The 114,600-nt window shown below is 46.8% G+C and overlaps 3 protein-coding genes, 1 long non-coding RNA gene and 1 pseudogene across 7 annotated transcripts in view; 1 reads left to right on the top strand and 4 right to left on the bottom strand.

The window, feature by feature from the left end:
- Positions 1-13,841: 13,841 nt before the first annotated feature.
- CYP2E1 (cytochrome P450 family 2 subfamily E member 1) lies at positions 13,842-60,302 on the bottom strand. 4 transcript variants are annotated; one of them, XM_063781207.1, is made up of 12 exons: positions 55,581-55,752; positions 30,065-30,212; positions 26,555-26,632; positions 25,854-26,070; positions 24,786-24,945; positions 21,692-21,841; positions 21,142-21,302; positions 20,558-20,734; positions 19,529-19,670; positions 15,711-15,898; positions 15,070-15,211; positions 13,842-14,185 (listed from the first exon to the last, which is right to left on the bottom strand). In XM_063781207.1, the coding sequence occupies exons 4-12, from the start codon at positions 26,028-26,030 to the stop codon at positions 14,001-14,003; spliced, it is 1,482 nt and encodes a 493-aa protein (XP_063637277.1). In that variant the 5' UTR covers positions 26,031-26,070; positions 26,555-26,632; positions 30,065-30,212; positions 55,581-55,752; the 3' UTR covers positions 13,842-14,000. The 4 variants fall into 4 exon arrangements, with proteins under 4 accessions (XP_063637277.1, XP_063637279.1, XP_016775177.1 ...); XM_063781209.1 differs by lacking the exon at positions 24,786-24,945; XM_016919688.3 differs by lacking the exon at positions 30,065-30,212.
- On the bottom strand, positions 29,296-29,344 carry LOC112204666 (U7 small nuclear RNA; annotated as a pseudogene).
- Positions 31,737-84,949, top strand: LOC134807095 (uncharacterized). Its single transcript, XR_010146732.1, has 4 exons — positions 31,737-33,409; positions 39,243-39,351; positions 79,302-81,306; positions 81,517-84,949. It is a non-coding gene; the product is annotated as an uncharacterized LOC134807095 (long non-coding RNA).
- Positions 84,950-85,226: 277 nt separating this feature from the next.
- On the bottom strand, positions 85,227-90,117 carry LOC134807081 (scavenger receptor cysteine-rich domain-containing protein SCART1-like). Its single transcript, XM_063781211.1, has 6 exons — positions 89,803-90,117; positions 89,239-89,422; positions 88,848-89,162; positions 88,032-88,178; positions 87,060-87,215; positions 85,227-86,566 (listed from the first exon to the last, which is right to left on the bottom strand). Exons 1-6 carry the CDS (start codon positions 89,887-89,889, stop codon positions 86,445-86,447), a joined length of 1,011 nt encoding a protein of 336 aa, XP_063637281.1. The 5' UTR covers positions 89,890-90,117; the 3' UTR covers positions 85,227-86,444.
- Positions 90,118-106,232: 16,115 nt separating this feature from the next.
- The window catches only part of SCART1 (scavenger receptor family member expressed on T cells 1), a 19,069-nt gene continuing 10,701 nt past the window's right edge, over positions 106,233-114,600 (bottom strand). The window contains 7 exon segments of the mRNA XM_063781236.1: positions 106,233-108,384; positions 108,902-109,662; positions 110,187-110,324; positions 111,477-111,791; positions 111,868-111,936; positions 112,131-112,295; positions 112,298-112,429. Of these exon segments, the coding sequence (XP_063637306.1) occupies positions 109,148-109,662; positions 110,187-110,324; positions 111,477-111,791; positions 111,868-111,936; positions 112,131-112,295; positions 112,298-112,429 (1,334 nt within the window). The 3' untranslated portion in view covers positions 106,233-108,384; positions 108,902-109,147.

Genomic DNA, 114,600 nt, shown 5'->3' with positions numbered 1-114,600 from the left:
GCATACCTGCTAGAACTAATAGCCAGCTACAAAAAGCAAAAATAAACTTTAAAATAAATGCAGTATTATAAAAATACCATGTACCAAGGAATTAATATAGTGACAGATGTATATTATTTCCCCAAAACAACTTTAGAGAAAATTTAAAAGATCTGAATAAATGGAGAGAAAGGTCATGTTCATTAATGGAAACTCATTACTGTAAAGATGTCCTTCCTGCCTAAGGACGTATAAGTCCATTATAATTTCAATAAAATTTTGCAGAAATCTGTATTCCAGACATACTCTTCCTTATGAAAGAGTAGTCCAAATTCCACTCAGTAGTCGGCATCGATCACCCCAGCGAGTAACTCCCTGTTTGCTGGTTGATTCAGAGGCATGAGTAGCCCAAAGTGGCCAGTGGCAGCCTTGCAGTTCAGTGGAATCACTAGGGTGTCTGAGTGGAAGAATTTCTTCCTTTAGAACTAAGACCTAAGAGCACAATCATGGGAAAAGGATGCAAAACTTTTACTCATGGGTCGCTAGAAGTAATAATGCAGACACCACTCATTTCTACCCCTTGATTTTTGGACCTGTGAATTATGGCTACAGAAGAAACTACTAAATATTGGACACTGATTCAGAGCATATGCAGCCTTCTAGAGAATCTTGTTCCATCCCTGCAAGGTATTGCCACCTAGCTAGTACTTTGGGTCTTCAAAAGGCCACTCCATTAGTTTGTCAAACCAGCTGCTTCAGGGTGGTGGGGAACATGGCAAGACAGGTTAATTCCATGAGCATGGACCCACTGAGGTGCTTCCTTTGCTGTGAAGAGAGTTCCTTGATCAGCAGCAATGCTGTGTTGTAATACCATGGTTGTGGAAAAGGCATTCTGTAAGTCCACCAGTAGTAGTAATGGCAGAAGCATTGTCTGCAAGCAAATGTGTATACAGATATATCCTTATCATTCATTATTCCTTCTGGAGTTGGAGTCACTACTGATAATAACCAAGGCACTGTAGTAACAATTTCACTTGTCAGGATACACAACGCTGGACTCTTGAAAGAGGCATTCAATAAAACTTTAATTTCCCTGCTAGGCCCAAGATAGCTGATTTAACAAAGAGGCATAGTGGTCTCCTAAAACAACCCCTTTTCAAATTTCAATTCGGTAATGGATCCCTAAATAGGTCTCTGTCTTGCCACAAACCTTACTCTCTTAATTGAAGGGTTTTTTGTAGACTCACACCTTATACCAACTTGAAAAACCTTCCCATCACCCTTTCCTATATTTGAAGTGGGATATGTTTCATCTCTACGTATATAAAGACTGTTTATAAATGAGGACCTTTAATAATGTCTCCTATCTTTATAAAATTTTGTTCCTGTCCCCATCCCATAAGGGCTAGAGGCAAGATCCATTAACGGTAGAATGTCCCGTGGACCAGGTAGCTGACCATCTGCAATAGGACCCACGTAAGCTTAACTTTCACCATCCCTAAGTCCTTCCTGAATATTTCTTTTTTAAATTTTTTTTTTACTAAAGATATGTGGCATTTTCAATTAAGGTCCAATATTAAGGATATTCTTTTTTTTTTTTTTTAAAGTTCCAGGGTATGTGTGCAGGGTGTGTGCAGGTTTGTGACATAGGTAAATGTGTGCCATGGTGGTTTGCTGTACCTATCAAACCATCACCTAAGTATTAAGCCCAGCATGCATTAGCTATTTTTCCTGATGCTCTCACTCCCACCATGTCACCCCCCCATAGGCCCCAGAGTGTGTTGTTCCCTTCCATGTGTCTATGTGTTCTCATTGTTCAGCTCCCATTTCTGAGTGAGAATATACGGTTTTCTGTTCCTGCATTAGTTTGCTGAGGATAATGGCTTCCAGCTCCATCCATGTCCCTGCAAAGGACATGATCTCATTTCTTTTTATGGCTGCATGGTATTCCATGGTGTATATGTACCACATTTTCTTTATCCAGACTATCATTGTTGGTCATCTGGGTTGATTCCATGTCTTTGCTATTGTGAATAGTCTTGCAATGAACATACACATGCATGTATCTTCATAATAGAATGATTTATATTCCTTTGGGTATATACCCAGTAATGGGATTGCTGGGTCAAATGGTATTTCTTGTTCTAGGTCTTTGAGGAATTTCCACAGTGGTTGGACTAATTTACATTCCTACCAACAGTATAAAAGTGTTCCTATCTCTCTGCAGCCTCACCAGCATCTGTTGTTTCTTGACTTTTTAATAATCGCCATTCTGACTGGCATGAGATGTTATCTCATTGTGGTTTTGATTTGCATTTCTCTAATGATCAGTCATGTTGATCTTTTTTTCATACATTTGTTGGCCACATAAATGTCTTCTTTCAAAAAGTGTATGTTCATGTCCTTTACCCACTTTTTAATGGGTTTTTTTCTTGTAAATTTGTTTAAGTTCCTTGTAGACTCTGGATATTAAACCTTTGTCAGATGGATAGGTTGCAAAAATTTTCTCCCATTCTGTAGGTTGTCTGTTTGTGCTGATGATAGTTTCTTTTGCTGTGCAGAAGCTCTTTAATTAGATCCCATTTGTCTATTTTTGCTTTTGTTGTAATTGCTATTGACATTTTTGTCATGAAACCCTGTGCCTATGTCCTGAATGGTATTGCCTAGGATTTTTTCTAGGGTTTTTATAGTTTTCAGTTTTACATCTAAGTCTTTAATCCATCTTGAGTTAGATTTTGTATAAGGTGTAAGGAAGGGGTCCACTTTCAATTTTTGGCATATGGCTAGCCAGTTGTCCCAGCACAATTTTATTTATTTATTTATTTGAGACAGAGTCTTGCTCTGTCACCAGGCTGCAGTGCAGTGGTGTGATCACAGCTCACTGCAACCTCCACCTCCCAATTTCAAGCGATTCCCCTGCCTCAGCCTTCTGAGTAGCTGGGACTGCAGGCACGCGCCACTACATCTGACGAATTTTTTGTATTTTAGTAGAGACGGGGTTCCACCATGTTGGCCAGGAAGGTCTCGATCTCCTGACCTCGTGATACACCCACCTTGGCCTCCCAAAGTGCTGGGATTACAGGTGTGAGCCACTGTGCCCGGCCACCAGTACCATTTGTTAAATAGGGAATCCTTTCCCCATTACTTTTTTGTTTGGCCAGGTTTCTTGAAGATCAGATGGTTGTAGGTGTGTGGACTTATTTCTGAGTTCTCTATTCTGTTCCACTGATCTATGTGTCTGTTTTTGTACCAGTAGCATGCTGTTCAGGTTACTGTAGCCTTGTAGTATGGTTTGAAGTCAGGTAGCTTGATGCTGCCAGCTTTGTTCTTTTTGCTTAGGATTGTCTTGGCTATATGGGCTCTTTTTTGGTTCCGTATGAAAATTAAAGTAGTTTTTTCTAATTCTGTGGAGAATGTCAATGGTAGTTTGATGGGAATAGCATTACATCTATAAATTACTTAAAGCAGTATGGCCATTTTCATGATATTGATTCTTCCTATCCATGAGCATGGAATGTTTTTCTATTTTTTTGTGTCCTCTCTGATTTCCTTGAGCTGATTTGTAGTTCTCCTTGAAGAGGTCCTTCACTTTCCTTGTTAGCTATATTCCTAGGTATTTCATTCTCTTTGTAGCAATTGTGAATGGGAGTTCATTCATGATTTGGCTCTCTGCTTGTATGTTGTTGGTGTACAGGAATGGTTGTGATTTTTGCACATTGATTTTTGTATCCTGAGACTTTGCTGAAGTTGCTTATCAGCTTAAGAAGCTTTTGGGCTGAGATCATGGGGTTTTTGAGATACAGGATTATGTCACCTGCAAACAAAGACAATTTTACTTTCTCTCTTGCTATTTAAATACACTTTATTTTTTTCTCTTGCCTGATTGCCCTGGCCATAAATTCCAATACTACATTGAATAGCGGTGGTGAGAGAGGGCATCTTTGTCTTATGCTGGTTTTTAAGGGAAATTCTTCCAGCTTTTGCCCACTCAATATGATATTGGCTGTGGGTTTGTCATAAATGGCTCTTATTATTTTGAGGTATGTCCCCTTTATACCTAGGTTTTTGAGAGTTTTTAACCTGAAGGGATGTTGAATGTTATGGAAGGACTTTTCTGCATCTATCGAGATAATCATGTGGTTATTGTCTTTAGTTCTGTTTTTGTGATGGATTATGTTTATTGATTTGCATATATTGAACCAGCCCTGCATCCCTGGGATGAAGCCAACTGGATTGTGGTGGATAAGCTTTTTCATGCACTGCTGGATTCAGTTTGCCATTATTTTATTGAAGAGTTTTGCATCAATGTTCATCAGGAATATTGGCCTGAAGTTTTCATTTTTTGTTGTATCTCTGCCAGGTTTTGGTATCAGGATGATGCTGGCCTCATGGAATGAGTTAGGGAGGAGCCCCTCCTTTTCAATTGTTTGGAATACTTTCAGAAGAAATGGTACCAGCTCCTCTTTGTACCTCTGGTAGAATTCAGCTGTAAATCTCTCTGGTCCTGGGCTTTTTTTTTTTTTTTTTTTGGTCTGCTATTACTGCCTCAATTTCAGAGCTCATTACTGATCTATAAAGGGATTCAGCCTCTTCCTGTTTCACTCTTGGAAGGGTGTATGTGTCCAGGAATTTATCCATTTTCTTTTGGTTCTCTAGTTCTTTTAGTTGTGATGTTAGGATGTCAATTTGAGATCTTTCTGGCTTTTCAATGTGGTCATTTTAGTGCTATAAATTTTCCTCTTAATACTGCTTTAGCTGCATCCCAGAGATTCTGGTACATTGTCTCTTTGTGCTCATTAGTTTCAAAGAACTTCTTGGTTTCTGCCTTAATTTCATTATTTACCCAGGAGTCATTGCGAGGCAGGTTGTTCAATTTCCATGTAGTTGTGTGGTTTTGAGTGAGTTTCTTAATCTTGACTTCTAGTTTACACTGTGGTCTGACAGACTGTTATGATTTCAGCTCTTTTGCATTTGCTGAAGAGTGTTTTCCTTCCAATTGTGTGATCAATTTTAAAATAAGTGACACATGGTGTGGAGAAAAATGTATATTCTATTGTTTGGAAGTGGAGAGTTCCATAGATATCTATCAGGTCCACTTGATCTAGAGCTGAGTTCAATCCTGAATATCTTTGTTAATTTTCTGTCTCAATTATCTGTCTAATATTGACAGTGGGGTGTTAAAGTCTCTCACTATTATTGTGTGGAGTCTGAGTCTCTTTGTAGGTTTCTAAGAACTTGTGTTATGAACCTAGGTGCTCCTATATTGGGTACATATATATTTAGGATAGTTAGCTCTTCCTGTTGAATTGATTCCTTTACCATTATGTAATGCCCCTCCTTGTCTTTTTTGAATTTGTTGATTTAAAGTCTGTTTTGTCAGAAATTATGATGGCAACCCCTGCTTTCTTTCACTTTCCATTTGCTTGGTAAATTTTCCTCTATCCCTTTATTTTGAGCCTATGTATGTCTTTGCATATGAGATGGGTCTCTTGAATACAGCACACCAATAGGTCTTGACGCTTTATCCAGCTTAGCATTCTGGGTCTTTTAATTGGGGCATTTAGCCCATTTACGTTTAAGGTTAATATTGATATGTGTGAATTTGTTCCTGTCATGATGCTGGCTGGTTATTTTGCAGACTTGTTAATGTAGTTGCTTCATAGTGTCATTAGTCTGTGTACTTAAGTGTGTTTTTGTAGTGACTGGTAACAGTTTTTCCTTTCCATATTCAGTGCTTCCTTCAGGAGTTCTTGCAAGGCAGGCCTGGTGGTGATGAATTCCCTCAGCATTTGCTGGTCTAAAAAGGATTTTATTTCTCCTTCACTTATAAAACTTAGTTTGACCAGATATGAAATTCTGGGTTGGAAATTCTTTTCTTTAAGAATGTTGAATATTGGCCCCCAATCTCTTCTAACTTGTAGGGTTTCCACTGAGAGAACTTTGCATTGGATTAGAACATACTCCTTTAGCTCAGCAAAGTTTGTTATTACCTATCTTCTGAAGCCTAATTCTGTCAATTTATCTATCTCAGCCTCATCCCAGTTCTGTGCCCTTGCTGGAGAGGTGCTGTGATCATTTGGAGGAGAAGACACACTCTGGCTTTTTGAATTTTCAACCTTTTTGCATTGATTTCTTTCTCATTTTCTTGGGTTTACCTACCTTCAATCTTTGATGTTATTGACCTTTGGATTGGGTTTTTGTGGGGTCCTTTTTGTTGATGTTGTTGTTGTTGCTTTCTGTTTGTTTCTCTTTTAACAGTCAGGCCCCTCTTCCACAGGGTTGCTGCAGTTTGCTGGGGGTCCACTCCAGACCCTATTTGCTGGGGTCCCTCCTGCACCTGGAGCTATCACCAGTGGAGGCTGCAGAACAGCAAAGATGGCTGCCTGCTCCTTCCTCTGAAAGCTCCATCCCAGAGGGGCAAAAACCTGATGCCGGCTAGAACTCTCCTGTATGAGGTGTCTGGCAAACCTTGTTGTGAGATCTCACCCAGTCAGGCAGCACGGGATCAGGGACTGGCTTAACGAAGCACTCTGGCTGCCCCTTGACAGAGTGGGTGCACTGCACTGGTTGGAATCCCCCTCATCCGGACTGCCTGGACTCTTCAGAGCCAGCAGGCAGGAAAGACTAAGTCTGCTGAAGTGGAGACCATGGCGCCATTTCCCACAGGGGCTCCATCCCAGGGAGATCAGAGTTCTGTCTGCAAACATCTGGCTGGAGTTGCTGAAATTCCTGCAGAGAGGCCTCATACAGTGAGGAGAGATGGACCTGGGTCCCATCTAAAGAAGCAGTGTGGCCACAGTCTGCCACAGCCTCTGTGCTGCACTGTGGGGAATTCCTCCCGGTCCAAACCATCCAGTCTCCCTGGCACAGGCAGGGTAAAACGGCCACATGGAGCCACAGTGATGGCAGCCACTCCTCCCCCGGAAACTCAGTCATCTTAGGCAGTCTCCAGTGTGCTGCTGCTGGCTGCAACCCAAGCAGCCACCAAGAGCCTTCACAGTTCTGTGCTTGGGATTCACCCTGGTGACATGGGCTCATGAGGGGAATCTCCTGATCTGTGGGTTGCACAGATCCATGGAAAAAACGTGGTTTCCCTGATGCAGTAGCACAATCACTCACCACCTCCCTTGGCTGTGGGTGGGAGTTTCCCTTACCCTGTGCAGCCTCTGGGTGGGCCGTCACTCTGCCTTGCTTTTCCTCAGTCTCCGTGGATCACGCCAATCGCCAAGTCAGTCCCAGTGAGAACCTGGATACCTCAGCTGAAGATGCAGGATTCACTCACCGTTTTTGTTCTTCTAGGTGGGAGCCACAGGCTAGAGCTGCTTCTAATTGGCCATCTTGGCCCCCCCCCACTTTCTGAATATTTCAGTAATAAGAAGATAAATAATCCAGGATCTCCCTCTGATTCCCTTCAAGAAGTTTCAAATTAGTACTACAGGGCCATTCCCACAATCAGTATGGACTATCAAAAAGGGAGGTAGAAAACTCCACTTAGTAAATAAAAATTTGGAGATAATAAAATCAACATCATATACAATAATGAAAAAACCAGACAACCCCTTCTTGGCAGTAGTACATTCTGGAGGAAATTCAATAATAAACAACAAAAGCCAGTCAAACACAGCTGCACACTGTTCTGTGTACTATTGATCTCCTTACTATATTGGTCTGGGTGCTTTCATTGGTTTGCAAGCCAGAGGCTAAAACCTTCCAGGTAAGCCATTGTTTAAACAACACCATGAATGCTAAGGACCACAAGCCATCAATTTTGGCTACTATAAGCCTTACAACCTAGAGATTTTCCTGGCTTGCGTGTGACCAAACAAACCAACACCTGAGCCACAGGGCCTGCCCACAGGCCAATGTTTTAATTGACAAACAACTTCACAGCCTATTAACAACACACGCCCAAATCAGGCCATATGATTTAAAACCTATTTGCAATAGAACATCACCCATATGGGGGCAAAACCTTGGAATGTGGAAAACTGTTTGCTTGCCCACCCTTAATTGGGGCTCTCACTTTGCCAGTTGGGTTACTGCACCTTGGTTCATTATGACGGTATTGCAGATGTCATTGTTGCCTTTGCAAGCTGTGCACCCACACAGCTCCTTGACTTAAAAGATATTTGCCAGTCAGACTCCCAGGCCCAATATTCCCTTCTGTTGTAGTTTGGTTTGTTTGACCTCTTCAAATCTCCTGTTGAAATTTCATTGCCAGTGTTGGAGATGGAACTTAATGGGAGGTGTTTGGACCATAGGGATAGATCCCTTATGAATAGATTAATGTCCTCCCTTGGGGTGGGTGAGTTCTCACTCATTAGTTCTCATGAGAACTGCTTGTTAAAAGAAAACAAAACCTGGCACCTCCCTCCCTTTCTGTTGCTTCCTCTCTTGCCATGTGATCTCTGCACACAGCAGCTCCCCCTTTATCTTCCACTATATGTGGAAGCAGCCTGAAGCCCTCATGAGAAGGAGATGCTAGTGCCATGCATCTTGTACAGCCTAAAGAATCACGAGCCAAATAAACTTCTTTTTCTCTTTATAAATTACCCAGCCTCAGGTGTTCCTTTATAGCAACACTAAACAGACTAAGTAAGAAACCTTCAAATTACACAACTGTGTCATGATCCTGGCTTGGCTCTCTGCCACAACCTACACCCCACACTCCCAGACCTAAGAGGAAACCTGGTAGAGGTTACTGCTACCCATCCCTTTTTTAACATTTAATGAAGATTATTGCTTTCACAAGGAGGAAATTGTCCTTGAGGAGAGGACAGCCCGCTTCCCAGTGCCTCTCCTATTTCCCTACTGCAGCTTTCCACCATGAATTCCTGTCCTGAGTATTTGACCGTGGCCACAACCACCCCCTTTGTGTTAAGGACTGAATATTTATGTCCCTCCTTAAATGCATATGTTGACATCCTAACCCCCAGTGTGGTAATATTTGGAGGTATGGTCTTTGGAAGGTGATTAGGCTTAGATTAAGTCACAAGGGTGGGACCCTTATCAGTTGCCTTATAACAGCAGGAAAATCTCCCCTCTCCCGCCTCTCCCCACCTTACCCACATGCATGAACCAAGGAAGTGCAATCTAAGGACATGATAGGAATGCAACCATCTGCAAATGAGGAAGAGAGCCCTCACCAGGAACCAAATCAGCCAGCTCCTGATCTTGGACTTTTCAGATTCCGGAACTATGAGAAGTATATTTCTGTTGTTAAAGCCATCCAGCCTATGATAGTTTGTTATAGCATCTCAAGTAGACTAAGACAAATTGTGTTACCAGGAATGTGGTACTGCTGTGATAATATCTAAACATGTGGAAATGGCTTTGGAACTGGGTAATAGGTAAGTAGAGATTGAAAGTTTTAAGGTTCCTGCTAGAAATATGAATGCCAAAGGCCCATTTAGATAACCTGGAAGTCAAACCTGATGAAAAGGGTACTTTAACCAGACACAGGAAGAGTGTGTCCAGTGTTATGAGTGTACACCATATTATAGAGGAATGTAAACAAGAAAACAAGTACCTTGCTCAGGGAATACATGCCTCTTAATAACAGCATGGTAAGTTTCCTGATTACATTGAACAATTCAGACATACCAAGAAAAGCCAAAAGTACAGAATCAAGTGATACTGGAGGAAAACATTGCTTTTTCTAGACCTTGAAAATAAACGTTTCAGTGTCAGGCCATAACAGCAGAATTATAACCAGAGAAAAAGTTACAGGAGTTGACAAAAAAGATGGAAGGAGACAGTTATCATCACAGTCGAGGGAAAAAACATACCTTTTCAAAGGGATAAAGAACAGAAGGCAATATGTATGGCCTGCAAATTGGAATTCAGTGAGGTATCACAAAAGTTGAATTCCTGGGATCTAAATCTGAGATGTTTCAAAAAGACACAGATTGCAGAATTAAAAATGAAAACCTTTTGCAGTTTCATTAAGAGCAAATGAATACTTTAAGAAAACCAGTAGTAGGCCGGGCACGGTGGCTCATGCCTGTAATCCCAACACTTTGGGAGGCTGAGGTGGGCGGATCACGAGGTCAAGAGATCGAGACCATCCTGGCCAACATGGTGAAACCCTGTCTCTACTAAAAATACAAAAATTAGCTGGGTGTGGTGGCGTTTGCCTGTAGTCCCAGCTGCTCGGGAGGCTGAGGCAAGAGAATCGCTTGAATCTGGGAAGCGGAGGTTGCAGTGAGCAGAGATCTAGCCACTGCACTCCAGCTTGGTGAAAGAACAAGACTCCGTCTCAAAAAAAGAGAAAGAAAGAAAGAAAAAGAAAGAAAGAGAGAGAGAAAGAAAGGGAAAGAAAAGGAAAGAAAGAAAGAAAGAATGAAAGGGAGAGAAAGAAAACCAGTAGTAATTATAGGCTATCCCTTTGGTTCTGTAGCTTCTTCCCAATGTCAAACTAGTTGATCATAAATATCAACCAATCTTTAGTGGTGATTTGTGAAATTTTAGGTACACGCATCTCCTGAGCAGTATACACTGAACTCAATTTACAATCTTTTATCCCTCACCCCCTTCCCACCCTTTCCCGTGAGTTCCCAAAGTCCATTGTGTGTCCCCAAAGTCTATTCTTATGCCTTTGCATTCTCATAGCTTAGCTCCTACTCATGAGTAAGAACATACGATGTTTGATTTTCCATTCCTGAGTTACTTCACTTAGAAGAATAGTCTCCAATACCATCCAGGTTGCTGTGAATGCCATTAACTCATTATTTTTTATGGCTGAGTAGTAGTCTATCGTATGTATATACTATAGTTTCTTTATCCACTCGTTGAATCGTGGGCATTTGGGTTGGTTCCACATTTTTGCAATTGTGAATGTGCTGCTATAAACATGCATGAGCAAGTTTTTTTTTTTAATCACCTCTAGAGAACTTACTTATGTAACCAAATACCTACCACCTGTTCCCCAAGAACCTATGGAGATGAAAAAATTTTAAAAATAAAAAGTAAAATACAATAGTGTGGGGAAAAGAAAGAGAGATCAGACTGTTACTGTGTCTATGTAGAAAGAAGTAGACATAAGAGACTCCATTTTGTTCTGTACTAAGAAAAATTCTTCTGCCTTGAGATGCTGTTAATCTGTAACCCTACCCCCAAGCCTGTGCTCCCTGAAACATGTGCTGTGTCACTTCAGGGTTAAATGGATTAAGGGCTGTGCAGGATGTGCTTTGTTAAACAAATGCTTGAAGGCAGCATGCTTGTCATCACCACTCCCTAATCTCAAGTACCCAGAGACACAATACACTGCAGAAGTCCGCAGGGACCTCTGCCTAGGAAAGCCAGGTATTGTCCAAGATTTCTCCCCATGTGATAGTCTGAAATATGGCCTCATGGGAAGGGAAAGACCTGACCATCCCCCAGCCCGACACCCATAAATGGTCTGTGCTGAGGAGGATTATTAAGAGATGAAGGAAGGCCTCTTTGCAGTTGAGATAAGAGGAAGGCATCTGTCTCCTGCTCGTCCCTGGGCAATGGAATGTCTCGGTGTAAAGCCCGATTGTATATTCCATCTACTGAGATGGGACAACCGCCTTAGGGCTGAAGGTGGGACATGCTGGCAGCAATACTGCTCTTTAAGGCATTGAGATGTTTATGTATATGCACATCAAAAGCACAGCACTTTTTTCTTTACCTTGTTTATGATGCAGAGACATTTCTTCACATGTTTTCCTGCTAACCTTTTCTCCACTATTACCCTATTGTCCTGCCACATCCCCCTCTCTGAGAAATGCCTGATAATGATCAATAAATACTAAGGGAACTCAGAGACTGGTGCCGGCGTGGGTCCTCCTTATGCTGAGCGCTGGTTCCCTGGGCCCACTTTTCTTTCTCTATACTTTGTCTCTGTGTCTCTTTCTTTTCTTAAGTGTCTCGTTCCACCCAACGAGAAACGCCCACAAGTGTGGAGAGGCAGGCCACCCCTTCAAATAGCAGCAGCAACATTATTTGATAATCTTCCTAGCTCTGATTATAATAATCAGTTCTCTCCAAATGTTTTCACAATCAAGAAACAAACACAGAATGATAATATTTATACATTGAAAAAAAATCAACCAATCTGCCAAGGGAAGGATACCAAACGTTTTGATAAAGTCAGCTTCCTGAATTGCTCACCCAAATGTGTATGGGATGAGGTTCTAATATTACTTTTGATTCTTCCCATATAACTAGATGACATAGTCAGCAATTGCTTCAGTTAGTGAGAGTGGCTATACTCTGCACAGTAGACCTTAGAGGATGTTTGGTTTGAGTAGTGAAAGTTCCTAACAAAAGAGGAAGTTTGAACATCTTTACATTAATGCAAAACAAAAACAAATCTTAGTCAATGAAAAAGAGTCAAATGAAGTCTCCGTGCACCGTTTTGGGAAAGCTGTCAACTTGGCGATGCCATCTGTTTCTAAAAAAGATTTCCCTTGGATATTCTCAATTTTAAGTCACCTATGGTTTGACAAGTCCAAGAATCCAAGGGAGCTCTCTTTGGTTCAGAGACATGAACCCAAGACTCAAGACCCTGAAGCTTTGCTGCAGTGTTGAGTAGTAAGAAGACCCTGGTATGGTTTTTTTCAGTGAGACTCAAGGGCAGTTTTTCTCTAGTGTCATCTCCAAAAGACCCAATCTTTAGGTTCTAGGTGATGGAAGATCTGAACATTATCAATTGGTGGTTCATAGAAAGCCTACTTCAACTGGTGGAAATGTACATTTGCAAAATGCATCAAGGCCTTGCATTGTCGAGTCACATCAGAGCTAACAAGTACAGGGAATACACAACATAGTATTATCAAAGGAAAAGATATTCCAGTAATTATTTCATAAGGGGTTAGTTTGTGTTTTCCCATAGGGGTTAATCTAATTACCATCAAGGCTAGTGGTAAAAACTTTTGACCAAGATAAAACACTTGACTCTGTTGGTTTAACTAATTTTAGCTTCAAGATACCATTAGTCCATTCAACCTTTCCAGAATAGTGAGGATGATAGTGCAATTGGGTTTGCAAAATCTTATTTATTAAATTGTCCCATAAAGTGAGTTGTCCAACAACTTTCTCCAAACCTGAATTTGTGGCTGTACTCATTGTTTATTTGGAATATTTTGGGTCAACAGTGTCCTTCTTGGGCACCATTCTCCTCAGCAGTGCACACTCTGCACAGCAAATGTGCACACACAGGTCGATACGCATCCTGACGTTAGGATTACTGTTAGGGTTTTGGGACTCAGACTGGCTTCCTTGCTCCTCAGCTTGCAGACAGCCTATTGTGGGACTTCACCTTATGATCATGTGAGTCAATTCTCCTAATAAACTCCCTTTCGTATATACATCTATCCTACTGTTTCTGTCCCTTTAGAGAAACCTGACTAATACAAATTCCCCACCTCAATATGATTCTGACACTGAAGTGGTGTGATCCTAGATGGAAGAGCTTTTCAATAACATGAAAATTATGTTATAACTTAATATTAAAGTAAACATATATATTTAAAACCTCTCTCTGGCTGGGCGCGGTGGCTCATGCCTGTAATCCCAGCACTTTGGGAGGCCGAGGTAGGTGGATCACCTGAGGTCAGGGGTTCAAGACCAGCCTGACCAACATGGTGAAACCTTGTCTCTACTAAAAATACAAAAAATTAGCTGGCATGGTGGTGGGTGCCTGTAATCCAAGCTATTCGGGAGGCTGAGGCAGGAGAATCACTTGAACCCAGGACACAGAGGTTGCAGTGAGCCAAGATCATGCCACTGCACTCCATCCTGGTCAACAGGAGCAAAACTCTCAAAAAAAAAAAAAAAAAAAAAAAAACCTCTCTGTGAGAATCACTTGAACAATTAAGATATTCCATGACTTAACATATAGTTAAAATAATCATGTGATGATTTATTTATATTCTGGGAAAATATTTATTTTCAAATACTCATATGCAAAGAAAGGAATCAGTTTGAGAAATCCTGACCTCAAACAATTCGAAAACTTGTTTGAAAGCGGGGGGTTCAGGGTGTCCTCCACACACTCATGAGCGGGGAATGACACAGAGTTTGTAACGTGGTGGGATACAGCCAAACCCAATATGTATAGGGCTGAGGTCGATATCCTTTGGGTCAACGAGAGGCTTCAAATTAAAATGCTGCAAAATGGCACACAACAAAAGAAACAACTCCATGCGAGCCAGGCCTTCTCCAGCACACACTCGTTTTCCTAGAAGTAACAATGGTATTGATGAGACACTGAGGGAGTTTCAGAGACACGACACTGTTAACAGTGAGACTAGGGGAAGCGGGGAGGAGGAGGCTGTGGGCAAACGGCCATCACAAGGCAGGACTCACCCCTCTCTGCCTATTAAAAGAAGCACAAAATGTACTTGAGTGGAAGGATACCAGCGACACTGACTAATTCGGGGACCAGCCTTCATACAATCTCAATTATCCAGAGCTCAACTGCAAAAACCGGTGTTAAGTTGGGAAGACCGTGTCTGCCCAGTAAAGAAGGCACCCCCAGTGCTCATCAGTGATGCCTACAGGAGGGAAATAGTGCCCTGTTAGAAGCTGGGGCTCCAGCACTGGGTGTGAAAAGTATGGAGTTGGTTGTATGATCTTCCCACAACAATCCCTAAGATGAGGCCCTGGGAAGGAGGACAAGTGCCTCAAAGAAAATCACTGAGTCACATCCCAGGAAGGCTTTGATGCTTTCTGTGATGATTCTAGGTAACCAAAGGTTAGGTTTTGTTTAGTAGCTCTGGTTTAAAATTAGGGAGAATTGGGTAATATGGCTTTGAGAGCTTTTCACTAAGTCTTGTTAAAATAGAAACAAAATTTAGCAATGAATGATGTAAAATGTCTAGTCTTTGGGAAAAAAAAAATCCACCTACAACACTTCATTCCCAGGATTGCTGCTAAAAGATGTTATGTAACTTCTCTGAACAGGGAAGAGCACATTTGGGTCATGTTGTCAATAGAAACAGGGCACACAGTGAGGTTTAGGGTCTCAGTGGGTGCCTGGGACGAGGGCAGAGCACATGTGGAGGGGAGATGAGGAGTGTGGGCTGCTCCTCAAGGGAAGGTACTGCCTCTGATCTTTCTCACCTGTGGAAAATGGCTTGAAATAGTCACTGTACTTGAACTTTCCATTTTCATTCAGGAAGTGTTCTGGCTTAAACTTTTCTGGATCAGGAAATTCTTGGTTGTCATACAAAACAGAGTCCAGAGTTGGCACTACGACTGTGCCCTAGGAGAAACAAAGACTGTCTCAGTGAGTCATGTTAACAAAATGTGGGCTTTCATCTGGAAACCCCCAGTGAAGAATGTTGTTTTGAATATTATGCTATATAGGATAGTATATTTCCAGTTGAAGGAGTTGCTTAGTGAAGGATTAGATAGAAAGCAGTCAGGGGTCAGGTCTAAATGAAGATGAAAGCCCTAATCTTCTCACAGGATTAACCCCAGGGCTGGTTGTGATAGTTTGTTCCTGGCATTAGAATTCACTACAGTCCCAGGCACTATCTGCTGAGGCTCTTTTCCAGATTTCCTCCACCTCTCTGGTCACCAGGCCAATGTGAGCACTCCTGGAGATGCAGTATCCCACAGGGTGGGAGTGGGGCCAGCCCTTCCACTCAGTGACCCCTGCCAAAGGGAAGGGTCTTGGGGCCCCCATCCTGCTCCCTGGCAGGAAGGCGATTAGCTGATAGGATGGTGTTCATGCTGTGTGCTGCAGGCTCACGCTTAACCTTGGGGATGAGGTATCCTCTGAAAATGGTGTCTCGGGTTGCTTCATGGGGCAGGTTGGAGGGCACGAGGGTGATGAACCGCTGAACCTCATGCACCACAGCATCCATGTAGGGCATCTCTTGCCTATCCTTGATGGCAGGGATTCGGCTTGGCCCAATCACCCTGTCAATTTCTTCATGGAGCTTCTCTGCCAAGATATGAATGGGACAAATTTCAGGGATTGGTTCCTGGCCAGTTGGGCATCCACCCATCATCCACCCATCTATTCAGTCACGCTTTTCTCCATCTGCCCACCTACACATCCATCCACCCCTCCATCTACACACCCCTCCATCCATCCATCCATCCTCCATCCATCCACCCACCCACCCAGCCAGCCAGCCATCCACCCTCCCATCCACCCACCCATCCATCCATCCACCCATTTATCCACCCTCCCATCCATCCATCCACGCAACCACCCATCCACCCATCCATCCCCCACTCACCCACCCACCCATCCATCCAACCACCCATCCATCCACCCTCCCATCCACCCACCCACCCATCCATCCAACCACCCGTCCATCCACCCACCCACCCAGCCAGCCAGCCATCCACCCTCCCATCCACCCACCCACCCATCCATCCAACCACCCATCCATCCACCCTCCCATCCACCCACCCACCCATCCATCCAACCACCCATCCATCCACCCTCCCATCCACCCACCCACCCATCCATCCAACCACCCATCCATCCACCCACCCACCAATCCATCCAACCATCCACCCATCCACCCATTTATCCACCCTCCCATCCATCCATCCACCCATTTATCCACCCTCCCATCCATCCATCCACCCAACCACCCATCCACCCATCCATCCCCCACTCACCCACCCACCCATCCATCCAACCACCCATCCATCCACCCTCCCATCCACCCACCCACCCATCCATCCAACCACCCATCCATCCACCCACCCACCCATCCATCCAACCATCCACCCATCCACCCATTTATCCACCCTCCCATCCATCCATCCATCCACCCATTTATCCACCCTCCCATCCATCCATCCATCCACCCAACCACCCATCCACCCATCCATCCCCCACCCACCCACCCACCCACCCATCCATCCAGCCATCCCTCCATCCACCCACCCACGCATCCATCCAAGCATCCACCCATCCACCCATCTATACATCCAACCATCCACCCATCCACCCACGCTTCCATCCATCCACACATCCATTGACCCATCCATCCATCCACCCACCCATCCATCCAACCATCCATCCATCCATCCATCCATCCACCCACCCATCCAGCCATCCATCCACTCCCCTACCCACGCAGAAGATGTTTCTGGAGCATCCTAAGCAGTGCTTAAGGTTCCCCAGGTCCTTTGAATTACTGGAATATGCTCCAAAAACTTAGTGAGAGCTAAGCTCTATGAGGTTATTTACAGGATGTTTTGGCATCCATTATCTCAGTTGATGATGGCTTATTCAGTTCTCTTCATGTCAAGAGCAGAGAATAATGAAAGTGTTTTGGAAATTTCTTCTGGGAGGGTAACCTTTGCATTGATAATTACCCCAGGCTTGTTTATTGCATGCTTCTGAGTATGAAGGGGGTTTACAGAACAGAATCAGACATGCAGGGTCTACTTCTTGAAGTCTGAAAGTCTCTGTCTTTCTGACAGAGGTAACAGCTGCCTTGAGCAAGTTGCCTAGCCTTCCCATGTTTGGAGTTTCCCATGGAACATCATCATATGTTGAGTGAAAAAACCAAGCTGCAAAATGTTATGTACAGTACCCAGGTAAAATATTAAACACATAGAGCAATAATATGAATATTGTGCTGATAATTAACAACTGTTAAAAGTGCAAAGCCACACAGCAATTCTGAAGCCATTTCTGGTGAGAGAGGTGGGGAGATGTGAGGAGGTAGACTTTGGCTGGCTCTGTAACACATTTTCTTTTTAAGAGCTCTGATGTAAGTATCGCAAAATGTTAATAAACGTTCAATTTGGCAATGGATATATACATGTCAATCATATTTATTTTCCTTTTGTCTATATTGGAACCTCCTCATAAATAATAATTTAAAACATTTTTTGATTCCATGGTTCCCCTAGTGCAGAGTAGTCGAAAGTTCTCTTATAATCACTGCAGATCCATACAATGATTCCTTCCCTAAACTTTTGGCTCCTTCACCCTTCACATTTCCATGTGATTGAGAAAGCAAAGGCCAGGGATGGGGCACGGTGGCCACACCTGTAACCCCAGCACTTTGGGAGGCCAAGGCAGGAGGATGACTTGAGCCCAGGAGTTCAAGACCAGCCTACAAAACATAGTAACAACTTGTCTCTACAATTTTTTTTTTTAGACTGATTCTTGCTCTGTTGTCAGGCTAGAGTGCAGTGGGGTGCAATCTCGGATCACTGCACCCTGTGCCTCTGAGGTTCAAGCGATTCTCCTGCCTCAGCCTCCTGAGTAGCTGTGACTACAGGCGCGTGCCACCACACCCAGCTACTTTTTTGTATTTTAGGAGAGACAGGGTTTCATCATGTTGGCCAGGAAGGTCTCGAACTCCTGACGTCGTGATTGCCTGCCTCAGCCTCCCAAAGTGCCAGGATTACAGGCATGAGCCACCGTGCCCAGCCAAAATAATTTTTTTTAATTTTTAATCAGCTGGGTGTGGTGGTGAGCACCTGTGGCCCAGTTACTTGGGAGGCTGAGGTGGGAGGATTGCTTGAGCCCAATAGGTAGAAGCTACAGTGAGCCATGACTGCATCACTGCACTCCAGCCTGGGCAACAGAGTGAGACCCTGTCCCCTCAAAAAAATAAAATAAAATAAATAAAAAGAAGAAGAAGAAGGAAAGAACAAGAAAAGCCCAGGGTCTGACCCTGGATCCATCACATGTCGACTTTCTTGGGGGAAATAACTTCATAGCCTATAATACCTACTTTCAGGAACTGACGAGCCTTAAGACCACAAGTGACCATTAGCAGCAGCTTCATGAGGAGGGCGGCACACACCACTCAGGCTGTGAACTGCCTCGGGCAGAGGCTGCCCAGCCCTGTTTCCAGCCCAGCGAGAGGCAGGGGCTCTGGGCCCCCCGGCACTCTCCAGCCAGGCTGCAGCTCCCTTTCCTCCCCTTTACTTGGAGCCAGCCCTGACTGGCCTGTTGGCCTGCGGGTGCCCTCACATCACCTCTACTTGGCCCAGATGGGTGTTTCTCAGGGCACGACCCTCTGCCCACCTAGACCCAGACCTTTCACACCTCCTCCAGGCACAGAGTCCCAGCTGCCCCAGGTGCCGCTGGGAGGAGCCCTGTGGAAGGAACGACGAGGGCCCAGGGCAGCTGTAGCTGCTTCTTCCTGGACTTCCCTCCTCACGTCCGCATTTGAGGAAGACGCCCCAGCAAGGACCTTCCCCTCCAGCTCCAACCTCCCCACCTGCTCTGCCTAGAAGACCAGGTCTTACTTGGGGGGAACTGGGACATTATCTTCTCTGTCATAAAGAGGTTATTTATGGAGCAGAATGCAGACCCTGCCACCTCTCTCCGCTCTGGTGTTGGGATGTTCTTTTCTGCAACCAGGGGTGTCTTAGTGGGGTATGGACCAACCAGTGTGCAAGAGTACCAGGGGTCCAGCACAGACCATAACACCTCCCCTCACAGCAGTGCATCCAGCCATCTCACCACATCACCATGAGGGTTAACAAGCAGCTTCAAACAGAAAGCTGCAGCCTAAAATGTGCAAGGCTGGCCATCCAGGGAGATGCAGCCGCATGCACGGTGTCCCTTCAGTCACTTGCCTACCTTCGATCTCAGGGTATTTCATGAGAATCAGGAGCCCATATCTCAGAGTTGTGCTGGTGGTCTCTGTCCCCGCAAAGAACAGGTCGGCCACAGTCACGGTGATACCGTCCATTGTGTACAAGCGCTCTGCGCTGTGCTTTTCCTGTGATGCCGGAGACAGACCGGAGGAGAAGGAGCTGCTTGTCTCCTTTCAGCACAGAACCAGCCACCTCCCAGCTCCACAGGGACACAGGAGACAGTGTCCAAGAGGCTCTCCCAGTGGAACTGTGACTTGGAGCTGTGACAGACAGAGTCATCTCCACCTCACAGCCAGGGAAACTGAGGCTCCCAGAAATCTGCTGAGGGCAGGCCAGGGCTCTGTCTCCCTCCACAGCATGAGGGCCATCCTGGGAGAGGTGAGATCCCCCTGACCTTGGTCATAGCTCAGGCAGGAGCTAAACGGCTCCTGCTAACCCCTCCTGCTACAGGGCTAGTGTCTGCTGCCACGAGGGGCCAAACTGGTGGAGAAGACGCTCAGACAGTCCTGGGAAATCAGTGTGGGCTCCACATTTGTTCTTGAGCCACAAGCCATAGGAAAGGACAAGACAAGGATACAAGAACTTTCACCAAGCTGGGAAGGGGGCAGGGGATCAGGATCCTGAGCACCTGCAGGTGGATGAAGCTGGGGAGGCCTGGAAGCCCTGCAGCTGCACGCAGTTGGGGAGTACATGCCCACAAGGAAGGCTGAGGGCTTCTCCTCAGACAAAATGCAATTCTCAAAGTCTGCAGACTAGAAACGGTTGAGCAGCAGGGCCTGGAGAGAGCTAAGCGTCCCGCCCATGTGACCCCAAAGCCCCAGGCCAGCTTGGCAGCCAGGCAGGCTGACTTGCGTCCAGTGGTCATGCTGAAGCCAAGAGTGTGTGTATGAAACTCAGAGCGTGCTGCGGTGGGAGGTCTGGACACCAGCGAGTGCAGGTCACACTGTAAATCTGAAATTGTGCATTCTCTGCCCACCCCGGAGAGCCCATATCATGGGAGGGCCGAGCCTACCTTCTCCATTTCCACGAGCAGGCAGTCGGTGAGGTCCCGGGGACAGTTGGGGTCCAGAGATTGATGGTGCTCCTTCACCCTTTCAGACACATACTCTTTTATTTCAGCCACATTTTTTATGACTTTTCTATGGCTTCCAGGCAAGTAGTGTAGAACGCTGGGAAAATTATTGTAAAGCTAGAGAGGGAAAAAAATATTTTACTACTTTTTTCTGGATGCAACATAATTGTGTGTGTTGGACCAACAACTTTCTCCAAACCTGAATTTGTGGCTGTAATCATTGTTTATTTGGAATATTTTGGGTCAACAGTGTCCTTCTTGGGCACCATTCTCCTCAGCAGTGCAAACTCTGCATGGCAAATGTGCACACACAGGTTGATACACATCCTGACGTTAGGAAAGGGGGTGCGTGGGGCCCCAGAGATGTCTCTGGGAGGAATATTTGGGCTGTCTAATCAAACACCCCTGGAAGCTATGTTGTTTGGCTTTTGCAGTCCTGTCTATCACATATAACCTGAATTTTCCTTCTTTTTCTAACGTAAACTCTACAGTTGATGACTGATGAAAGAGGAAAGTGGCTTCACCTGGAGCCAGGGAGTGCTGAGTAGGTGGAAGTTCTCATTAAACAAATACATCAGCCTTAGAAACTTCTCATCATCGTAGTCAAAATGCTTGCGGAACAGGATGTCGGCTATGACGTTGCAGGGCGCGCAGCCGATGAGGAAGGTGGGGTCGAAAGGCTGGCCTACGAAACAGGCAGTCAGGGCAATCAGAAGATGGGGGTGAGGAGACTCCTCCACCGGCTCAGTCACCCACTGAGGTTTACCAAGGCCTGTGAGAAGGTGCCCTGAAAACTGCCAATTTACGAAAGATAGTGAATGTCTGAACCTGTTTGAGTTTCCTTTGCTTTTCAACAGTATTTAGGATACAAGTCACGTGTTTAATGGCCACCCTTGCTCCCTGAACTGTGTAGCTGGAAACTAGAGTTGTAAAATGCAGTATCTGGGGACTCACGAGACCCTCTCCTTGTCCGTAGGTCCCTGTGGTTCAGTTGCAGTCTAGGAGTCCCAGCCAGGGCTCCCCACGCCGCTGGTCTGCAAGAGGACTGGGCCCTGCTAGGCAGCAGATACGCACCTTGGGTCTTCCTGAGCGCTTCCAGCAGGAAGTGGGCCTCCCTCTGGATCCGGCTCTCATTGCCCTCTTTCCCCATCCCATAGTTCCGGAGGGTGGTCAGGGAAAACCGCCGGATGTCCTTCCAGGTAGGTCCATTATTAAAAATGATTCCTAAGGCAGAAGGGCCAGCAGAAGGTTATTCTAAATATCCATTTTGGGGAGAAATGGGCTACAGAGGGCCTTGGAGAGCAGGGCAGGATTTACAGGTGTGTAAAGAAGTGACAGAGGGGGCAGAGCGACAGAGAGACAGAGGGATGTCCCAGCCTGGGAGCTGCCAGCACCGGCCACTGGTCAGGTTTTGGGGAGGAGCCTTTCTGGGGTCCTCACAGTCTGCACTGTGGTTTCTTCATCACATGTAGCCTCTCCTGGGTGCTCTTCTTCATGCTTTCTTTTTCCTTCTTTCTTTTTCCTTTCTGCTGAGTCTTCCCCATGCTACATAAAACCACATATGGCCACTCCAAGAACACCTCCCACCTCTCTCCTGTCTATCGACAACATTCTTGAAAAGCCATTCATTCTGTTCTCACAGATTTTTAACCCTCATACCACACACACCTCAACTTGCAGCTTTCCGACTCCACAGCAAGTTTCTTCACTAAAATCTGGCAGGTCAAACAAGTCCCTGACTGTGCAAAGCATCAGAGCTGGGAAAACCAAGAACTGTCCCTACTGCGCCCTTCTGAGCTGTCAAGGCCTGGCCCTGCCCTGTCTCTCCTCCCAAGAGTTGCCTGATGGATCCTCCTGGGAGTATGAACACATTTGGAATCAACAAATTTAAAGCTAAACTTTTTATTCTTTAAAAATGTTCACATATTCCCACCCTTATCTCAACTAACTGTAAACCTTTTTATTTTCTCCCAGATAGGAACCTTGAAATTATCCCTGTTCCCCTGCACACTCCCAGCCACACCCCCTTTACACCTCAGGGGCCCCTAGCCCCTCTCTCCCTCGCTCTGTGTCTTCCTCTTATCCATCATCACTTCCTCAATAAATACATTTCGGGTACTTCCTGCATATAAGACATCCTGCCAGCTCTGGGCATTCTGCGGTAAACAAGGGTCATGTCCTATGCAGCTTCATTAGCTGATTGACCACTGACCACTCCTGGGAGGCGCCTGCAGGGTGCTCAGAAAGTGCCTGGTGAAGCTGTGCTCGTGTGTTCCAGAAGCAAGGCTGTCAGGCCTGAGAGGGGCGGGGGTCACATGAGGTGAGGTGGGTGAGGCAGGGGTGCAGCTGGACTGAGGGTTTCATTTCATCCTGAAAGGTGGGGAGGAAGGATTGAGGAGACAGGTGGGACAGAGGGGCAGACGTGGTCATGTTGAGTGGAGGACATCACGAGATGACCCATTTAGACAGAGTTCAACAGGTTCAAAATCTAGGTTGGGAACCAAACTTTCTCCGTTTTATGAACTTTTTCTGAAAGGATGTCTGCAGTTCCCTTGACACGTTATCACACAGCCTGTGCTCAGTATTGTGCTAATAAGGAATATTTCCATCATTGTCCCTCAAGGGCCAGGTGCAGCCCATGCCCAGGGCTCTGCTAATTTTCCGCCAGTCTGCGCCCTGCGGGTCATATGAAAATGAAACTTCAGACCCTCCAGGCAGAGGCAGCAAAGTCCCCTTGAGCCCCATCTGTGTTGATATGAATTCCGCTCCCCTCCCTGCTGCCTCCGACTGTGCCTTGGACCCGTGGGTGGCAGATAAGGGCTCCCCGGAACCAGAACTGAGCTCCTCAACCACGGAACCCCAGAGCCTCCTCCAGTAACGCTTCTCCTGCGTTAACGACAAGGACTGAGATGGTTAATTTTGTTTTTGGCAACCCCAGAGAAGTAAAACCCACAATGCAGAAGAAGGAAAACCAAATGCCACTAATTGTGATACAACCACCCCGTTGCCCGCTTCCGGAGACAAGGTTCTGGACGCGGTCCTGGCGCGGGAACCTGAGCTGGAGCCGGCGACCCCCGCCCGCCACCAGCCCGCGCCCCGCAGAGCGCACGCGCAAGAGCGCGAACACCCAGCGTCTGCTCTGTGCTGACGGCGTTCTTTATCAGTTCATTTAATTTTTAGATTTGTTGGCCCATTCGACGTTCACAATGTTCAGAAATGTACGCTGGACAAATAAATAGGGCAAGAGCACGAGCTCACCGATTTAAAAATTCCACACAGCATTGCAAAGGTTTTCTGGAGCCTCGTCATCAAAGTTGACCCAGGAAGAAGTAGAGGCTTCCATGTGGGACGCTGTGTTATTTCTAATCTACTTTGAAACCGCAGGGCAGGGAGGGAGGAAGGAGAAAGAAGCAGCAGCCCAGGTCTGCAAGCAGGAAGAGGAGAGCCGGCCGGCAGCCGCCGCCTTGCTGGGGTCTGAAGCCAGGAGGCTGGGAGAAAGCGCAGATAAAGACGAGCCAGACCTCCAGACCCCAACCCTCCTCTCCCTAGAGAGGGAACAGGCCGCTTTCTGCTGATGCTGAACTCGGGGCTCTGGAGTCAGGAAGCGTGGAGGAGACAGCAGAGGTGAGGCTGGGAGACAGGATTTCAGTGGGTCTCTTCCCCCTTCCCGGTCTCAGGACATCCACCCCAGCGGGACATCAGAGACTCCCTCTCTGGAGGTCACCAGCTGCAGCTGAGCAAAGCCCTGAAGCGAGCAGTGTCCGCAGCTTCCGACGCCTCAGCGTGGGTGAGGGGACCTCGGGGGACGAAGCCACCTGTACCCAGGCGGTTGAACAGGAGGGGAAAGCGCTCCCGGGAGGAGCCTGCGGGCCCAGAGGCGGAACGGTGGGGGTGGGGGCGGCGACTCCTGCTCAGAAGCAGCCCCGCCCATCCCCATAAACTCTCCCGCACAGTCGCCGAGAGGCCGGATTCCTGGGCGACTCAGTGCGCCTCGCTCCGCAGGCAACGCGCGGGGGCCATCGCCCTAATCCTGATCTCATCCTTCGGATGCTGTTACTATAATATTACTGTTAGTTTGTTATTTGGCCATCGCCGACGTGGCTAGCGCCCGTAACTGTCCCGGGGCGTGTTATGCGCCCCCCGCTCCGTGCCAGGGACGCGGACTCACCCCTGTCCCTGTGCGCATGGAACGCGGGGAGGTCGCCTCTGCCCGAGAACTCGTCCTTGTAGTCCAGCAGCGCTTCCTTCACCGCCTTGTAGCCGTGCATCACCACCATGCGCTGCGAGCCCACGTACAGCGTGAACACCGGCCCGAAGCGCTGGGCCAGCTGCGGAGACCCGTGGCTAGAAGTCAGGCCCGCCGCGCGGCGAGGAGGTGCGGGGCTCTAAGCCACACCCCTGCCGGGCGGGTATTGCTGTTGCTCTAGAGAACCCAGAGGGATGTGGGGAGAAGCTGTCTTTGTCCAGCCCGAGGTGGGGGAGACCCTCCCCTCAAGAGGCTGCTGCGTCTGCAGGGCGCTCGGGGGGTTCCAGCTGCTCTGCTCCCCACCCGCCTGGACTCCGCGGACAACTCCGCGGCAACTCCGCGGACTCCGGCTCCTCACGTCCCTTCCCTCAGGCGCGCCCACCAACCACCCCGTTGCCCGCTTCCGGAATCAAGGTTCTGGACCCGGTTCTGGCGCGGGAGCCCGAGCTGGAGCAGGCGACCCCCGCCCGCCGCCAGCCTGCGCCCCACAGAGCGCACGCGCAAGAGCGCAAACACCCGGCGCCTGCTCCGTGCTGACGGCGTTATCAGTTCATTTAACGTTTAGATTTGTTGGCCCATTCAGTGTTCACAACAGTCGTAGGCGGCAGGTATTGGTGCCACACGGGCTGGCCCAACACTTCACGTTTCAACTCGTGCTTTGGCAAACACAGGCTGACGCCCAGCGAGTGCGCATCTGGCCGCCAGCCCGGTTATCCTGGCGTCGCAGCAGCCCGGCCTCGCCGGCCTCCCCATCATCAGCCCCAGGACAAGGCACCGGCGGGGGCCTCCGGGGCCTGGCACGCAGGCTCCGGGCTCCAGCTGCACCACAGGCGACACATTTTGAGTGTCGCTCCAGGATGCTATCAATTCAGATAATTCACAACAGGCTGGTATTGAACAACCACAATTTGTCTGCAAATGAGTTGAATACACACATACCAGATCCAATTCCTGAGTTATTCTCCCTAAAATCAACACTATTTCTCTTACCCGGGTGAAGGACTTGGGAATATTCTTCAATTCCAACTGGAAGAGGTTCCCGATGATGGGAAGCGGGAAAGGGCCTGGGGGCAGATTCCAGCTGCTGTGCACCTGCCTCCACATGGACACCAGCAGGAGGAAGGCCGCCCACACCAGCAGGGCCACGGTGACTCCGAGGGCAGACATGGTGCCGCTGGGGCCCTGCTGCCAGCCCGGGAGGACAATCCTGTGGAAACGGAAGGTTTTTTATAATGTGTTCTGAGAAGGAGGGTGACCCACCAACCAATGCCCTCTTGCTTCTCGTCTATCCCAAATTACTGGTTTATTATTAGCTGCTGTTGGCCATCGTTTCAAAGGCTGATTCCCGCAATGGTGGCCCCCAGGGGTTCCAGCCAGTGACCTGGTGAGGATGGAGTTGGGCTGTGTCAACACCCTGGTTGCTAGCACCTGTCACTGTGCCAGCAAACACATCCAGGAACATGTTGCCAACCCATAGTTAAGAACGTGGGGTGAGGTACCGTCCTGCCCTTTGGCACTGGTTAGACAACGGGGAACTCCAGCCACATCCCCATGCATTTGTTTGGAGTAGGGTTTATGTAATACAACTCCAACCCCATGCCGACCACCTCTAGACACGGTACCGGCCCTCCTGGTGCAACAGCCTCTCGATGTCTGATGAGGAGGTTTGTCTGAGCAACCCCCAGTAGTACCTGAATCACCACCTGCCACATGAATGGGGCCAGAAGGAAAATTCAACATCGGAATTCGATTCCACTTTCTCAAGTTAACTGGAAAATTCCATGGAAGAAAAATAAAAGGAAAGAAAGAGTCAACCAATTCTGAGAAAGTTAATCTCTGTTTTCATTTTTTTAAAGGTATATATTCTGGCTGTAGAAAATTAAGAAAAATTGTTCTTTGGAATTATTCCAAATTTAAATTCTTAAAAAATTACATTAGAGTTTTATTGGATTTGTTTTACATTAGGGTAAATTTGGAAGACGATTTTAAAGATATCTTGTCTTTGTTGATCCCGGGACACAATAGAGCTCCACATTGACTAGCTTCTTCTTTCATGTATTAATTATTTTCTTCATACAGACCCTCTTCCACCTTCTATGAAGGTAGTCCATAGGTATTTTGTGGAGCTTTTTTGTGTGTGTGGTTAGAATGAAGAGAATGTTTTTCATTCTGTCTTCTAACTGGCAATATATAGAAGTTCTTAATTCATAGGTTGCAATTTTGTACTTTTATATTAACAATGAATCTTTATGTATAATAGAAAATATGATGAGAAATGAAGAAAATAAAAGTCATTTACAATCCAACCAAATCACTTGTGGATTTTGAGTTATGCCATTCTATACTTGTATTTATACAAAAATGAGACTACATACTATATATTGCATTCTAACCCAGTTTTTCTCTTGACAATTTATTAGCCACATAAGCAAGTCATTGGTTGTGCTGCACCTAACACTGCACCTCTCCTGAACCAAGAAGGGGCGTTGGCCTCTGGCAGAAGCTTCAGGGGCCTTTGCTTCCCTCTGGTTTTTGGCACCCCTCGAGGTGAGAACTGACAATGTAGACTCGACTGGCTCACGGGTGGGTTAGCCTGCCCCCTCCTCCTGTCTTTCCTTTCCAGTGGCCAGTGTGAGGTGGCAGGGACAATTCCCTGGGCAGAAACAGCTGTCCAGACCCCTGCACCCTGTTGTCCTGTGTGGGCCCAGCCAGGCCTGGCTGGGACAGACACCCAGTGGGGTCCACAAGTTTCCTCGCTTACTGGTTCCTTCTTCTAGTGCTTGAGAGCAGCAGAGTCAGCTCCCCGCAGGCTGAAATTGAAGCCTTGGCTTTGGTGGGGTGAGAACAGGAAGCATCAGGGTGGAGAGGCAGAGCAGGCCTCCGGCTCCCCTGGGCTGAGGACGCCTTGTCTGTGCAGCTCACCTGAGTGTGCACATCCCAGGCGGGACCCGCGTGCCCTGGAGAGTCTGTGCTTCACAGGGATGCAGCTGTGGTCTGAGTCCTCTGGCCATAATACTGTTAGATGCCCGACCAACATCAAATTTTATATACGGGAACACCTCATTTGAAAATAATGACATTTCTGTGTGCTTCTTTTCAGAAGCTGGGGCTTTTATTTGTTTTGCATCTGTCACATTGGCAGGACACTCTAGGACAAGGTTAAATAATCAGGATGACAGAGTATGTGTGCCTCTGCCTGTGACAAGCTTAAATAATCAGGACGACAGGGTGCCTGTGCCTCTGCCTGTGACAAGGTGAAATAATCAGGACCACAGAGTGCCTGTGCCTCTGCCTGTGCCTCGGCCTGTGACAAGGTGAAATAATCAGGACCACAGAGTGCCTGTGCCTCTGCCTGTGCCTCTGCCTGTGACAATGTGAAATAATCAGGATGACAGAGTGCCTGTGCCTCTGCCTCTGCCTGTGCCTGTGGCAGGGTGTTCTTCAGGCTTCCATCACGTCTGCTGTTGGCTGGGTGTGGCAAAGAGGTGACTGTATTGGGACAATTTTCTTCTTTCTCTAGATAACTAACAGTGTTTATCAGGGATGAGAGTTGGGTTAATGAAATCTCTTTTTGATTGAGACAATCCTGTGATTTTTCTCCATAGACCTGCTAGTATGATGCTAGAAGAAAACACTGTCTCACAATGTACCATAAAATTACCATAAACTTTTATATTGTATCATAAAAGTACCTCATAGTTCCACATCACAACCAACTCGTTCATGGAGTGATACTCTTTTAACACCCTAAGGATTCAACTTGTTAATAGTATTTTTAGTAATTTTGCATCTATACCCACAAATAAAATCGGGCTATAATTTTTGTGTTATATTAGGTTCTTGCATAAAAATTGCACTATTCTAGAAATCATTGCAAAACCCCTGTCTTCTCTGTGACTGGGGATACTTTATACTGTAGGGGAATTTTCTGTGCTTCAAAATTTTAATAGAACTCACTAGTAAAGCAATATAGAGAAGATTTACTGAAATTAAATAATTGTTTATAAAGATTAGAAAGATAATTTTAATTGGGGAAGTAAAATATCTCCTTTTAACAAATGTAAACAACACGAAAGTGGGTGAAGTGGAAACTGCGAGTCCCAAATTCACCCTACAAAGGCAGCTTCCATATTTTAAACCCCATTGAGAAGGAAAGATTCTGCTAATTCTCTTTTTATTATTTGCAGTTTTAATTTTGTACCTACTAAAATACTTTTTGGCAGTTACTTTAATTCTGTGTATAATGTGCATTTGAGTCACTAGTGTTCTTTGACTTTGACCCAAGAGACTTCCTTTAGTATTTCTTATGACAGGCTTGTGAATTCTCTCGGTGTTGTTTATCCAAGAATGTCTTAATTTCTCTTTCTTTTTGACATTTGATCTTAGCCAAAAGGCTGACATATTTTAAATTTTAATTAATAAATTAATGGGGGAGGGTACCAGAAAACCTGCTAGACAAATTCTAAAGAGCTGTAATACTTCTCTCTTTTTGGAAGAATGTTTTCTGGATATAGAATTCTTGGTTAGCAGTGTTTTCCTTTAGTGCCCTGACTGTGTCATCTCACTGCCTGCTGGTCCTGTGGCTTCTGGTCAACAAGTGCTGTTATTTTATCAAGGGCTGATTTACCTGACAACTCATTTCGGTTTCAGGTGAACAGGCGCTGCTATTTTATCAAGGGCTGATTTACCTGACAACTCATTTTGGTTTCAGGTGAACAGGCGCTGCTATTTTATCAAGGGCTGATTTACCTGACAACTCATTTTGGTTTCGGGTGAACAGGTTCCTGCTATTTTATCGAGGGCTGATTTACCTGACGACTCATTTCGGTTTTGGGTGAACAGGTTCCTGCTATTTTATCGAGGGCTGATTTACCTGACGACTCATTTCGGTTTCGGGTGAACAGGTTCCTGCTATTTTATCAAGGGCTGATTTACCTGACGACTCATCTCACTCTTGCTGCTTCCAGGACTCCCAGTTTCCCTTTGATTGTTTGACTACAGTGTGTGCAGGTATGGCTCTCCTTTCATTTATTCTATTTTGAGAATAAATGAATAAATGACAATAAATGAATATTCATTTATTAAGCTTTTGGATATGTAGATGGATCTTTTTAATCAAATTTGGGGAATTTACACCCATTATTTCTTCAAATAGTATTTTTGTCCCCTTATTTTCTCTCTTTCTGTGATTCCCATTGTACCTGTTAGATACCCTTGATGATGTCCCAAAGGTCTCTGAGGCTCCATTCATTTTTCAACACTTTAGCTGGTGTTCACATTGCAGTTCTGGAGGAACAGATTTTCAGAGCTTCTTATCCTGCCATTCTAGAAGTTCTTCTCTTGTCTATCCTATTTATCAGGAAAATGAGAGCTTTCCAAGAAATTTCCAGAAAATCTGAGATTTTTTAAATTATTGGTTAGAATGTCACCACTCCTCTGTGCAAGAGGGGCTGGAAAGTGGAAAGACTTTTTAAGTGAATGTGTCAAAATATTAAGGGAATTAGGAATGGGATTGATTACTAATCAATAGTGTGTACCATACTATGGTTATAAGTATTCTGTGTATTCTTCCAAACTTCAAAAACAATTTATATAAACATACACACACATACTACATTTTGTATTTCACAATTTGTCTATTTTGAGTTGATGAACAATTCAAATGGTTTCCCCAACTATTTATGTTACCAAAGGTGCCACAATGGTGCCCTGTAGATGTATCTTTGTTCAGACATGCACCTATCTCTGTAAGTCAGTTTTGTGGGAGTGGGACGGTTAGGTCACTGGATATGTGGATTTACAATGTTAATAGGTATATAAAACTGCTTCCTCAAAAGGTTGAAACACTTAAAACCCCCCACAGTAGGATGGGAGTGCCAATTTCTACACATCTTCTCCAACACTAGATACTGTCAGTCACCGATAACTGAAAATTCATATGTCATTACTTTAATTTGCATTTCTCTGGTCAATAAAGAAGTAGAGCATCTTTTCATCTACTGATTATTTATTTGAATTTGTTTTTTAATGAAACAATTCCTTCCCTTTTCATATTGGGATATTACATATTTCCTCTCAGATTTTAAGGACTCTTTGTCTTTCAAATAAATAGTAGTTGTTTTCATGTTTGATGGTTTGGAAGTTCCTCCCAGTCTCTTGTTTGATTTCCCATGTAGAAAATTAGATTTTTATACAGTTAAACTTTTCAGACTTTTCCTTTATGGCCTTTGGAATTTAGACAATGTTTTCTAAAAGACCTTCCCCATCAATTATTTTTAATTTAAAAGTCACCTTTATGGCCGGGCACGGTGGCTCACGCCTGTAATCCCAGCACTTTGGGATGCCGAGGCGGGAGGATCATGAAGTCAGGAGATCGAGACTATCCTGGCTAACACGGTGAAACCCCCTCTCTACTAAAAGTACAAAAAAGTGGCGGGCGCCTGTAGTCCCAGCTACTCGGGAGGCTGAGGCAGGAGAATGGCGTGAACCCGGGAGGCGGAGCTTGCAGTGAGCCAAGATCTCACCACTGCAGTACAGCCTGGGCGACAGAGCGAGACTCCGTCTCAAAAAAAAAAAAAAAAAAAAAAAGTCGCCTTTAGAAAAGATCTATGTGATCTTGTCATTTCTAGGTAAGGTGCCTTGATTTCTCTGACTAGAATCGTGTTTTATTACATTATCTTTTATTTTAAAAATCTACTCAGATATGTTAATATGTATTAAAAATTGGCAATTAATCTTCTAATTGTACCTTTTACTGTTATATAAACATCTTTTTGACTCCCCTGATAACTGTTGCTACATGTGTTTGCTTTTCGTAGTATTTCCCTGGTCTATCTTTGCTCATCATAATATTTAAAGTATCTTTATGTTATTTTTGTTCTTGATAGGTGTCCTGTAAACATTCTATAGCTTTGACATAAACAGACAGTTTTTCCTTTTTATAGAATTAAACGGTCATATTTATCACGATCACTAAATTTGGCTGTTATGATGTGAATGTATGTGTGTGTGTACGCGTGTGTATGTGTGTGCATGTGTGTGTGCATGTGTGTATGTATGTATATGTATGTGTGTATGTGTGTTTCCTTTCCCTATGTTTGGATTGATCATTTTTTGTTTGTTCTTTTTGATTGATGATTTGGAATCCTGTTGTTATTCTACCAGTGGTTACCCTTGAATCTGAAAACACATATAGACCTATAGTTTTTTTATTCACTTGAATAATTTGTCAATATCTTCTGATCTGAACAAGGAGGGACCTTAGCATACTGTTCTTCTCTACTTCTCTTGCAATATACACTCTACCCCAAATCTCAGGAATTTTAGTTTTAGAATATTAGTTTTAAATTTGTTCAAATATACTTTCTTCTGTTTTATACATTAATTTTTATCGAAGGCATTCATATTTTCAGCCACCTATCGAGTGATTATTTGCCCTCAAATATATGCTGTACCAGTCCCTTTGCCTGTTTCTTCTATATCATATCCTGTCTTCCATGGATTCCTGCTCCTAGACGCACAACATCTTCCACATAAAATCAGGACCCAATTTTATGTGGAGAGGGTGGGCTGCACGAGGAGGTACACTTGGAATGCCCACCTCCCTGGGCTACTTGACCTCCCTCCATAGCCAACTTCTCTTCAGTGGCAGATCACGTGGCAAAAACATGTTGTCAGACTGACAGCAAACTTGCCTCTCCTCCCTTCACACTCACAAGTAGGAAGCATAAAACATCTCAGAAGTGCTCTAGGAGGATAATCAGTAGCCATAAACCCTTGGACCACAGAGCTACGAGGCAGAAGAATATTACTCTTCTGGGCACCCAAAAGGCTCTGGATAAGAAGGGAGGAGAGTACGGATGGGGCTGAAAACATGCTCAGAATGGCTGATTTGAGGGCTTTCCCCCGGAAACTTCCTCTTGTTTTGTATTGTCAAAAGGGTTGAGAACCTTAAAACAGACATTTGTGTGGGCAAGTATCTGATGTTCGATGCCATACTTCACTGGAAATAACGACCTTGACAAAAGCCAAACATCTGTTCCAAGTAAAACAAAAGCAGAGAACACACAACCTCGCCGCGTCCAAAGGGCAAGCCACGCTGGTGCAGGAACGAAGCCTCCCGCCTCAGAGGGCGCGGGGCTCTGTGCTGTGTCCTGTCTCCTGTCAGCCGGCTCTGCCCGCACGCTGAGCTGCAGTTATGGCTCCGGGAGCAAACAACCCGGAAGTGGCAGCGCGGCTGGGCGGAGGAGGGCGCCCTCCTGGTTCCGCTGGGGCTGCGGCTCCCTGAGGCCCCGAGGGGACCCCGCTCACCTGGGCCTCGCCCACCAGAGGGCGCCAGAGAGAAGCCACCGGGGAGGCGCCTGCGCCGTTTCCCTGAGGCTCCTGGTACCCCGTTTGAGACACAGGAAAAAACGTGTGAAAGGCTTCTGTTAACTATCAAGTGTGGTGACGTAGGAACACCAGGCAGCCCACTCCCAACCCCAAACAACATCTCATTCAAGCTGCGTCTACCAGAAGCTCTCACATCCAACTGCCTCCCTCCAGAGGTAGCCGCTGTCCCGAATTGTGCTTTGAATGTTCCCTGTGATTTTCTTTTTTATATTGTGTAATTGGATTTTTAAAGGGATTTCATAACATTTATATTCCCGGAGGCTTGAATTTTTTTGCTCATCGTTTTTCGTTACCACGTCGTGAGGTGTTGCTGCAGTTCCTCGACTTTGTGACTCCACAGATATGAATATGTGGCACTTTGTTTAACCACTGTCCTGTCCGATTATTCCCAAGGTTTTGCTACTGCAGACTAGGAACATTTTTGAACATGATTCCTGGAGCACTGTGTAAGAATATCTCTAGGCCAAGTGTATACCTGGGCAACCTAATAGACATGGAACCAGATTGTTTTCCAAGTATTTGAACCATTTACCTGCTTCCAGTGGTGTCTAAGTGTTCCTGTTATTCCCAACAGTATGTACTAATAAATTTCTTAATATTTTCCCATTTAGTCAATATAAAATGATATTTAACTGTGGTCCCATTTTGCATTTCCCTGATTATAAAGTAGAGAAACTTTCTCTCCTTCTCTCTCTCTCTCTCTCGTCAAAATTATACATACTTTTCTCTGAAATGCCTACTCATGTATTTTATGTATTTTGCTCTCCTCTTCCCTTGGGGTTTTGGTCTCTCATTGTTTGCAGGAATGCTTTATTCTGATCCGTCCTCAGTTCTATGTGTTGCAATAATTTTTTCCATTCTTTAGGTTACTTTTCTATACTATTTATGGCATTCTTTTTATCAACAGATGTTCTCAAGTTATCAGTCTTGCATTTTTGGATTAGCACTTTTTGAGCTTAAAAAAATCCCTTCTTCCAGCCTGGGTGTTGGAGTGAGACCATGACTCAAAAAGAAAAATCCTTTCCTAGCCAGAAAGATGATAAAGATAACTGCTTATTTATAAGGTTTTACTGTTCCCATTTATGCCCTAAATCTATGTAGAATTTATTTTTGTACATAGTAAGGACTAAGGAAGTTTGTTTTCCCATATAGATATGAATTGTCCCAGGATCCTGTCTCTGATCCCCAAATCATCTTCCAGAACAAGACAAAGTTCTTACACAGGGGATGCATCAGAGGCCTGTCTCTCCCTGGTCCAATGCCATAGCATTTTAATTAATATAGCTTTATAGTAGTATTGATATCAAATAGTGCAAGTCCTGTGGTGATTCACTCAGGATGGTGGCAGAAATATTAAAGGGAAATATTAGGGAAAGTTATAGGGAATAGTCACAAACCTTTTTGGAAGGCTGAAAGGTTACATAGCTTGTAATAATTGAACAGGCTGAAGGCAGCAGGTTCTTACCTTAGAGCATTAGGTCATAGGGTAAATACTAGGGACAATAGAGGCTTCCCCAGTTAAAGTCTGTTTACCCTACCTCCATTAACTAACCTTTGAGCCAGATGGCCCTCTTGGTGCGGAGGAGGTTGACCAGGGAAATTGCCCCCTAATGGTATTTAAACCGTGGTACCTGAGCTTTAATCATTCATAGAACTACCGTCTTAACCATGTTAATTATCCACAAGTGTGTTGACTCAGAGCTTCTGTTGTTAAGCGTATACTAAATAAATGCCTGAAGTGCAAGCTGCTCAGAGCCAGCCACAGTGACAAACCTCTCTTGGTGTGTAGGCTGTCGGACACTGAGCTGGACTGGCAAAGCAGAATATCTCTGTGTCAGTGTACGTTTTATTCATCCATCGTTTGGGTCAGGGTCTGCAGGCACACCCCCGCAGCTAATGCCCTCTTGTGAGGAGCAATACCTCGAGTCCCACCACCGTTTTTTATTTCAAGAGTGCCTTGGGTCTTTGTTCTTCCATACAAATTTTAAGACTCAGTTAAATTTCCTCAAAAAGTCTTTTGAGATTTTGATCAGAATCACATAAACTCTGTGAATTAAATATCTTTAAAATACTGATTTTTCCTATCCATGATGTGGAATCTGTTTCCATTTATTTAGGCCATTTTAAAATGTTTTCAATAAATTTTATAATTTTCCGCATGTAAATTGTACACATTTTTGTTAACCTTACTCTTAGTTAACGTTGAGTTTTCTAAGCAGAGTTCTTGATAAATTATGTTTTCCAACTATTTATTGCTAGTGTATAGCAATACAAATGATTTTTGCTTATTGATCCTAGAGGCAGCCCCCTTCCTAAACTCTCTTATTTCCAGTAATTTCTGTGCAGATTCTTTTGTGGTTTCTCAGTAGACCATCCTGTCGTCTGTGACCAAGGAGAGTTTTGCTTTATATCTTTCAATCTTTATTCCTGTAATTTCTTTTTCTTGTCTTATTGCACAAGCAGAGCCTCAGTACACTGTTGCCTTGATTTTTATTTTAATGGGAAATATCTCAGAAGTTCTCTAAGAGGACGCTCAGTAGCCATTGCCCCTTTATGAATGATGTTTATTGTAAGGTTTTGATAGGTATACTTTTTGAGTTTAAGGAAATTACCTTTTATTTCTAGTCTACTAAGAATTTTTAAGTTAATAATAGATGTTGAATTGTACTAAATGCTTCTTTTGAAATGTTCAGATGATTTTCCCCTTTAATTTGTGAAAGTGGTGAATAAATTTATATATTCTCCACTGTTGAACCACTGTTGAGACCCTGGAATAAACACAGTTTGGTCCTGACACTTTGTCTTTTTAATGTATTGACGGATTTGCACCCAGAGGAAGGGCTGGCTGGCAGCTGCATTTGGTTTACTCACAGGTTGTTTTGGATTTTTGCATCTATGTTCAGTATGAGGCTGGCCCATAGTTTTCTCTTCTGTCTTTCTCTGTGTTGAATATCAAAATTATCCAGGCTCCAAAGAATGATTTGATGACCATTCATTCATATTTGATCCTTTTGAAGAGTTTATGTAAGATTGAAATGATCTAACAGGTTTAGAAGAACTCACTTTTGAAACCATATGGTATTTTTATTTGTGAAAACATTTAGAATTAATAATTCAATGTATTTAAGAGTAGCATAACTGGTCAGGCTCTACACTTCTTGAATTGATTATGAAAACTACATTTTTTCTAGGAATTGTGATTTCTTGTAAGCTGTCAAATTTATTCACATAAATTTGTTTTAGTATTGTCTTATGTTTACAATCATGGTTGTATTTATCATTATGTTCCTTTTACATCCCAAACATTGTTTATTTGTGCTTTTTTGTGCTTAAGTAGTCTCAGAAGCAGTTTCTCTACTTTATTAATCTTTTTCAAAGAGCAAGCCTTGGTTGTGTTCCTCTGTATTTCCTCACTATTTTGTATTTCATGATTTCTGCCTTTGTTATCTTGCCCCTTGCCCTTCTTTGGGTCCAGTATGCTGCTTAGTTTCAGTTGGACATTTGGCTTATTAATTTTCAGTCCGTCTTTCTTAGTACAAGGACTTATGATTATATATTTATCTGTAAGATCTTCTGTTACTGTTTCCTCAAGTGCTGATATTTAACGGTTCCATTATTCACTGAGCTCTGTGTGCTTTCTTAATCTCCATCCCTTGATTCATGATTCTTGTGCAAATGGGGTATTTTTCAAAATATATAGAAATTATTTTTTAATTAGAGAAAATTTCAAATGTGAAAAAACAGTGAGAGAAAGATAAAGCACCCCCACATAGCTAACACTCAAATTCAACAATGGTCAAAATGCAGTTAATTTTGTTGCATCTTTAGAGTTAAGACCTTACTCTCTCTAATCTCTCTCAAACTACTTACAATGCCAATATCACAGCTAAAAATAAAATAATTTTATGAAGATTGTTAGTTTATACTTTTACTGATGTCTAATTTAATTCCATTGTTGTCAGAGAATGTGGTGTGTATATAAATTTTGTACAGTTTACTGAACTTACTGTATGGCCTAGCACAGTGCTCCCTAGAGTGTGGTATGCAGACCATCGGTGACGAGGCTGTACAGAAATTGAGAGCAGGCAACTGTTCAAACTGTGTTCAAATACGGCAAACACAGAGCTGTCAACAATCCAGCTGTTTCTAGACCTCATTTTCATTTTCTCTACATTTCTTTTCTGTTCATAAATCTTCCACCACGTGGCTCCACTGCAGTCTCTCTGAGCCTATTCTGGCCTAATTAAACTCTGTTAAATTTAATTTGTCTAATAAAGTTTTTCCTTTAAATATAGGATTGGAAGAAATATTGGCCACAAAGGAAAATTCACATTGGCAGAAGTCATAATGAGTTAAAAATAATGGATATGAACCCCCCACAAAAAAACTAAGGAACCAAATCTTCATTGGATAATCTAAATGGAGAAACTAATCTAGATTAAAACCATTAATGTAAAATTAAAGTGCAAAAAAGTCAGACAGTTCAACTACTCTGTGTAAAAACGTGATAAGATATTAAATAGCTTAAGAGAATTTAAAGAAAAGTCATGAATGTTGGCATAATTCAGTGTTAAAGTTGCATACGTATGTCCAAATATCACCTGAATTAAAACATCCTTACAATCAAAGTTCAGGATAGAAACTCTCGGGCTCAAAGGTCTCCTGCCTTCCCTACTTTTATCTTGTTAATTTTTTTTAAAAAAAAGAAAAACCAGGTGGTGTGTGTGTGTGTGTTTGAGACACAGTCTCCCTCTATTGCCCAGGCTGGAGTGCAGAGGTGAGATCTTGGCTCACTGCAGCCTCAATCTCCTAGGCTCAAGCAATCCTCCCACCTCAGCCTCCCAAGTAGCTGGGACTACAGGTGCGTGCCAAGCCTGGTTAATTTTTTTTTTTTTTTTAGAGACAGGGTCTCACTATGTAGCCCAGGCCGGTCTGGAACTCCTGGCCTCAAGCGATATTCCCACCTTGGTCTCCCAAAGCACTGGGAAAGTTTAATTTTTAATGAAGTATGACGTATATGTCAAGGTTTATTTGTTTTGCATGTGGACACTCGATTTTCCCAGCACTGTTTGTTGAAAAGACTACCCTTTGTCCATCAGGTTGCTACTGCACCTATGTAAAAACTCAGGTATATTTGTCTGGGTCTATTTCTGGGCTGTCTATCCTGACCCATTAACTTGTCTTTGTCTTTCACCAAAATCATACTCTTTTTTACTGTACCTCAAGCTGAAGGACTCTCGCTACCCAGTTTACATCTTTAAATTGGGCAGCGGGAATAAATTAGGTAATGAGAGTCCTACAACTTTGTTCTTTTTCACAGTTGTTTTGACCATTCTAGTTCCTTTGCCTTTCTGCATAAATTTTAGAATTATTTGATCAATATCTGATTGCTAAGATATTGATTAGAATAGCATTGAATTTATAGATAAAACTGGGGACAATTGATGCACTAACAAGAATCTTTTCCAACCCATGAACATGACATGTCCTGCATATATTTTATTAAATTAATATCTAAGTGCTTCATATGTTGCTATCGTAAATGTTTTTTAAACATTTAATTTTATTTAAAAATTCTAGTTTCCTATCTAGTTATTCATTGCTGGTACATAGGAATACAATTGCCTTTTGTACATTAACTTTATATTCTAGTCTTGCTAAACCCATTTATTAGTTCCAGTAGCTTTTGGGGGGTAAATATGTAGGGATTTCTATATAGATAATTATATAACCTATGAATGAAAACAGATTTATTTCTTCTTCTCCAATCTGCCTGCCTTTTATTTCTTTTTCTTGACTTACTGCACAGTATCGAATAGGAGTGGTGATATGGTTTGGCTGTGTCCCCACCCAACTCTCTCCTTGAATTGTAATAATCCCCACATGTCAAGGGTAGGGCCAGGTGGAGATCACTGAATCGGGGGGCAGTTTCCCCCAGACTGTTCTCACAGTAGTGAATAAATCTCACGAGATCTGATGGTTTTACAGATGGGAGTTCCCCTGCACAAGCTCTCTTACCTACCACCATGTGAGATGTGACTTTGCTCCTCCATCGCCTTCCACCATGACCATGAGGCTTCCGCAGCCACGTGAAACTGTGAGTGCATTAAACCTCTTTCGTTTATAAATTAGCCAGTGTCAGGTATGTCTGTATTAGCAGCGTGAGAGCACACTAATACAAGTGGTGCGAGAGGAAACTGTTGACATTTTTTCCAGTCTTGGGGGAAAGCATTTACCCACTTATCTTCAAGTATGATGTTAGCCGTAAGTTTTTGTAGTTGCCCTTTGTTAAGGTAGGGACATTCTTTTCTATTCCTAGAGTGCTGTGACTTTTTAGTGGGAATGGAGGATGAATTTTATTGTTTTTACAGTATTTTTTGAAAAGACGATATAATTTTTCTTATTCAGCCTGTTAATACAGAAAATTACATTAATTTTCCCATTTATTATTTTTTAAAATGTATTGAGGTGAAATTCACTTAACAGAAAATGGATCATTTTAAAGTGAACAGCTCAGTGGCATTTCGTACATACACAATATTGTGCAACCACCACCTCTGCTTCCAAAACATCCTCATCATTCCAGAATAAAACCTCATACCCATCAAGCAGCTTCTCTCCATTTCTCCATGCTCCTAGTCCCTGGCAATCACCAGTCTGTGTTCTGTCTTTAGGAATTGACCTATTCTGGCTATTTCATGTAAATGGAGTCCTACAGTTTCTATTGCTCTATCTTCAAGTTAATTTAGTCTTTCCTGAGCTGTGCCAGTTTCCTGATGAGCCTTTTGAAGGCATTTTTCTTCTCTAGTGCTGTGGTTTAAAATTTCTATTGTTCCCATGACGTTCATGTTTATAGTTTCCAGCTCTCTGCTAAAATGACCTACCTGATCTTGCGTATGGTCTGTCTTTTTCATTAGGACCATTAGCATATTACTGAGTTGTTTTAAATTCCCTTTCTGATAGTTCCGCCACCTGTGTCATATCCGAGTCTAGCAGTAATGATTCTTTTATGTCTTCTGTTTTTCCTTGCTTTTTTGCATACTGGACATCTTGTGTAAGACAGTAGATACTAAGGTCAAAAGTGTTTTATGCTTTGAGAAGAGCACACATTTTATTTTGCTAGTTCTTTATGTGTGGGGGCTTGTGCTCATCTTAATGTGGGTTAGGCTGAGTCGCAAGTTTGTTGTTTCTGTGTGAACATGTACCAGCAGCTCCTGATTCCCCTAGACATACTTCGAGTTTGTCTGCATGCATCGCTTTCGCTCTCCCTTTGCTCCTGGGAGAGAGGCTCTCTCTTGCAGCTCCACCAGCTCTATTCCACTGATATTTTTATATGATGCTTGTCAGTGAGATTATGGAGTGTGGAGGAGGACAGCATTCCCTGAGGTTCTAATTTAGCCTCAGTCTTCGGCAGACCGTGTCTTTCCAGCCCTTCCAAGCTCCAGGAATGCTGTGGGATCGCCTGTAATTTTCAGAGGCAGAAGTTCCTCCTTGATTGTGTCCCTCCACAGAGCACTAGATAAGGAGAGAATCAGTAACTTCCACTTATGCAACATCTTTTAAAGTAATTTTCTAGCATCTGTTTCTGAGATTTTAAGGACAATCATGGCATGGAGACATCCTATAATACTCCAGTGGCATCTTGAAATTGCCAAGACTGTGAGAAGCATTTCAGAAACCTGGGGAATTATTTTCTGGATTTAAATCATGTGGAAGTTGTGGTGCTTTTAATATATTTATCTCATTTGGAAGTTTCATATGCAGAAGATATGTCAGTTGTATTCATAGCCTAGGAAATAGAGTCCCGTCTAACACTCCATAGTTTGTGTTTTTTAAACTTAAAACTCTATTTACAAGGACAATCTTCTGTGTCGTATATTTTGTAGGTTAATATATGCCCAGAAACAACTCCCACAGAGCCCAGACTCCTCAAGTGCATGCCAGGGAATAACCTTTGTATGAAATCGAATGATAATATGTTGCAAGAGTTAGATCAATTTGCAAAAGAGTCCGTTAAATGATGACGACAGCACAATGTGAAAAGCTGGCAATAAGGCACTTCCAATAATAGGTATGAGGACATCACCAGTGCACATCAGTTTCAAAAGTTCTTACTTTTTTCAGTAATCTGATTTCAATTTCTAATTAATGAAGATTGGGGGAGTTACCTTTTAACTATTTCTAACTTTGTTGACTTAAGATCAAAGAATGTGGACTGTAAAGTGTTTACTTTTTATAATTTGATAAGGTTTACTTTGTTCCCAAGTACAAAATTGATTTTTGTAATTGGGACATGAACACACAAACAAAACGTTATCTTCTGTTTAAAAAGTAAGTTTAATTATTACATTATTCAGTTTTTTCCATATTTGCTTTTTGTACTAAATTTGTCCAATTCTGAAACTGTGTTTTGAAGGTTGCCACTGTCATAGAACTATGGTCTAGTTCTTTTTTTATTTCTAGTAGATCTCAGTTCAAATATTTAGTTCCATGTTTTTGGTAAATAGAGATTTGTGGCTGTTACATCTTCTTCATAAATTATGCCTTTTATAATTGTCTACTAACTCTCTGTGTCCTGTTTAGTGCATTTATCTATAAATACTGCAGCTGTTGTAATCTCAATACTATCAAATACATAAGGAAAAGTATGCTAAGTGTATAGCCTGATGGGTTATCACAACATGAGTGTGGCCATGCCGAAGGGCTTTCAGAGTAGAAACATCACCCGCCCTCGGAAAAACATCACTTGCTGTCACCAACTCCTCCCCTAGTCCTAGGGGAGTTTATCCTAACTTTTAATACCACAGAATAGTCCTGGCCATTTTTAGACTTTATGTAACATTCACTGAATCACACAGTATGCATTCTTTGTGTCTTAATTCTTTTACTTAACTTCATGTTTGTGTGATTCACTCATGTTTGTGAACTTAACTTCATGTTTGTGTTATTTGTAGAAGTAGTTCATTCTTTTTCACTGCTATATATTATTCCACTCTGTGAGTATAGCATGATGCATCAATTATATCCCAAACAATACTGTTTTTTCTACTTTTTCGCTATGCAAATAATGCTGTCATGAAATTTCAGTGCCTGCCTTTTAATGCACATGTGTTGCTTACCTCTATTGTTTATATATCTAAAAGTGAAATTGCTATAACGTAAGGTAAGCACAAGTCATAAGTCAAGCTTCTATGCATGTGTGAGTCTGCACTTTGTGTGGCTCCATTGGTTTATTTGTCCCTCCTTGCACCAATCCCACACGGTCTTATTTAGAACATTTTAAAAATTACTCTTGATATCTGATAGTGTAACTCTTCCAACTTTGTTCCTCTCCTAGGGGATATTCTTGGCCCTTTGCATTTCTACCTACATTTTAAAGTCATCTTGTCCATTTCTACCAAAAACTGCTGAAATGTCTGGAATCGCACTCAATCTATAGATCAATTTGTGGAGAACGGATATGTTGCAACAATGACTGCTCTAATTCATAAACATGGTATCAGTTATTTCTGTGCAAGGAAACTCCCAGAACTCTCTCCTAATCCAGACTGGGCTGGGATGAGTGGCCTGTTGCAGGTGGGGTGGGTGGAGTGGTCCTGCCTTCCTGCAGGTCTTGTGTGGCTCTGCTTCACATCTCTCATGCTTTTTGGAACAGTTGAGGAGCTGACACATGTGTCCTCATGACCGTGGCAGGAGCACCTTCTCAGACACCTCCTTGCATTGGTTGCTCACTGTTTTAATCATGCACTGTTGGGTCTGAAATGAATTTGGAGAAATCTGTGACCTACCAAAGGCCTCGAAAGGCATATCTGGGGTCTCTGCATTCTCTTCATTTGTTGCAGACAAGTTGTTCAAAGCTAAGATTCAGGATGTGATGGTGCTCATGGCAATTTCCCTGCTGCACTAATTTTGGAATTTTCTTTTTTGTTCCATTGTTATTCTTGGCTAGTTTCAAAAGAGGAGAGTATAATAAAAATGACACGCATCTACTATCATTAAACGGAAGTCTCCATACTACTTTCTGTTCTTTTATTTTTCAAAATCATCATATGTAAAATAGACTGCTTTTCCTTTGGTGTACAGATCTATGAAATATAATGCTATTATATGTATTATATATATTATATTTATTATAATATGCAGTATATTTATTATAATATACAGTATATTTATATTTATTGTAGTATATATTATATTTTATGTAACTCCCATCATAAATGGGTACAAAACAATTCCCTCAATGCAATTATTTATCAGTTCTAGTAGTTTTGATGTAGTCTTTATGGTTTTCTGTATGTAATATCATGTCATCTGCAAACAGGGACCGTTTTATTTCCTCCTTTCCAATCTGGATGCCTTTTATTTCTTGCTCTTGCCTAATTACTCTAGCTAAGACTGACAGTAGTACTACGTTGAATGGAAGTGGTGAGAGTGGGCATCCTTGTCTTATTCTTGATCTTAGATGGTTTGACGCTTGTCTATAGTGATATCCTTTGACTATTTTCTTCTTATCTTTTGTGTATCTACTACAGATTTTTGCTTTGTGGTTACTTGAGGCTTGCAGAAAACATCTTATGTTTATAACCAGCTATTTTTAAGCTGATAAAAGCTTAATTTTGATTGCATAAATAAACTCTACATTTCTACTCCCCCACCTCATATTTTATGCTTTTGATGTCACAGTTTATATCATTTCATCATTTGTATCTCTCAACAGATTATTGTAGCTATGGTTGTTTTTAATTGTTTTATCTTTTAACCTTCGTACTAGAGATAGAATTGTTTTACAGAGGACCATTGCCTGATTAGTAGTTTGAATCTGACAATGTACTTACTTTTACCAGTAAGTTTTTTATTTTTGTATTTTTATCGTATCAATTAGTATCCTTTTTATCCAGCTTGAAGAATTCCTAGAATTTCTTGTAAGGCACATCTAATGGTGATATCCTTCCTCGACTTTTGTTTGTTTGAGAAAGTCTTATTCTTGCCTTCATTTTTGAAAGATAGTATTACTAGGTATGGTATCCTTGGGCAGTAATTTTTTTTTCTTTTAGGATTTTGAATATATCATCCAGCTCCTTCCTGGCCTATAAAGTTTCTGGAAAAAGAAAATCCATGGATATCTTACACAGTGGGCATCCCTTTTGTGTAACTAGTTGCTGTCCCTTGTTGCTTTCAAAATTCTCTCTTTGTCTAAATTTTTAACAATTTGATTATAATATGTCTCAAATGTGTGTCTCTGGATTTTTCCTATTTGGTGTCATCTGAGTTTCCTGAATCTTGATTTCAATTTATTTCCCTAAGCTTGGGAGGTTTTTCCCCATCATTTCTTTGAATATGTTTTGTGTCCCTTTCTCCCTCTCTTCCTCCTGGTCTACCAGTTCTGAATATATTGTTCTGCTTGTTGAAGTCCTGTAAGCTATCTTTTTCATTCTTTTTACTTCTAGGATTGGATTATTTCCAATGACATGTCTTTAATCTCACTGGTTCTCTCTTTCACTTAATCTGGTCTGCTGTTGAACACCTCTATTGAATTTTTCAGTTCAGTTATTATATTCTTCAGTTTTATAATTTCTATTGGCTGCTTTTGAAATACTTTCTATCTCTTTTTTGAAATTATTTGTTTATGCATTTTTCTCCTGACCTTAGTGAACATCTTTATGACCATTATTTTGAATTCCTCATTGGGTAGATCATACATCTCCACTTCACTAGGGTTGGTTTCTGCAGATTTATCTTGATCTTTTATTTGGAACCCATTTCCCTGTTTTTCTATTTCCTTTGATTCTCTGTATTAGTGTCCGTGCATTACATAAGACAACAGCCTCTCCCAGTTCTGTCAGACTGTGAGACTCCCAGTTCTGTCAGTGTAGGAGAAGGCCCTCACCAATTGGTCCAGAGATTCTGAGGTGCCTCTTAAATCCTGGTTTGTCCAAACCACTGTCTCTGATTTTAGTGCCCCCCGACTTCCCACCATAGAATTTTACAATGTGCCAAGTCCTGTCAGTGCCTTGAGATAGGTAAGATAGAAACTAGATGCAGTTGGAAAGATTGGAGTGTTAAATATATGTTCCAGTTTCTTCTTTGCTCAGGGTGAAGCTAAGAGCAAGAGTTTATCTCCCACTCTCTATGCACTATGTCAGAAGAAGGATCTGTGACAAGTGTCTGCATTTTCATGCAGAATGCACCCTCTGATAGTCACTAGAAGTTGGATTGTTGAATGTACACTTCTTTATTTTCTGTCGTCCAGGGAGACTCAGAAATGCAGAGACCCACCAATTCCCAAAGTTAGGTGGTTAAGGAGGCACTCCTCTGGGTGGGAGCTGTAGAAGTTGTGGCACTTGGTGCACAAACTACTTCTAAAAGGAATCTACAGAGCTGGTTTTATCACTGGGGTGAGGAGGAGGGAAAGGCTTGGGAAGTGCCTGAACTCTCATTCAGAATCCTGGAGGTCTATCGTTTGTCGGCCCTGTTGGCTCCCAGATGCAGGCTAGATAGGAGCCTGATCCTTAAGCAGTAACTGGAAAATTGTGCAGACTAACCCCTTCCAGGGAGAAACTGGAAGGCGTGTATTTAACCTCTTGTCTGCATTGGTCCTTGCGGGTGTAACTCCTATAAGTGCTTGCATGCCCATTTTTTTTCTTTCTTATTTTTATTTTTTATTTTTTGAGACGGAGTCTCACTCTGCCGCCTAGGCTGGAGTGCAGTGGTGCAATCTCGGCTCACTGCAACCTCTGCCTCCTGGGTTCAAATGATTCTCTTGCCTCAGCCTCCCAAGTAGCTAGGATTACAGGCATCCGCCACCACACCCGGCTAATTTTTGTATATTTAGTAGAGACAGGGTTTCACCATGTTGGCAAAGCTGTTCTCGAATTCCTGACCTCAGGTGATCCACCTACCTTGGCCTCCCAAAGTGTTACCGTGCCCAACCTTGCATGCCCATTTAAAACTACCTCTTTGTACCGTAATCTAGGGAGACTAGCAAATGCCAAGACGCTTTCATTCCCAGAGTTAGACAGTTTAGGATGCAGTCTTTTGGGTGGGAGCTGTAAAAGTTGGGGCAGTCAGTGTGTGGACAAACCTCTTCCAGAAAGAATGGGTAGATCTGGATATATCACAGGTGAACCACAGGAGAGGAGAAGGCTTAAGATGTGCTGAGCTACTGCTTAGCCTCCCGGAGGGCTATATACTAGTCCCCCTTATCCGTGGGTGATACAGTCCAAGACATTCTGCAGATTCCTGCAGCTGACTATGGCACCAAACCCTGTATATACTATGCTTTGTTTCCTATACATACCTATGATGAAGTTTCATTTATAAATTAGGCACAATAATGAAGGAAACATAATAACTAATTATAAAATAGAACAATTATAACAACATATGGTGACAACAGTTATTTAAAACTTACAAACTCTCTATTTCTGGAATTTTCCATTTAATATTTTCAGACTGCAGTTGGCCATAGTTAACTGAAACTTTGGAAAGAAAAACCATCAATAACAGAGGAATATTGCAGTTTGTCAGCCCGGTTAACTCCCTAATTCAGGCTAGTTAGAAGCTCTGCTGTTAGCAGAAGTTGGAGGAGTATACCGACAAACTCCTTTTAGGGTTTTGCCACTTTGTTCTGTGGTCTAGGGAGACTTGTGTATGCCTAGTCCCTTCCACTACCAGAGCTAGGTGAATTAAAAGTCAAACCATGGGAACCTTGGAGCTAGGGTCATATACATGTGGTCCATACCCTTCTCTCCTTAGGGAGAAGTTATGTGTTGGGAGTTTTTCCTGGTTTATGGTGCAGTACCCAGGGTGATATTTGTGCCTGCGTGTGCCTCAGCTTTTCCTACCTGCTTGATGTGAATATTTTCTCAGTTGTATGCTGTGTAAGACACTCTCAACTTTTTCTGACTTTCTCTCAAAGAAAATTTATCCATGTGTAGGTGTTTATTCCACGTGTCCATGGGTGGAGGGAGAGGTGGAAGTCTCCTGTGCCACCATGTTGCTGATGTCACCTCCCAGTAAAGTTTTCTAAAACAAATTACTTGACCATAAAGCCTAGAACAACAAGAAGTGAATCAAAATAAAACTTAGACAATGGGGTTTTCTAGATATACAATCATGTCATCTGCAAACAGGGACAATTTGATTTCCTCTTTTCCTAATTGAATACCCTTTATTTCCTTCTCCTGCCTAATTGCCCTGGCCAGAACTTCCAACACTATGTTGAATAGGAGTGGTGAGAGAGGGCATCCCTGTCTTGTGCCAGTTTTCAAAGGGAATGCTTCCAGTTTTTGCCCATTCAGTATGATATTGGCTGTGGGTTTGTCATAGATAGCTCTTATTATTTTGAAATACGTCCCATCAATACCTAATTTATTGAGAGTTTTTAGCATGAAGGGTTGTTGAATTTTGTCGAAGGCTTTTTCTGCATCTATTGAGATAATCATGTGGTTTTTGTCTTTGGCTCTGTTTATATGCTGAATTACATTTATTGATTTGCATATATTGAACCAGCCTTGCATCCCAGGGATGAAGCCCACTTGATCATGGTGGATAAGCTTTTTGATGTGCTGCTGGATTCGTTTTGCCAGTACTTTATTGAGGATTTTTGCATCAATGTTCATCAAGGATATTGGTCTAAAATTCTCTTTTTTGGTTGTGTCTCTGCCCGGCTTTGGTATCAGAGTGATGCTGGCCTCATAAAATGAGTTAGGGAGGATTCCCTCTTTTTCTATTGATTGGAATAGTTTCAGAAGGAATGGTACCAGTTCCTCCTTGTACCTCTGGTAGAATTTGGCTGTGAATCCATCTGGTCCTGGACTCTTTTTGGTTGGTAAGCTATTGATTATTGCCACAATTTCAGATCCTGTTATTGGTCTATTCAGAGATTCAATTTCTTCCTGGTTTAGTCTTGGGAGAGTATATGTGTCGAGGAATTTATCCATTTCTTCTAGATTTTCTAGTTAAGCTGATAAGCAACTTCAGCAAAGTCTCAGGATACAAAATCAATGTACAAAAATCACGAGCATTCATATACACCAACAACAGACAAACAGAGAGCCAAATCATGAGTGAACTCCCATTCACAATTGCTTCAAAGAGAATAAAATACTTAGGAATCCAACTTACAAGGGATGTGAAGGACCTCTTCAAGGAGAACTACAAACCACTGCTCAAGGAAATAAAAGAGGATACAAAGAAATGGAAGAACATTCCATGCTCACGGGTAGGAAGAATCAATATCGTGAAAATGGCCATACTGCCCAAGGTAATTTACAGATTCAATGCCATCCCCATCAAGCTACCAATGCCTTTCTTCACAGAATTGGAAAAAACTACTTTAAAGTTCATATGGAACCAAAAAAGAGCCCGCATCGCCAAGTCAATCCTAAGCCAAAAGAACAAAGCTGGAGGCATCACACCACCTGACTTCAAACTATACTACAAGGCTACAGTAACCAAAACAGCATGGTACTGGTACCAAAACAGAGATATAGATCAATGGAACAGAACAGAGCCCTCAGAAATAATGCTGCATATCTACATCTGATCTTTGACAAACCTGAGAAAAACAAGCAATGGGGAAAGGATTCCCTATTTAATAAATGGTGCTGGGAAAACTGGCTAGCCATATGTAGAAAGCTGAAACTGGATCCCTTCCTTACACCTTATACAAAAATCAATTCAAGATGGATTAAAGACTTAAACATTAGACCTAAAACCATAAAAACCCTAGAAGAAAACCTAGGCATTACCATTCAGGACATAAGCATGGGCAAGGACTTCATGTCTAAAACACCAAAAGCAATGGCAACAAAAGCCAAAATTGACAAATGGGATCTAATTAAACTAAAGAGCTTCTGCACAGCAAAAGAAACTACCATCAGAGTGAACAGGCAACCTACAAAATGGGAGAAAATTTTCGCAACCTACTCATCTGACAAAGGGCTAATATCCAGAATCTACAATGAACTCAAACAAATTTACAAGAAAAAAACAACCCACCCCATCAAAAAGTGGGTGAAGGACATGAACAGACACTTCTCAAAAGAAGACATTTATGCAGCCAAAAAACACATGAAAAAATGCTCATCATCACTGGCCATCAGAGAAATGCAAATCAAAACCACAATGAGATACCATCTCACACCAGTTAGAATGGTGATCATTAAAAAGTCAGGAAACAACAGGTGCTGGAGAGGATGTGGAGAAATAGGAACACTTTTACACTGTTGGTGGGACTGTAAACTAGTTCAACCATTGTGGAAGTCAGTGTGGCGATTCCTCAGGGATCTAGAACTAGAAATACCATTTGACCCAGCCATCCCATTACTGGGTATATACCCAAAGGACTATAAATCATGCTGCTATAAAGACACATGCACACGTATGTTTATTGCGGCATTATTCACAATAGCAAAGACTTGGAACCAACCCAAATGTCCAATAATGATAGACTGGATTAAGAAAATGTGGCACATATACACCATGGAATACTATGCAGCCGTAAAAAATGATGAGTTCATGTCCTTTGTAGGGACATAGATGAAATTGGAAATCATCATTCTCAGTAAACTATCACAAGAACAAAAAACCAAACACCGCATATTCTCACTCATAGGTGGGAATTGAACAATGAGATCACATGGACACAGGAAGGGGAATATCACACTCTGGGGACTGTTGTGGGATGGGGGGAGGGGGGAGGGATAGCACTGGGAGATATACCTAATGCTAGATGACGAGTTAGTGGGTGCAGCGCACCAGCATGGCACATGTATACATATGTAACTAACCTGCACAATGTGCACATGTACCCTAAAACTTAAAGTATACTAAAAAATAAAAAAATAAAAAAATTAAAAAAATAAAATAAAATAAAATAAATAAAACTTAGAAATAAAGAAGCTAGGATCAGAGGTTTCTGATCATATATACTGGTAGCCACTATATTTATAAAATATGAGAGTAAACAATTTTGGCATAGACTGTAAATGATATGAATTCTGACAAGATAACATAGGCAGCCACCTCCTCATTTTTCATGGCAAGGAATGCGTTCATGTTGTCTAAAATTAAAATCTGTTTAGATACAACTACTCTTCAATGTTTTTGTAAACTTCAGTGTATGTTCTAGGACACAGCAACAATCAGGGAGCTCCTTGCCTAAGTGAATGGCCATATTTTATTTCTTTTGAGATATATTTATGCTATAGTTTAGATATTAGACCTTCCAGACCTCATGTTGAAATGTGATCCCCTGTGTTGGAAGTGGAGCTTAATGGGAGGTGTTTGGGTCGTGGAGGTGGATCCCTCATGAATACATTAATGCCCTGGTGTAGTGACTTCTCACTTTATTAGTTCGCCCAAGAGATGGCTGTTGAAAAGAGCCTGCCCATGATGGTTAATACTGAGTGTCAATTTGATTGGATTGAAGGATTCAAAGCATTAATCCTGGGTGTGTCTGTGAGGGTGTTGCCAAAGGAGATTCACATTTGAGTCAGTGGGCCGGGAAGGCAGACCCACCCTTAATCTGGTGGGTACCATCTAATGAGCTTCCAGCGAATATAAAGCAGGCAGAAAACCATGAGAAGGTGAGACTGGCCTAGCCTCCCAGGCTATATCTTTCTCCCATGCTGGATGCTTCCTGCCCTCGAACATCAGACTCCAAGTTCTCCAGTTTTGGGACTCAGACTGGCTCTCCTTGCTCCTTAGCTTGCAGATAGCCCATTGTGGGACTTTGTGATCATGTAAATTAATCTTAATAAACTTCCCTTTATATGTATATATAGTGTGTATATATACTCTAGAGAACCCTGATTAATACAGATTTTGGTACCAGGATTGGTTCTAGAGGAACAGAATATTAAGGATGGAGTTCTTTCATTGGTTTTTGGGTTTCTGGATTTGGCTGCTTAATATGATTAGGTGCAAAAATGCTAAGGCCTATACTTCTAATAGTATGTAAAACACTGATAGTCCTTGGCATAAACTGTTTAGTAAGTTACGCAAAATAAATGCATTTGACACTCCTGATTCACCGCGTGTGAGAGGCAAGGAGTTAGTCACTCTGTACATAATACCTTTGACCGTATGTGGAGAACCAAGAAACATAATGAAACTGGTTAGTTGCTCCTAAGTTCAGTGGACAAAGTGATGAAAGCAAATGATGAACTCAGGGATTCTGTCTCCTGGCTTCAGAGGCAGATACTGAGCCTCAAATCTGCTAAGGTTGCCCTGAATGAGAGTCTCATCTCTTTCAGTAAAGAGCTGAAATTGTGGAAAAACAGATGCAAGCTCTTATCATTTGAGTGGCTGACCTGCAATGAAAGATGCATGCACAGCCTCACCAGGTGTCTACTGTTAAAGTGAGTGCATTGACTGGAAAAAAATGAGACCCTGAAACTTGGAATGGGGACGTGTGGGAGGACCCTGATGAAGCTGGAGACACTTGAGTTCATAAATGCTGATGAACTTTTTTGGCCAGAAGAAACAGCTTCCCCATCCCCAGTAGTGGCAACATCCCCTCCCCGACCCATGCTGCCATCAGTCTTTCCACCTTTGTCTGAAGAGATAAACCCTGTGCTGCCTGAGACAACAGTGATGGCCTCCCCTGAGGCAGATGCCAGGCAAGATAATGTTGATTCTCCTCAGGAGCTACCCTCCAACACCTCTGTTTGCTTCTAGACCTGTAACTAGATTAAAGTCCTGGTGGGCCCCTAGAGGTGAGGTTGAGAGTGTGATCCATGAGGAGGTGCACTACACTCAAAAAGATCTGCTTCAGTTCTCTAATTTATATAAACAGCAATCTGGAGAACAGGCATGGGAATGGATATCAAGGGTATAGGATAATGGGGAAGGAATATAGAGTTGGATCAGGCTGAATTTATTGATTTGGGCCCACTAAGTAGGAACTCTGCTTTTAATGTTGCAGCTTGGGGAATTAAAAAAGGTTCTAATAGTTTGTTTGATTGGTTTGCTGAAATATGGATTAAAAGATGGCTCATTGTGAGCGAGGTGGAAATGCCTGATCTCCCTTGGTTTAATGTAGAGGAAGGGATCCAAAGGCTTAGGGAGATTGGGATGGTGGAGTGGATTAGTCACTTTAGACCTACTCATCCCAGCTGGGAGGGTCCAGAAGATACACCCTTGACCAACGCCTTGCAAAATAGATTTGTGAGGGCAACACCTGAATCTTTGAAGAGCCTTGCAATTGCTTTTCTCTGTATGTCAGATCTAATGGTGGGAGCCACAGTCACTCAAATACAAAACTTAAATACAATGGTAACAATTGGATCCTGAGGTGGCAGGGGCCAAGTGGTGGCACTCAGCTATCAAAAGCAAGGTGAGCATAGCTATCATAATGGACAGCAGAGGCAAAGCGGCAATCAGAATAGTCTGACTCGTGTAGAGCTCTGGCATTGGCTAATTAATCATGGTGTTCCTAGAAGTGAAATTGATAGAAAGCCTACTGCATTCCTACTTAATTTATACAAGCAGAAAACTTCTAGGTCGAATGGATAAAAGACTAATTTGAATTATAAAAACATGGAATCATGGCCTCTTAATCAATTTCCAGACTTGAGCCAGTTTACAGATCCAGAACCACTTGAATGAAGGGAAAGCCAAGTTCCCATTAGGAAGGACCCTACTACATTACCAGCAATTTATGCAGTGAATCTTTCTCCCATCCTTCCCCAAGGAGACCTCTGGCCTTTTACCAGGATAACTGTGCACTGGGGAAAGGGAAATGATCAGACATTTCAGGGACTACTGGACACTGGCTCTGAGCTGACATTGATTCCAGGGGACCCAAAACGTCATTGTGGTCCTCCAGTTAAAGTAGGGGCTTATGGGAGTGAGGTAATTAATGAAGTTTTAGCTCAGGTCTGACTTACAGTGGGTCCAGTGGGTCTCTGGACTCATCCTTTGGTCATTTCCCTAGTGCCAGAATGCATAATTGGCATAGACATACTTAGCAGCTGGCAGAACCTTCACATTGGCTCCCTGACTGGTAGGGTGACGGCTACTGTGGTGAGAAAGGCCAAATGAAAGCCATTAGAGCTGCCTCTACCTAGAAAAATAGTAAATCAAAAACAATATTGTGTCCCTGGAGGGATCGCAGAGATTAGTGCCACTATCAAGGACTTGAAAGACTCAGGGGTGGTGATTCCCACCACATTCCCATTCAACTCTCCCATTTGGCCTGTGCAGAAGACAGATGGATCTTGGAGAATGACAGTGGATTACCATAAGCTTAACCAAGTGATGATTCCAATTGCAGCTGCTGTACCAGATGTGGTTTCATTATTTGAGCAAATTAACACATCTCCTGGTACTTTGTGTGCAACCATTGACTTGGCAAATGCCTGTTTCTCCATTCCTGTCCATAAGGCCCACCAGAAACAATTTGCCTTCAGCTGTCAAGGCCAGCAATATACCTTTAATGTCCTACCTCAGGGGTATATGAATTATCTGGCTTTGTGTCATAATCTTATTCAGAGAGAACTTGATCGCTTTTTGCCTCCAAAAGATATCACACTGGTCCATTACATTGATGACATTATGCGGATTGGATCCAGTGAGCAAGAAGTAGCAAACACTGGACTTATTGGTGAAACATTTGCATGCCAGAGGATGGGAAGTATATCTGCCTAAAATTCAGGGACCTTCTACCTCAGTAAAATTTCTAAGGGTCCAGTGGTATGGGGCCTGTAGAGATATTCTGCCTAAGGTGAAGGATAAATTGCTGCATTTGGCCCCTCCTACAACCAAGAAAGAGGCACAATGCCTAGTGGGCCTATTTGGATTTTGGAGGCAACACATTCCTCATTTGGGTGTGCTACTCCAGCCCATTTATTGAGTGACCTGAAAAGCTGTCAGTTTTGAGTGGAGTCCAGAACAAGAGAAGGCTCTGCAGCAGGTCCAGGCTGCTGTGCAAGCTGCTCTGCCACTTGGGCCATATGGCCCAGCATATCCAATGGTGCTTGAGGTGTCAGTGGCAGATAGGCATGCTGTTTGGAGCCTTTGGCAGGCTCCCATAGGTGAATCACAGTGGAGGCCTCTAGGATTTTGGAGCAAGGCCCTGCCATCTTCTGCAGATAACTACTCTCCTTTTGAGAGATAGCTCTTAGCCTGTTACTGGGCTTTGGTGGAAACTGAACGTTTGACTGTAGGTCACCAAGTCACCATGCGACCTGAACTGCCTATCATAAACTGGGTGCTTTCTGACCCATCTAGCCATTAAGTGGGTTGTGCACAGCAGCATTCCGTCATCAAATGGAAGTGGCACTAGGGAAATGACCACAGGATGGAAGTGGTATATATGTGATCAGGTTCCAGCAGGTCCTGAAGGCACAAGTAAGTTACATGAGGAAGTGGTTCAAATGCCCATGGTCTCCACTCCTGCCACCCTGCCTTCTCTCCCCGAGCCTGCCCCGATGGCCTCATGGGAAGTTCCCTTTAATTAGTTGGGCCTGGTTCGTGGATGGTTCTGCACGATATGCAGGCACCACCCAAAAGTGGAGAGCTGCAGCACTACAGCCCCTTTCTAGGACATCCCTGAAGGACAGTAGGGAAGGGAAATCTTCCCAGTGGGCAGAACTAAGAGCAGTGAACCTGGTTGTGCACTTTGCATGGAAGGAGAAACGGCCAGATGTGCGATTATATACTGATTCATGGGCTGTAGTTAATGGTTTGGTTGGATGGTCAGGGACTTGAAAGAAGAATGATTGGAAATTGTGACAAAGAAATGTGGGGAAGAGGTATGTGGATGGACCTCTCTGAGTGGTCAAAAACTGTGAAGATATTTGTATCCCATGTGAGTGCTCACCAATGGGTGACCTCAGCAGAGGAGGATTTTAATAATCAAGTGGATAGGATGACCACTTCTGTGGACACCATTCAGCCTCTTTCCCAAGCACCTCTGTCATTGCCCAATGGACCCGTGAACAAAGTGGCCATGGTGGCAGGGATGGAGGTTATGAATGGGCTCAGCAATATGAGCTTCCACTCACCAAGGCTGATCTGGCTATGGCCACTGCTGAGTGCCCAATTTGCCAGCAGCAGAGACCAACACTGATTCCTTGATATGGCACCATTTCTCAGGGTGGTCAGCCAGCTACCTGGTGGCAGGTTGATTATATTGAACCTCTTCCATCATGGAAAGGGCAGAGATTTGTCCTCACTGGAATAGATACTTACTCTGGATATCAGTTTGCCTATCCTGCACATGATGCTTCTACCAAGACTACCATCTGTGGACTCACGGAATGCCTTATCCACCATCATGGTGTTCCACACAGTATTGCCTCTGACCAAGGTACTCACTTTACGGCCATAGAAGTGCAGCAGTGGGCTCATGTTCGTGGAATTCACTGGTCTTACCACGTTGCCCATCATCCTGAAGCAGCTGGATTGATAGAACGGTGGAATGGCCTTTCAAAGTCACAATTGCTGTGGGTGGCAAGCCACCCAGGTGCCAAGGCAAGAGACCGAGGACACGAGCTGTTCCAGTATAATAAAATATAAAATAAGAATAGTTATACCAGAGATAGATCTTAGATATGATTATATATACATTAATCATTAGTAGCAATTACTCTTTATTCCAATATTATAATAATCCTAGCTCTATAATCATAAACTAGGAAAAACCAGGCCATACAGAGATAGGAGCTGAAGGGACATAGTGAGAAGTGACCAGAAGACAAGAGTCTGAGCCTTCTGTTATGCCCAGACAGGGCCACCAGAGGGCTCCTTGGTCTAGCGGTAACGCCAGCATCTGGGAAGACGCCCATTGCCAAGCAGACCATGGTCTAGCAGTAGCGTTAGTGTCAAGGAAAAACACCCGCTACTTAGCAGACCGGGAAAGAGAGTCTCCCTTTCCCCAGGGGAGTTTAGAGAAGACTCTACTCCTCCACCTCTTGTGGAAGGCATGACATTAGTCAGGCCCACACACAGTTATTCGGAGGCCTAACCGTCTCCCTGTGATGCTGTGCTTCAGTGATCACACTCCTAGTCTGCCTTCATGTTCCATCTTGTACACCTGGTTCTGCCGTTTAGTTAACAGTAGCAAATTAGTGAAAGTACTAAAAGTCTCTGATAAGCAGAAATAATGGTGTAAGCTGTTTCTCTTTCTCCTCTCTCTCTGCCTCGGCTGCCAGGCAGGAAAGGGCCCCCTGTCCAGGGGACACGTGATCCATGTGGCCTTCCCTATCATTGGAGATGGCCCACACTCCTCATCCTGCCCCTCTGTCTTGTGTCCAATAAATATCAGTGCAGCCTGGCATTCGGGGCCACTACCAGTCTCCGCGTCTTGGTGGTAGTGGTCCCCCAGGCCCAGCTGTCCTTTCTTTTATCTCTTTGTCTTGTGTCTTTATTTCTACGCTCTCTTGTCTCCACACAGAAGGAGAAAATGCACCAACATTTTCTCCTGTGGGGCTGGACCCTACAATTACCATGTCAATTAGGTGACAATACTTTGCAGGGCTGGGGCAAAGTACTCTAGAAGGCTGTGTATGCACTGAATCAGCATCTGATATATGGTACTGTTTCTCCCATAGCCAGGATTCACGGGTCCAGGAATCAAGGGGTGGAAGTGGAAGTGGCACCACTCACCATCACCCCTAATGATCCAGTAGCAAAATTTTTGCTTCCTGTTCCTGCAACATTACGTTCTGCTAGCCTAGAGATCTTAGTTCCAGAGGGAGTAACACTGCCACCAGGAGACACAACAACAATTCCATTAAACTGAAAGTTAAGATTGTCACCTGGACACTTCAGGCTCCTCCTACCTTTAAGTAAACAGGCTAAGAAGGGAGTTACAGTGTTGGCTAGGTTGATTGACCCAGACTATCAAGATGAAATCAGTCTACTACTCCATAACAGAGGTAAGGAGGAGCATGCATGGAATACAGGAGATCCATTAGGACGTCACTTAGTATTACCATGCCCTGTGATTAAGGTCAATGAGAAACTACAACAGCCCAATCCAGGGAGGACTACAAATGGTCCAGACCCTTCAGGAATGAAGGTTTAAGTCACTCCACCAGGAAAAAAACCTTGATCTGATGAGGTGCTTGCAGAAGGCAAAGGGAATACACAGTGGGCGATAGAAGAAGGTAGTCATCAATACCAGCTACGACCACATGACCAGCTGCAGAAATAAGGACTGTAAAAAGTATTAATCCTAGGTGAGTCTGTGTGGGTGTTGCCAAAGGAGATTTGAGTCAGTGGGCTGGGGAAGGCAGACCCACCCTTAATCAGGTGGACACCATCTAATGAGCTTCCAGCAAATATAAAGCAGGCAGAAAAACATGAAAAGGCAAGACTGGCTTAGCCTTCCAGCCTACATTTTTCTCCCATGCTGGATGCTTCCTGCCCTCGAACATCAGACTCCAAGTTCTTCAGTTTTGGGAATTGGACTGGCTCTCCTTGCTCCTCAGCTTGCAGACAGCCTATTGTGGGGACCTCATGATCATGTTAGTTAATATTTAATAAACTCCCGTTTACATATATACATATATATATATACACATATAATATTTATCCTATTAGTTCTGTCCCTCTAGAGAACCCTGACTAATACAGATTTTGGTACCAGGAGTGGGGTGTTGTGTTGCTGAAAAGATACCCAAAAATGTGGAATTGACTTTGGAATTGGGTAACAGGCAGAGGTTGGAACAATTTGGAGGGCTCAGAAGAAGATAAGAAAATGTGGGAAAGTTTGGAACTTCCTAGAGACTTTGCCCAAAATGCTGATAGCAATATGGACAATAAAGTCCAGGCTGAGGTGGTCTCAAATGGAAATGAGGAACTTGTTGGGAAGTGGAGCAAAGATGACTCTTGTTATGTTTAACAAATGGACTGGCAGCATTTTTCCCCTGCCCTAGAGACCTGTGGAACTTTGAACCGGAGAGAGATGATTTAGGGTATCAGGTGGAAGAAATTTCTAAGCAGCAAACATTCAAGAGGTGATTCAGGTGCTGTTAAAGGCATCCCATTTTATAAGGAAAGCACAGCATAGAAGTTTGGGAAATTTGCAGCCTGACAATGCAATAGAAAAAGAAAATCCCATTTTCTGGGGAGAAATTTAAGCCAGCTGCAGAAATTTGCATAAGTAACAAGGAGCAGAATGTTAACTCACAAGACAATGGGGAAAAGACATGCCTCTCCAGGGCATGTCAGAGGTCTTCACAGCAGCCCTTCTCATCACAGGCCTGGAGGTGTACAAGATAAAAATGGTTTCCTGGGATAGGCCCAGGGTCCCCATGCTGTGTACAGCCAAGGGACTTGGTGTCCTGTGTCCCAGCTGCCCCTAGCCATGACTAAAATGGACCAAGGTAAAGCTCCAGCCATGGCTTCAGAGGGTGCAAGCCCTAAGCCTTAGCACCTTCCACATGGTGTTGAGCCTGTGGGTACACAGAAGTCAAGAACTGAGGTTTGGGCACCTCCGCCTAGATTTCAGAAGATGTATGGAAATGCCTGGATGCCCAGGCAAAAGTTTGCTGCAAGGGCAAGGCCTTCATAGAGAACCTCTGCTACAGCAGTGCAAAAGGGAAATGTGGGGTCAGAGCCCCCAAACAGAATCCCTAATGGGGTAACCACCTATTGGAGCTGTGAGAAGAGGGCCACCATCCTCCAGACCCCAGGATGATAGATCCACTGATAGCTTGCACTGTGTGCCTGGAAAAGCCACAGACACTCAACACCAGCCCATAAAAACAGCCGGGAGGGAGGCTGTATCCTGCAAAGCCAAGGGGCGGAGCTGCCCAAGACCATGGGAACCCACTTCTTGCATCAGTGTGACCTGGATGCGAGACGTGGAGTCAAAGGAAATAATTTTGGAACTTTAAGATTTGACTGCCCTGATGGATTTTGGACTTGCATGGGGCCTGTAGCCCCTTTGTTTTGGCCAATTTCTCCCATTTGGAATGGCTGTTTTTGCCCAATGCCTGTACCCACATTGTATCTAGGAAGTAACTAACTTGCTTTTGATTTTACAGGGTCGTAAGCAGAAGGGAGTTTTCTTGTCTCAGATGAGACATTAGACTGTGGACTTTTGAGTTAATGCTGAAATGAGTTAAGGCTTTGGGGGACTGTTGGGAAGGCATGATTGATTATGAAATGTGAGAACATGAGATTTGGGAGGGGCCAGGAGTGGAATGATATGGTTTGCCTGTGCCCCCACCCAAATCTCAACTTGAATTATATCTCCCAGAATTCCCATGTTTTGTGGGAGGGACCCAGTGGGAGGTAATTGGATCATAGGGGCTGGTCTTTCCTGTGCTATTCTCATGGTAGTGAAAAAGTCTCACAAGATCTGATGGGTTTATCACGGGTTTCTGCTTTTGCTCCCTCCTCATTCTCTCTTGCCACTGCCATGTAAGAAGTGCCTTTCGCCCTCCACCATGATTCTGAGACCTTCCCCAGCCACGTGGAACTGTAAGTCCAGTTAAACCTCTTTCTTTTGTAAATTGCCTAGTCTCAGGTATGTCTTTATCAGCAGCGTGAAAATGGACTAATACACTTCCCCTCTCTCTCTGTCTTGCTCACTCACTCACTCCCCCTCTTGCCTTGCCATGTGATCCCTGCACGCCAGCTCCACTTCACCCTCCACCATGCATGAAAGCAGCCTGTGCCATCATCCTTTGCAAATGCTGGCACCATGATTCCTGTACAGCCTGCAGAACCATGAGCTAAATAAACCTCTTTTCTTTACAAATTACCCAGCCCCAGCTATTCCTTTATAGCAACACTAAGTGGACTAAGACAATTGAGATAGAAACTTTAAGCACCAGCCAGCAGATATGGGTTTTAAGAGTTTTGTTTCCCACTGAACCTACCAAATGCCCTGAAAACAATGTCAAGTATTGCCTCATTACATCTGCCTCTGCTGCAAGTTGTGATGTCATAGTAGAATCATCCAGAAATCCTTTCATTGTTTTTCTTATGGAAGACTTGTGGACCCAAGGTGGCATTTAATCATAACTCTCTTGTCTAACTTGGAAACAAGAATTTACTCTCCTTCTCTTCTTTTTGTTCTTTCTTTCTTTCTAAAAAAAAAAAGTGGGGGGCAGTAAGCATGATGTCTGAAGAAATAAATATGCCCTGGAGATTTGGAGGTATTATGTATTACCTCCCACATTCTAGATGCCCACTCTTTCCCTGGGAAGAAACACAGAGACCCTGATAAGCCCCTGATTTAAGAATAACAGACTAATCTCCAAGAAGGAAAAACTGAAATGAGGTTTGTCAGGGCGTTTTGTGCCCTCACAGGGTGAGGATATGTAGTAATGTAGTTTCTTGGAAACTAATCTTTATAAGAAATATTTTCCTGAACTTCTTTAGCTTCATCAGTTTCCTTTCTTTTTATTAGTAAATATAGCTAAAACTTGCTTTTAAAACATATATGATATTCTCATAAAACTTTATCTTTCAACCTAATCTAAGCAGTTCTCTAGCTATACACGATTTAGCTTTCTTTCTGTATATGCAGAAAGACATGGAATCATGATTGGAGCGATGTCCACCAGATGTCAAAATAGAGTTCTGGATTCTTGTTTTGTATCAACTTTAATGAGATATAATTTCCATATAATAAAATATACATATTTGTGTATAATTTGATAAGTTCTCAAAAGCTTATACACCCATGTAAACACCTCCACATCATGATACAGAACATTTCAATTACCCTAACAAGCTCTTCTCTGCCCTTTTGATACAAATCCTTCATCTCAGCCCCAAGCAATCACTATTCTTTCTCTCACTTTACATTAGTTCTCTTATTGTGCAGTTTTATATAAATGGAATTATACAATATGAACTTATTTTGTATCTATCTTCTTTTGCTAATCTAAACACTTTTCAGATTCATCCATGTTGGTGCATGGATGAATGCATGCTAAGTCCTATTCCATTATATAGATGTATCACATTTATATAATTATATTCCATTATATAGATTGCTAAATCCTATTTCATTATATAGATATATCACAATTGTTTTGTCCATCATCTATTGATGGATATTTGTCTTAATTTTAGCTTTAGATTAATTTGGATAAAGTTGGGGTAAGCATAAATACATAGGCCTTTGTGTTGATATATGTTTTTCAAGCTCTTATATAAATCCCTAGGAGTATACATTCAACTTTCTAAAAAAAGTCATTTTTTCCCCAAAGTAGTTTTGCCATTTTACATTTCCACCAGAAATTTACGGTTGTTGCAGTTGTTCTACATTGTTTCCAACACTTGAAATTGTCAGTTTCTTTAATGTTAGTGGGTCTCTAATGGTATCCCATTTTGCTTATAATTTCTAGTTCCTTGATGACTAATGACGTTGAACATCTTTTCACATGCTGATTGGCTATGCATATAAGTTCTTTTATGTAGGGTCTGTTTGTATCAGTTGACCATTTTAAAAAACAATTAGGTTGATTGTCTCCCTATTATTGAATTTTTAGAATTATTTATATAATATGGAAATACAACTTTTGTCTAATATATATGTTATGAATATTTTCTCCAGGTTTGTGGTTTGCCTTTTCATTTTCTTATCTATGTCTTTCAAAAAGCAGAGGTTTCTAATTTTTATAAAGCCTACTTTGTAAATTATTTTCTTTGGTGGTTTGTGCTTTTTGTGTGTGTACTACCTACAAAATTTTTGTATACCCAAAAGTTGCATATTTTTTCTAGTAGCTTTTAGTTTAGCTTTACTGTTTTGGTATATGATCTGTTTAATGTTCATATATGGTTTGAGATAGGGATTATGGTTCATTCTTTTCTATATACATAACCAGTTATTTCTTTTCTATATATAAGTAACCAGTTGTTTCAACACCATTTTTGAAAAGATTATCTTTTGGCTGGGCATGGAGGCTCATGCCTGTAAACCCAGCACTTTGGGAGGCCGAGGTGGGCAGATCACATGAGGTCAGGAGTTCAAGACCAGCGTGGCCAACATGTGAAACCCTGTCTCTACTAAAAATACAAAAATTAGCTGGGCATGGTGATACATACCTGTAATCCTAGCTACTCTGGAGGCTGAGGCATAAGAATTGCTTGAACCTGGGAGACAGAGGTTGCCGTGAGCTGAGATCACACCACTGTACTTCAACCTAGGTGACAGAGCAAGACTCCATTAAAAAAAAAAAAAGACTATCTTTTCCCTGATTAGATTAAACTGTATTGATCCTTTGTTAAAGATAATTGACCATTTAGGTATAGGTTTATTCATTTCTGAATAGTTATCCTTACATATTTATCCTTATATCAATAGCAGACTGTCTTTACCCAAATAGCTTTAAAGTAAATGTTCAAATCAAGTGATTTTATTTCCCTAATTCTGTTCTTTCTTGTTCTTCAAAATTGTGTAAAATACTATATGACATTTGAATAACCATATAAAATTTAAAATCAAATGTCAATTTCTAGGTACTAGTTCAATTTTGGAAGAACTGAAATATTATCAATATTGACTCTGCAATCATAGCGTGTATCTCCACTTATTTTTATCTTCCTTGAGTTTTATCAACAATGCTGTGATCATAGTACTTAAGTCTTAAACACATTTTGCTAAATTTATCCTTATTTCATGCCTTTGATGCAATTGCAAATGGTGTTTATTTGATTGCAATTTCCAATCCTTGTTATTAGTACATAAAACACTATTTATTTTTGTATGTTTTACTTTATGTGACCTTGATAAACTCATTAATTCAAGTAGCACTTTTAACATACATGTGATTATGTAACATTACATGGCATAGTTAACCTTAAGACAGTGAGATTTTCCTGGTAAGCCTGACCTAAGCCCACAAGCTCTTTAAAAAAGAGAGTTTTTTTTTCTAGTTTCAAAAGGCAATGTAGAATAGAAGCAAACTGGTTTCACTCTCTCCCACAGAAAACCAAAAACAAAGATTATCACCAGAAATATCCCAGAACTCAAATAAAAAGATGAGACCACTTCCAGGCCCACAGAGAAGTGAAAACACTCTGAGTAGTTGGTAAGAGAACTAGACACCCACATTTGCAATGCCCCCTCCCCCATTCTGCCTGGCACCACATGTGTTGAAAAATTTCCCCAACTCATTGTTTCTACACTGAGAAAAGCAAAATAGAGGAGACAAACAGCTTCCCCACCATTTTGGGTTCCCTGGCAGGAGAACTGTCCCTACCTTAGCCCATGGGAAGCATCAAGAAGTATCCCTGAAGACAGGCAGAGACAAAGTGGGGAGGTGGGACGACCACCTCCAGCCCTGGAAACTCTGCTCTGAAACTCAGCCACAGGAGATGCGAATTACAGTGGATGTTCAGCAGCACCATGCTGTAGGAGTTTCATCCCACAGGTCCCCTGGGTACAAACCCCTAGCCAGCCTTCCCACACTACTGGGATATCCCTTTGGGACTTCCCCACCTCTAACTCAAGAAGAGCAGTGCTCTAACCATTTACTAGAGCCAAGGGGAGCTTGTTTTTAAGGTACCACCTAGAGCCACAAAGGAGGCCTATGTGACCTAGCATTAGAGAGCCTCTAAGCTTGGGAATAAGATAGCTGACTAGAGATGCCTGGTATTCATCTCCTCCCCACCCACCACCCCAGACAAAAAGGAACCAAAGCAAAAAATAAACAGCTCAGTGTTGACTGGAGTGTTGAAGGAAGAGTGCTGGTATGCAAAAGAGGAGTGGAAATGCACCTGTGGTGATTAGAAGTCCAGGAGGGCAGTGTGGAAGCACTTGGCCCCTGCAACCCCTTGTCCCTCATCCAGATCAGAACTGCCTAATGTCAGGAGTCACTTATTGCGGATAAACAAAAGATCCCCACCATCCCTGATTGCCACTGCAAACACCTAAAGTCCTTACAACAGGAGAATCCCACCGTCACCCAGTTTGGAGAGCTGCAGGGCATTCACACAGCTCCATTGCCCTAGATTAGGAGCACAATATGTGCACTCCCCATCCCCCAACTATCCCCTGTAAGCCAGTCTGCTGCAGCAGGGCACCATCTTGAGACCAGAGTCATGTCTGGAGTGCACCCTATTCTGGAGGCCAGTATCCACTGCACCTTTCCAGCACTGGAGCTCTGTCTTTGTTCCACCAAGCCCACACTGGTGGCCGAGCACCACAATGCTGGCAGCATGAAGCCTGGGCCCAGGATTGGCTGTGACCCTGGAGAGCAGAAAAACCAACTCCTACCACCCTCACTTCCAGACAGAGGAAAAGTCTGGCAGTCCCACCCAGGGCAAAACTGCCCTTGAGCCAGCCACACTGCTGCATGCCCTCCTCCAAGTCGGAGAGGCCCTCAAGCCTCTGAGTAGCTGACACACTTCCAGGCCAGTGGAGTGGCTATGTGCCTATATTCAGGGCCTGAGTAACAGTTTTGAGGTGCCCTATTCCCTGCAGACAAGGCCCTGACTTGTCCAATGGCCCTATGTCCACAATCAGTGGCTGAGAAACTGCTCTAGGGGCTGCCATTTGCAAAACACCCCCAGAACAACCAAGCAGTTGTGTGCCCTGGGACTGAAAAGCAGCTCAGCTGGCCAACCCTGGTGGGCAAATCCCCAGTCCAGCTGAGCAGATGCACACCTACATCCCAGGTCCAAGAAACAGCCTGGTGGCCCACCCCCAGCAGACACACACTCAGGCCAGCTGAGCAGTCATGCAGCTGTGTCCTGGGTCTGAGAAATAGTCCCATGGGCTGCCTGCAGCAGACACACCCCCAGGCCAGTCAAGCAGCCCTGTGCCTGCATACCAGGCCTGAGAAACAGCCCTGTCAGCCACCCATGGTGAGCATGCCCATAAGCTGGCCAAATATCTATGCTCATGCTCCTGGCCAGAGTAACAGCCCAGTGGCCCCAACCCCAGGGAGCCAGACCTCAAGTTGACCAGCCCATTGTGCATATGCACACACATCCCAACCTGAGAAACAGCCTGGTAAGCCTGACCTAAGTGCACAAGCTCTTTAAAAAGGAGAGGGAAAGCTGCACCACCAGTGCCACAGACTCTCTCAGACTAGGCCACTGAGAAACTTGAAACACCACTAATGTAGATTACAGCTGAAAAGACTACACAGAGACTACATTACTGCATCCATCTAGAGCCCAGGGCAATGCACCCCACTGAACTGATGCCCTGGGGCCCATTCACATGAATGAGTCTTTCGCTTCAAAACTTACTCCATACAAGCAAAAGAGGTGATTTTTTTTTCCCACCAGATGTATAGAAATCAACATAGAGACACCTCAACACATTAACCTTGAAAACGCAAGGAAACATGTCACCTCCAAAGAAAAATAATAATTCTCCTATGACAGATCTCAATCATAAGGAAATATATAAAATGCCAGAAAAAGAATTCAAAATAATAATCTTAAGGAAACTCAGTGAGTTACAAGAGAATACAGATACAACATTCAATGAAATTAGAAAATAATTTATGATTTGAATAAGAAATTTAACTAAATGGTAGATATCATTAAAAAGAGCCAAATGGAAATCCTCAGCTGATGAATTCAATGAATGAAATTAAAATATACAATCAAGCACTTCAACAACAGATTAAACAAAGGAGAAGAAAGAACTTCTGTACTTGAAGGTAGGTCTTTTGAAATAATACAGGCAGACAAAAAATAATTTAAAGGAATAAAGAAAGCCTGCAGGATTTATGGGACACCATTAAGCAAACAAATATTCTGGGCATTCCAGGAGGAGAAAAGAAGGGAAATGGAAAACACATTTAATGAAATAACAGCAGAAAAATCCCAAATCTTGGGAGAGGGATGAATGTCCAAGCCCAGGAAGCTCCAAGAACCCCAAATAGATTCAACCCAAACAGGTCCTCTCCAAGGCACATTATAGTCAAACTGTCAAAAGTCAAACATAAAGAATTTTTAAAGTAGCAGGAGAAAAGCATCAAATCAGATATAAGGGAATCCCAGTTTGATTAACAGCAGATTTCTCAGCAGAAACCTTACAGGTCAGAAGAGAATGAGATGATATATTCAAGGTACTGAAATAAATTTTTAAAAAACCTGTCAACCAAGAATATTATATCCAGCAAATCTATCCTTCAAGAATGGAAGAGAAACAATTTTTCTTGGGAAGGAAAAATTGAGGGAATTCATCACCACTAAAGCAGTCTTACAGGAAATGCTCAAGGGAGCCTTACATTTGGAAGTGAAAAGACAATAACCCATCATGAAAACAAGCAAAACTATAAAACTAACTGATATAACAAAGGGGAAAGATAAAGGAATCAAGCCTTATCACTACAGAAAACCACCCAACTGCAAAAATAAATAATAACAGATGAAGCAAGGACCAAAGAATATACAAAGCAACCAGAAAGCAATCAATAAAATAACAGGAGTAAGTTGCCACCTATCAGTAATAACTTTGAATGTAAATAGATTAAATTGCCCATTTAAAAGCTAGAGACTGGCTGAAGGACAAAAAAAAAAAAAAGGCCCAACTATATGCGCTGCCTTACCTATAAAGACACACAAAGACTGAAAGTGAAGAATGGAATGGAAAAAGATATTTCATGCAAATGAAAACCAAAAGTGCCAGAGACGGTGGCTCACATCCATATATCCAGCACTCTGGGAGGCCGAGGCAGGCAGATCACGAGGTTAGGAGTTCCAGACCAGCCTGGCCAATATGGTGAAACCCCATCTCTACTGAAAATACAAAAATAAAAATTAGCTGGGCATGGTGGCACACACCTGTAATCCCAGCTACTCAGGAGGCTGAGGCAGAAGAATCAGTTGAACCTGGGAGGCAGAGGTTGCAGTGAGCCGAGAGAGTGCCTCTGCACTCCAGCCTGGGCAACAGAATGAGGCTCCGTCAAAACAAAAAACAAACAAACAAACAACAAAAAAAAAACAAGCAGGAGTACCTGTATTTATATCAGAAAGTACAGATTTCAAGCTAAAAACTGTAAAAAGAGACAAAGAAGGACATTATATAATAATAAAGGGATCAGCTCAGCAAGAGAACATAACAATTTTAAATATATATGCACCCAACACTAGAGCACCCAGATATATAGAGCAAATATCATTGGATCTAAAGGGAGAGGTAGACCCCACTACAATAATAGTTGGGGACTTCAGCACCCCACTCTCTGCACTGGACAGATCATCTAGACAGAAAATCAACAAAGAAACATTGGCTCTAAATTGCACCATAGAACAAATGGGTCTAATAAACCTTTACAGAACAGTTCACCCAAGAGCTACATAAAACACATTCTTTTCATCACTACATGGAGAATTCTCCAGGACTGGTCATATACTAGGATACAAAACAGGTCTCAACAAATGTTTTAAATCAAAATTATATCAAATATCTTATCTGATCACAATGGAATAAAACTAGAAATCAATAACAAGAAAAACATTCAAAACTATGAAAATACATGGAAATTAAGCAGCATAATCCTGAACAAACAATGGGTGAAGGAAGAAATTAAGAATGAAATTTTAATACTTCTTGAAACAAATGAAAATAGAAACACAACGGAAAAGCAGTATTAAGAGGCAAGTTTACAGCAATAAATGCCTACATTAAAAAAAGACTAGAAAGAAAATAAATGACTTAATAATGCACCTCAAGGAACTAGGAAAGCAAGAACAAACCAAACCCAAAATTAGTAGAAGAAAAGAAATAGTAAAGATCAGAGCAGAAATAAAATTAAACAGAAACACAATACAAAATAACAAAAAATGAAAAGTTGGGTTTTTGAAAAGAAAAAGTTGATAAACCATTACCTAGACTAACATTAAGAAAAGAGAAGTCTCAAATAAATAACAGCAGCAACGAAAAAGAAGAAATCACAATGGATATCACAGAACTATCAAGGATCATTAGAGACTGCTATGAACAACTGTAGAGACTGATAAATTTCTGGACATGTACAACTTACCAAGATTAAACCAAGAAGAAATAGAAAACCTGAACAGACCAAGACAAGTAACAAGATTGAATCAGTAATAAAAAGTCCTTCAACAAAGAAAAGTCCAGTACTGGATGGCTTCACTGCTGAATCCTATAGAATTTTTAAAGAATAATTAATACTGCTTCCTCTTAAACTATTCCAAAAAATTAAAGCAGAGGGAATTCTTCCTAACTCATTCTTCAAGACCAGAATAACTTTGATACCAAAACCAGACAAGGACACAACAACAACAGCAAAAAGAAAACTACAGGCCAATATCTCTTGTGTACATAGATGCAAAAATCCTCAACAAAATACTAGCAAACTGAATTAAACAACACATCAAAAAACAATAACCATGCTCAAGTGGGCTTTATCCCAGGAATGCAAGGATAGTTCAACCTACACAAATCAACAAACATCATACATACATCAGTAGAATGAAGGGAAAAAACATGATCATCTCAATAGATGCAGAAAAATGTTTTGATAAAATGCAACATCTCCTTCATGATAAAAACTCTTAATAAATTAAATATATAATCAAAGTAACTCAACATAATAAATATATATGACAAACCCACAGTTAACAGCTTATTGAATGAAGAAAAGTGGGGGGGCATCCTTGTTTCAGTGCTTAGAGGAAAAGAAAGTTCTAACTCTTAGTACTGATAAATTTAGTAAAGTCACAGGATTCTAATATACAAAAATCAGTAGCATTTCTATACATGACAATACAGTTTAGATATTTGTCCCCTCCAAATCTCATGTTGAAATTTGTTCCCCAATGTTGGAGGTGGGGCCTAATGGCAGGTATTTGGAGCATGGGAGAAGATCCCTAATGAATGTCTTGGTGCCATCTTCATGGTAATGAGCAAGAACTGATTATATTTTAAAAGCCTGGCACCTTCCTTCCATCTTTCTCTCTCCCTTCACCTCACCATGTGAGGCAGCTCCCTCTTGCCTTCTTCCATGAGTGGAAGCTTTGAGGCCCTCACCAGAAGCATATGCTAGTGCCATGCTTCTGTTACAGCCTGCAGAACTGTGAGCCAAATAAACCTAACTTCTTCATAAATTACCCAACCTCAGGTATTCCTTTATAGCAACACAAATGGATTAAGGCACATGAACAATGAACTAGCTGAAAAAGAAATCAAGAAAGCAATCCCATTTACAATAGATACAAAAAAACAGTGCCTAGGAACAAATTTAGCCAAGGAAGTAAAAGATCTCTACAGGGAAAACTACAAAATATTGATAACAAAATTGAAGAGGATACAAATAGAGAGATATCTCATGCTTATGGATAGGAGAATGACAATACTACCCAAGGCAATCTACAGATTCAGTGCTATCTCTACCGAAATACCAATGACATTCCTACAGAACTAGAAAAAAAAATCATAAAATTTGTATGGAATCACAAAATATCCCAAATAGCCAAAGCAATCCTGAGCAAAAGGAACAAAGCTGGAGCTATCATCACATTAGCAGACCTCAAAATATACTACAAAGCTGCAGTAACCAAAACAGCAATGGCATGGTACTGGCATAAAAACAGACACATAGACCAATGGAACAGAATGGAGAACCCAGAAATTAATCCACATATCTACAGCCAACTGATTTTTGACAAAGGTGCCAAGAATATTCACTGAGGAAAGGACAGCTTCTTTAATAAATGGTACTGGGAAAACTAGATATTCACATGCAGAAGAATAAAACTAGACCCCTTTCTACTCTATACAAAAATCAACTCAAAATGAATCAAAGATCTAAATGTAAGACCCAAAACTATAAAACTGCTAGAAGAAAACATAGGGTAAATGCTTCAGAACATTGGTCTGAAAGAAAAGATTTTATGAATAAGACCTTGAAATCACAAGCAACAAAAGCAAAAATTAACAAATAGTGTTATATCAAACTAAAAGATTTTTACATGGTGAAGGAAACAATCAAAAGAGTGGTGAGACAACCTATAGAATGGGAGAAAATATCTGCAAACCAATCATCCAAGAAGTGATTAATATCCAGAATATAAAAGAAGCTGCAACATCTCAACAGAAAAAAAAAAGATTTAAAAATGGGCAAATGATCTGAATAGACATTTCTCAAAAGAAGACATGCAAATAGACAACAGGTATGTGAAAAAAATGCTCAACATCAAGAATCATCAGGGAGACACAAACCAAAACCACAATGAGATGTCATCTCATCCTAGTTAGGACGGTTATTATCAAAAAGAAAAAATAACAAATGGCGGCAAGAGCGCAGATAAAAGGGAACTCTCGTGCACTGTTAGTGGATATGTAAATTAGTACAGCCATCACGGCAAACAGTATGGAGGTTTCTCAAAAACTAAAAATAGAACTACCATATGAACCAGCAATCCCACTGGGTATTTATCCAAAGGAAAAGAAATCAGTATATCAAAGGGATACCTGTACCCCCATGTTTATTGCAGCACTATTCACAATACCCAAGATATGGAATCAACCTAAGTGTCCATCAATGAATGAAGGGATAAGGAAAATGTGGTATATATACACAATGGAATACTATTCAGCCATAAAAAAGAATGAAATCTTATCATGTGCAGCAACATGGATGGAACTGGAGGTCATTATGACAAGTGAAATAAGCCGGCCATAGAAAGACAAATATTGCATGTTCTCACTCACATGTGGGAGCTTAAAAAGTTGATCTCATGGAGGTAGAGGGTAAAATGATAGTTACCAGAGGCTGGGAAGGGTGTGGGGGAAGGGGATGAAGAGAGGTTGTTAAGGGGTACAAACATACAATTAGACAGAAGGATCTGATCATCACACACGGGTACCCGATTTGATCATCACACATGGGCACCTGATTTGATAATTACATTACTCAGCAAACGTACACCCTTATTTATGCATTTTGTTGTTTGAAAATATTACCTTAAGACAAGAGCAAAACTCCATCTCAAGGACTGTGTGGTAGATAGAGCTCCCTCTCCCCTCTCCCCTCTCCCCTCTCCCTTCCCCCCTCCCCCCTCTCCCCTCTCCCCTCTTTCCACGGTCTCCCTCTGATGCCGAGCCGAAGCTGGACGGTACTGCTGCCATCTCAGCTCACTGCAACCTCCCTGCCCGATTCTCCTGCCTCAGCCTGCCGAGTGCCTGCGATTGCAGGCGTGCGCCGCCACGCCTGACTGGTTTTCGTATTTTTTTGGTGGAGACAGGGTTTCGATGTGTCGGCTGGGCTGGTCTCCAGCTCCTAACCGCGAGTGATCCGCCAGCCTCGGCCTCCCGAGGTGCCGGGATTGCAGACGGAGTCTCGTTAACTCAGTGCTCAATGGCGCCCAGGCTGGAGTGCAGTGGCGTGATCTCGGCTCGCTACAACCACCTCCCAGCCGCCTGCCTTGGCCTCCCTAAGTGCCGAGATTGCAGCCTCTGCCTGGCAGCCACCCCGTCTGGGAAGTGAGGAGCGTCTCCGCCTGACTGCCCATCGTCTGGGATGTGAGGAGCCCCTCTGCCTGGCTGCCCAGTCTGGAAAGTGAGGAGCGTCTCTGCCCGGCCGCCATCCCATCTAGGAAGTGAGGAGCGCCTCTTCCCGGCCGCCATCACATCTGGGATGTGAGGAGCGTCTCTGCCCGGCCGCCCATCGTCTGAGATGTGGGGAGCACCTCTGCCCTGCCGCCCCGTCCGGGATGTGAGGAGTGTCTCTGCCCGGCCGCCCTGTCTGAGAAGTGAGGAGACCCTCTGCCTGGCAACCGCCCCATCTGAGAAGTGAGGAGCCCCTCCGCCCGGCAGCCACCCAGTCTGAGAAGTGAGGAGCGTCCTCCCTCCTCGTCTGGGAGGGAGGTGGGGGGGTCAGCCCCCCGCCCGGCCAGCCGCCCCGTCCGGGAGGTGAGGGGCACCTCTGCCCGGCCGCCCCTACCGGGAAGTGAGGAGCCCCTCTGCCCGGCCAGCCGCCTCGTCCGGGAGGGAGGTGGGGGGGTCAGCCCCCCGCCTGGCCAGCCGCCCCGTCCGGGAGGCGAGGGGTGCCTCTGCCCGGCCGCCCCTACTGGGAAGTGAGGAGCCCCTCTGCCCGGCCAGCCGCCCCGTCCGGGAGGGAGGTGGGGGGGTCAGCCCCCCTCCCGGCCAGCCGCCCCATCCGGGAGGGAGGTGGGGGGGTCAGCCCCCCGCCCGGCCAGCCGCCCCGTCCGGGAGGGAGGTGGGGGGATCAGCCCCCCGCCTGGCCAGCCGCCCTGTCCGGGAGGGAGGTGGGGGGATCAGCCCCCTGCCCGGCCAGCCGCCCTGTCCAGGAGGTGGGGGGGGCGCCTCTGCCCGGCCGCCCCTACTGGGAAGTGAGGAGCCCCTCTGCCTGGCCAGCCGCTCTGTCTGGGAGGGAGGTGGGGGGGTCAGCCCCCCGCCTGGCCAGCTGCCCCATCCGGGAGGTGAGGGGCGCCTCTGCCCGGCCGCCCCTTCTGGGAAGTGAGGAGCCCCTCTGCCCGGCCAGCCGCCCCGTCCGGGAGGGAGGTGGGGGTTCAGCCCCCCGCCCGGCCAGCCGCCCCGTCCGGGAGGGAGGTGGGGGGTCAGCCCCCCGCCCGGCCAGCCGCCCCGTCCGGGAGGGAGGTGGGGGGGTCAGCCCCCCGCCCGGCCAGCCGCCCCGTCCGGGAGGGAGGTGGGGGGGTCAGCCCCCCGCCCGGCCAGCCGCCCCGTCCGGGAGGGAGGTGGGGGGGTCAGCCCCCCGCCCGGCCAGCCGCCACGTCCGGGAGGGAGGTGGGGGGGTCAGCCCCCCGCCCGGCCAGCCGCCCCGTCCGGGAGGGAGGTGGGGGGGTCAGCCCCCCGCCCGGCCAGCCGCCCCGTCCGGGAGGGAGGTGGGGGGTCAGCCCCCCGCCCGGCCAGCCGCCCCGTCCGGGAGGGAGGTGGGGGGATCAGCCCCCCGCCCGGCCAGCCGCCCTGTCCGGGAGGTGAGGGGCTCCTCTGCCCGGCCGCCCCTACCGGGAAGTGAGGAGCCCCTCTGCCCGGCCAGCCGCCCCCTCCGGGAGGGAGGTGGGGGGGTCAGCCCCCCGCCGGGCCAGCCGCCCCGTCGGGGAAGTGAGGGGCGCCTCTGCCCGGCCGCCCCTACTGGGAAGTGAGGAGCCCCTCTGCCCGGCCAGCCGCCCTGTCCGGGAGGGAGGTGGGGGGTCAGCCCCCCGCCCGGCCAGCCGCCCTGTCCGGGAGGGAGGTGGGGGGGGTCAGCCCCCCGCCCGGCCAGCTGCCCCGTCCGGGAGGTGAGGGGCGCTTCTGCCCGGCCGCCCCTACTGGGAAGTGAGGAGCTCCTCTGCCCGGCCACCACCCCATCTGGGAGGTGTACTCAACAGCTCATTGAGAACGGGCCATGAAGACAATGGCGGTTTTGTGGAATAGAAAGGGGGGAAAGGTGGGGAAAAGATTGAGAAATCAGATGGTTGCTGTGTCTGTGTAGAAAGAGGTAGACATGGGAGACTTTTCATTTTGTTCTGTACTAAGAAAAATTCTTCTGCCTTGGGATCCTGTTGATCTGTGACCTTACCCCCAACCCTGTGCTCTCTGAAACATGTGCTGTATCCACTCAGGGTTGAATGGATTAAGGGCGGTGCAAGATGTGCTTTGTTAAACAGATGCTTGAAGGCAGCATGTTCGTTAAGAGTCATCACCACTCCTTAATCTCAAGTACCCAGGGACACAAACACTGCGGAAGGCCGCAGGGTCCTCTGCCTAGGAAAACCAGAGAACTTTGTTCACTTGTTTATCTGCTGACCTTCCCTCCACTATTGTCCTGTGACCCTGCCAAATCCCCCTCTGCGAGAAACACCCAAGAATGATCAATAAAAAAGAAAAAAAAAAAAGAAAATATTACCTTAAAAGGAAAAATAACTATAAACAAATGTTTAATGATATGCACGCAGAAGTATTTAAGAAGTGAACTGATGTTTGCAACTGGCTTTGAAATGCATAAAATAGATGGATTGGTGATGGACACAAGGATAGATAATCAATTAAACAAAGATAATAAGTTAATGACAGAATGTAGGTGATTGGTGCATAAATTAAAGAATGAGAATGCCCTTCTCTGAAAGGAAGTAAATCAGTAAAGCCACATGTATTTCCTGCAGGTCATTAAAAAGAAAGGCTGGATAACCCCATCTCTCACCCTTTATGGTGCCAGGACCACGAAACCTCACACAGGGAGGAGAGCATTTCTCGTGTTTTCCTTGACCTCACACCAAGAGGAGTTGGGTTGGAGAGTCGGGGTTTCGGTGATTTTCTCCAAAGCAGGATATCAAGAAATGCCCCCACCCCGTCAACATAGACCAGGCAGTGTGCACAGTGGGCATATGTGACTCTCGACCCATCCCCGGGCAAGAACCCCTGACTAAAAGAAGACACGGCCAGCGGCACCCCCAAGGTGAATGCTCCCACACTGCTCCTGGGACCCAGTTGCCAGTGAAAGGGAGTCAAGCAGGTGCATGGGGTGTCGGAGGGTAAGTGGCCCTTTTGGGCTCCTGCTCAACTAGCCGCTGGCCCTCCCTTAGCTCCCTGCTGCCTTGTAGCCCTGACTGCACCTACCCATACAGCCTTGGGATGTTGGGAGTTCCACGTTGAATGATGGCAGCCCCGTGCGGGAGCACATTATTTATAAATATGTGGCATTAATTACTTTCTTGTTCCTTGCTGCTTGCATGAGATTCTCAAAGTCATATGTTGAAATTAGTTTGTTAACACCTGGAACATTTCACACTAGAAACTTCCCTTCCTTTTACCTGATGCAAGAAAACACTCCTCAGTGCTACTGATAAGTCCTTGTTCCGCAGGGAGTAGGTGAGGGGTTCAGGGTGGGGCTGACCACTGTGTACAGCACAGCCACCACTCTGCTGTTGTCCATGGATGTGCAGACGATGTCTAAAAGGGCCAGGTTGGTGAGAAAGAAGTACATTGGCGTGTGGAGGCCTGGATTCAGGCTGATGGCCATGACCATGAGGATGTTTCCTACAAGTGCCATCAGGTAAAGGAGGAAAAAAGCAAAGCAGCAGCCCTGGAGTGGAAGGTCTTCAGAGAAACCCTGCAGGACAAACGCCTCTACACTGTGTGGTTGTTTGCTGCCATTAGGAGTGTGAGGCCCTCAGGGGTCACTGGGCACAGCTAGTGCCACCAGCCCAGGAACAGGGTGGCCAGGTGACCTGTCCACTTGCTCGCTGTCCTGCTGAGTCTCTCTGGGACCTGTCCCCTTGCTCGCTGTCCTGCTGAGACTCCCTGGGACCTGTCCGCTTGCTCGCTGTCCTGCTGAGACTCTGGGACCTGTCCGCTTGCTCGCTGTCCTGCTGAGACTCTCTGGGACCTTTCCGCTTGCTCGCTGTCCTGCTGAGACTCTCTGGGACCTGTCCCCTTGCTCGCTGTCCTGCTGAGTCTCTCTGAGACCTGTCCCCTTGCTCGCTGTCCTGCTGAGTCTCTCTGGGACCTGTCCCCTTGCTCGCTGTCCTGCTGAGACTCTCTGGGACCTGTCCCCTTGCTCGCTGTCCTGCTGAGACTCTCTGGGACCTGTCCCCTTGCTCCCTGTCCTGCTGAGACTCTGGGACCTGTCCGCTTGCTCGCTGTCCTGCTGAGACTCTCTGGGAAAGTTTGTTGTTGGCAACTTTCCTGCAGAAAGCACATAATTAAGATGTTAACATGGGTCCCTGCGCCCAGGGAGAATCAGAGCATTAACCCTCCACTCTGCGAGGGAGTCAACAAGCCCAGCGTCGCTCACCCCCGAGGACAGTGCTCCCTGCCAGCCTGCAGCGGGGCTGGCATCACAGTAAATAACAAAAATGCAGCAAGAGCCTCTCATTGCTTTGATTTTAAACATTTCCTCCATTATTCCAGCACACAGAAGCTCGTGGTGTGCAGTGTGTTTGGCCCCCGAGGCAGGTGGAGACCACATCAGTGACCTGGGCACAAGACTCTGGGTTGCAGAGAAGGAAAACCACCCAGCAGGCATGGGCTTTATGGAGAGTTAGCCTCAGGACAGCACAGGTTTCACCTGCAGAGGCTGTGAGGGGCACTCTCCAAAGGGAGGCATGTGGGGACATCAGGGCAGTGAGTGGCTCCAACTACCACCAGGCCAGACTCCAGCTCTTTTGGCCAGGTGACCGCAGCTGTCAGATTTCGGCTGTAGGTTGACCTGGCCACAGCTCCTTAGTAGAAACCATGACTGCGGCCCTACCTCAGCCACCCCAGGCCGCTCCCTCAGGAGGGCAGACTCCATGCAGAAGCGGGCATGGACTGGCCATTCCTGTTCCTGGTCTGGGTGGGAGGTTTGTTCCCTCAGGGGGTGTCAGGCTGTGTCCGAGACTGTATACATCAAAGAAAGGCACAGACCCAGCCTCGGCGCAGCCCCTAATCCAGTGCCTCCACTCAACCAACCTCACGTACCTCTCCCACCACCCATCTCTGACCACCTAGCCTCCTCGGGCAGGACAGGCCCAGCCCAGGGCAAGGAGAGGCGGCTTAGTCAACATCAGAGGAAACAAGGCCAAACCCACTTCCTTCCCAGCCCAGGAGGCACCCAGCCCAGGTAGTCTTCAACCCAGGCAGCCTTCAGCTGCAGCCCTCAGCCCAGGCAGCCCCCAGCCAGGCAGCCGCCAGCCTAGGCAGCCGCCAGCCCAGGCAGTCCCCTCAGCCCAGGCAGCCCTCAGCCCAGGCAGTCCCCCAGCTCAGGCAGTCCCCCCAGCTCAGGCAGTCCCCCAGCCCAGGCAGTCCCCTCAGCCCAGGCAGCCCCCCAGCTCAGGCAGTCCCCCCAGCTCAGGCAGTCCCCCAGCCCAGGCAGTCCCCCCAGCTCAGGCAGTCCCCCAGCCCAGGCAGTCCCCCCAGCTCAGGCAGTCCCCCAGCCCAGGCAGTCCCCCAGCCCAGGCAGTCCCCTCAGCCCAGGCAGTCCTCAGCCCAGGCAGTCCCCCAGCCCAGGCAGTCCCCTCAGCCCAGGCAGCCCCCCAGCTCAGGCAGTACCCCCAGCTCAGGCAGTCCCCTCAGCCCAGGCAGTCCCCCCAGCCCAGGCAGTCCCCCAGCCCAGGCAGTCCCCCCAGCTCAGGCAGTCCCCCCAGCTCAGGCAGTCCCCCCAGCCCAGGCAGTCCCCTTAGCCCAGGCAGCCCCCAGCCCAGGCAGTCCTCAGCCCAGGCAGTCCTCCAGCTCAGGCAGTCCTCAGCCCAGGCAGTCCCCCAGCCCAGGCAGTCCTCAGCCCAGGCAGTCCTCCAGCTCAGGCAGTCCTCAGCCCAGGCAGTCCCCCAGCCCAGGCAATCCCCCAGCCCAGGCAATCCCCCAGCCCAGGCAGTCCTCAGCCCAGGCAGTCCTCAGCCCAGGCAGTCCCCCAGCCCAGGCAGTCCCCCCAGCCCAGGCAGCCCCCAGCCAGGGAGCCCTCAGCCCAGGCAGCCCTCAGCCCAGGCAGTCCCCCCAGCCCAGGCAGCCCTCAGCCAGGGAGCCCTCAGCCCAGGCAGCCCTCAGCCCAGGCAGTCCCCCCAGCCCAGGCAGCCCCCAGCCAGGGAGCCCTCAGCCCAGGCAGTCCCCCCAGCCCAGGCAGCCCTCAGCTCAGGCAGTCCCCCCAGCTCAGGCAGCCCCCAGCCAGGGAGCCCTCAGCCCAGGCAGCCCTCAGCCCAGGCAGTCCCCCCAGCCCAGGCAGCCCCCAGCCAGGGAGCCCTCAGCCCAGGCAGTCCCCCCAGCCCAGGCAGCCCTCAGCCAGGGAGCCCTCAGCCCAGGCAGCCCTCAGCCCAGGCAGTCCCCCCAGCCCAGGCAGCCCCCAGCCAGGGAGCCCTCAGCCCAGGCAGCCCTCAGCCCAGGCAGTCCCAAAGACCTCCTGGCTACCCAGTCTGAGGCTCGAAATCCATCCTCCATCACAGGAGCCCCATTTGCCTGTGAAACCAAGGGCAGGGCTGAGCCTTGCACCAGATTAACAGGAAGCTTCCAGGCCCCTCTTACAGATCCTGATCTGCCTTAAAGGCCAAACCACAGGGCTCCGGCTTCTTGCTCACCTGATCGAGGGCACAGATAGGGCACAGAGCAGGCCCACAGAGGTTCCCAGGCACTTACAGTTTCAAACGGAAACCCTCAACACAACAGCAAAGCAATTTCAGCAACATTTTTTCCACATTAAAGTAGGTCAGGGCAGGGTAGAATCAGATCTGACTTTTCAAAAACATTGAAAGGAAAATTAGGTGGGTCATCCATGTGGAAGGAAGGCATGGAGGGTTGCAGCCACTCACTGAGTGAGGAGTGTGGCTAGGCCAGCTCCTGTCTAAATGGGAGTCCACATGTCCATGGACATGATGGTGCCTCAAGGCTGACGCCCGTCTCTTCCCAGTCAGTGTCTCCTGTGTTTGATGCTGACCTTTGAGTGAAGTCTGTCCCCTCGGGGTGGATGCTGAGGTTGCTACAGAGGCCCATGTGTCCCCAGGAGCGGCTCTCAGGGAGCAATTACCCCACTCGGAGGTAGAAAGGGGTCCCCATGGGAACCGCCCCCAGGCTCGAGCAGAGACAGGCCAGGGCACCTGCAGGGCTTCTGGGTGATGGACCTGGGGAGATCAAAGCCAGAGCTGGTGGCTTCTCCCCAGCACCTCTGCCCTGGGCACACAAGGGCCATGTGCAACCCTCCCTGCAGGAGGATGGAATTTTATTTAAATAGACTTAATCTTTTAGAATAGTTTTAAATTTGCCCCCATCCAGTTTCCCCTGTTACTGACATCTCCCATTAACATGTGTTACATTAATGTGCCAGTATCGATCCTATACTATCAGCTGCAATCCATGGCTGATTCCCAGTTCCTCCATGTTCCCCTAACGTCCTTCTGTCCACATCACAGTTAGGAGTTTCCTTAGGCTTCTCTTGACTGCAACATTTTCTCAGACTTTCCTTGCTTTTGATGAACTTGGTAGTTTTGGAGAATATTGGCCAGGTATTTTGTATCTGCCAGGTATTCCCTTGACTGGGATTCGTCTGATTATTTTTTTACTCATGATGAAAGTTATGGGTTTTGGGGTGGAAAGACACAGAGGCACGTGACATTCTCATCACACCACACCGGGATGCACACTGTCAGCATGTCTGGCTGTTGATGTGAACTTGGGAAGGTAAATATTTTCATCACAATTCTTATGTGCCCATCCAGACGCTGAGGTGGCCTGCAGTGTCCAGGGAGACACTGTCCTGACTTCAAGGATGGAGCATCCAAAGGGTCTGAGGAGACTAAGAGTCTTCTGGCAGGCTGAAGCCCAGACCCCCACTCTGCACCCAGCAGGCCTGGCCATGTAGATGAGGCACTGTGAGCCCATGGGGGTTGACTCACTTCCTTGTTTGGGCCAAAGGCCCACAACTGATTGGTAAAGCAGTGTAGGTGGTCACAGAAAGTGCCCATAGGTAGAACTGAGATGATAACTGTGCTCAGGAGAAACCTAGCAATTTATCTTAGTGACCAAGTGCAGAAAATAAGACATGGAGAAAACAGTCATTGCAAAAGAACCAGAGACGTGGCCATGGCTGATTTAAAGTGCTTCTTAATTTCATCACAGGAAGACAACTGGCCCCTTTAATTTTCCAAACCTTCTAACATCCTTCAACTCAATCAATCGGCACATGTTTTTAATCTCTGGCCAATGATTATCTATTTTCCATGACAGTATATGTAATAGCATTTCAGCAACCCAAGATTTGAACACTTCCTCTAATTTATTCAAATGTGATATAACCTTCAGCTATGCCGGATTTTCCTAATCAAACACACCACTTTTCTTAAAAAATAATGTTGATTTATAAAAACATTCAGTATCAAAGGTCACTGCAACACTGATTTAAGGTTATTTCATGGCCCACAATAAGTAACCATGTTTGTAGCATTTAAACCTCAAAATCCAAGCTAAGTGGTAAGATGTGGGAGCACCTGCTACATACCTGGAATTGTCCTAGGGCTACGGGGATCCTCAAAGCCCAATGAGAGTCCCTCATCTTCCAACGTTTTGGGATCCTCAGGCAGCAGCGCCATCCCCAGCAAGACTCCGCAGGTCTGAGTCACCTGACCACCGTCAACCAGGCACTCCCTGGGGGACCCTGTGCTCAGCCTATGGGAAACAAGCTAAGCAAAGGGACTTCTTCAACTCTGGGGTCGGTGAGACACCCACCAACAATTAGACACAGGATGTTCCCTTGGGAGAGGTCTCTGTATTCATCTGTTCTCACACTGCTATAAAAAAATACCTGAGACTCTGTAATTTATAAGAAAAAAAGGTTTAATTGGCTCATGGTTCTGCAGGCTGTACAGGAAGGAGAGTGGTATCTGCTTCTGGGGAGGCCTCAGGAAGTTTCCAGTCATGGTGGAAGGTGAAGGGGGAGCAGGTGCCTCACATGGCAAAAAAGGAACAAGAAAGAGGGGGAGACACCACACTCAATGACCAAATCTCAGGAGGGAGATGCCACACTCAACTGAACACATCTCAGGACGGAGACGCCACACTCAACAACTTACATCCCAGGAGGGAGACGCCACACTTTCCACTGACTAGATCTCAGGAGGGAGACACCATACTCAACGACCAGATCTCAGGAGGGAGACGCCACACTCAACGACCAGATCTCAGGAGGGAGACGCCACACTCAACGACCAGATCTCAGGAGGGAGACGCCACATTCAAGTGACCAGATCTCAGGAGGGAGACGCCACACTTTCCACTGACCAGATCTCGGGAGGGAGACGCCACACTTTCCACTGACCAGATCTCAGGAGGGAGATGCCACACTCAACGACCAGATCTCAAGAGGGAGACGCCACACTCAACGACCAGATCTCAGGAGGGAGACGCCACACTCAACGACCAGATCTCAGGAGGGAGACGCCACACTCAATGACCAGATCTCAGGAGGGAGACGCCACACTCAACGACCAGATCTCAGGAGGGAGACACCACACTCAAGTGACCAGATCTCAGGAGGGAGATGCCACACTCAAGTGACCAGATCTCAGGAGGGAGATGCCACACTCAAGTGACCAGATCTCAGGAGGGAGATGCCACACTCAACTGAACACATCTCAGGACGGAGACGCCACACTCAACAACTTACATCCCAGGAGGGAGACGCCACACTCAAGTGACCAGATCTCAGGAGGGAGACGCCACATTCAAGTGACCAGATCTCAGGAGGGAGACGCCACACTCAACGACCAGATCTCAGGAGGGAGACACCACACTCAAGTGACCAGATCTCAGGAGGGAGATGCCACACTCAAGTGACCAGATCTCAGGAGGGAGATGCCACACTCAACTGAACACATCTCAGGACGGAGACGCCACACTCAACAACTTACATCCCAGGAGGGAGACGCCACACTCAAGTGACCAGATCTCAGGAGGGAGACGCCACACTTTCCACTGACCAGATCTCAGGAGGGAGACGCCACACTCAACGACCAGATCTCAGGAGGGAGACACCACACTCAACGACCAGATCTCAGGAGGGAGACGCCACACTTTCAACTGACCAGATCTCAGGAGGGAGATGCCACACTCAACGACCAGATCTCAGGAGGGAGACACCACACTCAACGACCAGATCTCAGGAGGGAGACGCCACACTCAACGACCAGATCTCAGGAGGGAGACGCCACATTCAAGTGACCAGATCTCAGGAGGGAGACGCCACACTTTCCACTGACCATATCTCAGGAGGGAGACGCCACACTTTCAACTGACCAGATCTCAGGAGGGAGACGCCACACTCAACGACCAGATCTCAGGAGGGAGACGCCACACTCAACGACCAGATCTCAGGAGGGAGATGCCACACTCAACTGACCAGATCTCAGGAGGGAGATGCCACACTCAACTGACCAGATCTCAGGAGGGAGATGCCACACTTTCCACTGACCAGATCTCAGGAGGGAGACGCCACACTTTCAACTGACCAGATCTCAGGAGGGAGATGCCACATTCATCGCCATCTAATAATTTTGCTAAAATTCTCATTTTTTCTACATACTATTCTTTTCAGTAAAGTTAATTCATTACGTGTATAATTACTAAGCTAATATCTTTAATTTTTAAGACTTTACACAAATAAACTCATAAGTAAGGAGCCCTCCTTTGTCAGCTCACACAGGCTGGTGATGGTTTAGGCAGTCACTCACCATCATCCTATCCAATCTGCTGCTAACCCAGAAGTTCCAACTGTGCTGATTTTGCCCCCAGGAAACATTTGGTGACGTCTGGAGACATTTTTTTATTGTCACAACTGGAAGGGGGCTGCCACTGGTACCTGGTGGGTGGAGGCCAGGGATGCTGCTTAGCACCTGTGATGCACAGGATGGCCCCACGCAGAGAACAACCCAGCCCCAAGGTCAGTAGCACCAAGGCTGGGGGCTGCTCTGCTGGCACATGGACTCTTAACACTGAATTATCATAGCAAATGCATTCTCTCCCCAACTCTCCAGCCCCACACGGCTGGGGCAGACACACCTCCCTCTGCCATTTTCCTCTCCAGGACACCTCTTCCCACAGGCCTGGGTGTCCTTTGATACTTCCTAAGAGCCAGAGCCTCCCAGTCTCCCAAACTTTGCTCCTGCCCCACAGCCTCTTGGGCAACATCTGAGCCACCAGCCCACCAAGAGCAAAGATCAGCAACGGCCCAAAGTACAATTGGGGCCGCTGTCAGGGTGGGGTCCCCTGTGTGCCCAATGGGACACCTGGCTCGGCTCTGTGAGTCTTGTGGGGAGACAGCCCAGAGGGAGGAAGGTGCTTAGTGTGGCCTGGCCCCCAAGCCCACATCTGGACCTGGCTGAGGCCATCCTGCAGGACTTGATTGAACACTTTCTTCCTGTGTTCCTGCTGTGGGGAGGACCCCTCGGTACCAGGGCCACAGTTGGAAAGGACCACCCCAGGGGAGCTCATGAGAATGCTCAAAACTCAAACAACCCAATAAAGCATGAGCAAAAATGTTGAACAGACACTTCAACAGAGTACATATACAGATGGCAAATAAACACATGAAAAGGTGTTCAATATCATTAGTCCTTAGGTAAATGCAAATTAAAACCACAAGGACACAGCACCGTATACCTGTTAGAATGTCAAACGTTACCAACCGAGTGTTGGAACCTTGTGGAGGAAGCAGAACACTCAGAGATTACTGGGGGGATGTAACATGATGCAGCCACTCCAGAAAGGTTGGTAGAATGTTAAACTTGCACGTACCTTACAGTCGTTCCATTCCTAGGTAGCCAAGAGAAATGAAAGCACGAGTCCATATGATGACTGGTACATGAATATTTGTAGCAGCTTTTTTTGCAATAGCTGAAAGCTTTAAGCAATGCAAATGTCCGTCAAGTGAACAGGTAAACAGCACAATGGAGCGCTATTTGCCAAGAGGAAGAAATGAACTATGGTTTCTCACCACATGGATGAATCGCAAGTAATTGTGCTGAGCGAAAAAAGCCAGACTCTCATCCCCGAAAAAAGAGTACATGCTATATAATCCATTTACATAAAATTCAAATAGTGCAAACTAGTCTACAGTGTCAGAAAGCTGAACTTTATCACCTGAGGGGCAGGACACAGGAAGGGACAGGAAAGACGTTCAAACATACATGAAAAACGTTGGGGGCGATGGATGCGTCCATTCTCATAGACGCTGCGATCCTTTCAGGGGTGTATGTGCATGTCAAAACTTATTGCAATGTATTCTTTAAATATGTGAAGTTTATTATATGCTAATTATACCCCCATAAACCTATTAAAACAAAATCACAACATATCAAAACTCTTGGAATGCAGCCAAAGCCATTATAACCTAAAATATACGCATTAAAAAAGAAAAAATGCTGAATATCAACAATCTGAATGTCCATATAAAAAAGCTAGAATAAGCAGAAGGAAATCACAAAGATGAGAACAGAAATAAATGAATTAGAAGGCAGATGTTCACCAAGAAAAATCAAGAAAACCAAAGGCACAAGCTCCACGTGCCTTGGAAAGACTAATGAGATGAAGCCGCCAGCAGCACTGGTCAAGAACAGCAGAGTGCCCAGAGTCCCAGCTGTGCGGGGGGCTGTAAGGGAGGATCACTAGAGCCCAGGAGTTTGAGTCTGGTGTGGGCAACACAGTAAGACCTTGGTCTCGGAAAAAAAAAAAAAAAAAAAAAAAGGAGACAAGACACAAATTGCCACTATCAGCATTGAAAAATGCACATGACTACAGATTTTGTAGACATTAAGGCTAGTAGAAAGATACTAGTAACAAATTTATATGGACAAACTTGAAAATTTAGATTAAATGTACCAATTCATTTTTAAAAAGGACTGAACAAAGCAGATCTAATAGGAAATAGAGAATCTGAATACTTCAACCATTTATTTTAAAAAATTAAATCTGGAAAAAAAAAAACCTCACTAAAGAGGAAACTCCAAGCCTAGATAGAGAGCTTTACTAGTGAGTTCTTCCAAACATTTAAGAAGAAATAAAACCAATGCTACATAAACTCTTGCAAATTTTTTTAAATTATTCTTTAAGTTCTGGGGTACCTGTGCAGAATGTGCAGGTTTGTTACATAGGTATACACGTGTCATGGTGGTTTGCTGCACCCATCAACCCGTCATCTACCTTAGGTGTTTCTCCTCATGCTATCCCTTCCCTAGCTCCCCACCCCCTGACAAGCCCCAGTGTGTGATGTTCCCCTCCCCGTGTCCATGTGTTCTTATTGTTCAACTCCCACTTATGAGTGAGAACATGCAGTGTTTGGTTTTCTGTTCCAGTGTTAGTTTGCTGAGAATGATGTTTTCCAGCTTCATCCATGTCCCTGCAAAGGACATGAACTCATCCTTTTTTCTGGCTGCATAATATTCCATGGTGTATATGTGCCACATTTTCTTTATCCAGTCTATCACTGATAGGTCATCAGAGTGAACAGGCAACCTACAGGATGGGAGAAAATTTTTGCAATCTATCCATCTGACAAAGGGCTAATGTCCGGAATCTACAAGGAACTTAAACAAATTTACAAGGTAAAAGCAAACAACCCCATCAAAAAGTGGGTGAAGGATATGAACAGACACTTTTCAAAAGAAGACATTTATGCAGCCAACAAACATATGAAAAAAAGTTCATCATCACTGGTCATTAGCGAAATGCAAATCAAAACCACAATGAGATATCATCTCATGCCAGTTAGAATGGCGATTATTAAAAAGTCAGGAAACAACAGATGCTGGACAGGATGTGGAGAAATAAGAACACTTTGACACTGTTGGTGGGAGTGTAAATTAGCAAATATTTTTTAAAAGAGAATATACTCCTAACTCTTATGAGACCTGAATAATCCTCATACCAAAAATTAAACAGAAATACTACAACAAAAGAAAAAAATTACACATCATTTTCTTTTTTAAACATTGACCCAACATATTACCAAACTAATTCCTGTGAAATACAAAAAGAATAATATATCATGATAAAGGTAAGTTTGTTTAACCCATGGTTAATTTCACATATGAATATCAATCATCTATCATCTTAATAGATACAAAAAAGAATTTGAAAAAGTCAACACTTATGATAAAAAGCAAAACCCTTAACAAATTAGGTATAGACTGGGCTTTCCTTGATCTGATAAATAGCATCTACAAAACCGAACATCAAATATTATATTTCATAGTGAAATTAAATGTGGAACACATTTGCTCTGAGTCCATGAATGAGACAAGACCTCCACTGGCTGCCTCTCTTCAACACTGGACTGAAGGGTCCCAGCCCCCGAAATAAGGCACAGAAAAAGAGATTAAATGTACACGGACTGGAAGGAGAAGATAAATCTGAATATTCACAGATGACATGATTACACAAGTAGAACATTTAAAAGATACTTTGGATTCAATTAAGAAGAGTTTTTAAGAAAAAAGAGGAAGGTTCTGGCATGGGGAGCTCTGCAACCCACTGCTGGGTGCCAGAAGCGAGCTGTGGAGCAGAAGATGAAGATGGCACCATGTGTCTCTAAACCACAAATGGAACCACTGATTTCTATGTGTATTTGCATTTGCTGTAATGTGTGGGAAATCTGAAGGTTACACAGCACGACTGTCCACAGCAGATGGCCCTCGAAGGGGATGAGGGTTAGAGCCAGGCAGGGCCTGGAAGGACTGGATTTTATATGGACGTGGAGGACATTGCAAGAGAAAGGCATCCAAGGTGTTCTCACGAAATCCACTACAATTTTACAAGAAAATGAAGAGCTGTGATTTCGACAGCCAGCTGGTGTATCTCATCCTCAGGGTGCTTTACAACGTCATCTCCTCCAGAGGAAACGCAGCCTCGTCATATCCCTGAGAAACAGGTCTGCTGTGTCCTCCCTCCGCACGTATAGACTGTCCCTCCAGGAGGTTAGACACCTCCCCTGAAACTGGCGCAAGAGACACCGCGTGACCAAATCAGCACACGTGCAAGTTGTCCCCAGAGCACATTTGGCAAAGCCCGTAAGACAGGAACGCATAAACATGTCAACCAGAAAGCACCTGGCAATGTTCAAGGCATCCTGACATTGAAGCACCCCAAGCAGCCTGTGACAGCAGCACAGCTCCCACAGGTGAGGAAACTGAGGCTGAGTGAGCTGCAGCATATGCCCCTGCCAGACCCGCGGCTCCCAGCACACCCTACCAGCCCTCTTCTCCCACCACAGGGCAGGCCTCTCCGATGGGGACTCCAGCCACTGACTCTGCCCTCATGGGTGTGGCCCTGCTCTCCCCTGCCCACGAGTCCCTTTGCATCCATGAGCCCTGTGGTCAGCAGCCTTCTGAAGCCAGGCTCCTGTGGTCAGAGTCCCTTTCCACTGCATCTTGTGGTCAGCATCCGTAGCCCACCCCAGAGCTCACCCCTGAGCTGGAGCACAAACCCACCTGCGGCTTCTGTGTCCACCTTCACCACACTTCCGTCCTCCTCATCTTGGAGCACAGCCTCGGCCTCCGTGATTTCCTCGTACAGTCCTGCTAGCGGCATTTCCCCAATGACATCATAGATGGCTTCTCCAGGAGATACCTCGGATCTTCCCAGACCTGAGGCAAGGTGAGCATGGTCACACACAGGCCCTCAGTGTGGACGTGGCCACAGGCAAGGGAGGGCAGCAACTCCAGGCAGGAACCCCAGCCAGGCAGCAAAGAGGCAGGATGCTGTGGGCTGGGATGGAGGGACCACGGCAACATAGCCAGACTCCCAGTGCCCTCCCATCCCTGGCCACCGTCCCTTGCCAGCAAACCACATGATGCTTCCCAGTGGGCCCCAATGTGCTGCCTGGGGGAACCTTCTAGGGTTGAGCTCAGTCTTGAGGGCTGGAGGCTGATGCAGATGTCTGCCACTCTCTCTGGCCAATAAAATGAGCCCTAAGTGAGACTAGCCTGCAGGCTGAAGCAACTCTGCCCTGAATGCTGATCCACCGTGTTGACTTCTGACCAACTCCAGTTCCAGGAAGGCCTCTAAGATTTCTATTTTATCTACTGTTCCTTGCATAAGAGCAGGCATTCACTGTAAATCCTGCCCTTAAGCAATTGTCCTACATGTCCCCTTCCCCTGGGGTATATAAATTCTAGTTGTGAGGGATGATAATATGGGCATCCGCCATCTCAGCTAGAGGCCATCCAAGGCATGGACATGGCTTGTCTTCATAAGTCCCTTTTAAGTGTTTCTTTCTAAGGAACTGGATTTGTCTGCCTCTTTCTTCAGCTTCTCAGTTCCTTGGACTTTGGGGGTAGGTCTGCATAGGCCTGACTGCTGTGGAGCACCCCACCTGCCCAGACCCCAACACCAGGTTGGAGCTGTGAGCTGCTCTTGCTCCTGCACACCAGCTGATGGGATCAGGGTGGGCTCACACTTACCCCTCTGCATGGCTTGCGTGACTCGAGGCAGAATCAGAAAGGCCATGAGGCCCAGAAGGAGAAGACCAAGAAGGGCTCCCAGGACGACACTGACCACCCAGAATGTCCGGAAGGGAGCTGCAGGCAGTGGGGGGCCTGGGCCAGGCTCTGAGAAAGGAGAGGTCTTGAGCCAGCTGGGTGGCGGGGGGGACCTGCACACCCTCAGCAGGACAGGGTGGCTCCAAGGGCCCAGCCACACCCTCTCCCTCATGGAGGACCTGCGAGTCGGAAGTGCTGGGGGGGCATCTGCTGGTTTCAGCTGTGCAGAGCACCCCAAAATGGCTAGTGTCCACTGGGGGTGTCTGCTTTCAAGGGACAGCCCCCTTCCTTGGTAAAACATGGCCCCCAGGCAGATGCCAGGGCAAGTCACAAGAGGTGACCAGAGCACAGAGAATGGGAGTGGCTCAGGGAAAGTTACCACTGCTGCTGTTTTTGCTAAGGTCATCACTGTGGTTAACTGTTTGTTTTCTGCAAAGAGAATGAGGTGCAGGGAACAACTGAACCTGCCAACACCCAGGTGACACATACCCGAAATGAACAAGGATTGGAATAAACAAAAGAGAATTCCCAAAAAAGATTAGGGGGAAACCTCAGGGAGTGCATGTCCCAAACAGGCCTCCACAGCAAATCAGCTTATCCCAGAAAAATCCCAGGGTGGAAACCAACCCACTAACACCTGGGCGAGCTCTCCTGCCCACCGAAGTGACACTCAAGACTGACTCCATCCCAGCGCCCTCTGCTGACCTCATGACCGATTTCCCACCGCCCCCCACTCACCCCAGCAGCGCACGCCCGCGTCCTCCTTGTGCGCGCAGTCTCCGCGTCCCCACCGCTCCGCAGGGCAGCCCCACAGGGACGCCTCGCTGCCCCGGCACCCCACCTCGTCCAGCCACACGGGCCCGGAGCCAGGGCCAAAGGCGGCGGCCCCCAGGGCGGCGACGGCCCGACCGCAGCCCAGCTGGCGGCACACGACCTCCGCGTCCGCCAGGTCCCAGCCATCGTCGCACACGGTGCCCCAGGAGCCCGCGTGCCAGAGCTCCACGCGCCCGGAGCAGCGGTCCTCGCCCCCGCGCACGCGCAGTGCGCCCTCCTCTGCAAAAGGGGCTGCGGTCACTGCGGGGGCTGGACCGGGATGGGAAAGAGGACAGCGACAAGGACAGAGGGGTACCTGGGCAGCCGAGCGAGGAGGAGCAGTTGAGGGGCTCCCCGGGGTCCTCAGGAACTTCTCCTGCCTTTTCTGCATAGGAAATTGGGACCCGTTTCTGAATTTGCAAGCTCGGCAGCTTGAATTTTGTAAAATATTTTTCATTTCCTTTTTCCCTCTGTCTCCCCAACACACCAATTTCTGCTGCCTAAAGAGAGAACTCTGTTTAAGCAAGGGATCTCCACATGGGGTTACAGATTCCACAAACCGTGCCCGAGACTTCTCCAAGGGGGACGTCTCCTTGTGGGATGTCGTCAGACGATACCGGGAAGTGCAGGGGTCCTGCTTCGCTCACTGGGGGAGATCACGGGGTCTGGGAAGACTCCAGATGTTCCCCACCCAGCCCAGAGCCTCAGAGCAGGGACCTCCCGCTTTGACCGGACCAGCACAGGACAGACTCATCCAGAATAAGGAAAAGGAAAACTGACATTTCATCTCCCAGGAAAGGGCCCATGCAGACACAGTGTGGGGCCCCTCAGAGACCCCTCTCCACCACCACTCTCCCCACGCACAGGCCCACCCACTCACCTGTGCACACGACCCACGCTTCCTCTCTGCTGGAGCATGAATGCTGGTCCCAGGGGGCTGACGGGCACTGCCACAGGGACCGGTCATGCCTGTCCCTGCACTGGATGGAGCCCACCCAGAGAAACTCAGGGGCAGACCGGCTTCCTGCCCCGGCCTGCAGCTGCCCGTGGGACCCACAGCCCAGCTGCCCACACAGGACCCCCAGGGAGGCCGCACTCAGGGTCCGGCAGACACCACCCCAAGTCCCATTGTAGAAAACTTCCAGCCGCCCTGTGCATGGCTGCCTGTCGTCCTGCAGCCTCAGATCCGTGAACTCTGCAGAGAGAGAGGCCAGTCAGCAAGGCCCAGCTCGGAGTCTGGGTGGGGACGACAAGGTGGACGGGCTGCAGGACCTGAGCAGAAGACGCCGGCGTCCTCCTTGTGCCTGCAGTCGTGCCGCCCCCAGCCCGCCGACGGGCACTGCCACAGCGCAGACTCGTGGCCCTGGCAGCCCAGCTCGTCCAGCCAGATGCGCCCTGCCCCGGCTCCGAAGTGTGCGGCCCCCAGGGCGCTCAGGGCGCGGCCACAGCCCAGCTGCCTGCAGACCACGTGCGCGTCCCGCAGGTCCCAGGCATCGTCACACACGGTGCCCCACGCGCCCCCGTGCAGCACCTCCACGCGCCCCGCACAGCGCCCCGGCCCCGCGGCCAGCCGCACCCTGAGGCTCCCTGTGGAGAGACAGAGTCAGGGCGCCCGGGATCCCGTGGCGACGGGCCATGGGGGACGCGGTTCCGCCCTCACCGGAGCACACCACGCCAGCGTCCCGCGAGGTCCCCGCGGGCTCCTGCAGGGTCGCGGACACGTTGCACTGAGTCAGGCGGGTTTCGGTGCCCAGACAGCGCACGCGGCTCAGCGCCACCTGGACGGATCCGCGGCTGGGGGCAGGTGCATCATAGGCTTGCTGGGCCCCTCCGCATCCGAGTTGCCGGCACACCACGCCCGCGCCGTGCAGGTCCCAGGCATCGTCCAGGACGCGGCCCCACACGCCATCCAGGGAGACCTCCACGCGGCCGTCACAGCGGCTCTGTCCTTCCCTCAGTCGCAGGGCGTGGGGCAGACCTGGGGATGGGGATGCACAGGGGCCCAAGATGTCAGCGCGAGGGACCCAGGACCACCCCCCAGCAGGGCCCGTACCTCTCCGCCCCCTCTGTCCTTCCTTGCACTCCTCTGTCCATGCCTCTCACTCACCCTCCTGGTCCACCGTCCTGGCTGCACCCACCTGAGCAGACCGCGGAGGCTGTGTTTCCCGGAGCACAGGCCGGGGCCCCCAGGGTGCTTACTGGGCAATTCCACAAGTAGGGCTCTGTCCCCTCACAGTGAAAGGCGTCAGGCCAGATGGCAGCGTCCCCGTCCCCAAAATGGCCTCCTCCAGGTGCGGCCACCACGTTGCCACAGTTGAGCTGGTGGCAGAGGACGGTGGCATCTGCTATGTCCCAGTGGGTGGCACAGAGGGGTGCCCAGGACCCCCGCACCTGGAGCTCCACGCGGCCCTCACAGCTGCTGCTGCCGTTGACCATCCTGAACTCTAGGGGAGAGGAGGAGTCAGCCTGGCTCGCAGAGGCAGACACTGGCTGCACTTTCCTTCATGTGAGCCTGAGCCTGGTTACACACTCCACTCCCAGACTTGAGGGAACAGACTGAGGGCACAAAAACAGCTTTGGCAAGTGAGGTCACCACAAATTGCCTGGGAAATCCGAAAGGCAGTGATTAAGTTGGGAAAACTATGGAAATACACTTTGTGCTCTGGAATGCATCCAACACAGAGGAACGCTAATAAAGATGAAGCTGCTGAATGCTGTCTCCAAGAAGCAGGAAGTGAGCACCAAGACAGAGCTCCACACACCCTTCTCAGCTCCTGCTTCTCCGCCAGCCAGAGCTCTGGGAAATGGGGCAGCATCTCCGGCCCCACTCCCCAGGCCCCACACGTGCTGCTGCACCTGGTTCTTGATATGAGCCTAGTTAAACACACCCCACACCCTGCACTTCGGAGGAAATGCCTGAGGGTAAGAAGCAACAACAGTATACGTGGCAGAGTAAGGAACCCCAAAGCTCTACCTCCCTCTAATGTAATGATTAGGTGATAAAACTCATAACCAACTTTTTTGAAATTCTAGTATCTGGGAACAACTTGAATACACTTAATGAAAGAAGTGGCAAATTTGGCTCTGCATAAGGAAGGAGTGAAGAATAATGCCTTGGTATTGAAGGTGTGCCCCAACAAAGAGCTAACATGCAAAGACTGGAAAAGTCAGGAGCGCTGGTTTGTCTGTTCTTTACTATGGGCATTTAAGGGAACATGCCTAATCACTAACCCCACTAACCAACAGAAAAGAGACCACAGTGGTCACATGCAACAAAGAGTCTTTACAAGAGGAGTTTAGAAAAGTCATTAAACAAACAATCAGCAACAACCAACCCTGGTGATAGAGAAAAATGTGATTTCTAGAGTTGCCACAGTATAATAATTCAAAATGTCCAGTTTCCAACAAAACAGATGATACATGCAAAGTAACCATAAATTATGACATATTTATGGGGGAAAAGGGAAACAGGCATTGTCCTTGAGGATGCTAAGTCATTAGACTTACTAGACAAATACTTTAAATACACTGTCTTAAATATGCTCAAACAGCTGTAGGAAACCAGGACAATGATATCTCACCAAATAAGGAATATTAATAAAGATGTATAAATTATAAAAAGGAATCAAGTAGATTTTCTGCAGCTTAAAAAAGTTAAATAACAAATGAAAAATTCACTACAAGGTTCAACAGCAGGCCCCTTGAGCAAGCAAAAGATAGAATCTATGAACTTGAATATAAGTTCATTCAGATTATCTAGTCTGAAGAGCAGAAAGAAAAAAGAATAAAGAAAAATCAATAGATCCCAAAAGACCTGTGGGACACAATCAAGTATACTAACAGATGCATAATCAGAGTCACAGAAAGACAGAACACTGGCTCTTCCACAGAATAGCAAAAAAATTTTAAAAAAAAGAGAGAGAGGAGAAAGTGATAGAAAAAATATTTGAAGAAATAATGGTAAAAAAATTCCAAGTTTGAAGAAAGATATAAGTCTGCATCCAAGAAGCTCAACAAACTTCAAGTAGGTTACACTTAAAAATATCTGCACTGAGACACATTATAATCAAACTCCCAAAAGCCACAGATAAAGAGAAGAATCTTGAAAGCAGCAAGAGAGAAGTCACTCATCATGTACAAGGGATCCTCAATAAGACCAACAGTTGATTTCTCAACAGAAGCTATGGAATCCAGAAAGCAGTGGAGTAGCATATTTAAAGTGCTGAAAGGAAAACCTGGTCACTCCAAAATTCTATATCTAGCAAAACTATCCTTAAAAATGAAGGAGAACTTTAAACAAAAGCTGAGGAAATTCATTGCTAGTAGACTTGTCCTACAAGGAATGCTAAAGGGTTTAATTCAGGCTGGAATAAAGGCACTAAACAGTAAATCAAAGCCTGATGATTAATTTAATAACACTGATAAGGATAATTACAGAGGAAAATATAAAGGCCAACAGTGTCATTTTGGGGGTTTGTTATTCCTTTGTTTGTCCCTACATGCTTTAAAAAATAGGCATGAAACAAACATACATTTATGTTAGCGGACAAACCATGTGTAAAGATGAATTAGTGACAATAACAATATAAGAGCAGAGATTTTCTGTACTATTGAAAGTAAGTTGGTTTTAGTGCAAACCAGTGGTTTATAAATTTAAAATATTTCTTATGCTCTCCAGGGGAACCACTAGAGAAAAAACTAAGAAATACACCAAGAAAAAAAAGAATGGGAACAGAATGAAAATGGTACACTATAAATGTCCATTATACACAAAAGAAGGCAGTAATGGAGGAATTGAGGAACAAAAACATGACATGTAGGAAACAAATAGACAAATAGCAGAAGTGAATACTCCTTATTGGTAATTACTATCTAAATAAAATTTAGATAGTAATTACCATCTAAATAAAAGGCAGAGAGGGACAAAATGGATTTTTTAAAAATTGTTTTAAAATGTGCTCTCTTCATAAATTCACTTTAGATCAAAAGACAGTTAGGTTAAAAGTGAAAGCTTGGAAAAGATATACACGCACATAGTGACCAAAAGAGAGCTGCAGTGGCTATACAAATATCAGACAAAATAGACCTAGTCACGGTTTGAATGTTTGTGTTCCTCCAAAATTCATGACGAGACAGAATCCGAAAAGCAACAGTATTAAGAGGTGGAGAATTTTGGAGGTGGTTAAGCCATGAGGGCTCTATCCTCATGAAGGACATTAGCCCTTATAAAGGGCTCGAGGGAGCAATTTCATCCCTTTTCCTCTTTTGTGCCTCTATTATGTGAGGACACAAAGAAGGCTCCATCTATGAGGAACAGGCCTCTCCAGACACTGAATCTGCTGGTTCCCTGACCCTGGATTTCTCAGCCTCCAGAACTCTGAGACATAAATTTCTGTCATTTACAAATTACCTGGTCTACAGTGTTTTCTATAGCAACCTAGACGGACTAAGACAGACTTTAAGTTAAAAATTGTGAGGAGAGATAAGAAGAGGATTATATATTTATTAAAGGGTCAATCCATCAAAAAATATACAACAAATATAAGCATATGTGCAGCTAATAACAGAGCCAAAAGTAATAAAAAAAATTGACCGAATTGAAGGCAGAAATAGACAATTGTAAATAATAACCAGAACCAAAAACATCTCACTTTTAATAATGGATAGACCATCTATGCATATGGCCAATAAGGAAAGAAATAACTGGAAGAACACTGTAAACCAACTGGACCTCACAGACGCATGTGAAACACTGTGCTCAAAAACAGCAAAACACACATTCTTCTCCAGTGTGCATGAAATGTTCATCAGGGTAGACACTATGTTGAGGCATAAATCAAGTCCCAATAAATTTTAAAGAACTGAAATCATTAAAAGCAACTTCTCTGACCATAAAGGAATGAAGCTAGGAATAAATTAAAAAGGGGAAACTGGGAAATTAACAAATAGAACACACTCATAAGCAAGCAATAAGTCAATGAAGAAATCACAAGGAAAATTAGAAAATACTTTTGGATGAATGAAAATGAAAACACAACATAACAAAATTTATGGATTGAAATGAAAGCAATGCTTAGAGAAAATGTTATAGTAACAAACATCTATATTAGGAGCAAATAAATATCTCAAATCAGTAATGGCATTTACACCTTAAAAAACTAGAAAAGGAAGAATAAACTAAACCTGAAGCTAGCAGAAGGAAGGAGATACCAAATGAAATATAGGAAGAAAAGCAATAGAGAGAATAACAAAAATAAAAGCTAAGTCTGGCTGACTCTCTTTTCAGACTCAGCCCGCCTGCACCCAGGTGAAATAAACAGCCATGTTGCTCACACAAAGCCTGTTTGGTGGTCTCTTCTTACGGACGCGCATGAAATTTGGTGCCATGACTCGGATTGGGGGACCTCCCTTGGGAGATCAATCCCCTGTCCTCCTGCTGTTTGCTCCGTGAGAAAGATCCACCTACGACCTCAGGTCCTCAGTCTGACCAGCCCAGGAAACATCTCACCAATTTCAAATCCGGTAAGCGGCCTCTTTTTACTCTCTTCTCCAACCTCCCTCACTATCCCTCAACCTCTTTCTCCTTTCAATCTTGGCGCCACACTTCAATCTCTCCCTTCTCTTAATTTCAATTCCTTTCATTTTCTGGTAGAGACAAAAGAGACATGTTTTATCCGTGAACCCAAAACTCCAGCGCCGGTCACGGACTGGGAAGGCAGCCTTCCCTTGGTGTTTAGTCATTGCAGGGACGCCTCTCTGATTATATACCCACGTTTCAAGGGTGTCAGACCACGCAGGGACGCCTGCCTTGGTCCTTCACCCTTAGCGGCAAGTCCCGCTTTCCTGGGGCAGGGGCAAGTACCCCTCAACCCCTTCTCCTTCACCCTCAGCGGCAAGTCCCGCTTTCCTGGGGCAGGGGCAAGTACCCCTCAACCCCTTCTCCTTCACCCTCAGCGGCAAGTCCCGCTTTCCTGGGGCAGGGGCAAGTACCCCTCAACCCCTTCTCCTTCACCCTCAGCGGCAAGTCCCGCTTTCCTGGGGCAGGGGCAAGTACCCCTCAACCCCTTCTCCTTCACCCTTAGCAGCAAGTCCCGCTTTCCTAGGGGGCAAGAAACCCCCAATCGCTTATTTCCACACCCCAACCTCTTAGTTCTGCACCCCAATCCCTTATTTCCGTACCCTGACCTCTTATCTCTGTGCCCCAATCCCTTATTTCTGTGCCCCAACCCCTTCTCTGCTTTTCTGGAGGGCAAGAACCCCCCACCCCTTCTCTGTGTCTCTACTTTTTTCTGGGCTTGCCTCCTTCACTATGGGTAAGCTTCCACCTTCCATTCCTCCTTCTTCTCCCTTAGCCTGTGTTCTCAAAAACTTAAAACCTCTTCAACTCACACCTGACCTAAAACCTAAATGCCTTATTTTCTTCTGCAATGCCGCTTGACTCCAATACAAGCTCGACAGTAGTTCCAAATAGCCGGAAAACGGCACTTTCAATTTTTCCATCCTACAAGATCTAAGTAATTCTTGTCTTAAAATGGGCAAATGGTCTGAGGTGCCTGACGTCCAGGCGTTCCTTTACACATCAGTCCCTTCCTAGTCTCTGCCCAGTGCAACTTGTCCCAAATCTTCCTTCTTTCCTTCCCGCCTGTCCCCTCAGTCCCAACCCCAAGCGTCGCTGAGTCTTTCTAATCTTCCTTTTCTACAGACCCATGTGACCTCTCCCCTCCTCACCAGCCCAAGCTAGGTCCCAATTCTTCCTCAGCCTCCGCTCCTGCACCCTGTAATCTTTTTATCGCCTCCCCTCCTCACACCTGGTCAGGCTTACAGTTTTGTTCCGTGACTAGCCCTCCCCCACCTGCCCAGCAATTTACTCTTAAAAAGGTGGCTGGAGCCAAAGGCATAGTCAAGGTTAATGCTCCTTTTTCTTTATCCCAAATCAGATAGCGTTTAGGCTCTTTTTCATCAAATATAAAAACCAATCTCAGCACTTTGGGACACTGAGGTGGGACGATCCCTTGAGCCCAAGAGTTCAAGACCAACCTGGGCAACATGGCAAGAACCCATCTCTCAAAAACTTTAAAAATGATCCAGTGCTGAGATTGCAGCCTCTACCTGGCAGCCACCCCGTCTGGGAAGTGAGGAGCGTCTCCGCCTGACCGCCCATCGTCTGGGATGTGAGGAGCCCCTCTCCCTGGCTGCCCAGTCTGGAAAGTGAGGAGCGTCTCTGCCCGGCCGCCATCCCATCTAGGAAGTGAGGAGCGCCTCTCCCCGGCCGCCATCACATCTGGGAAGTGAGGAGCGTCTCTGCCCGGCCGCCCATCGTCTGAGATGTGCGGAGCACCTCTGCCCTGCCACCCCGTCCGGGATGTGAGGAGCGTCTCTGCCCGGCCGCCCCGTCTGAGAAGTGGGGAGACCCTCTGCCTGGCAACCGCCCCGTCTGAGAAGTGAGGAGCCCCTCCGCCCGGCAGCCACCCCGTCTGAGAAGTGAGGAGCGTCCTCCCTCCTCGTCCGGGAGGGAGGTGGGGGGGTCAGCCCCCCACCCGGCCAGCCGCCCTGTCCGGGAGGTGAGGGGCGCCTCTGCCCGGCCGCCCCTGCTGGGAAGTGAGGAGCCCCTCTGCCCGGCCGGCCGCTCCGTCCGGGAGGGAGGTGGGGGGGTCGGCCCCCCGCCCGGCCAGCCGCCCCGTCCGGGAGGTGAGGGGCGCCTCTGCCCGGCCGCCCCTACCGGGAAGTGAGGAGCCCCTCTGCCCGGCCAGCCGCCCCGTCCGGGAGGGAGGTGGGGGGGTCAGCCCCCCGCCTGGCCAGCCGCCCCGTCCGGGAGGGAGGTGGGGGGATCAGCCCCCCGCCTGGCCAGCTGCCCCGTCCGGGAGGGAGGTGGGGGGATCAGCCCCCCGCCCAGCCAGCTGCCCTGTCCGGGAGGTGGGGGGCGCCTCTGCCCAGCCGCCCCTACTGGGAAGTGAGGAGCCCCTCTGCCCGGCCAGCCGCTCTGTCTGGGAGGGAGGTGGGGGGGTCAGCCCCCCACCCGGCCAGCCGCCCCGTCCGGGAGGGAGGTGGGGGGATCAGCCCCCCGCCCGGCCAGCCGCCCTGTCCGGGAGGTGAGGGGCGCCTCTGCCCGGCCGCCCCTACTGGGAAGTGAGGAGCCCCTCTGCCTGGCCAGCCGCCCTTCCGGGAGGGAGGTGGGGGTCAGCCCCCCGCCCGGCCAGCCGCCCCGTCCGGGAGGTGAGGGGCGCTTCTGCCCGGCCGCCCCTACTGGGAAGTGAGGAGCTCCTCTGCCCAGCCACCACCCCATCTGGGAGGTGTACTCAACAGCTCATTGAGAACGGGCCATGAAGACAATGGCGGTTTTGTGGAATAGAAAGGGGGGAAAGGTGGGGAAAAGATTGAGAAATCGGATGGTTGCCGTGTCTGTGTAGAAAGAGGTAGACATGGGAGACTTTTCATTTTGTTCTGTACTAAGAAAAATTCTTCTGCCTTGGGATCCTGTTGATCTGTGACCTTACCCCCAACCCTGTGCTCTCTGAAACATGTGCTGTATCCACTCAGGGTTGAATGGATTAAGGGCGGTGCAAGATGTGCTTTGTTAAACAGATGCTTGAAGGCAGCATGTTCGTTAAGAGTCATCACCACTCCCTAATCTCAAGTACCCAGGGACACAAACACTGCGGAAGGCCGCAGGGTCCTCTGCCTCGGAAAACCAGAGAACTTTGTTCACTTGTTTATCTGCTGACCTTCCCTCCACTATTGTCCTGTGACCCCGCCAAATCCCCCTCGGCGAGAAACACCCAAGAATGATCAATAAAAAAAAAAAAAAAAAAATGAAAAAAAAAAAACAAAAAAAAAACAAATATAAAAACCCAGCCCAGTTCATGGCTTGTTCGGCAGCAACCCTGAGATACTTTACAGCCCTAGACCCTAAAAGGTCAAATGCCATCTTATTCTCAATATACATTTTATTACCCAATCTGCTCCCAACATTAAATAAAACTCCAAAAATTAAATACCGGCCCTCAAACCCCACAACAGGATTTGATTAACCTCGCCTTCAAGGTGTACAATAATAGAAAAAAGTTGCAATTCCTTGCCCCCACTGTGAGACAAACCCCAGCCACATCTCCAGCACACAAGAACTTCCAAATGCCTGAACCGCAGCGGCCAGGCGTTCCTCCAGAACCTCCTTCCCCAGGAGCTTGCTACAAGTGCCAGAAATCTGACCACCAGGCCAAGGAATGCCTGCAGCCCAGGATTCCTTCTAAGCTGTGTCCCATCTGTGCGGGACCCCACTGGAAACTGGACTGTTCAACTCACCTGGCAGCCACTCCCAGAGCCCCTGGAACTCTGGCCCAAGGCTCTCTGACTGACTCCTTCTCGGCTTAGCGGCTGAAGACTGACGCTGCCCGATCGCCTCGGAAGCCCCGTAGACCATCACGGACGCCGAGCTTCCAGTAACTCACAGTGAAAGCTTGTTTAATGAAGCTAGCTTCCATGCTGTGAGCTGCTCTATAGAGGCCCATGTAGGAGGAAACTCAAGGGGCCCCCAGCCACTAGCCATTGAGGAACTGAGGCCCTCAATCCAACAACCCACAAGGAACTGAATCCTGCCAACAACCACTGAGTGAGCCTGGAAGCGGATCCTGCCCAGCTGAACCTCGAGGAGATTGTAGCTCTGCTGCCCTGACCACTATTCTAACTGCACCCTTGAGAGAGACCCTCAGCCCAGCTAATCTGTACCTGGATTCCTAACCTGGAGAAACTGAAATAACAATGCATGTTGATGTAAGTGCTAAGTTTGGGAGTAATTTGTTATGTAACAATAAATAACTAATAATACTTATTATTTAGGCAATAAAACCATAGAAAAAAAAAAAAAAAAAAAAAGCTAAGTCTGTGAAGAGATCAACAAAAGTGACAACACTTAGCTAGAATGACCAACAAAAAAAGAGAACACCCAAATTACCAAAATCAGAAATGAATGTAGGGGGTACTTGATACGAAATCTACGGAAATAAAGAGAAGTGTAAATGAATACCGTGAACTAATTTCATAGTATTCACTCCCCCCAATTAGATAATTTAGATTAAATGAACAGATTCCTAGAAATACACAAATTACCAAACCTGACCCAATAATGAGCAAAAAATCTGAACAGAGCTATAAAAAGTAAAGGAAATAAATCAGTAAACAAAAACCTCTGGACAAAGAAAAGCCCAGCACCAGGTATCTTCACTTCACTACTAGAATGAAGGAAAAAAACAAAATAAAACATGATCATTTCAATTGATGCAGAACAAGCATTTGACAAAATCCAATAGACTGTCATGATAAAACATTCAACAAACTAGAACAGAAGGGAACTTCCTCACTGTGCTGAAGAACGTTTATTAAAAACCCACAACTAGCATCATACTCAATGGAGAAAAACTGAAAGCTTTTCCCTTCAGATAAGGAACAAGACAAATATACACTTTTTCACCATTTCTACTCAACATTCTACTGGAAGTTCTAGCCAGAGAAATGAGGCAAGAAAAAAGAAACAAAAAGCACCTGTATTGGAAAGGAAGAGGTAAAACTACCTGTATTCACAGATACATGATCTTACATGTAGAAAATCCTACAGACTGCACCAAAAAAAACCATTAAAGCCATAAGCAATTTCAGGAAAAATGAGGGTGCAAAAAATCAGTTGCATTTCTACATTCTAACTATGAATAATAATAAAAGAAGAACCCAAGAATACTCAAAGCAATCCTGAGCAAAAGACCAAAGCTGAAGGCATCACATTACTGGATTTAAAAGTGTACTACAAAACGAGAGTAACCAAAACAATGTCGTACTTGATATGAAAACAGACACATAGGCCAGTGGAACAGAGGGAGAAGATAAATAAATCCACGCACTTACAGCCAACTGATTTTGAACGAAGGTGCCAAGAATACACATTGGGAAAAGGACAGTCTCATCAATAAATGGTGCTGAGAACACTGGATATCCACATGCAGAATGAAACTAGACCCCTACCTTTCACTATATACAAAAATCAATTCTTGATTACAGACTTAAATGAAAGACCCACAACAATAAAAACAACTAGAAGAGAACAGGGGAAACGCTCAGGACATTGGTCTAGCAAGGATTTTTCCGATAATACCTGAAAAGCCCAGGCAACAGAAGCAAAAATAGACAAATGGGTTTACAGAAAACTCACAACCTTCCATACAGCAAAGGAAACAATCGACAAAATCAGACAAAATCAGTAAGCTGAACAGGTATCTGTACCCCCATGTTTACGGCAGCACTAACCACAATAGCCAAACTATGGACTTGACCTGTGTTCTTCAATGGGTAAACAGAGAAAATGTGGTCTATATATTACACAAAATGAAGTCTTATTCAGTCTTAAAAACAGAATGGAATCCTGTCATTTGCAGCAATGTGGATGGCCTGGCAGACATTATGTTAGGTGAAATAAGTCAGAGAAAGACAAAAACCAGATGATCCCATTTGTATATGGAATCTTGAATAGTTGATCTCATAGAAGTAGAGAGTAGAACGGGGGCTACCGGAGCTAGGGAGGGTAGTGAGGAGGAGGTATGGGGGGTGGTGAGTGGTCAACTGGTACAACGGTAGAGACAGGAGAGAAAAGTTTCAGTGTTCTACAGCACAGGCAGGTGGATATAATTAACAGTATTGTACTATATATTTCAAAATAGCTAAAAGAGAGGATTTTGAATGTCCTCACCACAAAGACATAATCATGTTGAGGTGATGGTTATGCTGAATTGCCTGATTTGATTATTACACAATATATATGTGCGCTGGAACCCTGCACTGCACCCCATAAATGTGTAAATTAGCATGTGTCCAAAATGTGTCCATTTAAAAAAGAATGAAATAATAATAATAATGTTTACCAAGGAGGTCCAAGACAGACTTGTACACTAAAAAATACAAAACATTTTTGAAAACAATCAGTGAAAATCTAAACAAATGCAAAGACATCCTATGTTCATAGATTGAAAGATTGTTAAGATGGCAATACTCCCAAACCAATCCACAGGTTCTATGAAATCCCTATCAAAATCCAAACAGCCAATTTTTGTTCAGAGATAGAAGAACTGATCCTAAAATTCAGATGGAATTTCAAGGGACCTTAAATAACCAAAACAATACTGAAAGAGAAAAAGTTACAGGACTCATTTCCCTATGTCAAAACTACTGCAGAACTACAGTAATCAACACAGTATGCTATTGGCATAAAAATACACACATAAGTCAACAGAACAGATTGAATGTCCCAAAATAAGTCTATCCATGGGGGGCAATGGATTTTCACATGGTGTGAAGAAAATTCAATAAGGAAAGATTAGCTAATCATTACAAAAGGTGTATATGTATTGAGACATCACACTGTACAATTATTATGTGTCATTTTAGAACAATAAATAAGTACGTTCAAAAAATAAGGAAAGAATAGCGTCTTCAACAAATGGACAACTGGATAGCCTCATGCAAAGGAATGAATGGAACCCTTTCCTTATACCATATACAAAATGTAAGTCAAAGTCAAAGACCAAATAAGAGCTGAAGCTATAAAACTGAGAAAAAAACCACAGGAAGAGTCTTCATGACCTTGGATTAGAGAGTGGATTCTTAGATATGACACCAAACGTTCAAGAAACAAAACGGGAATAAATAGGTAAACAGGACTCCATCAAAATTAAAAGCTTGTGCAGAAGGGGCATTATCAGAAGTAAAAACACTCCCACAGAATGGGGGGAAATATCTTCCAGTGATACATTGACAGGGATGGAGGGTCCGCATGGAAAAGGGTCCTGAATAAAACATTCCTCCAAAGATGATCAACTTAAGGTCAACAAACACCTGCGAGAGCGCGAGGAAGGAAGCTCGGGGGTCCCCGCACCCCGCAGGGCCCCGAGCTCTGTCCCCGCCGCACAGCCCAGCCTCCCAGCCCCGGAGCCCCGCGCCGGTGACTTACTTGCCCCCGTGCACCTGAGCCCCGCGTCGCGGCCGGGCCCACACCGGCTCCCGCGCCCCCGCGGGCAGTGGAACAGCAGCGACTCGTTGCCCGCACAGCGGAAGGCCTCGGTCCACACCGGCCCCGAGCCCCGGCCGAAGCGGGCGCCCTCGGGCGTGGACACCGCCGCCCCGCACTGCAGCTCCCGGCACACCACGTGGGCCGTGGCCAGGTCCAGGTCCGAGTCGCAGACGGTGCCCCAGGTCAGGCCCCGCCTCACCTCCAGGCGCCCGGCGCAGGGGTGCTCGCCGCCCACCAGCCGGGCCTCGGTGTGTCCTGGGGGCAGATGCTGGACTGGAGCACAGGGCGGGACCGGCTCCGTGCGGGCCTCTGGGGTGAAGCGACCTGACCGCGGCCCTCGGGTCCCATGGGAAGGACCGATGCAGGAGGACCCAGGACCACCTGGGCTGGCCCGGCCCCCGGAGCTCTGAAGCGGCAGGAGAGGTCCTGGGGTGTGCAGGCCGAGGCCTCTCCCACCCTCCAATCTCCCTGGGGTCCTGGCTCCCACAGAATTCGGACAGCAACAACAGTCCCCACCCCCAAGCAAGGATCTCTACCCCCAGGGCCTGGGGCCCCCACATCTGTGTCATGGAGCCCACTCACTCCCAGGCTTGGACCTGGTCCCTGGCAGGTCTCTCCAACCACCTGGTCAGTTTTAAGCGCAGTGCCCAGCCACACCCCAGCCAGAGGCCCGAGGAAGGAGCTGCCATCAGTGTCAGCCATCTCCCCAGGTGACCCCTGGGCCACCAGCCCCTCACCCTCCCCAGGACAGGGGTGCAGTCTGAGGGCAGCAGCATAGGGGCCTTGCTGGGCAGGCGCTGAAGCCCCAGGAGACAAGACCCCCACGCCCCCTAGGCCAGGGCCATCCCCTCAGTCCTCGGCACTGCTCTGAGTGGACACCTCCCTTCTCAGAGATTCTCAAGAAAGGGCGTCCCTACCTGCACACACCACCTCAGAGTCTGTCGGGAGGTCACAGAGGTCCAGGAAGTTCAGGTTGAACCTGCAGTTGAAGATGCTGGACTCTGTTCCCTGGCAGGAAATGATTTTCGAGCCCAGCCAGCCTGGGTGCCCTGTGAGGTGGGGCCTGGATGCCTGGAGCGCTGGGCCGCACCCCAGCCTTCTGCAGAAGATGCTGGCCTCCTTCTGGTGCAAGCCGCACCTTATCACAGGGCCTTCTGTTATCCGGATCATGGGGGTTCCCGCACAGGGGCTGCCTCCGCCACTCAGCTCCAAGGAGGCCAGCTTTCCTCCTGCACACACAGGTGCCCACTTCAGTTCTGCTGGCGCACGGTCCTCCCACCCCTAACACGTGGACTGCTTGTGGACTGAGGCAGTGGTCTTTGTTGAAGGATGAGGTGTGTGGGGGTCTGCAGCAGAGGCCTTTCTTTTGGGCCCAGGACCCCAGAGGAGGCAGCCAGAGGCTGTACCTGCCCATTTTAGGTCCCCTCTCCCCACCACCCTGTGCCCAAGAGGCCACCTGCATAGATGTCAGGACAAGCTCCACGCTCTCTGGCTTCTGGGGCCTTGCCCACAGGGAGGGCCCCTCAGGTGGAGAGGACAGTAGACAGGAGATCGGCCCATCTGCTCCTCTCTGAGGAGCCCTGCAGGCCAGTATCCCAGGCCCCTGGTCACACCCCCACAGTGGTCTCCACACAGGGCCAGCTGTCTCTGGTTCTGGAGCTCAGGCCTTGGATTTTGCAGGCCAAGGCCCTCTGGTGCCAGTGGCCTCTCCTTGCCTGTGTCAATGCCCCTCATCTCTTTCTCCTCAAATATGCCACTTTGAGCCTCTGCCTCCCACCAACAATCCAGCAGAGGGGAAAGGGCAGGGTCCCAGCCAGAGCCCGAGCGGGACAGGGGTGCTGAAATCTGGGGCAGATCCAGGAGCTCGGAGCCTCCTGAGTGGGCCCTGACAAGGGAGAGCACAGGAGCAGAAAGCCGAGATGAGGGCCAGGAGGGAGCACCTCACTCAGCACCAGCCTTCACACCTGCCTGAGCCCCCAGGCTGGTGCCTCTACTCATGCTAGCCACTCAGGGAAGGAAGAGAGGGACCCTTCACCTCAGAAGGTCCTGTGGTCACCACTGGCCCCCAGTGCTTGATGGTCTCCAGGAGTCAATTGAACCCAGAAGGACTGAACTCGGGCTGGAGTCCCAGCCAGGGCTGGCCTGGGTGTGTAATGTGTTGCTCAGTTGTGCTGTGCTGTCTGGGCCCTTGGAGGGGACACATGTGGGGTCATACGGTGCCATGAGGGTCTGAGGGTCACAGCACTGGAGTCACAGGCACCCCAGGAAGAAGGGTCTTGTCTTCCACCCTGGGGGACTCAGGCAACAACCCTCCTCCCCAAAGTGAAGATCGTGGGTGGGGACAGGGCCACAGACTGGCAGAAGTGGCTCCCGGGGCACCCGTCCTACCTGAGCAGTGGACTGCACCGATGCACTCACACTCACAGCCGTGCGGCGACCCCCACTTCCCCAGGGAGCAGTCCCAGAGCGAGGCCTCCACACCCTGGCACTGCACGCCCTGCAGCAAGGACTGCTGGGCCTCCTGGGGCCACACCACGTATGTGGGGACATAGAGGGCACGACCGCAGCCCAGCTGCCTGCAAATCACAGATGCCTCCCGCAGGCCCCAGCGGTCCCCACACACCAGGCCCTGCTGCCCCAGGGACTGCACCTGCAGGAGGCCCTCGCAGCGGTTTCCACCCCTCACCAGGGCCAGGGAGTCTGCAGCGGGAGCTTCGGGGACAAGAACATAGGAAAGGCGTCATGGCAAAGGTGCCCTTGAGTACTTTATGCCCGGAACTTTCAAAGTTAGAAATCTAACTTTCACCTTCCAGCCCAGTTTACACCTTACTCTTGGATTTTCCCAATTTTTCTTGCGCGTTATTTGGATGTCACCAATGACATTAACAAACTTACATGTCAACAAAAATGAACAAAATGTTAACAAAAATAGCTTATGGACCATTTTCTGAGGAAATTCAATGAAGTTAAGGTCCCAGCCTTTCACATGCATGTGGAAGGCCCACAGAAAACAAGCCTCTGGTCACTGCCCACTCATGAGCCCTGCAGAGGACACCCCAGCCCTCTGCGGTCCCCAGCTGAGGCTCCCAGGATTCACACCAAGGAGCAGACGGGACCACTGTTGTGTCGTGGCCCCCGCCCACATGGAACGTCCTGCACACCGGGGCTCCGACCCCCCGCGCCCTGCAGGCAACGGCACACTCACCGGGAGGGAGGGTCCAGCAGTCCAGGAGCAGGGGCCACAGCCCCAGAGGGAACAATGCCATGCCTGGCCAATCTGCTGCTGCCGCTCCGCAGGCTGATGCTCTCGCGGCAGGGACGTGTGCTCTGCCCCCGGACGGAAGGTGGACGCCGACTCAGTGTGACACCTTTCTGAGAAGGAAGCCCGTGCACACCCTTGCCTCCTCCCCCCATATCAGAGCTGTCATCTGTCACCAGTGCCTCAGCCCAGACGGTGCCAGCAGCGTGTGCTGAGACCAGGCTGGGCTTCCTGCAGCTGGTGCCCGACGCAGCCTCAGGTGTGAGATGGACCAGTGAGGGCCCATTCTCAGCAAGACCCTGGTGGCCACAGGTGCTGAGACCAGCGCCTGGCGGGGGAGGGATGGACCTTCTCTGCCTCACACAAAAGATGCGGCTGAAGACCTAGGGTTGTGCCAAGCTCATGTGCTGTGAACACACAGACCCAGCAATGGAAGCAAAATCCTGAAACACATGTGTGCCCTGCGACCCGAATTCGTAAGGGATGCACGGCCTCCCTGTGAGGTTGTGTCCTTGGGAAGCCGCCAAATCCAACAGAGGATTAAATCAATGATGCGGCATCTGAGGCAAGGCCGGAAAGGGGCAGCTCTTACGCTCGGCTGGATAAACACTTGCATTTGGGCACGTCAATATGCCACCTACATGTTTTCAGAGATGGGGTTTCACCATGTTGCCCAGGCTGGTCTCGAACTTTTGGACTCAAGTGACCCGCCTGCCTTGGCCTCCTAAAGTGCTGGGATTACAGGCATCAGCCACCCCATCTGGCCTGTTTTTAAATTTACAATAATTAAGCATGTGTTATTTTATAAGCAGCATAATATCAATAAAGGTTAATTTCCAGTAGATTTGCCAGAGAACCAGTTCAGGACAGGGTGACTCAGGTTTTTAGACCTCTATGTGGGAGACCAGGAGAGTGAGAGGAAAAGATTTCCAGAAAAGGCCACAGACCCATCCACCAGGCTGTTTGTGCCGGAGCCCAGCACCTGGGACCTGCAGCTGCCTCAGGTGCTTCCCTGCACTCTAACTTGCAAAGGGCCTCTTTAGTGCCCTGCACGCGGAGTCAGGATGGCGAAAGCCCTCGGGAGGCCTTGGCGGGGGTGGGGGCACGCAGCTCTAGGTCCCCGTGTCTGTGCCAATCACCATAAAGAAACTCATAAAAACACTGCTGCTGGGAGACCTAGGGGAATAAATGGGAGGGGCGAGGCCGGCACAAAGGGCAAGGCTGAAGCGGGCAGTGATGCCAGGGTCCTCCCCGCAGCACTGACAGCCTCACTCTGCTCCCCAGGTGTCCTCCAGGTCTGTCTCATGCTCACACCTCATCCCATTTCCTGCCACCTTGCTGATCTCGCCCCTATGGCCCCTCCACAAACCTCATGCCTCCCTGCCCTCACCCACCCCAGGGACAGCCCACATCCCCTACCCCCGACCTTGGCCCCAAGGACATGCCTCGCACAGAGTCAAGCCAGGTTGGCCAACCCTCGATCAGGGGTTGTTCCCTGACAGCAGGACCTGCTGGTTCTCGTGGAGTAGGGTGTACTTAGACGTTAGGTAAGCCCTCCGCCCCACAGCTGTATCAGGAGCTGCTCCAGCTGCACCCCAGGAAGGTGGCCACACGTCCTCAGCACCACACTTCTGCCCGGAGGCCCTGTCCACGCGCTCTGGACGTCCCCTCAGCACCCTCATTGGGCTTCCTGTCTGAGGAAGGGGGCTTCTGGTTTATCTTCTCTACCCGACGTGGTCCTTGGACCCAAGCAGGGGTCCCCCTCACAATCCCAGGAAGCTGGGAGAGAGGAGGGGTTTGGGGGAGGGGAGGCAGAGTGCAGAGAGACCCCAAGGGTGCAGCTGGGGGTCCTCATTGCTCACGGAGCTGGTATCAGTGAGGCCAACAGCACACTGCCCACATGCCAGGCCAAACACAGAGGCCAGACAGAGGCCTGCACGGCCAAAAGACCCTACAGGTGACGGACTCACTGGATGTTTAGACCTGGGTGTTACCAGTATGCTGAAACCTGAGATGAAGAAGTCAGAAAAGATCTAGACATGCCTGATGATGGGGACCTGAGTGGTGGAATCCTGGGTGGGTGGGACCGTTGGTGGGTCAGGTCCGGGCAGGGTGTGGTCAGCAATGAGGATGATGGTCAGGGAAAGCTTCGGGACCTATCAGAGCAACGCAGCTGTAAGAAATGGAGATTCTGGCCCCAAGCGCCCAGCAGAACCCTCACTATCCCCTGCAGCACTGTGTGTGCAGATGGAAGGCGGGAACCCAGGGGTGGTTCATCAGGGAGCCACACTGAAGGTTGGGCCCCTAACCTTGGAAGTCAGGTGGGAGCAGAGACAAGAAATGATCCAAGAGGTTGCCTGATTGGCAGACCACTGCCTGAGTTCCAGGAGGGGTAGCCCACATCCCAACTCAATAAAACAGTGAAAACAATGTGGGATTGGAAACACACAAAGTCGCCCTCAGATGAGAAGACAAAGCACCAGGCTGAGGCAGACGGCTGGGCCAGAACAGAACCTGGACCATGGTGGTGTATGTTGAATGTTTCTGGGTTGAATTAATGATGCATGAGTGAGTTCAAAGGGAGTTTAATAACATCTGTTTTGAGAGTGAGGACAATAAAGACCCCAGCCCTCCCTGGTTTATCCCACTCTCTCAACACACTGACATCCCCACCGTCAGCTCCAGGTCATCACGTCCTGGGGCAGAGGCCACCATGGTCTTCCATCCCAGCTTCAGCTTCGGGACCCAGGCTGAAAGGAGCCCCGCCTGTGTTTAGGGAGACAGACACAGGGTCCATTGGGGTGCTGAGCGATTTCTCAAAGCCCCAGGAGTTCTCATGTCCTGGTTTCTGGCTGGGAAGCAAAGCCACAAAGGGACAAGGATGGGACACGGTGGGTCGGGAGACAGTGATATGGCTTCTCACAGTGACCTGGGCTGCCCAAGGCCCCTCCTGCAGCCAACTGGGACAAGGTGCTGGAAGGACACTGCACAGCTGCCAAAGTAACCCAGATATGGACCTACGACCTCCCTAAGTCCACATCTACCCACTGGGAGATGCAGCTTTGAAAGGACAGCCAAAAGTCCTACTGCCTCAGGCCTGAGACAGGAGAGAAAGTCACGGACACATGAGCAGCAGCTCTCAGTCCTTTCGATGTAGGCGCTGGCCAGAGCCGTGCCCTCTGCATCGGAGCAGTACAGCAGGAAGAGCACCGTGGACGCCAGGGCACAGAGGTGCACACCTGCGGGGCTCAGCAGCACGCTGGCCTCCTCCGCCTCCTCCCCAGCGCCATCCTCAGGCTCTCCCCCATCGTCATAGTCCTCCTCCAGGCCCAGGTCCGCAGATGCTGCAGGTCCCTCGTCTTTCTCCCCCATGGGGAAGTCTCCGACGTCCTCATAGACACCCTCTGAGGACAGATGGCCTGACATCTCCCAACCTGCAAAGGCCACACCAGAATGTTCTAGAAGAAATGCTCCTGCAGTCTAAGCCCACCCTGCCTGGCCCCTGCAGTCTCTCATGCACACCAACACCCCTGGCTCCTCTGTCAGCAGCCCCCACAGACAGCAAAGACCCCCGACCAGGGGCCACTTTCTACTCAGGGCACCCAGGACTGCTGTCCTAGGGTGGGACCGGTGGTCTCAGCCTCTGAACACACCCAGGAAAGCCCCCCATTGCACATAAGTCATAAGGGGTCAGCAGAATTCTGAAGCCGGTTCTCACTCCAGGCCGCCCTGGGAGCGTGGATTTTCTTGATCCAGCACATCGCGGGGGCAAAGCAAGACTCAGACTCAGGGTCCCTGAGGCCCCAACAACTCATGGGTCCACAGACAGTCACTGAGCAGTCACCACGGGGAAGGCCACTTAGCATGCAGGGTCTGCAATGACCAGGGCCCACATAGCATGCCCTCCAGCCTCCCCATCCCAGGCCCCTGCTCACCACACCTGGGCACGCCCACCTACCCCTGCAGGCTGCTCTGCGGCGACACCACTGTGTCCCCAGGAACAGGGAGATGATGCCCAGGAGGGAGCCAAGGACCAGGCAGGTGATCTCAGGCAGGGCCCAGGCCTTGTGGGCAGGTGGAGGGGCCAAGGGAGGGGCTGTGGGGCACAGTGAGAGGCAGGGCCTGCTGTGCACCTGGGCTGCCTGGGCCACTGTGACCCTGGCCCTGGAGGACCTCAGCCTCACAGCAATGGGGGGCACCCCAGGAGAGGTGGGCCTTTGTGCTGCCTGAACAGGCGCTCCTCCCTTGGAGAGACAGGTTGAGGCCACCGCACGAGAGGCCCAGGTGGAGGGCCCAGGTGGGAGAATCCAGGGGTGTGGGCCCTGGTAGTGGGTACAGGTGGAAAGGCCCAGGTGGAAGAATCCAGGCCTGTAGGCCCCGATAGTGGGTACGAGCAAGGAAGGCCCACGTGGGAGGGCACAGGTGGACAAATCCAGCTGTGTGGGCCCAGATAGTGGGTACAGCTGGGAAGGCACAGGTGGGGAGGCATGAGTGCAGGGCCGAGGTGGAAGGCACAGGTGTAGGGCTCAGGCGGGAAAATGCAGGTGGGAAAATCCAGGTATGTGGGCCCAGATAGGAGCATCAGAGGGATGATCTGGGGAGGGGGTAAGGCCTGTGGAATGTGCTTATCATCCTGACTGCCCACTGCCCTCAGCTCTGCCTTGGACACAGACCTAGTGTCCAAGGGGCCACAGCTTTCAAGGGCCAACAAGCCCCCCAGCCACCAAGGCGATGGCCCCAGAGAAGTGGCCATGTGGGGCCTGGGGCCTCTGTCCTCGACACCCCCAGATCTCCATATATTCCCTCAGGTGGGCACAGGGAAGGACAGCACTTTCCATCAGAGAAAGGGGGTGTCCTGGTCGCGATGGTCAGCCCTGAGCCCCAGTGCAGGTCCCTGCGGGGCTCAGACATACAGGACAGGCGGGAGCTTGAGAAAGAGCCACCTACCCAGCGGCGGCGGCAGCACGGCGGTCCCTGGGGCACCCGCAGTAAATGGTGGCAGGTGAGGGCCAGGATGGGGAGGCAGCCACAGCCCTGAGCTGCACAGACCCTCACCCGGACCGCTGCAGCAGCAGCCCAGCCCACTCAGCCTGAGCTGACAGGACTGGCCAGGAGCACCCACAGGGGACCACACCATGGGCAGTCTCAGGGCTGGGCGCTGGGGATCCGCTTGAGGGGAAAGAGGACGGAGACCACCACGGGACTGAACCGGCGCCCCTCTTCCCAGCCCTCCCCCGCCCCCACTCACCCCAGCAGCGCACGCCCGCGTCCTCCTTGTGCGCGCAGTCTCCGCGTCCCCACCGCTCCGCAGGGCAGCCCCACAGGGACGCCTCGCTGCCCCGGCACCCCACCTCGTCCAGCCACACGGGCCCGGAGCCAGGGCCAAAGGCGGCGGCCCCCAGGGCGGCGACGGCCCGACCGCAGCCCAGCTGGCGGCACACGACCTCCGCGTCCGCCAGGTCCCAGCCATCGTCGCACACGGTGCCCCAGGAGCCCGCGTGCCAGAGCTCCACGCGCCCGGAGCAGCGGTCCTCGCCCCCGCGCACGCGCAGTGCGCCCTCCTCTGCAAAAGGGGCTGCGGTCACTGCGGGGGCTGGACCGGGATGGGAAAGAGGACAGCGACAAGGACAGAGGGGTACCTGGGCAGCCGAGCGAGGAGGAGCAGTTGAGGGGCTCCCCGGCAGCCTGTGGCCTGTCCTCTGACAGTCCTGCGGGTTAAACAGCAGCTCTGAGAGCTTCGGTGCCCAGAGAAGCTTCAGAAGGAAGGCTGTGGATCCTAGTGACCCCCAGGCCCAGGCTCTGATTGAATGGCATCCCCTGTAAGTGACCTGTCAGGACAGATAAACCTCTTCCCGGGCACCCCCAGAGACCTCTAATGCCCACCTGCACAGGTAATCCAGACCTGCTCTCAAAGGTCGCAAGAGTGCGGGTGCCATGGGTGGGAAGGGCATTGCCACAGAGTGGAGTTGGGCAGCCTGCAGCACTCGATGTTGTCCACCCAGGCGGTCCCGGTGCCCGCAGAGGGGAAGGGCCTGTTCTCCAGCCAGCCCCACTCCCCACACCCCAGCTGCTTGCAGATGATGGACAAGGAGAGGTCCTTCAGGGCATTGCTGCACACGGCGCCCCAGGTCCCATTGTAGAACACGTCCAGCCACCCAGCACAGCAGCAGGTCCCACCTCGCAGCCTCAGAGCCACCGACTCTGCAAGGCAAGCACAGTCAGGCCAGGGAGTGCCCTGCCTGGGCACCATGGGCAGTCTCAGAAGGAGGGGGCTAAGCTCAAGGGGTCCCAGCACTGAGATCAGTTATAGAAACAGTATAGAGCTTCTTCAGAAAATTTAAACTAGAGCTACTACACAATCCAGCAATCCCACTGCTGTGTATAGACCCAGAGGAAATGAAATCAGCCCAGCAGAAACATCTGCACGCCCAGGTTCACTGCACACCCAGGTTCACTGCAGCACCCAGGTTCACTGCACACCCAGGTTCACTGCAGCACCCAGGTTACTGCACGCCCAGGTTCACTGCACGCCCAGGTTCACCGCAGCACCCAGGTTCACTGCACGCCCAGGTTCACCGCAGCACCCAGGTTCACTGCACGCCCAGGTTCACCGCAGCACCCAGGTTCACTGCACGCCCAGGTTCACTGCACGCCCAGGTTCACTGCACACCCAGGTTCACTGCACGCCCAGGTTCACTGCAGCACCCAGGTTCACTGCACGCCCAGGTTACTGCACGCCCAGGTTCACTGCACGCCCAGGTTCACTGCAGCACCCAGGTTCACTGCACGCCCAGGTTCACTGCATGCCCAGGTTCACCGCAGCACTCAGGTTCACTGCAGCACCCAGGTTCACTGCACACCCAGGTTCACCGCAACACCCAGGTTCACTGCACACCGAGGTTCACCGCAACACCCAGGTTCACTGCACGCCCAGGTTCACTGCACACCCAGGTTCACCGCAGCGCCCAGGTTCACCGCAGCACCCAGGTTCACCACAGCACTATTGACAATAGCCAAGATGTGGAATGAGTGCAATGTCCAACAACAGATACATGGATAGAGAAAATACAGCATGTACACAATGGAGTTACTCAGCCATTAAAAAAACAATAAAATCCCATCATTTGCAGCAATACGGATGGAACTGGAGGACACTGTGTTAAGTGAAACAAGCTAGAAAGCTAAATAGCACATGTTCTCACTCATAAATGGAAGCTTAAAAATGTTGATCTCCTAGAAGTGAAAAGCAGAACAGAGGATACTAGTGGTTGGGAAGGGTTGGGGGAGGGAGGGATAAGAGGAGATCTGTAAAGATACAAAATTACAGCTGGATAAGAGGAATAAATTCTAGCATTCTATAGCACTGTAGGATGACTGTAATTAACAGTATATTATATGGTTTCAAATCGCTGGAAGGAGGATATTGAATGTTCCCAACACAAAGAAATGATACATGTCTGAGATGATGGCTTTGCCAATTACCCTGATCTTATCACTACACATTATATGGATTGAAACACCACTATGAACCCCATAGAGATGTACAAAGATTGTCAATTTAAAAAAAGAAAACAGAAATGTGGTACATAGATGCTATGGAATACTGTTCAGCCTCAAATAAGAAGGAAATTATGTGATCCGTGACAACATGGATGAACCTGGAGGACATTATGTTAAATGAAATAAACCAGGAATGGAAAGACAAATTCTGCATGATCCCACTTACATATGGGAGCAAAAAAAAAAAAAGTCAAATACGTAAAAACAATAGAATGTGGTTACCAGGGGCAGGTGGTGGGGGAATGGGGAGATGTAGGTCAAAGGGTACACAACTGTGCAGGATGAATAAATCTAGAAACCCAACATACAGCAGGAGGAATGTAGTTAATAATATTGCATTGTACACTGGAAGTTTGCTAGGAAAGTAGATTTTAGGTGCTCTTACCACAAAACCAAACGTAACTTTGTGAGATGGTGGAATGTTCATTAGCTTGACTGCAGTAATTATTTAAGTGTGTGTGTGTGTCTGTGTGTGTGTGTGTACCTCAGTCCCATGTTCAGAGATAGCTTTGGTCCTGAGTGATCAGTGCCCAAATATGTTCAATGTTACCCTTGGAGCAGTGTAAAGTCCAAAAGACTAATATGGTCACCTAATGACATGTTAGACAATCCTTTAAAGCTGCGCCATGGAGCACTGTAATAACGCTTTTAAAATACCTATACCAGGATACTTGGAGAACATTGGGTATGAATCACATCTGATAGGATCATATCTAATTAAAATAAGCTTAGAAAGAATACTGGAAAGAAATACACTGTAATAGAATACAAAAGTGTCCATAAGTATCCCCTGCCTGTTTCCACACCCTCTC

Source organism: Pan troglodytes, chromosome 8 (genome assembly GCF_028858775.2).
Source record: "Pan troglodytes isolate AG18354 chromosome 8, NHGRI_mPanTro3-v2.0_pri, whole genome shotgun sequence".
Taxonomy (NCBI): Eukaryota; Metazoa; Chordata; class Mammalia; order Primates; family Hominidae; genus Pan; species Pan troglodytes.
This window is presented reverse-complemented; position numbering and strand designations above follow the sequence as displayed.

Bases quoted from the DNA above. Each gene is read 5' to 3' on its own strand.
- CYP2E1 (XM_063781207.1), bottom strand. From the start codon at position 26,030: ATGTCTGCCCTCGGAGTCACCGTGGCCCTGCTGGTGTGGGCGGCCTTC. The intron at 20,735-21,141 runs GTGAAGCCACTT...TTCCCTCTCTAG, and splicing joins TCAGCACTCCCTGGCTCCAG to CTTTACAATAATTTTCCCAG. The intron at 15,899-19,528 runs GTAGGCAAGTGA...ATATCTTGGCAG, and splicing joins GAAATACCCTGAGATCGAAG to AGAAGCTCCATGAAGAAATT.
- LOC134807081 (XM_063781211.1), bottom strand. From the start codon at position 89,889: ATGACCGGTCCCTGTGGCAGTGCCCGTCAGCCCCCTGGGACCAGCATT. The intron at 88,179-88,847 runs GTGAGTGGGGGG...CTCCTTTCTCAG, and splicing joins CGCGGGCGTGCGCTGCTGGG to AGCCTGGCCCAGGCCCCCCA. The intron at 86,567-87,059 runs GTGGGTTTGTGC...CTCTTGCGCCAG, and splicing joins GGTGGACACAGAAGCCGCAG to TTTCAGGGGAGGTGTCTAAC.